This window comes from Thunnus maccoyii, chromosome 21, assembly GCF_910596095.1.
Source record: "Thunnus maccoyii chromosome 21, fThuMac1.1, whole genome shotgun sequence".
Lineage (NCBI taxonomy): Eukaryota > Metazoa > Chordata > Actinopteri > Scombriformes > Scombridae > Thunnus > Thunnus maccoyii.
This window is the reverse complement of record NC_056553.1, coordinates 8,078,631-8,200,526: the sequence shown is the minus strand read 5'-3', so window position 1 is coordinate 8,200,526 and position 121,896 is coordinate 8,078,631. Positions and strand designations below refer to the sequence as shown.

The window sequence follows — 121,896 nt, the reverse complement described above, 5'->3', positions numbered from 1 at the left end:
ATCAAGAAAATAGATTTTGCCATTTGAAAGACTTATATTTACATCTCCATTAGAATATCACAGACCAGGTCATACACAACAGCAGTGGCAGATGTATAATGGCATAATTATACACAGGAATTGCAGTTATTTATGTTTCAAAGACACCAGTTCAAACATGTTCATAGACTCCATCCCCCCACCCTTCACCCTCATCACCACGCAACCTGCCGTTGTTGTTCCTGCTGTTTTTGTTGCTGTTGCTGCTGCTGCTGCTCCATTCGCTGTTGCTGTTAGTTTTCCCTCTCAGCTTTCGCCTCCACTCTGTATTTGTCATTTGTCACTGATCTTGAGGCCTCGTTTATTCCCTTTCAAATACTTCCCTGACCGGTAATTAATTTACAGATCAGCACAAGTATAAGCAAGCAGAAATGAAAAATGACCTAATTCCTTGAGTGGGGAATTTTTTTTTCTCACTGTGATGGCTGAAAAGGTGTTGTTAGAACATAAAGGGACTTCAGAGCATGCTGTCAATCTCTACTAAAGTATGCAACAATGCAAATTTAGAATAATTATTTGAAAAAATGCTGCAAGTTCACTAATCTAAGTTAAATGGGAGCTTCTTTGAGATCCCATCTAATTGCTGGTGTATTACTGACCTCTAGTGGTCATTAGTAATATGAGTGTAATAAATTGTATAAACAGTAATAATGCCAAAATAAGGGCTCTCATGCAATGTGGTGATGTTAACTGTAAGTAAATTATATGACACTTGACAGGGCCAGTGTTTGTAAAGTAACTTCAACATTGACTTAACTCAAGTCAGTGATAAGGACTGTTGCCTCCAATGAGGGTAATCACCCTGGCAGAATTTCACCGCCATCAGATAATTACACATTACAGTCACATGAGAAGGGAGGGGAAATAAATTCACTGATTGGAAATCCTGTCAAAATAACCATCACTCTCAGTCTAGGCCACCTTCTCCTGCAATTGGTTGCGATAGTGGGGGTGTGGCAGAGTTGAAAATCATGTCAAATTATTAAACAAACACAAGTGTGCATCTATGAGCTGAATAGTTCATTTATATTGAAAGATCAAATGCATACATGGACAGCCACAAACCAAAGATATGTGTGCAGAGATGTGTAAAAGCTATGCTGTTAAGCAAAAATGCATAATGTTGCTGAGTGATAAATTACAGCTGTTTCCCTCTTCAATCAATATTTCTGACAGACAAATCACAGCGGGGTAATCAAGATTCAAGAGATTCAATAGATTTCTTTTTGTCACATGCATAACTGTGCATGTACAACAGCAGTGAAATGAAATTGCAACAACTGTGACAACTGTGCAAATAGCAAATGTAAAGCTATATAACAGTATAAAAATAAAAATATGAAGCTAAATGCAGGGAAAAGTAATTGTTGAAAAGAGCCATACTAGTCATCACCCCTCATCCACTTCTTCAACATGGTCCCGCCCATTCTCACCTGAACTCACTCTCAACTGATTGCCTGCTAGTCTATATATCCTCCTCCTTTGTTCTGTAAGACTGAGTATATGTGGAGGATCCTCTTTACCTATGTCAGATAACCGATGATTATGTGTAATTGTGTATAATATTGCTGCAGTTAAATGGTCTGTGGATTCATGTTTGAATGTGGCTAGAAATCTAACCAATGTATGCTGTACATATTCATAAATATTCGTAAATATTGTTTGGTCACTTTGTTTTTTATTTCAAAAAAAGTTGGGACAGTGAAGAATTTACCACTTTGTCATGTTACAATTGATTTTCACAACACTTAAAAGACGTTTAGGGACTGAAGACAACAAGTGATGAAGCGTGTCAGGTGTAATTTTGTCCCATTCTTCCTGCAAACAAGTCTTTGTTGACACAATGCTTTTTTAAAATGCACCACACATTTTCTATTGGGGGCAGGTCGGGACTGCAGACAGGCAAGTCGAGCATCCGCACCCTCTTCTTCCGCAGCCATACCTTTGTAATGCGTGCAGAATGTGGTGTTGTATTGTCTTGTTGAAATATGCATGGGCGTCCCTGAGAAGATGTTGTCTTGAAAGCAGCATATGCGTTGTTCCAAAATCTCTTTGTACTTTTCGGCATTAATGGTGCCATCACAGAAGTGTAAGTTACCTTTGCCAAGGGCACTGACGCAACCCCATAACAATGGCAGACCCTGGCTTTTGGGCTTGTTACTGGTAACAGTCTGGACAGTCTGGATGGTCCTTCTCTTAAAGTAAATTATAAGTAAAAAATCACTGCTTTCTTTTTTTACTTGCATTTACCATACCATCCCAACTTTTTCCGAATTGGGTTTATAATAAAAGGTAAGGTAAAAATAAAATAAGTGAGAAATAGGTGGCAAGTTATAAACAATTTGCAGTGTGTAACGTATGAAAGGTGCTGAGCTGCAAAAGGATGCAGAGTGCAAAATGCATGCCGGATGTGTGTTGTGTAGGTTTTAAGTGTTTATGATCCATATGGCCTGGGGAAAGAAACTCTTTCTCGGCCTCTCAGTCTTGGCCATGATGGGGTGGCGATGCTTGCCAGAAGGCAGCCATTGAAACAGTTTATGGTTGGGGTGGTGAATGTCCTTAATGATTCAGTTTGCCCTGGACCTGCACCACCTAGTGTACATGTCCTGGAGGCAGTGCAGTGCTGCTTTGGTGATGTGTTCTGCGCACCAGATCACTCTGTGAAGGGCTTTCCTATCCTGAGGGCAGCAATATCTGTATGAGACAGTGATGCTTCCACAGAGCACAGACCCTATTGTGGCAGTGTAGGAGGATTTCTGCAGTGCTGTGGAGATCTTGAATTTCCTCAACTGCCTGAGGTGATACAAGTGCTGCCTTGCCTTCTTGCCCAGGGTCTTGATGTGTGTAGACCAGGTCAGGTCCTCAAAACTGTGTACTTCAAGGTACCTCTAGCTGCTCACTTTGTCCACCGGAGTCTCGTAGATTCTGAGTGGTGTATGGTGGGTCCTCTGTTTCTCTTTCCTTAGGTCTACCACCATCTCCTTGGTCTTGCAGACATTCAAGTCCAAGTTGTTGTCCTTACACCATGATGACAGTATGTCCACCTTGTCCAGATAGGCTTGTTGTTGGAGATCAGACCTACCACCACCGTGTCATCCACAAATTTCACAATGATATTGGAGCTGTGTGTGGCTATGCAACCATAGGTGTAAAGGGAGTAGAGCAGAGGACTTACCAAAAGCCAGGAGAGAGCTGGCTTTATAACCATTCATGAATGGGGTGAAACAGTGATCCAACGTGTTTCCACCCCTGGCTGAACATGTGACATGTTGGAAAAAGTTTGGCATAACCTGTTGGAGGTTTGCCACAATGTAGTTTGCATCCGGGTGTTTGGTTTAGTGTTTGTTGATGGTATCATGTAATGTTGTCAGAGCAGTGTCCATGTCAACCTGTGGTGGAAAATGGCAATGGTGATGACCGTACAGAACCCCCAGGGCAGGTAGAAAGGGTGACAGAGGATCACTAAGTGTTCAAGATTGAGCGAGCAGGAGCACGCCAGAACAGAAACATTCCTTGGTTCACACCAGTTGTTGTTGGTCATGAAACACACTCCACCACCTTAAGATTTGCCAGATTCCTCCATCCTGTACATACGAAACATGGAGAATGGCAAGAGGGGAGAGCCATGTCCCTGTGAAACAAAGGATGTTGCAGTCCCGCATGTCCTGTTGGAAGTGGACCCGGAACCTGATGTCATCCAGCTTGTTATCCATGGATTGAACATTTACAAGCAGGATAGTGGAGTGGATGGTGTGTCTGTTTCGGAGCCTGGCACATTCCTCTTAGTATTTCTTCTTCCTGCTTCTCCATGGAGGCTGTTTCCATTGTTAGGATCCGCTTCCCAAAGGAACTCTTTCTGCCAAGTGGTCCTATCATGCATAACTTCAGAAAAAAAGGTACGTAGCTCTAGTTGCACTGTTCAGACATGTGCTGCAGTTGTAGGTTATTAGCGTAAATGAGATGTGAAAGAACACCAGAAAACTACATAAATAACAAACAAAAAGCACAGTCTAAGCGAAGCAGCCACAACGGCATCTGGTCTCAGCCATGCCATCTTAGATTCGTCAAATGTAACCTGGAGGTCAATTCAATTTGGGACTGAATTGAAATAATTTCCTTTGGTTGAAAAATGTGCTGCTGTGAAACAGACCCAGTATGCAAATCAAGACAAATCAGCAGTGATTATAGCACAATAACTTTATTCAGATAACATCCAGAAATGGAACTGTTCTTTTTTTCTTCTTGTACTCACTTTGCAATGCATTTGGATATTCAGTATAAACAGGGTGTAAGAATTTTCTCACTTCTTCTTTATTGGAGCATCGTCCCTCTCCGAAGGGAATATTTCGATTTCCTTAATGATACGATTAGCAATAACATCGCTGTTTGCAGAAACCATCCTTCGAGACATCAAATCGAATGGTCCCCCTGAATTGTGAAACAAAGCCTTTATTAAACAGAGCTTTAACAGGCAGTCAGAGTTTTCAAAAAACATATCCTGCTTTTATCCACAGCATTCACTTTGTAAGACTTTGCTCTTTGATGCTCTTTGCTCTTTGATCAGATTTGAAAGCATACATACCATCAACATCCAGTAGTATCCCTCCGGCTTCTTTTACTATTACCGCTCCAGCAGCAATGTCCCAGCAGTGGATCCCAATCTCAAAGAAGGCCTCCACTGCCCCTGATGCCACCAGGCACATGTTAGTGGCAGCTGTTCCTGACCCGCGGAGCCTGGCAGCACGGAAATATTGGAGATAAATAAATACAAGTACTGTCTTACGAAGGCAGTGAACACTAACTACAGTGGCAGTGAATTAGAAAAAAAGAGCCTGTTAACTGTTTTGCTACTCTGCTAGCTTTAGCAGGAGTTAAGGTCCTATGTTCCCCACTTCAATATTCTGTTAACACGGAGTCAAGCCTGGGGCATGAGGGGTGGCCAGGGGGATAGGGATGTGTCAGGGGCCTCCAGGAGCCCTCCATCAGAAGACAGATGTGAAGTGTGAGAGTTAGATTCAAAAACATGTATACTAGGCTAGTTTTAACCTGGGGAAGCATTAAGCTATGACCTTTGGTGACTCCATGACTCCAAACATTTGATAAGTTTCTTCAAGTGTAGGCTATTATATTGAGAGCCGTATGGCAGAGCTGGGGAACAGAAAACGCCTTTGACGAGATCCCACAATAGCCCATGTCATATTAAGTGAATACAGAGCTGGGGAACATCTTTTTCAGGTTCCTATTATGTGCTATATAGAGCAGGGGAACATAGAACCCTGGGAACATAGGACCCTGGGAACATAGGACCCTGGGAACATAGCAATGACTTAGTTTTGGCTTTATTTAAGGCTTGCCGTGGGTATCTCTCGTAGCTTTCTTGCTTTAGCTGTCCAGTTAGCTGTTTCTCTGTTGCTGAGATTGCAGGAAGTGTGCCGTTGGTTTCTAGACCACACAAAGATTTCCAAACTGTGTAGTTATTGCAGCCTGAGCAACATTACAAAGCCAGAATGCAGTAACTACACAGCCAGAGTGCAGTTACTATAGTTTGGCTTGGTTTTTAGCTCCGTTTTGATGTTACTGCAAATACATGGTGCTTAAAAGAAATGATATGTTTCTATTTTACTGTGTTTAGCTTTGAAAGGCAGTCCTAAGCATATTAATGAGTTGATGTATGCAATGCAAGAGCATTTACCCATGCACTGGGATGCAGAGGATCCTCTGCATGGTGGAGAAGATCTTGGTTACTTTTTCTTTGGACCTGTCAGTTCCATGCTCAGAGATGATGATGGACTTATGGATATCTAAGATGACAGCACAAAATGGGATTACTATTATGTATCATTTCAGGTGTGACAGTAGTATATAAAGGTGCACACAGTCACATAGTACCTTTTACATCCGACACCTGAATTGGTTCGTCATCGCAGAAAGCTCCCTTCCCCTTCCTTGCTTTATACATCTTGTCTTCCAAGCAGCTGTATACCACACCAAACTCCAACTGAAAACAGATGTCATTTTTTAAGCTTTCACATATTAAGTATACATACTTTTATTAACTCCAATATTCTTTATTTGATTTGACATACCTCCTTATTGACAGCAAAGGCAATTGACACAGCCACGAATGGGAATCTGTAAATATGAAGGTTCATGTACATTAGTATGTAAAAAATGATGGTTAAGAAAAATCCTTAAAGGAAAAGTTTGGCATTATGGGCTTATTAGCTTTCCTGCCGAGAGTTAGATGAGCATATTGATAGGTCACTTTTATACTGTATGTCCAAGGTAAATACAAACATGAAGCTAGAGCTTGGAGACAGTTAGCTTAGCTTAGCATAAAGACTGAAAGCAAGGGGAAACAGCTAGCCTGGCTCTGTCCTAAATAAATCTGCTTACTTTTAAAACTCCCTAATGTCGTTTTGTACACAATGGTTTTGTACAGAACAAAACCAGATGCAAGAGGTGCTGGTAGGTGGATTTTGTTAACTTTGGTCAGAGCCAGGCGAGCTGTTTCTCTCTGTTTCCGCTCTTTATGCTAACTACAGCTAACCTTCACAGCTAATATTCAACAGACTTATGAAATCTAACTCTGCAACAAAGAAAATAAGAGTATGACCCAAAATGTCTAACAATTTTTGTTTGATTAAAGCTGCTACCCAGACATCCAGCAACTGAGATAGTTAATTTCATCAGTGATACCTCTAATCTACAAACAAGATGTAAAAAAAAATACGTATATATGTATGTGTACGTTTGGGTAGGTAAGGGAAAATTGTAAATTCTCCAAAAGCTACTCATCTGTTTTTATCTAGCTCGGTTGGTGGCCAAAAGAGGTGAAACAGTACATATGGAGCTCTGATTATACAGAGGCTGCTGTCCTCAGAAGGGGACAGTTCCTAAATTTTCACTGGCATGAAAGTGTTTTTGCTCCCCTAACAAACTACAGCTCAGAAAGCAATATTTAAAAGCCATTAATCACTCTTTGGAACCACTGAATCATTGAGTCTCACGTACAATCAATACTATCAAGCCATGCAGAGATAATGTGAATATTTGGTGCAATGCTTCAATAAAACTTCACTTAATGGTTATTTAATTGGCAGATTACAATTCTAATGCTTCTTGTAATAATACTGTTGTTGGGTTTTGATCAATAAGAGAAAGTGTTGGTTTGATCTGGGCAAAATGAAGCACATCAATTAACACAATAAATCAAATTGTCCTTCAGCAACACTGACATCTTACCCATGTACAAAGTTTGTGGTGCCATCCACCGGGTCTATGATCCATGTAGGTTTGTCCGTTAAGATACATGGCTCCCCCTTTGCGACTGACTCCTCTCCAATGAAGCTGCAGCACAGAAGAACCAATCGACCAATGAGGATAGCAAGATATGACAGAGTGCCTTTTGTTACAAGCGTACAAATACATAAATACATACATTCATACATAAGTGTGTGTCTGTGTGCATGGAAGTATGTCTCACCAGTGTGTGCCTTCTCCAAATTCAGCTTTAAGGGCCCCGATGATAATTTTCTCCACTCTCTCGTCAGTCTTTGTGACAAGGTCTACAGTGGAGCTCTTTGTCATGACCCTTATTTCACTCTCTCCAGCTTTCCTAATTTCCTAAAAAAGAAAAGGAACATAATTAGCACATGCTTAATCTACTTTATAAACTTAAAATCTGAAGATCTTAAAATTATGATAGGATATATTCCATATTTTGGTCACAGAATCTTAAAGAATTCTCGTCTGATTTTAAGTTTTAGCCTATTTTTGCAAACATCAGTGAAAAAATACATTTAGAGGCCATTATAGTGGCTCAGACATACCGCTCCAGCTTTTCTTGCCACTTGAACGGCAATGTCATATGCCTTCTGCCATGGGTCACTCATTTTTCTCTACTTCTTACTTCTTACCTGTAAAAAAAAAATAAAGCCTGTAAAAGTGCAACAACTCAAAAAAGCATAAAACAATTTAAAAAGGTGAAAGAGATTGCATTTTCAAATGAAATGAAAGCCATCAGAAAACACATTATATTATCTTAAAGCAACTACAGGGAGTTTTTAACTGGTTATGAAACAGTCTCAATTTAATACTGATGCCTCTATATGACGTATGTAAGCAAAGAAGACTATCAGCAAGAAGATTGGCTATTTCTATATAGCTATTCTAAATGTCTGCCACTGGGTTGGATTCCCTATGAAATCAGACAAAACAATTTACTGCAAGCATATCAGAAGAGCCTATGTTTACAATACATGTGGCATTGTAGCATGAGGGAGTACAGAGACGTGATTAGGATGAGGGGCAGACCTTTCTCTTCATCTGATAACATTAAAGGTAAAGTTCGACTTGTTTGTTGGCTTCCCGACTCATTTTGAAAAAAAAGAGAGACTGTGCGAGCGAGCTGTGAGCACGAGCGAGAGAGAAAGAGAGAGAGAGAGCAGTGGTGGTTGAGCGAGCTAGAGAGTGAATGAAGATAGGGAGCGGTGGTACCGAGAACAAAGCAGTTAATCAGAGAAATTTTCTGATTGTTTCACGGTGATTGCATCCTAAAGCACAAATAAACACGACCGCACCTCTGTACAACCCTGTGGGAATGCAGCGGACACAGATGCATTCCACATGTGTGCACTAGTAAACAGGGTTGCAGCGTCATAACTTTCCAGAGTTGTGTGTATTATAAACTGCTGTGTTTTTCAGATTAGTCTTTAAACACAGTAATCTGTTACTCCAACCAGACTTGGTGGATCGTATTTCATTGTCTCACTGGCACTTTAAACAACACGCCCATACTTACACAGCCCTGTTGTTTTACACAGGACTGTTTTCAGCAAGAGTGAAATCTTCAGTCAGACAAGGGGATGGGGGGAGATGGGACTAAGTGAGTATGGGCTTTTAAGCTTATCTTGGGCTTTAAACTAGACTACTTAAAATAAAAATGTCCTGACAGCTCTGATGGAGCTCAGGATTCATCCATCAACGCTGCTTTATTACCAACAATTCCACCGTATAAACCTGAAATCTGTGCGTAACAGCTGACATCTTTATATACAGTCAATGGTGTAGACAGGCAGCAGAACACAGAACATTAATTACTGTCAGATCCTGACCGATCCCGTGTTATTGAAGTTACTGCTGCTGTGCCATGTGCGTCAATGTGCACATCACACTCTCAATTTAAAGACACACTTTCTTTATTCTTGTTTCTGCTGCTGTGTGATGCTGCAAGTATGTAATAAAGTCAACATCGGTACTGATGTTTCTGCAACATCCTGGTATACATCCAGTGACGACATTCATGTAAAATTCAGACATTAATACCTGAGTCACATTAATAGCTGTAGCCTACTCTGACGGACATTTCGGTAGATTATACATGTTATACATGCGAAATACTAGAGACATGAAAGAAGAAAAACACATGGAAGTTGTTTTGTGTTTGCGGAAAGCCCTGTGCGTGCGCATCTCTGATAATTAAAGCCATGTGATATGAAGCTTTAGTGCTCTCTGCAGTTTTTATTGTGGACCAAACTGTGTACTGAAACACTGCCAACCAATCCGAGTGTTGCAATATAAGGGCATTTGAGGAGATACAGTGATTTGCAACTTAAAAAGAATGTAGGAGGAGGCTCCTCTACTTCCGGGGCCGGTGCTTAGCACACAACAGAATGAGTTATGTAACGCTTCCTCTGCAGCTGGCATCTCTTTGTCCTGTATTGTTCTCAAGCATTGAATTAAAAAAAACACAGGCCACAGGTTTTAGACTTAAAAATCATTACAATTGAGGAAAGATGTCGGTGTAGTCAGTGTAATACATTTTCAGGAGGGAATATCGTCAATGGAAATGAGCCAAAAATTCAGTGAGGTTCATTTCTTTAAGTTTTACTCGATTCAAAGATTATATCATGTTTAAAACTACTCAAAGCAAAAGAGCATGTCCCTATATTTCAGGGCAAGGCACCAACCGAATCTTTAATGTATACTTCATATACATTATTTCTGCTATTAGAAATCATATGTCTCAGCCTTGTGAAGAGTCCACCCTACATAAATATTTTTTGATAAGTTAAACAATGATAACAAAAAAAAAAGTTATTAGACTATTATCCATCTGCTATGATGATAAGCACATACCTGTACACCTTTTTTATGTTCACACATGTCATCCATGCACTGCTAAAATGAAAGAGAACCTTACCTTGTGAAGTCACGTCTGTCTAAAGGTAGCTGCAAAATGCGAGTGCACCTTCCCTTGAAAAACTTAACTTTAACTTTTCATTGGAGAGAAGTTATAAAAAAAAGCTGGCATGACAGAGTGGGAAAAGTACTAGCACCGCCCTCATGCATTTCTTCACAGCAACCAAAGTAATGTAACATTCTGTTCTTCTACATGCAGACTTGCAACAACATGATGCCACATTTACTGCGCAATGAGTTAAGCAGATCCAGCTATGGCCAGATGAGTTAATGGAAAATTTCCAGTGTCTGCCTAATTCTCCTAAATAATGTGGAGGTGTCACAGGAAGACACACCCTGCTGTCTGTATTTCTACTCTATAGTATATCACATATGTACACCTAACAGCTGACATGACTAGTAATTAAATTCTCAGTGCAGCATGAAAAATTCTATATTCTTAATTTAATGCCTGTTAGACAGAAATTGGATTGACCTTTTACCTCATAAATAATAAGGTGAAAATCTTACATTTTAGAGAAATATAAGGGTACATCCCAGCCCCTGACTTAGTTATAACACAGGATTTGGCATGACAAACAAAGCCCCTGTCAGTTTTATACTTCCTGACAGCTTCACAGCTATTGAGCTTTTCCTTTATATCCTTTTATTGTACTCCACCGGTGGAAAATACTTTGAAAGGTCCCCTGATGAGTCAGTGTAGATTGTAGATATGTGTGTGCATGCCCATTCATCGCTGTGCCTGCTGAAAATTGGATGAGGTCTTGACAATATCCTCATGAACTGACTGAAAGTGTATACTGCAGGCACACAGTCCTACATGTCTCTGTCTCTACATGTGTATCTATCAAAACTGTTCATTCCTGTTTCGGTGAGGTAAAGCATGCGGTTATTATATCTCACTGTAAGGTGAGATAACTTAAATATAATTTAATACCCCGCCTACATGTTACCACAACCAGGAGATACTGCCCGGGTAGGAATATCCAATGACGAAGAACAAATAAACAGCAGCTATCTCACACCTTAAAAGTATACAGTACTGAAGTTTAAATCAAGCAAAGACTAGAATACCACTCCCAGGGATGCAGTACAGATATGTGTGCTTGAAATTTTTTGGGTCTGAAGTGACATAATAATAGTGAGCTCCCACTTTCATTCACATGCACGGTGTCTCGAGGGAGTGTCACTCACTTATTCTCTGAATCCTCAGGCTATTTCTCATCAAACGCTGACAGTATTCTGACAGCCTTGCAGGACAACATATCTTGCTAAAATAATTGTTCAATTAGTGGTACATGCTGCATGTGTCAAGAAAATTACATTGTGCCTCGTACTTGTTTATGACCTATATGAAAATAATGGTGATCCGTGCCTCGTTCTAATTTGTCTATATATTTCTCTATAGTCTTTCAGTGGTTGGTGAAAGAGGGCAGCAGCACTTAACCCTGTTGAGCTGCAGGAGCCTTTTTCACATTTTTGCAAGACAAAACAAAATATGCATTGTCTGTGGTAGTGAAAAAAGCAGAAACAGCCCTGACTGTTTCGACAGGGCTCGCTCAGACATGTTCATCACCACCACACCTTGCATAACATTTCATAAGTTAACGCTTGTTGAAATACCCTGAACCTGTTTTCGGCTGTTTGCCATTGCACAAGTAATGACAGGATGAGAACTACAGCGAAAGTTAAAGAATTTCATCTCATCCTCTTGAAGCGAGTGAGTCGGCTGGTATCAGTCTTCATATGGATAACAGCTACATTAAATAGTAAAGCTGCCAGAAAACATTGTCATCCTACTACGCTGGCTTCTGTATTCACTGCAAATCCGATGCACAAGCCGTGCAGCAAAAACAAACAATCCTCTGTTGGATTTAACAGATCAGTATGGGGTATCATGATGGGGGGATGTGTTGAAAGTTTTGTTTGACCGGTAGCAGCAGGAGAGCAGTTGTCACCCCGTTGTCTCCGTTGTGCACTAAATATAAGACGCTCTCTAAAACGTTGGCTCAGACAGGCTGAGGGAAGTGATAGGACAGGCAAAACAAATACATCGGTCTTGCTGTCTCCCTGGCAGGTCTGTTATGAATATTTTATCCGGAATGATGGATGTTTTGGATGTTTGCTTGCCTGGATTCATGGCTGAAGCTGAGGCCTACTATGATGCTGAAGTTGGTGAAGGTCAATGGTGCACCGTGAAAGATGAGCAGCAGCTTCAGCCTGGTTGTCTAGTCACCTACACCCCTTCTGAGCTGTATTATTTACAACCATGCTAGAGGCTCTGTGAGGCTACACAGCAGTGCTTTGAGCATGCTAACATGCTCACAGTGACAATGCTAACAAGTTGATATTTAGCATGTAAAATGTTCACCATCTGAATTTAGTACATTAGCATTCTAACATTTGCTAATTAGAGCTGAACACAAACTATAGGTGAGGTTGATGGGAACAATAACTAAGTAACAATAACTGTATTAATATAGCACTTTTCTTAACCCATTTATAAAGTGCTTTAACAAAGGACATGTACATAAATAAATGAATTAAATTATTATTTTATACATATTTAAATAAAGTTATATAATACTCACCCGGAGATATAAAATTGTACAGATCAGTTAAAGAAGGTGCATTTTTAGCTGATGTTTCAAAGAAAATACAGAGGCAGCTGTGCAGATTGTAAATGGTTATTGCATTCCACAGTTTAACTGCCATGACAGTAAATGCATGGTCACCTTTGGGTGCAAGTCTAGACACAGGCACTGTGAGAAGGGTTTTTTCTGCAGACCTACAGTACCAGTCAAAAGTTTGGACACACTTTCTCATTCAAGTGAAGGGAAAGGTGTGTCCAAAGTTTTGAATGGTACTGTGAGTGCACGCCCTTGTAGGGCTTAGCAGGTCAGAGGTATAGCCTGGAGCTAATCCATTTAATGCTTTGTGTGAGATTATTAGAATTTAACCAAGGGGAAGTTAATATTTGGGTGTGTACTGTCTTCTCGTGGTTCCAATTAAAAGCTTAGCAGTTGCATTTTTGACTAATTGTAGACAGTGTAGTGCTATTTTGTTGTGTATATGATTCAGAGAGTGATAGTATGTCAATAATTTTGCAGGTATTAGATCATAAACCAAGAAATTTTGTCCTGATGATGCCACTAAATGGAAAGTCAGGAGATCCCCAAACTGATTCCAGTTCATCCTGTGGGGGACATGAATGTCTGTACCACATTTCATGGTGATCCATCTGTTAGCTGTTGACGCACTTGACTCAAAAACACAAATGTCAACCTGTTGGTGGTGCTATAGAAAAAGTAAAGGGATCACCAAAGTCGTTAGGATTCATCCTTAGGGGACCATGAATGGCTGATTCCATAGTTGTTGATATTTCATGCTGCTAGTGTGGCTAAGAGCTAGGGAGCCTCTAAAGAGCCAAAATGTATCAATGAGAGTTTGGTTATTGTGTTATCTTGTGTAATTGTAGTTGTTGTGTAATGAATTAAGTCTGCCTCGCTGTATTTTCTGAATTTGAGCTACTGAGCAGTTGTACAGCTGCTGTATGTCAGGCTACAAGTTCAGATTAGACAGTTTTGATTATTTCTAGTAAGGAGCAGAACAAAGATGTTTTCTGTTTGTATGAATTGACTTTAATTTAGTATAGACACGTTGGGTATTGTCTAAAAGATTTATTGTCTAAAAGAAGCTTGTGAAGGTCACCACTGTACACTGTACAGATGAAGATATGATAACAGATGACTGACAGACTCCACCCTTTCTTGGCATTGTTCCAAAATTTATTGTTGTGAACTGAGGAGATGAAAACAGAGCAGGGGAATTAAACACAAGATCAAGATCTACATAGCATAATATTTTCATATGGGGCTTGAAATTTGAATTGAATTTGAATGTCACCTCTAATAAGCTTTTCCTCTGTAACTCTGGCAACAAACTTTAGGAGGATAGGCAGCATTTTTTTTGGCCCAGTGGGGGAAGCTTCCTCTAATTCCCATTCTCTCTCTGTAGCAAAGCTGAGGGAAACTTGAGTATATTTGTTCTCCATGACTGATTGCTGTATTCATATTATACAGTTTTTACAGAATGATGTTTAACAAAGCCATCAGCCGTCAACTTTTCATTACATTAATACTATAAAAAATCTTCAGCAAATAAGACAAAGAAGCACAAGTTGCAGAAATAGTTCTGCACAGTCGTATATCTGACCTTTTTTATTCTTTCTTTATTATCGTGCCGCTATATATATAGAACTACCCATCAATATGTATACTGTGTGTACTGCATTACACTTTTATTGCGCTATTATTAGTATTATACTAGTATCATAATGTATACATCTTTTATTGCAATTTACCTTTTTTTCCATATTCTGCTAATTTACTTCCCTACGTGCCTCTGCTAATTGCCTGTCGGCGACAAATGGTGTGTTTTGAATTAAATTGAATTGAAGGCAGTGACATGGTTTATACTGCAGCAAATGGGAATTCTTCCTGATGGAGGGCTGCAAGGTGTTGTTAGCAGCCTAACACTGTTCCTGCAGGGATCTGCTAATTATCTGCTGATATAAAGAAAAAGCAGATCCACATGCACGAACCGTATTTCAATCAGGATGGACTAACTGAAAATAACTAACTAACTTAGACCAGTATGTGTGAAATAAATACACTTGCTGTAAAGTGCACAATATAAGTAAAGCTAAAGAAATGCTTTGACAATTAGATCCCTTTGTGAAATCATTATAATCTAAAAAGGAGAAGTCAAGTCACCGTAGGACGCACTGTCGGGCGATCTCTTATGAAAACTTGAGGTGGAGGGGACGACGAAATAATATCACCGCAGACAGTTTCAAAATTCTGAGAGTAAACAAATGAACAGAGGAAAGAAGAGAAGACATAAATAAAAGATTATGAAAAACTAGTCTTCTTGATTGCTTTATTTAAACTTTATTTCTACTTAGTGTAAATTTAAACATAAATAAAGGAAGTGCATGACAATTATGATGGTGCATCAAGCCAAAGGCAGTGCAAGAGAAGATGTGGTAAATCTGAAAACATAACAGAAACATAAACCAAAGGAAATTTAAATAAATTCTTCTTGAATGCAAAACTAACATTGTTCAAAAATGTCTACACATCCTGTAACAGTATCCTCAGGAGAGCACTCTGCATTTTTGCAGCAGGAAAGACAGCCTCGTCAGTTTTTCCAAGAACAATTGCTCTTATTTCCTTAGTGGCAACAAAGACACACAGTGAAAGGTAATGACTTTGGTGGCTGTGCCGTAAATGACTCAGTAAACATGTTAAAGAATATTAAACATTAAAAGACAAAGAATCTACAAGATTTGTTAAGCAGCTGTTGATGCAAAAGGTGGAGATGACAGAGGAGGTCTTGACTTTCAGCTGGCTGACTCCGGAAATCATTTCCAATACTGGTGATTACGTCTGAACCCCCTGCTGCAGACTAACATGGACCATTGATTTCTATTGAGGGGGGGGGGGGGGGGGGGGGGGGCTGGAGCCCATAAGACCTGGGTTTGCTCAAGTAAAGTGTTTTAAAACCATTTGTTAGCCATCAGCAAACACAAACTCAAAAAACATAGACAGCAGTCCGTGGAGAGCAAAACTCGGGGCTATTTCATAGAGCACATGAGCCCAGGGGGCAGTCCATCACGCTGCATCTGCAGTGTCTGCTATGAGGCACCAGCACTGACTGAAAGGGCAGGGGAAATGCAGCTGGGAATTTTACATGCTGTAATGGCTGTGAATGCTTTTATCTCTCTACTAAATTCACAACGGCAGCAGTCTGTATGTTTTTTTTTCTAGTTTTTATGGAGTGTCAGAGGCCTGTTTTCTGTTTAGTTGGTTCCCTGTTTGCCACAAGAGACATTTCTCTGTGCATGTTTTTACTTTATAGACATTATAAAGGAGAAAGGACAGTTTATCAACTTTCTAGGTCAAAGTGAATATGGGCGTTTATTTTACATTATGTCCTGGACACGTAGCTGATGTAGGCTACTGTTAGGATGTCACCGTGGTGTTTAACAGCCTTGCTAGAGGGATTTTTCATTCTCTACACCAGTTGTAGATGATATGCAGTTTGAGAACATATGGGCTTGCATATAGCAGCTTTTTGTTTCTCACAGAGATGGAGCTGAATTTCACAGGAATGACAGAGTGAGGCAACACAAGAAAGAAGGTGCCAGTTGCTGTTATCTTGAGTTTTGTGTTGTGGTTTTTTGTTTATGCATTTCAGAGGGGCCGAGTCAGTACTTCCTAGTTTTATCCTAGTAATTAAACATAGACTATAAAAAGACGGATGTAGCGAGGTGTGACGTCACCCATTGCTTTTCATTGGAGCCAGTTTGAAGCCCATATATATATATATATTGATGAAGACTGCTCATTTATAAGTCACAAAGCAACTGATAAAAGTATTAAACACATTATTCTAAGAGACACTACATCACCTTCTGTTTTCTTTTGGAACAACTGCTGTGAAAATATTAACTACTAGTGGTCTTGAATGTTAATGAAAAAACATCTGACAACAAACAGGGTGAAAGAAGGGTCTTTTAAAATCATGCATAATGCATCTAGGGGCCGTCGGTGGCTTTGCACTTTAAGGTGCTTCTGCATTGGCTTCAGCCTCAAACTGCAGTTGCCACTTGTAAATAGAAACTGCTGTGTCGACATTTTTTCCGCACATATTAGCACACTCCAGACTTAGTTCTGTTGCCAATGAATGGATTTTATGTACAACATGTGGATGCTTGCCGACATCTGTCCCTGAACTGCTTTAATGACATGAAATCATCCATCGGGGGTGTTTAAGAAAGAGAAGACGAGCAGGGGATGTTCATCGTGCTGTTTATTTTCTGCCTCCATTACATCCTGACAAAAAAAACACACTTAATACTTAAAAACTTTTGGACGTACGGCACACATTTTTAAGCACAATATCAATTCCTGGACGGAATAGGGAAGCAGTAATACAGTACAGTAGTTACATGTGGAGAGTTTGGTGTATATATTCTTGTATTGTCATAGTGCAAACTAATGATGGCTTTGAAATCCAAGAATTTACTCTTTGTATTAACAAATCTACCAAACAATACATTTAACTAAATACAATAACCTAACAATTAAACATCAAAACCTACATGGAAAAGCAAAATGATTGGTCAAAACCTGAACACTGTTATTCTAAAAGGACGTCAATAGTGCAGTATTGAGGTATTTTATCTGTGAAGTTCCTTGATTGTATCCTGGCTGCATTGTCCACATAAATAAATATAAATATCATTTTAAAAATGGGAGTCCATGACTGAGGATTAAGCGATAAAACAGAATAACAAAACAAGAAGTGTGTAGAAGACGCACTGATATAATTGCTAAACCCACTCAGCTGTTCTTCGGAGGTAAGATTATCATTTTTGTTTCTTAAGGCAAAGACAAAATCCTGACTTGTTAAATACAAGAGTTGTGTGTGTGTGTGTGTGTGTGTGTGTGTGTGAATAACTGTTAATTTGGCAGAGGAGACTGTGGTTCTAGCCATCAGTGTCATCTCTGCCAACCTGAAACTCTGTTATCTCCTTTACAATGCGTTCGGCTATTGCTTTGCTGCTGGCCACGATCAGCCTCCGAGACATCAGATCGAATGGTCCACCTGGATGAAAGAGGAAATAATAAGTAGTGTTGAAATGAAGTTGAGCGACACATTTTCATGTTGCACATGCTACATTGATAAACGGGCGGCTGTGGCTCAGAGGGTAGAGCGGGTCGTCCACTAATCGGAGGATCAGTAGTTCGATTCCTGGCTCCTCCAGTCCGCATGTCCAAGTGTCCATGGGCCAGACACTGAACTGCAGATTGCTCCTGATGGCTGTGCCAGCACCCTGCATGGTAGTTTGCCGCCATCAGTGTGTGAGTGTGTGAATGGGTGAATGTGGCTTGTATTGTAAAAGCACTTTGAGTGTTCAGAAGACTAGAAAGGCGCTACATAAGTGCAGTCCATTTACCATTTAAGAGACTTGAGAATCATTATTAAGTCGTGCTTAATGTGTCTGTTGAAGTTACCTGAATAACTCAGCTGATGGCCCTAAATGTACTGCTCTCCTACTGGCTTTATGGAATCATTTTGTTGACTATTAGAGATTTGGTACAAGTTCTCTTGATTTCTGATAGAACACACTTTCCTTATTTAAAGTATTGCATTGTTTACTTTGGGTACTTGCATATTGTTTGCTCAACATCTCATAGTAAGCAGGCTTATTTGTAAAAAAAAAAAAAAAAAAAAAAGAGTTTTCACACAGTTAAACCACAGCAAAGATGATGAAACATCTCGTGTGACATTTAGAAAGTTGTTTCACCTCTCTGTTGTCGGTGTGCTACAAAGTCATTGACCTACACCAAAGACTTTTTTTCTTGACTAATAAAATGATATTTATTACCTGTCAAAGACAGAATAAAACAGTACTAGTCATTATGGCAACAGTTGAGCACAAACACTTCTGACATTGTCAGAAAGGTGATAATTCTACTTTATGTTTATTATTGAGGTTGTAGTGGGTGGTGCTGTTGTACTGCAGTGCATTATATTGAGTGTATTACTAATATTTTTTTTCAACCCCATTAACATACATGACAATGTCAACAAAAACTGAAAATGTATAAGCTCTGTAAAAGTAGAATTTATGGCAGAACTGTTGTACTGGATTGCATTAGATTACACAGGTGTTCCTAATAAAGTGCTCGGTGAGTGTACAGTATGTGCCAAGGGAAATTTTCCCCTCTATAAATCTGGTTCATTGTGCTGCGGAATCGATGAAACAAGCAGAATGCTTTCATTTTGAGATGCTTGTGTATACAAGAATGATAGTACAAAGCTAGTCACTATAGGGGGAAAAAGTTAAGTAATTCAGTATAAAAGCACATGAATTAACTGATGAATTTGCAAGATCATGGTCCTGTTCTCATTTTCAAAACATTTTGATTTTGTTCGTTAACCTCACATGACTCCAATAATCATTGCTATTCATGCTTGCATTGGCTCCACTGCCAACATGGATCCCACAACTGTAGTTTTTAAATATACAGAAAGGGAGGATGTTTACAGAAATCGAGGGTCTTTTACAGTGAACGCTGCCGTCGACAACAGCGCAGGTTGAACTTGATACACACTCGTTGGCAGAGTACAACTTTCTTAGCGTCCTAAATGTCAGACCAGCTGTTGTCATTGGCAGTGTTGCTTAAATTTAACATCGAATTTCTCAAACTCCGCCGCTTCCAGTTTCAACTACAAAGCCACTAGCTGGTCCGTTTCCTCATCTCATGCTTCATTTGCATTTGTGACCAGATGAAGGATAAAAGCCAATAACAACATGAATTAGTAACAATAAATAATTCATAAACATGAATAACTTCTGTTGTGTTTGCACTACAAGAACAACAGCATATTCGCGTTGCTTTGTTCTGTAATCTCCAACTGCAATCTGTTTTTTTATTGACAAATCAACCACACTGCTGCTGCCTGCTTCCCTCATTTTTATCAAATGACTCAGCAGCCTTTGAAAAGTGTAGCAGAAAGTGGTCTTTGAAGAGCTGCGGTTGTCTCAGTGACTCACCTGAAATATCCATGATAACTCCTCCGGCTTCGGTAACAACCGCTGCCCCTCCGGCCATGTCCCAGCAGTGGATACCCATGTGGTAGTAAGCATCAGCCGATCCGCACGCTACCAGACACATGTTGACAGCTGCACTGCCCGGGGAGCGGATACTAGGGGATAGAAACGGGATGTTTGCTTTGCATTCACCTGCACGTGACATACTCTTATCTTCCAGATGGTTTGTAAAAGTTTAGTATGCGTAAGTGCATGTTACCCATGGACGGGGATGCTGAGGATGGCTTTGACGTTGGCCAACATTGTATTAAACCGCTTAGAATCCTTTTTGAAGCCCATTTCTGTCAGCACTAGAGATTGTCTGATATCTAAGATGGAAAATTTTTAAAAAAATCACTCAAGAAATGACAGCTCACAGTGTGTAATATACAACTACTGCCTCCTGTAGAGCAGTTATAGAATCTCGCTGTGATGTTGCCTCCACCTAGTGGATTTGTTAAATACTGCAACATCAAAGCCTGAAGTGATGATCAGTATTCACCTTCCTGTCCAGACACCTTGATGGGGACTCCATTGCAAAATGCTCCTTTCCCTTTCCGTGCTGTGTACATCTTGTCCTCGATGCAACTGTAGACGATCCCAAACTCTATCTGAGACCAGAGATGCAGCACAGAAAACAGAGGAGGTTCATGCGGTGTGGGTGGAAAGCTAAAAATAACAGCCGTATAAATAGAGAAAGCTGGTACTTATCAGACGTTCACTGGGTGATTGGGGCAATTACCATGTTAATGATTGTAATAATTAAGACATTACAGTGTCATTTACACGTGGAACATCACAAATTATATGAATCACAAACAATAAAGCCTACCTCTTTCTTCACTGTGAAGCCGATTGAAACAGACACAAATGGGAACCTGTGCAAAAAGAAGAAAAAAAAAATCACAATATAAAGCATTCATTTAATGAACTCCCTTTAGGTTTAAGCTCAGAGGAGTCAGTTTCTATTATCAGTTCAGTTTCATCGAGGTTGTCTAATTATCCCTGATAGAGAGGACATTCCATGGGGGAACCTAATTAAAAGATAAAAACGGTTTAAGAGCGACAAAGATAAAACAAACGCAGGTTTCTCAGTGGTTCATACAGTACTTCAGTGCAGGTAGTACCTGTGAACAAAGTTGGTGGTTCCATCGATAGGGTCGATGATCCATGTGGGATTGTCAGTAAGAACACTGGGGGCGCCTGCTGCTACTGATTCCTCCCCTATGAAGCTTCAAAATCACAAAATAGGAAAAAGACAGAAAAAAATAAGTTATTTTTAGGCTTGATGTGACTGTTAAACCAGCTGTATAATTAATGACATCATTGCATTTGATGCTCTCAACCTGCTATGTTTACGTTCACCTTTTTATTTATAGTTTCCACTAGTCTGGATGTATAGCCGTAGCTACCAAAGGTCATGTTCTCAGTATTTATTTTTATGTGATTTTGGGTGCTCTACATTTTGCAGTTAAACTTGTGGATATTTGACAGGCTCATGCCAGTATTTTAAAACTTTGTATATTTAAATTTGACTACTTTTAGGCCAAGAATTTTATTCCTGATAACGTAGAGAAGGCTTTGCAACTGTATTTTGGTCTTCATATTTAGCAGTTAACTGCACAAATAAAAAAATATATATATGTAGTCTTAATTTTTGGTGTCTAATAATTTCTTGTTTTTTTTGTGAAGAACAGCTCATGACCTCCATATATCTAAATTATAGGCTGCAGGTCTGCCTGGAGAAGTGATAAGAGCAAGAGTGTGACCTTGCTCGATAATACTTCCAATTATAGAAAATGATCATCTACGTTGCAAACAAGACATATAAAATGAATAGAATCATAAAAATGCATTAAAAACTTAATACATTTTAAAAACAGCATGACAACAGAAACCAAACTTTAAGCAACTGAGTAAAAATTCATTCATCGTCCCTGATAAAACATTCTTCCATTCATGTGTGATCAAGCAGTCAGTGACTATAACACCTCTCTTGTCCATATTAGCCAGTGAAGTACCTATGTGTGGGGTACTTTTCCTTGATGGAAGAAATAATGAGCTGTTCCACTTTCTGGTCTGTCTCGGTCACCAGGTCGACTGGTGAGCTCTTCTGCATGACGGCGATGTCCTTCTGGAGCGCCTCGCGGATCATCTGGCAGGAGCACAATGACAAAACCCAGCGAGGGGATTTTTTGGATGACTGACTACATCTGCTACAGTAATTAGCCTAGTATGTTGTGTATTATGGTTTCATATTGTTGGCAATGATGCGTCAGAGATGATTGGGTGTAAGCTCTAAAGCTTTAATATATTTTGTCTGTTGTCTTTATAGTGTTTATTACACATTAATGCAACTGTCCTTAGAAATCATGCGCAGTCTGTACAAAGAAAGTATCATTATAAAGATTTCTTGAATATGGCTGGATGACAAATTAATTTTCCACACTAACAATGATAACCTTTTAAAGAGAGTAACATATAAATTTGTGTTTTTCCTTTTGTTTTAAGAAATGCTTTCCCTTTGTAGCAAGAAACAGTCTTGTTCAGTCTATATTTTAATCTGTTCTGAATTATGGTGACACATGTTGAATCACAAACTCATCATTGTAATTCATACATGTTAACTGGATGGACCTCACTGGGAATACAGACGATGACTCATATGTGCCTTTTCATCTTTATCACCATTGTTGTTAAACACCCCGCCAGCTCTTTGAAATACTTGCAAACAGCTATTGAACCAGGATAATCTTCATACTACACACCCTCAACCTGGAATAACATAACTTCATATGTAAATACTGTCTTCATACCAGGCATTCAAGCTCTTTTATGCCTCTTTATCCCATGTTAATATGCTACAATTTATATGTAAATTTCAATGTACTTTTATGTGACTTCTATGGTGCCATTTTGGTCAGGATCTCAACAGAGATATTGTAACTCAAGAGATTTCTTGTTTATATGAGTTAAACAAATAAATCTGAGATAAAACTGACTGATTTATTACTGTATCATGACCAGTTGCTGTACTATAAACAAAGGGTATGCAAAACCTAATTCATAGCTAATATTGTGCAACTTTTCAACCCAGAATAAGGTGATTTCCAGGCCAAAATCCGCTGTTATATGAATTTCTCACCTCCCCAGCCCGTTTGGTGACCTCCACACAGTGGTCCATGCACTCTTGCCAAGGATCACTCATGTTGATATCAAGGAGGAGCAGAAATATTCACAAATACGGACTAGCAGATACCTGTGAGCAAGACACAAGACATTCACAGTAGCATGCTGTTATAAAAGCAGTTGCAGATACAACAACTGGTGAGCTAGTGGCTGGAAAAAACTAGGTCAAATAATTAGGAAGAAAGCATATCTGTTAGATGAGAGTGCGGAAGCCTTGATGCTACTTTCAAAGTGCAAAGCTAAACTAGCCGCTATGCTAATCACCTTTTAAGGGGTAAATGACGAATAAACGAGCGCTGAGCTTAATGACAACAACGGCTACAGACCTACAATGATCTGTTCTGTCAGGCAGCTTTGTATTAACTCTTAATTTACTTCGTAGAGAGCTCTTAAACGAATATGAATGAACTAATGCTAACTCACCCCGCCTACACACACTGATTGACTTCTCAGTGTTAACCCTGAGTGGGTGGGACTAAAGGGAACGCTCCCTCTCATTGGTCAATCCATACCACTGGGTCTGAATTCGCCGCTCTGATTGGGTGGAATACTGTCATTTCTTCTTAAAGGAATGCACTGACAGAAGTGTGAGCATGATGGAAGTTAGTAGAAACAACTAACCTGCAGAGAAGGAGAGGCCGCAACTATGGATGATTTACTCAAGTGTAAGTTTTTATATCCTCTTAGATTTTATGGACACTCATAAACATGGGTCTTATAAATCTGTAGGTGCATATCTCACAGCCCAAGTGTCACATTCACGCACTGAATGGCTGCAACTAACGATTATTATCGAGTCATTATCTAGTAATCTGCCGATTATTTTCTCTAATAATCGATTTATCAACCTGTCTATAATATGTCAGAGAATAATGAGAAATGCACATTATAATTCATTCCTATTACACAGATAAGCACCAAATCACCACATCTGAGAAGCTGCAACTGGCAATTTTTCTGGCATTTGTGCTCAAAAAATGTCTAAAATGATTTTTCTTTATCAAAAATAGTTGCTGATTAATTTTACATCGATTACTTGACTAATCCTTGCAGCGCTACACACATTAAACCTTTGCCTGTTTCCAAAGTGGACACAAAATTATTTTCCACACAGATGGGCAAGACAGAACAAACAGGAAAACAGGATTAATCTATTCATGTAAGTATGTACATGTTTACAGGAAGAGAATATGATTTATATAACAATGTGGCTTAGGAGTGATCTGCTGTGGGCACTGTTGACTAAAAAGTGCCTCCTTTGTGGACCACAAAGCAGGAACTCTGTCGATTTACAGCATCTCTGACTCACTGGTTCTCATTCTCGATTAATCAACTATTAAATTAATCACCAACTATTTTGATAATGACTCATAATGACTTATCATTATGAGTCATTTTTCAAAAAAACAAACAAAAAAAAAAAGGATAAAATTATCTGGTTCCAGCTTCTTAAATGTCAATATGTTCTGGTTTCTTTAGTCCTCTATGACTAATATCTTCGGGTTGTGGACTGTTGGTTCCGGATAAAAGCTTTGTGAAACAGTGATCAACATTTTTCTCCATTTTCTGGGATATTATAGACCAAATGACTAATCAATTAATCAAGAAAATAATAGACAGATTAATCAATAAAATGAAATAATTGTCAGTTGCAGCCTTAAACATGACTATTTTGGTATTGTCAGTATTTGCATGCTTACAGGAGGAAGTAGAGAATATGATTTATATATAAATGTGGCTTAGAAATTATCTGAGGTAGTCCAGCTGTGCTGGAGTTTCCTGTTTTGACTCTAGCTTCTCTTTCTGGAACAAAAAATAATATATTGACTTAACAGTGCCTCCTTCTTCAAGGATGGGAACATAACTGGATCACAAGACAGTGAGTCAGTGGCTCTCATCCACACAGCTCAAAACACATTCACTGAGCCTCTTTATGAGGTCACCTGAAAGGTCATAAATGGCTAACATACAGGAATTTGACCATCAAACCTGTGATCATTTGTTTTTGTAGATAATAATAAATATACGAACCCGCTTCAGTCCAGAAGGTGGCAGCAGCAACACTGTTGTCTGCATTTCTGTAACATATAAAATCATACACAGATACAGTATGTTGGCAGCCTCTGCAGAGGCCTGGAAGTCAAAAAGTAGCCTGTGTTGTTTTAATGTTCAGTTGAGAATGCAATGTCAAAACATGTTCCCAAATACCTGATATTACTTTATAAGCAGATTCTGCTATGAGATTACTTGTAATTTGTGTATTAAGCCTTTGCATATAATTTAAACACTTTTCAGGTTACCTTTGGTCATTTTTGTCAAGTGAAATACAAGACATTTGCTAGATCCAGCTTCACAAATAGGAGGATTTTTTTTTTATTTTTCTGCATTTCCTGAATCATTTTGTCACAAGAACACTTTCAGGAGTCATCACATAGGGCTTGGGTAACTTGTGATAGGTACTTGTTATAATTCTTTGTTAGTTGTAGCTATAAACAATGGTATTAAAGGCTTATGGATTACTTTAGGTGTCAGTTTTTTCATTATTGTTGGATAAATAGAGTGCAGTGCAGCACAGTGCAATGCTCATGGCACTTCAGCTCGACACATGTTACACTACCTACAGATTACTCTGTTCATAGTGACTAATTCCCACTTACAGTACAGATTTCACTCTACATCTCCTGGGAGAGAAACTTACAAATTAAAAACCCCTTGAAATGAGAGTGACACATCGCAAAATAACACCATCCTCAATGACGGGAGAAATTAAGTCAGAGAAAGGGCAGTGAGAATAAATTGTGGTCCCTTGAGCAATCAGTGGAGTGTGTCTGCATACAAATGACTTATGACAGCTTCATCAGGTATAACACATTCTTGTATTAATGTAATCCAACCTGCTTTTATATTTTCACATCCTTCTCATCATGTTTGACCTGATGACCGAAGAGTTATTAGTGCTGTAAGAGTATACTAAATGCTTGACTTTTCCCTATTTGCTGTAATATGAAGAAGAATACCTTTTGGGAGCAGACTTAATTATCAATAGAGAGCACACATTTGGTTTGGAGACTTGATAATCAAATGACGTCTGAGACAACTCTTCGATCAAACATATGCCAATTTGTGTCCTTTCCACCTCCTGACCCCTGCTGATGTGACCCCTCCCGACTTGCCCCTGGCAAACCTTGATCTTGTATGTAAATGCCGTCCCCTCCTATCTCTTGTTACCATTTGTTGGTCACCCTCCTGACCTCTACTGATCTGAGCCCTCCCGACTTGCCCCTGGCAAACCTTGATCTTGTATGGAATGATTTACTCCACTTTATATGTGTGTATAATACAGTACTGTCTATTGTTGACTTAGATTGGTGCATTTGGAAATTACCTTTTGAGACTTGCTTTAGCAGACATGAAATAGTTAAATGTGGCACAAAAGGAAGCAGTATTTAGATAAAGTCAATTTTCCCTTTGTTAAATACACACGTCAAACTTCCTGTAATGGAAAGATGTTGGTTCTACCTCCAAGAAAAACACATATTGTACAATAAAGGGGAATTATTATGATTGCAAGAAAGCCTACATATTTCAGTTTGTCAATACACCGGTGAAGAATGTGTGTGAAAAGAGTGCTTCAAATCTGCTTTCTTGAGCTCTTGTTTTAAGGTCTGAGTAAGATTTAGGCTTCGTCCAACATTTCTCTTTGGCTCCGTTCAGCTACTTAACCTAAGAGAATTTTTTGCCAATAAGCTCGGGCAGCCCTGTGGAGACTCTCTGTCCTCTTGTTCAAACTGCTAAGGATGCAATTAGCTTTAAATACATGAGGGCACAGTCTCATCTATACGCTGTAAGCACTTAATGAGGTGTTCTGGCAACCGTTCAGCATACATTTAATCTAATTCCTCTATATAGAACAATGGTTTTTGCATTATGTGCAGACAATATAATGAGAATCCCAATTAGCCAATCACCACAAAGTATTATGAGAGTCATTTTTTTGTACATTTGATGGCTGAGAGTCTCTCTTGGCTCTTGGACTCTGTACCATCTTCTAGTGATTATTACATATTTAAAAACCAGTGTTAAATGCTGTGCAAGCCCAAGATAGGATTTTGTCGTTAAATCGGTTATTATTCAGCAAGATAATAAATTTTTAAAATGCAGGATGTGCCCCCCTCACAGCCACCACTTACACATATGTCTTGTTGCCAACAGTCCTGCCCCTTTTGGCAAACTGTTTATATTTTTAAAACACCAGACGTTAGTGATGAAATGTGTCATTTCCTCAGTTTTTGTGTTTTGTGTTTCCATGGGTTATCGTACTGTATGGGGCATGTGGGCAAATGAATCACCAGACAGCTTCTCCCTTAGGCCGGTCACTGTAATTTTTATTATGTACAAAGTAGATACATAACTCCTCCCGAGTTTACACAAAATTCATTCAGCTGTCTGACACAAAGGAAGAAAATGAGTTAGGAAACAGGAGATATTGTGTGCTCTGCTTCAGTTTCATGGAGGGAACCAAAAGATAAAAGTGATAAGTTAAAAGAAGGTATTTAAACACCCTATTATTGACATTTGGTATTACCAATCAGCACAATAACACCCCAACCCAACATCCATACAGATATAAGAGATGTAAATTACTTAAAAACGTACATCTGTCACACTTGAATGAATTCTAACAATGTTTTTTTTCATGTGCTCTTGTATGTTTTGCCAGTAAAACTTTCTACTTCTGAGCATTTCACACAAAATGAATGCTTTACACAATACGTCATAGCAGCTGGCAATAGAGTGAGGTTGCATATCACCTCACATATAAATGAATGGATAGATTTGTATTATGTGGCATGTCAAGTGGTGGAAAAAGTAAAGGTATAGAATTATTTGCAGTAAAATTTCAAAAAAATCAAAGTTCATTGATACGTTCAGACCTTTATTTAAGCCTCAAAATCATTGAGGTTTCTCTCATTTGCGATGATATAGAGATACATAGTTAAAAAGAAAATACACAGAGTTAAATAGATCAAAAGAGGACAATACTCAGTGAAAACAATCACACACTGAAGTGAAGTGGTTTGAGATCATAGTCTTGAATTGTCCAGGGTTAGCAAGAGCATCTTGAGGATGTGTTGAAGATAATTCCATGTGTCTAAAGGCAGTTCAGAATAAGCCTGTGGGACTTGAAGTATAAGACAGTTTGTAGGGCGAGTTCGGGAGGGTCCTGTAGTCCAATCCAGCATAGATGTTATATAGAGTGGGAAATGTGCCTACTGTAGCAGAACTGTCACATTATTGCACAAACCTGTAAGAAGTAGCAGTTGGTCCTACTTCATACAGCGGGTGCACCTTTAAAAAGGGGAAGATAATATGTAAGAATGCAGACATTTTCATACTACATTCTAATTGTATACAATATACTGTTTTTATGCTGGTAGTATAAGAAATCAATATGCTAAACTGTTTTATAGTGACAGGAAATGATAAGATGTTTACACCCTTAAATGTCAATCACACTTCACTGCCAATAAACGGAACAAAGAGACAAAAAAATCTTTATTACAGTACTTCAGGTTCATTTATACCCTATTAACAGAGTTCATGTCATAATACAGTGTGTCCAGTTACACAAACAGCAATATTTTCTCCTCCAGCCCATGGTTCCACTTCCCAGAGAACAGCGCACACTCTGTGTTGGAAGATTCTTAATGGCACCATAATGGGAGTCATGTGGATCTACTCTCTGCAAAAAGGGGTTTGGAAAAAACCATCTCATCGACCTATGAAGACCAGCCTATCAGGCATGTCAAGCATTAGCCCTGAGAGGAGGACACACATCACATCACACCACAACAGGACTCAATTTGGGGAGAATTTTGACCTGAACTAAGCATCGAATGTCACAACCATGGAGCCATTTCTTGCAGTTTTGCCTTCAGTCTGGAAAATGGTGAGCATATGATTTCTCTCTGAATTACAAAGTTGGGCATGTGTTACAGCATGTGATATTTAATCACTGCATGCACTACTGTAATCTGTCATTGGTAAATATGTTAAAGTGATGCATATCTTTGAGTACGAACTCCCTAAAATGCTTGGAATTGTTGTCTAAAGTTCAGCCATCATCATCAGTTCAATCTCCTGCAGTGTATTTGAACATTTGAAAAGCTGCCAGAGTTGACAGCTCTGGAAAAAAACAAAAAAAACAAATGTGGGAGAAAGTTATGAACATGCAACATGATAATTTGACTTCAGTCTATCACATTGCAGTAAACAAACTGGCCTGGAGTCGCAGCTAAAACCGATACAGAATGTTTTGTTTTGCTGTATGAAAGCATACACAAACACACATGTTTTCTTAGGAGCAATGAGGTGGTCCGGGGTCCCCATATCACCATCATGACCAACCCTAAAACATCTGTGTCCTTTGTAATGGTCAGCGTGACAATATGTAAGTAATTCCTCCTGACATAAGCACATTTTTTCTTTCTTTCTTATGTTTTCATTTCTTTTCTTCCTTCTGTCCTTTTTATCTTTTGATGTGCCCCTCCCAAATGTGATAGATAATGTGCTCTTTCTTCTATCTTTGTGTCCGTTTCAAAGGGTTTATTATGCTTCTGCTCTGCCCCAGTCAACTGAGAGCCCAGCTCGGGACAACCCCCAACATAAAACACATTGTGGTTGGAAGGTGTTACAGTTACATGACTCTAGTTAACCCCACATTAAGGTAATGCACTGTACAATGATTTATAACATATCCAATCTATCATGTTTCTTTCTTTTTTTAGCAAACATCAGATGTGTGCATTCTAGTCACATGATTTGGACTAGAATGGGACTCAATTTACAAATTTGATGATTGCACAACTCAATTTTGACCGTAACACCAATGAGTAGAGCTGCAAGATTTGATTTTGTCCCAAAGCCTAAAGCAGGGGAATTTTGGCTTCATGTAATACAGCATATACAGTATACAGTATTCATGCCAGTGTTGAAGCCCACATAAGGGGCAATAACTCTTCTTTTTTAATGTGTTTAGCTTCGGTAGATAGAAAAAGAAACTGATACAGACATGGTTACTGTGGGACGAGGGCATGAATTGATCTGCTTTCTATAAAAAGACATTTCGTGTCATGGGAAATTCTAGTTTTTGTTTGCATGACTTAATTTATTATTGATAAGTTCAGTCATGTTTTCTTAGTTTTCTTTTGAAAATAGCTTATATTTCATTTTATGTGTAATTGCAGCACAGTTTTCACTTTTGTTGTGTATCACAAACTCTACAAAGAAGAATTGCTGTCAAGGCTATCCATGTATGATGATTTTAGAAAAATAAACAATTATGTGAGGCCTTTATGGATTAAATTCCAGTAATTTGATGCACTACTAACTATTATCCCGGTGTTTACATTTTGAAATGGCATTGAATTTAGTGGAGAACATCTTATCACTTAATAATAATAAAATTTATTCATATAGCATTTATCAAAACCTTTACAAGGCCGACATAAAAGGATAAATAAAATGCCAAATACACACACATTCCCACATATATACAGTACTGTGCAAAAGTTTTAAGCACCCCAGACATTTAGATTCTTATCCATTATGCAATACCATCACGGAGGTGTCTGATTGGTCCCAAATTTATTCATGATATGACAATTACCCCAAGCATACAGCTAGAGTCATAAAGAACTATTTTCAGCAACAAGAAGAATGATGAGTCCTGCAACAGATGGTACTGTTTGGCCCCCACAGAGCCCTGATCTCAACATCATGGAGTCAATCTGGGATTACATGAAGAAGCACCTGAGATGGCCTAAATAATAAATCCACAGAAGAACATTTTTTCTCCAGGGTGGTTACAACAACCTACCTGCAAGTTACCATGAAAAACTGAGTTAAAGTGAACCGAGGAGAACTGCTGCTGTTTTCAAAGCAAAGCGTGCTCTTAGCGAATATTGATTTCATTTAGGTTTCTGTTGTTCATTCAACTTTGTAAGAAGTTAATTGATAAATTAAAACAATTTATAGCACTATTTTTGTAAGCATTCTCACTTTACTTTTAGTGCCTAAAACTTTTGCACAGTACTGTATACATAGATAGATAGATAGATAGATAGATAGATAGATATACCATTAAGAACAAATGTAAAGAAATCAATCACTAAAGACTATAAGAAAGCCTTACATTAAAAGTGAGTTTTCGAAGCGATTTAAAAAAAGATACTGAAAGTCTGAGATTCTCGAACGGGTCATTGCGTAATAGTGGTGCCTTGACAGAAAAGGCTCTGTCTCCTTTAGTTCTCGACCTTGCATTAGGCACAGCCAGGAGGCTTTTGCCTGAGGACCTCAAACTGCGTGTAGGTTGACGAGGGGAGAGTAACTCGTAATGAGAAGGATTTTAAAGTCAATTCTAAAAGCAACTGACAGCCAGTGTAAGGACAATGAAAAATGAGTATATGGTCTCTTTTCCTGGTCTGTGTTAGACGTCTGGCTGCTGCATTTTGCACAATTTGTTGTCTGTGAATTGAATTCTGATTTCATGCCAGTTAAGAGGCGATTGCAGTAATCTAATCAGGAGGAAAATGGATTCAGTATCTTTAAAACTCAAAATTGAATGAATTCTGGCAATGTCCCTGAGATGGTAGAAGGAAGACTGGATAATTTTACTGATATGTATTTCAAAGTTGAAGTGGAGTTGAATATCACACCAAGGTTTTTGACAGAAGGCTTAAAGGGGGCATATTATGCACATGTCTAGGTCTGTATTTTCATTCTGCGGCTCTACTGGAATATCTTTGCATGATGTTAAGTTCGAAAAACTCCATATTTATCTTATACTGGCTCTGTATGCAGCCTCTCAATTCAGCCTCTGTTTCCCGTCCTTTACTCGAAATATAAACTTCTCAAATACATCTGTACATTTTCAAGCTTGAATCCGATCCGAAATATGATAGTGAAGAATGCAAAAACAACACAAAGAACAACATTAGCAACAAAGGTTACAGAAGGGATGTGTGTGAGCATGCATGATCTGCCGTCAGTTCAATGGGGAAGTAGAGGTAACTTTGCAAACGGAGCGTTCAGAGCTTTTGACTGAAATCACAATAAACATGTCTTGTTTGAGATATTAAAACCAGTGATGGCTGGTTTTGTGGATGCAGATGGTTAGGACCAATGATAAGAATTTCTGTTTTGTCAGCTGAAGAAAGTTTGTAGACATCCTAGCTTTTATATCTGCCAAACAGTTTCTTAAGGTAGAAATGCTAGTGGGATTGTCAGGCTTCACCGGTATATACATCTGTGTGTCGTCTGCATAAAAGTGGAATGGGATGTGATGCCTGCGAATGATGTAAGCAAGTGGGAGCGCTTATAGTGAGAACAGTGATGGTCCAAGGATGGACCATTGGCACACTCCAAGATTTAAGTACCGTCACCAACATCTGTTTGATAAATAGGAAACCATTTCAAGGCTGTTCCAGATCTGCCATTCCAGTGCTGAAGTATATTACTTAGTATACTGTGCTCAAACAACATGTGCTCATCCAACAATATGAGGATGGAGGATTTACCTTTGTCCATAGTGCTTAAAAGATCATTTGTTAACCCAGTAAGCGCAGTCTCAGGGCTGTGGTACTAACTAAAACTTTTCATAAATTTGGTTACCTTTCAGGGATTTCAGACTTGTTTAAGCCCTGAAACTTACAGGTGACTTTACACCTAATGACAATACATCAAAAACATTTAGAAAAATTACATTTTTAAGTGTATCCTATTTTTATGTGTAGGTATGACTGTGAGGAGATCTGGAGACAGTTTGAGGAGGCGGTTGTCCATCAGTCTTCTTGTAATGTAACAGTGGAGGATTATCATCAGATGTTTCATGTAATACCACAAACCTGGGTTTGTGATAGGGTGAGCAAGACTGGGATTTTAGCTCCAAAATGTCATATATGTTCATAACTTATACATCATTATAATAGGAAAATCTTTGAGTTAAGCTGCTTTATATTTCCCTTCCTGTCCTTCTCTTCTGTCTAGTTCCTCTTCTGGAGTAAAACAAGGACACTGATGCACAGCTATGCAGCTGTTGTACCTGACTTCTGGACACTGGAGGACACACTGGTTGGCTACATGTTCAACGACCTCATCTGGTGTGGCCAAAAGAAGGACTTAGGTAGATTTTTCTTGTGTTAACAAGACAGAGACAATAACAATAACTCAAAACTCAAATATAAAGTCTGTACTAGTTAAATAAATGCCCCTGAAAAAAGGCAGGATAGCAGCAACTCAGTGGTTTCCAACCTCTTTGACTTTTGACCCCTTACAGTAAAATAAAGCAGTGTCTACTTCACAAGTTGCATGATTGGTGAGCAGTTTTTCCAGAGAAAGATGGTCTCCTCGAAACATTTTCACAAAAAAAAAAGCAAACACTAGAGAAAAGTCTGAAAAAAGAGTAAATAAATTATGTTGCAGAGCAACAATTTTCTTCTTTCCTGTGAAACTAGTTATCTTACGACTCCGTTGGGGTCTTGACTGTCAGGTTGGGAACCACTGTAGTACCTCAATCATGATGTAAAAATTCCAGTAAATCAATTTTTTTATGATCAAGTTTTGTGATATGGGGTACCAAAAGGGAAACAACTAAGTACACTTATTTAGATAAAACACAGAAAACTAAACACAAATTAAGTAAAAGAAAATATTAAAATGAGTAAGTTATTTACTATCACTTTCTTATTTTTGGCTGATTTGAAATATAACTAATATCGCCTACTAATGTTAAGGATATGGTTTTTGTTTTCATGCAGAGCATTATTTTTTACTCATTATTATTATTAATCACATAGAGTTCTCTATTAACACTAGGAAGCACTATAAGATACTGAAAGACACAGTACATCACAATCACTATATGTAACATATTATACAAATATTACAGTAGTAATATGTGTAGAGATTTACAGTGTATAGATTTAAAGCTGCTATAATCATTTTAAAATATTAACAATGGATCAAATGATTTTATGTAATGTTAAAGGACTGGTTCCCTTTAGCTCTCTGGAGCTTTTTAATGTCTTTCAGCTCATTGATATTGTTTTACAGCTTGCACCTTTACTGTTTTGGTTTACTCTCACTGCTCTCATCAGCATCATTTCCAGCTGCAACAGGTCACTGTTCTCAGCAAAAAAGCCCTAAAAACCCACTGTACACTACCTGCTCTGAAGTTAGAGAGTACCTGGTGAACATGGTGGATCATTTCCTTCAGGAGACGGTGGAGACCAATAACAGAGCCAAAAGGAGAATGAATATTGGGCTTAACATTTGTCAGGATGCCAGAAACACGACTCCAAATGAATGATAATGTTGCTGCGTATCTGCTGGATGAGTAAATATGCACGTGTTTGCTATTGAGTTTGAGAGTGCTGTGTTTACAGCTCGTTTCTATTGCTCCCAAGAAGAAGATCACTTGGTAGCACCGGGATTTAAATGAGACATCATGTTCACGCAGCTGTGCTCCCAAATGTCTTATAGTTCCTTTGGCATTAAGTAATATATGTAGTGAGTGATGAACCTACCAGCTGCAGGTCCTTGCATCCCAGTATCTATACAATCACCTAAACATGTTTTTTTCACTATTCACTCATGTTTAATTTGATTATTTTCAAAATAATTGCTTCTTTTAACTGACAGTTGTGAATTTTGACACACAGGTTTTGATTTCAGCTCTTGTCCAGAGTGGTCAGCATGCAGAAATCATCCGGTGTATTCCTTGTGGAGGCAAGCCTCACAAAATGTGAGTTTATTGTCCAAACTGCAGAATAGTGTCAGCACCATTCTCCAGCATCCACACACCTTTGTTCATCATTTATATGCAACATACCATACTAAAATCAGCTCTGGAATATTGCTCCCATGTGACTTTCTTCATCCATTTGTTAGTTTGCGGAGATGGCATGTGGCAACGTCACTGTATTACTGAACGGGTCTATTGACAACGCCTTCAATAGGAAAAGGTAAAAAAGGAAAAAGAATTAAGTATTTTGGCGTTAGTGTTTGTTTGCGTATTGTTTGTGTAATATAATCTTCTTTTATATCTTACAGCATGTTTGGAAGCGTTGAACTGGACTGTCTGAATCCAAAAAGGGTGAATTATGTCAACATAAAGGTGGTGACAAATCTAGAGGGACCCTTTATGTGAGGATAAAATCAGCATATATTTTGCATTACATGAAAATGTTGGATTTCTTCTAAGAACTATCATATAAAATTGTGTCATTCACTAAAGCCTTACAGATCAGCATTAGTAACAACTTTTGGGTTGCAAGGTTGTGAAAAATTTTCTCTAACGCAACAATTCCCAACCTGGGGGTCAACACCCCCAAATGTGAGGGGTCATGAGATGATTAACAGGATAGGACAACAGATATATATGTATAAATTTTATTTTTATTTTTTTAAAACAAAATTGTTTACTTTTTTTAACCTTTCTTCTAATATTTTTTGTGAATTACTGTGTAATTTTATCTCATCAAACCTCTAAAAGGTATTCAAATAAAACAAGGTAAATAAATCCTAAAAGGTACTTGTTTTCCCTCTGCTACAGAGAATCATGTAGACAAGGATCCATTGTAGACTTGATCCAAATCCTCCAGTCCAGAGGTTTCCGCTGGACCTGCACAGACAACGACCAGTAAGTGACATGTTACATAAATAGATAGATTTATCCAGATGTTGTTTACGACATGATAATGAACATCTGATGTAAGTACTCTGGAGTAACAGAAATGATATTTGTCCACAGGACCTTGACGATCCTTCAGTGTGTCCAGAACCCCAAACACTCCTCCTGCCAGACATTTGCAAACAGCCTGTTTCACAGAAAGATCACATTCAACTGAGTACCCTACGTCTGATATTGTTATTTTTTAGTCTTTAACGTATAGTGATTTTATTTTAACATGGTTTTTAATGTAAATAAAGGTATAATCTGATATGAAACAGACTGTTAACGCTGTCATTTTTAGAGGAACATCGGAAACTGCTAAAATGACTTCCTTAGAGTGCATTTTTTATACGCCACTTTTTTTTAATTGATCCCATTTCATTAGCAGATTAAGTAGACATACAGAGTCTCTTAGAGTGCAGTTGGTCTGTTTTCTGAAGCCAAAAGCTCAGCAAAGCAAAATATCAGGCTTTAACAGAGGTTCCTGTCATGAAAAGGGCCCCTCTATGAAAAAAAATCTAGTATTTCAGTTTTGTGCTTAAATTACCACCCAACAAATCTGGGGGCAGTTATACTAGCGTTGAACAAAACTGTTCACGTTTCACAGAGTTGGATGAACTGGGGTTAATTGGGGGTCACCAGTTGATTTTTTTTTATCTGAAGCACTGTAGCAGGTTGTTGCTGTTGTGTTAAGTCCAAAGGTTAAAATGTTATTGCCCTTGTGTAATATTTTAAACAGTTTGAAATCAGATATCTGTGTTTGTTTGGCTTCATTTCACAATTGGAATAATAACATTTATTCACATGTTGGTTCCCTGGCAAACATTTACTTTAAAGCGCTCATATTTCATGAATATAGCTGTAAAACATCCATACTGGTATAGCAAGAGCAAGAAACATCCACCAAAATGATACCTGAGTTATTGTGTCGTTAAGTCATTATATGTCCCGTAAAACAGGTTCACTGGAAAGTCAACCTTTACTTTTGATCCTCCTCACCAGACTCAACGACCTGCGGCATTTCTCATCATAAATGAACTACTCAGATTGTAGCCTCTAACTATCTTTCAACATAAATGAATTTCACACAGCTACCGTAACGGTTCCCTGGTTTAAATATTTATTATTAATTTATTTGCCTTCTGGCATAGAAAAAAGAGCAACAGTTTCCAATTTGAAAGCACAAAGTCGAGAGAAAGGCAAACATTAGTGAATGGAAGGAAAGAAATGTACTTTTATGCTTTCTGAATGACGTCCATACTGAAGTTCAGTTCAGCCAGACAGGATACACTTAACTCACCAGTGCTTCTTTTATCTTGGAATTTGGATTTTTAGCAATCTGGAGAGAGCAATTAAGTTTGACTTTAACTGTATTGTAAATTTATGTAGTATTTTTTCCATGCACCTTCTTTTTATTCTTTTGTTCCTGTGTGTATTGATGGTTTATAGGGAAATAAAATTTACAGAAAATATAAATGAACAATCTGAATAAATGAAATATGAATAGTACAATTATTCCAGTTGTTTTTAGTTTCTTTTGGGGGGGGGGGTGCAATGGTTGCAATGGGGTTGGAGACTCAGAATTTCGCTTGACTTCAGTATTCTGGATATGGTCCTTCTCTCTGCTTGTACCAAACTATTGCAGCTAATTTCAAGTGACTTAATTGAAAGTTAGATTTACTAGTTATTTTTCTCCTGACAGCAATTCGATTCCTGATTGGAGCGGAGCGTAGCCACGAGCCAGTGCACGCGCGCACACGCTTGTTGTCCCCTCCATAAATAGTTCAGTCCGTCTCAGCGCGAGCAACGCTCTGAACAAACAACTGTACGACAGCCAAAGTTTCCCGAAGTTTTTCTTATTATTACTAGTAATATTTTAATAACTTCTAATAAATGGAGGGTGAATGCCGTCGAGGGAAGGAGAAGAAGCGGAGGAGACGCTGCATTATTTTTTGTGTTGTCGCTGTCTTGCTTGTGTTTATTATCTTGGCCGTGGTGTTGGGACTGACGCTGCGTGGCAAGACACTTCACACTTCAGACACACTTCAGGGAACATTTATTGCCAGGTGTGAAAAGTTCTCCGGGTAAGTGCTGTGCATATTTAAAAGCTTATCCAGGTCTAAACTTTACTTTCTCACATAACCTGCAGGGATACTATGATACTTGACTATGCCCGGTTGTGCCGGCCGGCTGGCGCCTGTCTGTTTACTTGTTCCTCCTCCGGTTATTGATTAATGACTCCACATTGCCGGTGTCTTACCGTATCCTGTACTCAAACAGGTGAAAAGTCTCATTGAGATTAAAATCTCTTTTTCACGTGTGACCTGGAAAAGAGAGCACCATAAACACTGTTACAACATTAACAACAAAATCATACGAATACAAGTGTTTTGTATGTGTTAGCCCTGTAACACAGTGGCTCTCAAACTTTATCAAGCCAAGGACCCCCTAAACTGACACTAATCAGACCACGGACCCCCATCTGATAACATTTTTGCTTTTAGATGCTTTATTACAGAAAGTGTATGAAACCATGACCCAAATAGTCATACATTCTGTCACTGTGTTACTTATGGATGGAATTACAATGAAAATAAATGATTCCCCTTTTTGCTGGGGTCCCCCTGGAACCTTCTCAAGGACCCCTGGGGGTCCCCAGACCCCACTTTAAGAACCACTGCTGTAATAGACTGTGTGACGACCTGTGCAGGCCTCTCACCCAATAGGCCTATGAGCGGGTATAGAAATATGGATGGATGGTATGTTAACATCAGTGGAACAAACATAGATGTCGAAGTTGTGATTTGATGAATGAGAGTTATTAGAGTGAATGTGGGAGCAATTTTGGCAGGTACCAATTACTCACTTTTCTTTGAGAAAGTATTCTAATAAGAGCTACTATATAGAAAGCTTCAGGGAATCAGTCAGCAATAAAAAAAATATCCAGATAATAAATCTGATGTTAAAGTTGGAGTTTAGTTTAAGATTATGGTACTCCAGTCAGTGTTTAACTGACCAGCCTCCTCTCAGCAGGTGTCAAATGGACATACATGTCATTATAATACAGTTTCTGTATTATCTGAAGCACGTTTTTCAACAGTATGCATTGTAATAAAGCCATTCTAACTGATAATATGCACTGTACATACTGCGTAGGATGCTTCTCAGCCATAACACTGTATTCTTTTGTGTAGTACTTTCTTTACACTTAACGGAGGGAGGAAATTTGTAGGTCAATAGTAAGTAAAGTAGAGCATGTTGGGCATGAATTGTTCACATCTATTCTAAAAACAAGTACTAAAATTGCTGCAGTTTGCATCAAAATGAGGCTGATCCACCTCCTCTATCATTTATTTTTCAGATACGACTGTCAAAAGATATGGGGAGTATTTCAGCAGGCCTATGTAGGACGGGACCCTTGTAATGTACCAGTGGAAGAATATAACCCTCTCATTGATGCAGCCCCCTTCAAACCTGCATGCAACAGAGTAAATATCATTCATCACAGGACTGTCTGTGCGACAGGTGCTCATTATCCAGACATAATCTTTTAGTAACTCAGATTGATACGTTTAACGATGTGATATCAACTGTCTTTGGGATAGATGATGTTCTGGAGCAAAACAAAGGATGTCGTCCACGATTTCACTGAGAAGAGAGATTGTTTTGGGACTCTGGAGGAAACTCTGTTGGGATCTGTGCTGGATGGTCTGACCTGGTGTGGAAAGGAGGGCAGCAGCGGTAAGACTCTTCAGATGCTGTGCGATTGACAACCTCATAATTTGGCCGAGTTTAGTTTATTTACTTGCAAAATGTAGCGAGGTAGATCAGTAAAATGAACAAAAATGAAGAGTAGTTGCAGTTATTGAACTCTATATGTAAAGTTGTACAAGTTGACATCATGCAAAAGACCGTGAATGCTCTTTGTGTGTGTTGCATGCGTCTGTAACATGATAGCATGGTAATAAACACCATACCAGTCATAATTGTTGATACTTTTAGTTTTTTATTATCCAATATCACATTGGCTCAGTGGGTTTTACAGCCTCACAACAGTTTTCAACCAAGCCCAAGATCTCTGAGAAGACAAGGAAAAACTTCTTAAATAACCTACCACATGAGGAAGGAAGTTAAACCTGTAGAGAGGAAACTCAAAAACCTGAACAACTAGCTGTGAAAAGTTAGCTTTCTATCATTTCAAGACAGCCAAATAAAGATTTCCATATCAGGGGAAGGTATGATGCAATTTTCTTGTGTTGGTATCGAGAGTGTCCTCACCTTTACAGTAATTGTGTGGTAAGACTGAAAAGCATTAGCCAGGTTCTGTGACGGCACTCATCCAGAAGCTGATGGCCTTTTGAAAGGAATAGTTGGACATTTTGGGAAATGTAATTATTTGGTTTCTTGCTGAGAGTTCGATGAGAAGATCAATGGCACTTTAATGTCTGTATATTCAGTAGGGAAGCTACCAGAAGTAGCCAGTTAGCTTAGCTTAGCATAAAGACTGAAAACAGGGGAAACAGGTTACTTGGCAACCTCCCAATGACAACATTTACAAAATAAACAAATGAGATACATAACATAAGATTAACATAATATTTAATTGCCCTTTTATTGCCGGATCCAGGTCAGCTGTTTATACTTGTATTCAGTCTATATGCAAAGCTAAGCTAAACAGCTGCTGGCTGTGGCTTCATATTTACAAGGGTAATATCTGGCTGTTTAACTGCTATAAATGCTCGACTGTGGTCACCAGCTAGTCACTAAGTCTGTCTATCTGTCGTTTGGTGCTGAGCAGGTAATGTAAAGCGGGTTTTTAAAGCTTTTTCTCTGAAAACAGCTGCCTGCTGTGGCTGAAAACGACACTATGAGCTAAACCATGAGCCGAAACTCAGTGTAAAGCTCTGCAAAGTCGAGAGGAGCTGCAGATTTGGATGATAATTCTCTGTAGGTTGATCACTACGAGCCACGCCTCTTACATTGTCACATTGTTTTCACTTACATACAGTATCAATATAAAAATATAGGTTATAACCCATTTAACCCCTAAAGCAGCAGAGATGTTCAGGTTATGTTATGTTAATATGTACACAAGGGTACACATAATAATTGGCTTATCTTTGTGGGAATGCTTATTTTCATTATTTATTATTCTGTTTGTGTGTGTGTTGTTCTAGAAACATTCACTACTGGCTGCCCAAGATGGACAGACTGTGAAAACAACCCTGTTCGCTCATTTTGGAACAGAGCCTCAGCTGGAGTAAGCTCTCAACAGGAATTCACTAGTTTTGCTCACAAATACAACAGTTTTGGGTTCATGCGATGTGTCGATATAATATCTCTATATAATATATTCAACATGTCGAACATAAGGTGAAGCAAATCTCTCCTGAACATAAATGATTATGATGGAGCGGAGCGAGACAAAGGTCACCCTGGCTGGTTCTTTTATCAATGAGGCTTTGTGTCGGTCTCCATGGAGCCACACTGCATAGTTGTCTCCTGAGCAGCAGCGGCCCACTCATTCAGAGGAGCCCTCACAGTTTCACATTAGCTGCTGCTTTAGGGAAGTACAGCTGCTACATGGTGAGGAATGAGCTGATGGGGCAAATCTGACCTTACATCACTTTAGAAAGTTTAAATGATTACAGGTGTTGCCTCAATTGCGCAAGAAGACAAAAAGTGCAGAAGTGTTTTTTTGTGCAGAGTGCAAGATGTGCAGCAGCTCACAGATTCTGATATTCAGTGCTTTAATAGACACACAGCATATCTATAAAAATATAAACTGATGTATTTTAAAGAATAACTTCAAACTGAAAAACATTGGTTCAATAGGTTTGAGTCTGATGCACCTGTAACTACACCTGACAGTGATGTCAGGTTGTACGTTTCTACATTCCCTGCAGAAAAATGACAAATTCAACCACTGGAGGTCAGCAAAAACAAGATTCTGAGCTGTTGATAAGTTACTCTTGCAAGTCAGTTGCTGCTGGCCTTTGTCCAGCACTAGTTAACTGCTGCACTGTGTCCTTACCAGTGGTTCCACTTGTCAACTACTCAACTAGTCAGTGAAGACAGTGGAAAGGCTTAAAGGTGTATCATACTTGCAATGTGTTCCTGTGCACCTACTCATTGTTCTCTTTCTGCAATATTTCATTGTGTGGAAAGTCTGTAGATCAACCTGGTTGTTTTACAAACTACCATCAGTGTGAGTGACTTTTATGTTGGCAGTATTTTTTTATGCACCACCTGTTTATTTAATCCTATTTATTATCCTGCTTTACTGCTGGAATTCTTCGTCTACTCTAAGTTAAATTATTTCCCATACCTGCATTGAAAAAGTGATCACTAAATTGATAGCAACATTTTGACAATAAAACTATGTATTTTGGTAAATGTGACCATTTTATCAACATTTTATTGAAGGTCACACCTCCTGAGAAAAACATACATCATGCCCTTCATAAAATAAAGTATTTTTTCCATAAAGGGAATCCAGATACACCCCATATTTTAGTGTAACATTCATATTTATTGTTTTGCATTATTCAATGTGTGCTTGTTCCGTTGTTAAGGATGCTTCTAATGGGTTTTGTAACAACTGCCTCCTGTGTAAAAACAGATTATTTCTCTACTTTTAAGAAGCAGACAACTGGAAAACTGAATAGATATATCCAATTCATTACATTTTATGGGTACAGATGCACTGTTTGTATTACAAATGATCTACATCGTAGGAGAAAAAAACTGTCTGACAATCTTTAAAATGCCGTCAAAATCTTTCTATTTTTTTAGCAAGCTGTTGTGGATCTGTTCTCAACAGTTGACATTATCTTTCATGTCTGTAGTTTGCAGATGCTGCCTGTGGTGATGTCACAGCGATGCTAAATGGATCCATCCCAACACCTTTCAGTCCTGCGAGGTCAGTAGCTCTGCACTTCTCATACTGACAGTTTAATGACTCTAGTGATGGTAGTAGGAAAAATAAACGTCCATTTTCTTTCATTTTGGCGACTGTGACTATGGCACTAAAGATGTGGTTAAAGCAATATTCAAGTCTGGCACAGAAGTAGCAATTCAGTCAGATCCTAATACTATAAAAGCACAACACTCTAGACCAAGCCATGGAACGACAATGTCTGTAGACTAACTACTAGGTAGGTTATTGTAAATATTCACATTGCCAGCAGAGAAAATTCTATGATCTCTCTCTGCACAACATGAAACAGGTGTCTTACCTGTTAAATAAAAGAATAAGCCATTCCTTACTTCCTACTTACTGCAATGCTTATCCTATTCCTCTTTGGTTAGCAGACTTTAAGCATGGCTAGTTCTTCTAAGCCTGATGGATGAGATTGCTGTCAGTTTCTCACTGTTGCTGTGAATCAAACAGTAAAGCTGTTCTATTGCTATCCCTGCCACCTAACGGACATCATTTCTGCAAATTTTACAGTCTTGTGACATTTATCTGGTCTCTGCAGGAACGAGACACTTGCACCAAAACTGCAAAGTGTATTGAATTGTGCTATTTTTTGCTGTACAGCTAAGATTAAGAACTTGAAAATAAGTACATTGTAGGTTTACATGTTTTAAGTAACTGCTGTTAACATGTCAAACCCAGGTGTCCTCACAACTGTTTTAATTCTCACTTTCACATGCTCATTCATCCAAACTTCTATTTGCAGTCTCACCTATTCACCAGCTTGTATTTGTATTCTTATAAAAACCATTTTTATAGGTTACACACAGTGTGGTATCAGTGGTTTTTGGTAGAGAGCAACAATCTAGCATCAAATCCCCCTTAAATCACCATGTTTCTGCTCTAAATAATCTTGAAGTGTGAGGATTATTTTCCTAATTTCCCTTTAAAATAACACGAGGAGAAAAAGAAATCATTGAGGCATTCCTCAGCATGAGAACAAAGATTACCTCCTTTAATTGGCACTTCATGAGCAATTTGGAAGAGAGTGTTGTGCACTGCTGAATACAAACAAGGGTAAACTGAAATGAACTGAATGTAGAATTAGTTAAGGAATACTTAGAGTTGTGATTGGTGTCTGGTGTTTTGATATGTTTTACAGTGATTTTATGTCCAATAATTCGACCTTTTCAGTAAAATAAATAGTCATATTGTTGAGAATTAGGTACAAGAAACATCTGTAAGTTCTTTTGTATCACTTCCTGTGTATTAGATAAATAAATTACATTGCATATTATTACATTATACTGTAAATATACTGAATTTATGAATCCGGCTTTCAAAGTAAAGGAGATTTTAAAATGATAGGTTATGACATGACTTGCGAACTTAAAGAATGTGATACAGTGAACATTTAATCCCCTGTTGACTTGATATCCCTCTAAACTGTGCTCTTTTATTTTTACTGTCAGTATTTTTGGCAGCATCGAGGTGAAGAGATTCAACTCCACCAGAGTGAAGAGCCTGAATATTGTCCTGGTCACACAAGATAATGATGTGTAAGTTTTTTTTTGGGGGGGGGGGGGGTGGGGGGGGGGTGAAACACAGAAAGACTAATTTAAAAATATTATCGCTGATAATGAAGTCCTTTTCTGTATCCTTTATTCATTTTTCCTCTTTAGGTCAAACTGTAAAAATCCATCTTTAAATGACCTGCAGAAAGAGCTGGACACAGGAATTAAATATAATTGCAAGGAAGTAGCGATGTAAGTACAGCGTGTGTGTGTGTGTGTGAGAGAGAGAGAGAGAGAGAGGAGGTGATCACATGTATGTTTTTTCTCTTCACACAGTAGATTAACTGCTCTGTAACACACCTCTCGTGCAGATCTCAGATCCAGGAGTGTAGCTCCCATCCAGAGAAACCCTGTGGAGCCTGCTGGTGAAGATGTGTCAGATTATACTATCAGACAACAATAACAAGCCATAAAAACAAACAAACAAACAATAAAAAAAGTCTTAATTTCAATTTCAACAATGTGCCATCATAATGTGAGTCTTTTTGTACATGTGGACCAGTTTGACTTAATGTGAAATGTATCTTTTTACACAGATTTCATGGATATATTTACATTATCACAATGCATCTTTTTAGTGTTTTTAAGTGAAAAGGTTGTGAGTCTGATGGGGGATTTTTTTTTTTTACCAAGTCTTAAAGAGTTGTGGTAAATTGTCATGTGCTGTACTGTAGAGTAAGATGCTGCTATCTTATTATGCACAAATGATAATAATACATTTTCAGCATTAATTTCCATGAATACCAGGAGATTTCATTGTATTACTCATGAGAAACTGAATAGTTTTTGAATTTCAATACATTTGAATTAAAAAGGTGTTTTTTTTTTCCCTTCTACCTTGTGTCTCCATTTCTTTTAAGCCAAACACATCATTTTTTGGTTTCTTTTTTGCTTCATGTGAAACTGTAACCTTCTACCTACAGTGCTACACTAAGGCGTAAGCAAATATGCAAAACCACTAAACCGCTGAGCAGAATAGAAAGTGCTAAAAAATACTCAAATATGACTATGGTTTTGTATTTGTAGGTGTAAGCCACAAAATGTCTTATCTGTTATGTGTGTGAATCAAAGGTGTGTGTGTGTGTGTGTGTGTGTAGTGACACAGACAGAAACTTAAGGAGTGGAGTTACATGTGTGAGACTTTTTGGACGGAGCGATTGTTTGTGGCAGGAAGGAGGAGGCTCATCAAGCGCAACGTTACACTCTCTTTCCTTTCTAGAGACTTGCTGCTGTGTCACTTCGTACCGTAAACAGACTCGACTCGGTGCTGGGAAGAGGCCTCCGGGGTTCTCGCTGCACAGGTGTCATATCAAGAAGGCCCCTTATGTAAAACCACAACATGGGGTACTGTGAGAAGTCATGTCAGTAAGCATCATCACGATTTTAGTCATTGCCGCCGCCACCACCAACACTTCCGCTATTACTACTGACAGTCATCTTTTAAAAACACTTTTAGGTAAATAACAAAGAGATAAGCTTGAAAACTCGAGGGATGATCGGTAACTGTTGTAAAACGGTCATCGATCTGATTACGATCAAACCTATAAAGACATTTTTTGAGATTTCCAAGCTTGAAGTTGAGGTGAATTCTGCCATTTAACCACCACAATGACTCATTATCTGGCTTATCCATTGCACTTTTCATGACCTTTTTTTTCATTTTGAGTATTTTAAGTATGTTAATGTTAGTTTTGGAAAAACTTAAAGATAATTCACTTATTTTGGTCAATAGTTTGCTCATTAGGACTGTTTTCAGGCCGTGTGGTCACTTTGTTTGCTTCAAGTGCAAAGAGTCTGGCTGTTTCAGCATTTTTAGGTGCTCTCTCGAGTGAAAGTGTTGATGAAGCATCTGTGATATCATCCAGGAAGTTACTGGAGCCAGAAATTTCACATTTGGCAAAGCCTGGATGAAGCTGAGCAGTGGTGGAAAGTAACTAAGTACATTTACTAAACTACTGTACTACTACTGTACAATTTTGAGCTGCTTTAATGAAGTATTTCCATTTGATGCTACTTTATACTTCCACTAAACTACATTTGAGAGGGAAATATTGTACTTTCTACTCCACTACATTTATTTGACAGCTTTAGTTACTTTACAGATGAAGATTTAACACAATGGACAATATAACAAGCTTTTACAATACAACACATGGTTAAAGATGAAACCAGTGGTTACCAAACAAATTTAATATTTCAGCAAAAATCTAAGATTAGAGAAAAAGTCCAAAAACTGAAAACAGATTTGTGTATCAGAACTTTGTTTTTTCTTCTTTCCTCTCCCATTAATCATCTCACGACCCCTCAGATTTATCTGGTGACCCTTTGGAGGGGCCGGACCCCTAGATTGGGAACCACAAGACTAAACTAGCTAACTGTATATAAAGTAGTTGAAACTAGCTCCACCTCCGGCAGCTACAACAGTAACATGCTGCTCTAACACTGATGGTGTCATATATGATATCAGTCAGAGGGACAAAACCACTACTTTTACTGCGATACTTTATCTACATTTTGCTGCTGATTATGTACTTTTACTTAAGTAGGATTCTTTTCATGCAAGTCTTTTACTTACAATGTTTTTTTAACGCTGCTGTATCGGTACTTTTACTGAAGTAAAGGATCTGAATATGTTTTCAACCACTGAGGTTAGGGTGGGACGATCAAATGGAAACCACCACAAACTAAGTGAGACTGGTGGATAATCTTGTAAATGATGCAAACATATTCAGTCATAAGGCTTCTTCTCATTTACACCACCAGCTGTTTTGGTTTCTTTCTATGTTTCATATGTTTTTCACACAGGTGTTCAAGTTTCCTCCCACAGTCTTAAGACCAGCAGGTCAGGTGATTTGGAAACAATGCTGTCACCCTGCACTTATCATATTTTCTTAGAAACATCATCACAATTGGTAACTTGCGACTGAAGACTGAACAAAGATGTTATGGTTGCTGACGTACAGAAAATATCCTGTTAGGGGAGGGCCGTCTCTTTTATTTTTGACTTTAAGAAAAAAGCTGGTGGCTCTCGGGGCAAAGTGGGATATCCCAGAATAACCACTCAACCCTACTAACCCTCCCCAGAGTCTGCTAAAATTAGTACAAGTGGAAGCTCCCACTTCAACAAAAAAAATCCATAAACCACCATAAAAAGTAGGAAAATTTGTCTTTTTTTAATCACATTTAGGGAAAGGAAGGAAAAAAGGGAATCACATTCATGTGTTTTCCTTTCAGATTAGTTTGTGGGAAGACAGTTTCTTGTATGATCTTCAATTGAAACCACTCTCTAAAGAAAGAAAATGGTGGTCTTACAGCTATTAATGTGTGGAAATGTGTAAAATAGGCTGCAGTGATACAGGTGTTTGTAAGATGAGCAGCTATAGGTCGAGTCCCCTGCTCTGACTGCCGGTCACTGGAGGAGGAGCAGTGGCGTGCTTTCCCCTCGCCTTCTTCCCTGAAACAAGTCCGCTCTGAGTCAACACCTTTGAGAACAGACGAACAAGATTGTGCAAGATAACCCTGCGTGATGTGTGATTTTCCCATAAACCGCAGCCTAATACTTGAGATTTTGTTTAGCTGGGCAGTTTCCTCTCGATATTAGTGACTTTCCGGTATCAAACTGCCTGCAGTTTAACCCACCCAGGAAGTTATAGGTTCGCACACATCGTGAAACTGCAGAAAACCCACTGTAAAAAATTATGATTTTAACAACTCTAACTTTTATTTAAAAAAGAGACTATAAATTATTTTATTAGGAAACTTTTAATTAATTTTAAGATTCAAATAAAATGCAAATACTAGAATTCTAAATACGATATTTTGGATACCACTTCCTAAACACCGGTAAGACTATAGCGTCATATTTTGCAGTGTGGGGTCAGGTTTTTCTCTTAGTCATCAATCTGTACCATAACTCGTCCTTTATTACCGCTCGCGCTGCTGATCATCTGGTTGTACTTTCCTTTCCTTCGATAAAGTCCGTCAGCGGTTCAGCCCTGAGACTCCCCCGGCCCCCACGAGGGAATCCCGGCAGGTGATTGGACAATGCTGGTTTTACCACGTCACACAGGATCGTCAGTATAACTATCAGGCGAGTCGCAGCTCAAATCTCAGCTGTTGTGGGATCAGCACGTGTCGAGGAGCCTAGAGAATAATAATACGGTGAGTTTTATTTATTTATTTTATTTTTATCTTTTTATTCCTGTGCACATTTTGCCTTGTTATTTGTTATTTCTAGATTGCGTATTTGTTTTAATTATTAAGTAATCAAGTGCTAGTTATTAAGAAGTTATTATTATTAAGTCATATTTGGGAAAGTGTATACCTCTAATTAAATAATCCAAAGAGCTTGTTTTCTATGTAAATAGGCTGATATATAACACTGTATGCCACATCTGGATTCCTAACAGAGCATGTTTACTGTTGAATTAGATATATATCTATAATATAATATAATATAATATAATATAACATAACATAACACAGTAAATAAAGCACCATGTTTGTACGAAGGTGTCTGAGAGCTCAATGTGCAGCCTGAGTTTGGGTAATCACGTGACTGTTTGGAGATGAAATAATTTACATCCTCCTCCCGAGGGTTTGAGTCAGCTGTCACGTTGTGCTATCTTCAGCACGCTGAGGTCTGTGCATCAGCACAGTAGCGCCAAAATATAGAGGATCTCATAATATTAAAGCTGTAAACGATTTTCATTTTTAAAGGGGACCTATTATGCTTTTCCTTATTTTCAGTCATATATGTAATGTTACAATGTCAGATGTTCATATTAAACGTGGCCAAAGAGTCAAATAATTAGATAAACGTATGTAGAAGTAATCCCTGTGAGCAAAAAGCACAGACTGCTCTGAACACTTGGTTTCCAACTGTTTTTTCTACTTTCAGCCTGAGCTGATGTCGGCACGTGACAGATTTCTTCATATGGTCATCTGTTCACTGCTCTGCTCCGCTAACATTACGGCATTTTTCACTTGTTTTTTGGGGTAGTCATGCCGAGTCATGACTCAATTTGAGCTGTGAATGTTTTTCCATTACACAGCACAGCAAAATAAAATAAATAGTTTACCTGTTGGAGGTGTGCTGGTCATCTGCAGCTCTTCATAAAACACCATCATCACTGTGACTTTTTCTGCTTGCACTATTCCTCCCTGCATTATTTCTAACTGATCCGCGGAACAAGTAGCTCCAAATATGTCCATATCTTCTTGTGACAACCAGTTTTTAGCAACACTAATGAATCTCTGCTAATTTGTTGAGGAACACGTTTCATTTCCTGTAAATTCTTCGCAATAAAAGTCTTGTTATTTAGTAACTTAAAAGCTTTTCATATGAAGCAGTAAAGCAGGGAATGTCGGGTTTTCATCGGTGGTAACTTAACACGACTCTGATACAGCTGCCCCTTGACAGGTTTCCGGAAAGCCAATTACAACAGTGTGGGCTCACTGGGAGGGGGGCCTTTAAGAGATAGTAGCTATTAGAGACAGAGGCTAAACTGAGGGGCTGCATAAAAGGGCCAGTATAAGAAAAATAAGGAGGTTTTTTTAAACTGTCAATCATGCAAAGCTACTCTAGTGGAGTCTCAGAATAAACATATAGAGCTGGAAATGAGCATAATAGGTCCCGTTTAATGAATCCATATATCTTTTTGGATTGATTACTTGTTTAATCTGACAGTTATCACAAGTTCTTAGAGCTGATCGTGACATCTTCCAACCAACAATGCAACATCCAAAGTTCACTAAATTTACAACAAAATAAAACAGAGAAAAGCAGCTAATCCGCACATTTAAAAGGCTGGTACAAGCAAATTTGTTTGTATCTTTGCTTGATAAATCAAAAATAATTAACCATCAAACAGAATCAAAATCAGCTTTTCTAGTGGCTCTCAATGTACTTACACAATGTAAATACATTGTAAGATTGTTGCTTATTGTTGTTGAAAATTGTTGCTGATGAATTTTCTCGTAGCTAATTTCACTGATGATTCTTCCTCTGTGTATTGACAGTCCTTACATGAAAACAGACCACCTATGGAGCGATCACAGGCAAGCAAAGCTGCTCCAACAGAGGGAACACAGAATGACCAGAAACACGTCCACAGATTGTATCCATCGCTGCCGAATGTGCACACGTGAGGCCCATTAACACTCTGTTTACATCTGTTCACTCAGTTTTTCATCTGAAAGTATTGTTGCAATCATAAGTTTTTCTTACAATTTACTGGCTTGGTGCTACTAGTCATTTCAAGTCAATTTTATTTGCATAGCCCAGTATCACAGTTCACAAATTTGCCTCAGGGGGTTTTACAGTCTGTACAGCAATACAACATCGTCTGTCCTTAGACCTTCAGTTCAAATAAGGAAAAACTACCTAAAATACCCTTAAATGGGGAAAAACACCTCATGAAGAGCAACAGAAGGGGGATCCCTCCCCCAGGACGGACAGACATGCAATAGATGTGTGTACAGAATAGGACACAAATTACAGAATACAGCATTGAACAGGATAACAAAATTATAATTGATTTATAATATATATGAAGAATGCAATGAAGAGGATGCCAAGCAGCTTCCAGGCGCACACAGGGGACACTCACATCACATTATTCACATACATGGGAGAAGAGACAAGAAAAGACATTATTCACACAGGAGAAAGAGAAGGATAAAGACATCATTCAGAGAGAGAGAGAGTGACATGAGGAGAGGCTGAACTCCTGCAGGATGGGGAACCAGATCCAAAACCTCAGGAAATGGCACGGACAACCAGTGAAGCAGAGCAGTTCCAGGATGTGTGCCGGTCCAGCAAGAGATGCTTGAGAGACAAAAGAGGACAGGGGGAGAAAATAGGGAGGGAGAGGGAGAAAAGAGAGAGGGCAGACGTAGAGAAGACACAGCTGCAGTTGCAATAATCAATAATCTTGTCAGCAGGAGTGCGCTTAGTAAATTCATTGAGACTGACCCAGTAGTACAAGGTCATGAAGTACTCAATTAAAGGCAACTAATTGTAGGTTAAAGCAAAAAGATGGGGTTTAAGTTTAGATTTAAAGGACTCAACAGACTTGGATTGTCTGACATCAGCAGGGAGGTTATTCCATTAGAACGGGGCCCGACAGGAAAAGGCCCTGCCGTCTGCTGACTTCTTTTTAACTCTGGGTAGACGCAGGAGCCCTGAATTTTGAGAATGGAGAGCATGACAATGTATAATTTGGGAAAGAGGTGAAATATAAAGAGAGAAAAGCAGAGGACCAAGAAATGAGCCCTGAGGTACTCCATATTTAACATCAGAGAATTTAGATGTAATATAATTATAGCCAAGAGAGGGCAAAACCAGAGACACCAAAATTATAATTTAGTTTGTCTAATAGTATACTAATGAAAGGCAAAATTATACTAAATAATATTTTAAATGGGACAAAGTTGCTCCACAGGTTGTTTACTTGTGCACTGGTATATTTCACATCGGATTCAGGCTCACACATGTACGGATGTATTTTAGAAGTTAATATTTCTAGTAAAGAATGAGAAAAAGAGGCAAAATGCGACTACTATTTTTCATATATGTAGCCTCCAGAGACAATCAGAACAGAGTGGGCTCATCGTAAGCAGGGTTTACAGAGGCTGAACTGAGGGGCTGCATAAAGAGCCAGTATAAGATAAATAAGGAGGTTTTTTAACTGTAAATCATGCAAAGATATTCCAGTAGAGCACCAGAACAAAAATATAGACCTGGAAATGTGCTTGACACATCCCCTTTAAATGAAACAATCAACTAGGGATTGGAATAAGTTTTCATAATTTTGGGAAAATAAACAAGCTCATGAAAATAATTTGTTTTCAGGTATGAGGTTTGTGTGCCAAACGGTTCCAGCAGAGCAAAGCTTGAAGCAGCCGCAGTTTATCGCCCTGAGAGTCTGCCGGGAGACACACAGGTAATGTTAACAGATGTAATATTGGAAGATACGTCTGAGAGAATAACATTCATTCTCACGCTATCACTGTCAGATTCCCCGACTGCAAGGAAGTGACCTTGTTCTTTGTGTTACTGGAAACAAAGCAAAACTTCCAAAAATGTGTAAAAGGAAGTTAACAGATACATTCATATTACATAATTGCCCACACAGTCATAGCCACTGCTGATGGATATATGCCACATTTGAATAGTTCCCCTTTTTTTTCTTTTTTTTTATTTGCTTCAGTCAGAAGTGTCTGCTACCAACAGTGATACCAACATGAAAGCACAGATACTTATCATGGAGAAGCAAAGGCAAGAGGTGAGTACATTTCAGAACTGAGATTCATTTTCATCCTAAAACACACATACAAATGATTAATGCTCTTTCTGTTTTACTCAGCTTCTTTCTATTAATGAGAAATGGGCAAAGGAGTACAGAATCATGGCACAGTACTACCAAGAGAAGGTAAGAAAGAGGCAAATACACAGTGCTATTCAATGTTTTAATGAGCATTTTATCAATTTATTTGATTAGGATAATGTCTCAAGTAAATGCATGATAAATGTTAGATGATACATTTTCAGTTCACTGTGTAAAATGTCAATTTCTTTGTCTGACAGGTGCGGGATTTAAAAACAATACTGCAACATGACAACTTTCACTTTAAAGAAGAGGAAAAAGGAGAGAGACCCATCACATTACATAAAAAAGTTAAAATCAAGACAATGAAAGATGAAGAGAACACACAGGTAAATGCAAAATCCAGATTTATGAATCCTGAATACATTTTAAAGCATTTTAATGAGTTAAATCTGTAAAAAAAACTGTGTATAATCATATGATCCTCATGGGAAAATTCTCATAGGCTGGAAACGGTGATGTCAGCTCTGAGGTACTCAAAGCAGAGAGGGAAGTAGAGGAGCTGCGAGCACGGAACAACACTCTGACTCAAAGAGGGCAGCATCAGCAGGAAGAGATCAGACGACTAAACAAAGTGAGTAATGAAATATGGCAGAAGAAACAAAAACATACTCCCTGAATACTTCTATATATTATAGTCAAGGCATTGATGTTCATGGCTGCTTCATTATGTTTGTACAGGCTCTAGAGGAGACGCTTCACACCACTCAGCGTCTTGATGCGAGCAGTGAAACACTACAGGATATCTGGAAGCATCAGGTGAGCTTTGTTCATCGTCATATATCTGGTTTTTTAACCCTTAAATACTGTTCATATTCTGACCTTTTACAGAATCGTCTCATAATTAGTCTCTATACCAAACTCCTGAACCATAAATCTGTTTTTCATTCATTAACACCTCACCAATCATTAATAAATAGGTGTTTTATCCTATTTGTTTACAGAGAAAAAACATTCACAATCACACTATATAATGGTCCTGTGTTACCTAAAACAGAAAGAATCAGATAACGATTGATGATAATGTCAATGAATGTTACTATATGTGAAGCATGAAGATTTTTGAATGTTGATTTTTCAATTTTCTAATAAATATGGCTCTATTTAACCCAGAACACTCAGAATGTGTATCAGCTGCAGAAAAAAAGTTTAAATATTTCCATTTTTGTATATTCTTGGTCACTTTGGGAAAAGTCATTACATTTCAAGCTAAGAGAATGGTGTTTGAGGGCTTTTTAACTGCTCTCAAATGTAAAAATTCATCACATTTGACCTGAAGAATATGTAAGTGTTAATCAACTCTCCAATTAGCATCCTCATGTAATGTTTCTTTGGGGTCTACTTTCAGGCTCAGATCTATAAGGAGGACTTTATGAAGGAGAGGAGGGACAGAGAGAACCTCAAGGGGAAGTGTCTGGAACTGGAGAAGAGGTTGAAAAAAGCTCACAATGAGCTGCACGTCCTAAAATCACAGGTATTTGGAGTTTACATCCTTATATTCTTACATGAAGAATCAAACTGCATAGTCCTGGAAGCATTTGAGTGTTTCAGGTACAAAGATTTCATCAAGTGTCTCTGTTTCTCCAGGGGACTTCGACCCGGCCGCCGCAACCTGTACTTGAATGTACCTGCAGACATACGACTGACCAACACCACATCCGGCCTCAGAGACGATACACCCTTGATGAAAAACGATGAACTACTCCTCCTCAGTCTTTGTTTAACAATGTTTTGCTGCACTTTATGGAAGTCTGTCCTGGAGTATAATGGCCAGATCAGAGTTCATCATTAGCAGGGTGAGACTTCGCTAGTTTCTCAGGAAGGACAACATCAAGGAAGTGAGCTCTGTTGTGTTTCAGCCTTTGCCCGACTGTCTGCTGCAGGTTCATCTTCAGGTAGTTTTCGTTGCGGCCACGCCACTAGTCCAGGCCCATTTGGAGAACTATGTGTGAGAAACAAAACCTTTAATATATATACTTCCTAAGGGGAGAAAAGTAGCAAAGAGTGATATAAAATACTCTACCTAGTGCGTACAAAATTTGCTATGTAAGCCATGGCGCGCTTGCTCAGCTCTTCTTCTTCTTGTGACACAGGTCCTTAAGGAGATATCAAGTATTGCTTGACCCAAACACTGGATAATGTTCATCAAAGGTACAAAATGAATGAGAGATTTTTCTATCTGTAACCAAAGTATGCCCAGTACAAAAGGAAGCCCCGAGGAAAAACAAAACATCATCGTAGTGGTCTGCTTTGACAAAGCCGGGTCTCGTCCCGCTGTACACAGGCACACCTGCATCTGTAAGAAGCACAACAAATGCAAGTTGTGAAGTGACTACAACATACAACTACTGTTTTTCACCTCGGTGGTATGCAGCCACTTTTAAGATAGGAAGAACAAGAACCATGTCGCCCAGTATCTCTGTAAAAGTATCCCGTGTGTCCTCCAGAGAGGCGTTTTGTTGCAAGTATTCATTCAGTATTAGTTCATTCGCACCTGAGGACTGTCAGAGAGGGACGGTTGTGGGAGAAAAGAAACTTTATTCAAAGTATTTATTTATATAGCATTTTCTTCTTGTCTTTTTCTGTTTTTTGTTGTGTATTTATCATGAAAATAAACTACTGAATGGCATATGTGTTGTTTCTCTTGCACAATTAATAAAGACAAATTTCTAGGGTTGCCACTCACATGAGAGGGAAAGAACATGTTCATCACAGATGTTACATCCTCCCTCTTCATACCTTGATCCCATCCAGCAGGCCCTAGAAGCTTTTCACAAGTAGATACAGTATGTCAACTAATGTTCAGGCACAAAAAAGCCTTTATTGATACACATAATGCATGTTCATATAAATGTAAAAGTTAATGGCACCATCAGTCTGTGAAAGTTAGTGCTACAGTAAAACATAAAAACCTTGAGAATTCACCTGGGGAAGCATCCATCCAAACTCATGATTGGTCACTCCTATAATCATAGGAACTTTCTGGAATTCTTTGTTCTTCAAAACATCTTCAAGGGGGGCTTTCAGGAACACAACATCGATACTGAATTACAATTAAATCCCCCTGTTCAGCATTTATAAGCGGCATATAAACATTTTATAAATGGTTTATAACTCACTATAATGTAGTTGTTAGCAGATATGAGTGTTTATTCATGTACTTTATTTTTTAACTCCTCCTATGGGCACTGTATATAAATAGAAATCGTATGACAATATAGTAACACAGCTGTAATAATGTAAAATATATCTTCATAGGATAAGTTATAATTATGAAATGAAAAATGCTGTATATTAATAAACACATATGTGCTTATAACTACATTACAGTGTATTTTAAACCGTGTATTTAATGTTTATATACTGCTTATAAATGCTTTAAAAAGGGGGACTTAAATTAATGTGCTTCCAAATAATTCTCATAAGGCCTCCTACATGTTGAGACTGTATCTTAGTGAACGTTTACAAGAAGCTCTACAAGACTATTACAAAATTTGAGGGTCAGAAATCATGTGACATTGTGTCGTGTATCAATAAACTGCAGTCAACATGCTCATGTTTGACAATCAACACTAGAAATTTATATGAGAAAATTGGGAAATGGAATTCTTACTCTAAGATCTCACTCATACTTTTAAGACTGTGTGTATTTACACATTACATTTTGTCTTATGCAGCTTTAACCAGGTACTTCAATGAGATTAAAAATCTCTATCAGGAGACACCTAACTAAGAACACAGATGAGCACATAAATAAAGGACAAACGCAACAAATTCAGGAAGGATATACAAATATAAATGTAAATAAGCAAAGGTAATACCATACAAAATACCTGAGATTCACTGTAACTACTTGCCTTTTTAATAGCACTCAGTATTTCCTCCTCAGACTTGCCTTTGATACACTGAACAAGTTTCTCATTGTTGTTGCTCTCACAGTCAGTGGAATTGGCTATCATCTGCAAAAAGGAAGCTGAACAATAAAGCAGTAGCAGCAGTAAAAAAAAAAAAAAACTAAACAGGTTGTGATTATTTAGTTACCATATGTTGATACCTGGGCCATAGCCAGCGGGTTGCTGGTGTTGTGGGTTTCCAGTGGCGCCACTCCACTCATGGCAATAGCACTGTGGAACAAACCCTCAGCCAAAGGTGACATAACCTGCCCAGGAACATGTGTACAGTAAAAAGTCTATTTTCCATATCTGCTTAGGTATTTGTAACCTGCATGATTACCTTCATACTCACCAACATAGAGACACTGATGCCACCAACAGATTGTCCAAAAATGGTGACTGAGTTTGGATCTCCATTAAAAGCAGCTATGTTTTCATGAACCCATTGAAGACTGGCTATCTGATCCAGGAAACCCCAGTTGCCTGGTGAATGTTCATCTCCGGTGCTTATCAAATCAGCAAACATCTGGTTGAGCAGTGGTAACGTCACACTAGTATCAGAGGAATCTAAGACCTGTAGTGGCCTCTACTGGCCACCAACAGGAATTACAACCACAAAATGTATCGTCTGCTACACATTCTGCCCTCACTCAACACTCCAGCTTCCTTAAATTATGAAAAAATCATCTAGAAAAAAGGTTTTAGGAGGTGACAGTTTATATATTTCAGTATTTCAGTGTGATAACTTAGGAGTCCCTGAATACTGAGACGATACTGAATGACAACCACAACTATGTGCTGATAAGCTGCCAGAGGCGAGCCGTCATACTGGAAGGCTCCTCCTGAGGCCAGGCCTCCCGCGTGGATCCAAACCATCACCTTGACAACACAAATCCACATCACTCAGTTGAAAACTTGTCAATTTTCATCATGTTTTATTCATCCTTCACACTTTGTCGGCTAAGTGCTGTTTCACATTTATTTAGATGCAGGTAAGGCTGAATCGGTGCTACCATAATCATATAACACATGTGCATTTGTGCATGTGTACTACCTGGTAGTCTTTCTCCAGGGTGGGTCCCGGTGGGTCTGTACACATTAAGGTAAAGACAATCCTCAGACATTCCCACTGATGGATACTTGGGAAGGTACAGGGAAGGTTTTCCAGAGAGCCCCAGCAAATGATGTATCCTGTGGACACCTTTACAAAAAGGCAGAGGGTGCACTGGAAATACTGTAGTGTGCAAAGGATGAGGGAATATACTTCTGTAGATAGTGCCTTGGATTCTTGTTAATTCATACATCCTGCAGGAATCTTTATGCATCCTCCTTTCCAACAGCAATCATCAACATACAGGTATTTTGCCCAATTACTTTTCTGCAAGCAAACATGTTTACTTCCTGATTTTAATCTTGCATCATATGCCAAACTAATTACCTACAAGCTGGAACAACTTCAGTCCATTTTTTTTTAATGTAATCACATTAAATGATTCACACCAAATACACTCACTATGTAGTAAACTCCAGCGGCTTCAAAAAGCCAATATTTACTCACATTTTTGGCATTTCTGTGGCATCCCTCACCCCTTTCCAGGGCTCAGCTGCTTGGGGGGAAGCCAAGTGCAAGTGCCCTAAGGGTGGACGGGCAAATGGGATGCCCTAATACTCTTCCACCTGCTGCTCCGTGGCTCTCACTGTGCTGTAATGTCCTCGCATAGCGCCGGTCTTTAGAGAAACTACAGGTCCAGAGCTCTCTTAAAACACAGAAGCACAGATTCTTTCTCACAGCTGCCTCTAACAACACTATTTGCTATTGCTTAGTGTTGCGATTATGTCATATACTTGCCTGGTTGAGCTAAGGAGCCCTGCAGGAGCCTAACAATCAAGAACAGGTGGAGGAGAGCTTTTCCCATCGCTGACAGATGCTTGCTTCTGTTAGAAGGCTTTAAAAATGTAACAACTTACACGAAACAGACATAAACAGTCTTTCAGTTCTGTCCCAAAAAAACCTGTGCATAACGCACAACCAAAGGGCAAAGGGTGCGTTCACCACTGTATTAGGTTACAGGCGGATTTTATTCGACCAATGATGTGAAAACAGGAAGCACCTTTTCCTATCCTGCCCTTTGAACTCGCACACTTAAAGAGTCCTTAAAGAGGAACACAACATTTTACAAACCATTATACGGTATTCCTAAATATCCCCAGTTACTTTAATAGCTCAAAAATATGTGCAGACTTAAATCCTTTAAGACTGTAATGAAGGGTTGAGTAAAACACTCACAGTTGTGGAGGCGGATTTTGAAGAAATTTATTGGCACAGTTATAGCAGCAATGTGTTCTTGTTTATTTCAAACAATGATCCCATACCTGTTTGTCTCTTTTTGGCAGTAAAAGTCCTCTCGGTAATAGTAACCTTTAATTAACAGAACCTCAGATGACAAATTGATGACATTTTGAGCTCAGTTGAAGTGATTGTCAGTACAATAGCATAAAGTGCATATGCACACAACATAAAGAAAGTGAAACTGAGTATATTTTAAATCACCAGATCTGCTTTTTTTTTGCTGCTTTGTAGCTACATTCTTAGTGGTTTATTCTGATGATACTTGCTGTTCATAAATAGATGTAGTAATGTAAGATAATGATTATGTTTCAGGGCCTTAAGGTGATGATGAACTTTAAAATAGAATATATTACAATGCTTTTAAATGGTAACACAACTGTACCCAGTGCTCAGTGTTGTAGCATGTTGTTACATTGCAAATTGTGATGTTGACAAAAAAAAAAAAAAGTAATATACTGAAATACTGTACTTCTCTGCCTTTTTTTTACAGATAAATATGTTAAATACATTCTATGGAAGTATTTTCAAAGGACAGCATTAACAGCCACTAAGCGTATTTAAAAAGACAAATTCTGGCAGTATTGCACACCAGTTTTCAACCAGTTCTGACACATCAGCCGCTACCAACACAATAGCAGGAATATTAGAACATCCACTTGTCAGAGGACCAGTCCGAAAGCTCAAGAGTTTCAATAGAAAGCGGGGTTTGTATGCTCGATGACACAGCGCCGGCAGTGGCGTCGGACAAACCGCAGTGCCTCTGGCGACACCTCACAGTCCTGCACATTGAGAAGCTGCAGTTCGCAGCAGTTGGCTGCCAGAGCTTTGAGTCCTCTGCCTGTTACGCTCTCGCACGCTCTGAGACTCACCCGCCTCAGGCCTTGGCAGTACATAGCCAGCTGCTCCAGACCACTGTCCGACACCAGCGGGCATTTACCCACATCCAGAGACTTGAGTTTGGGGCAGCTCCTGGCCAAATGGCCCAGGCCGTGATCTGTCAGCCCCTCACAACCCCTCGCGTTCAAGTAGCGCAGTCTCGGGCAGTAGCGAGCCACGTAGCGCATACCCACATCTGTGATGCGGGTGCAGTGGGCCACGCTCAGGTAGCGCAGGCAGCCCTCCAGTCGGGCGACTTCACGCAGGCCGAAATCCCCCACCAAGCGGCAGTCACTGAGACTCAGCTCTCTTATTGAAGGGCAGTGGAGAGCCAGGTGGCGCAAGGCTTCATCAGTCAGTCTGGTGCAGCGACGCAAGTACAGGTGAGTCAGGCGAGGGCAGTGGGCGGCGATAGTTCGCAAGCCCTCATCCTCAAGGGAAAAGCAGTCGGTCATGTCCAAGTAGTGAATGGAGATCTGCTGGCCATGCATAGGAGACAGCTGGAGCGAGGCCTCTTGGGTTAGGCTGATACATGTCACCTTGGAGCAGCCTGGAGGAGGAAGAGGAGGCAGAAGTTATTTCTTCAGTACATACTGTTTTTTTTTTCTTTATTCATTGGAGACTCATTCTTGGGGTTAAGCTCACTTATGATTCGCCACTTGAGGGCGCCAGAGTAAAACTATTTGGCTTTATGCCTGCAACTAGAGGCATGAAAATGTTTGAGTTCAAACAACTTGAATAAAACCAAAACTGTGGTCAGTTTTCAGGGGAAAGAAATCAAAGACCAATGTCCTTAACAGTTAGAAAAATTGAACTGATTTCATTATTTTCAGCCTTCTAAATAAAAGCCACACATTTTTTAAAGGCTATTTTTACAACAAAGGGCTTACTTCCTGGTGCTAATGGTGCAGACTGTTGCTCTGCCACCAGAGTCCTGTCTAACTCAATGTTATATGTGTCACTTCCTTAATGAAAGCAGCAGACTGCTCCTCTTACTCATGTTGAGGTAAGTTCTGCTTTCAGCTAAAGAAAGCCTTTCTTCTCCCACATGGGAGCTTAAGGTTGGCAGAACTTCTCCTGCTCCTCTAATGATTTTAGCAGCTTTAGAAGAAATGACTGAGGAGAGGAATTCTTTGAGGTAAATCCACACTTGTGCGTGATGTAAGGGTAACAGCCACTCCTTAATAAAACCCAGTAAGCCTGCACTTGGCCTGTAATCAAGCAGCTTTGATTGATTTTCATAGAATATGACACTGTGGTATTTACCTGAGAGGTTCAGGTGTTCCAGGTTGGGGCAGCGGGACACCACCTCAAACACAGCCTCATTGGAGATGTTATAACAGCCAGCAACCTCCAGATGTCGCAGCTCAGGACAGCACTGAGCCACCACATGCAGCCCCCGGTCAGTGAGCCTCTTGCAGCCGTTGACCACCACCGTCTCCAGGGTCAGACACACGTTCGGGGTGTCTTGGCACAGCCGGTGGGTCAGGACTCTAATGGCACGGTCGGCATGAAGCAGCTCGCCCGTTAGCCGGATGGTGCTCCACAGCCTCGGGTCCCATGCTAGGTTGTACCAGCGGCGACACACCCGCGCGCAGCGGCACAGCTGATTGGTGGGGAGATGGGAGAAGATCTGCAAAAGAGTGTGGTCCGGGAGGAGGTCGATGGGGGCGTGGTGGTGGCTTTTCGACTGGCGGGAGCGCGTGTGGGTGCCGGGCTGAGGGTGGACAACGGCAACTGTCTCGGCAGGGGCGGAAGAGGAGGAGGAGGAGTTGGTCTCGTGGCCATTGCTGGAGAGGGCAGGCGAGGAGAGAGAGGAGGACTTGGATGGCAGGATAAGACCAGGGCTGGGGGTGCTCAGCGTCCGTGTGCTGGAGTCTAAACCTGAGTGAAGAAGGTTACAGGACAGGTATATAGGAGAAAGAATGGAAACAAAAAAGAGAGGGACAGACAGAATTACTATCTGAGGTCAACTCTGAATGTGGAGAAAACTTCTATTAAAGGAAAACTTCACCCTCAGCATTTAATATCATTCGTTTGTGATGTTCAGGACATTCCAGGAATGATTTTGCAATGGATTCTATAAAGTTTTGCTGTACTTTCCTTAAATCTGACTCATGTACCTCTACTTCAACTAGTAATTTCCTACATTTCTCAGGATGACTCTTAACAACTAAAGCAAACGCCTTAAATGCATTCAGTGACTGTGTTGTCATCTGTTGGTTTTACAAGGGGGAGAACAGCTAATGCTGATGCTGTTAGTAAGACCATTAAGGCGAAAGTTTCCAAGCAAGGAAAAAATAGCTTTGCTTCTTAAAGGGCTACTCCACAAAGTTTGGAGAAACTTTATGGAACTTTGGTCAAAATCAACGCAGCACGGATCAAGATATCCTGACTTTAATCCATCCTTGGATCAAGTTCCAAAAACACTGGATCCTACATTTCCCATAATGCAACATTTAACATCTTTTCATTAGACCCGCACTGCCTGGTTTATGTCCCTAACTTTCAAACTCCATGTCCACAGTTTGTAACGCAGACTTCCTTTTACAAATTTGCACTCTTTAAGCCAGAGCTGAGACCCCTTCATCAGGGTTATTTTCTGACTCCGTAAAGCTCCTCCTTGATGTTAATAGTTCTGAGAAAAAAAAGTTGAAAAAAAAAAAAAGATAAATCTCCTCCAGGACCATAGAAAACATTACACGACTGCTTTCAAAGGCAGAGTATTACATAGCCTTACTTTTGAAAAGTGTAAATGAGGTGCAGCGTCCCTTTAAAAAAACATGCCTTGCACTGCATTCTGGTCTTTTGAGGCCACTGTTACTGGGGACGTTGGTATAAATTCCTTTTCTTCTTGCTGCATGACTCATCAATGTTGTGTTTTATTCTGAAGGACTAACACCACACTCTGACCTTTACCACTGCTGTTTTAGATCACGGAGATTATTTCCTTGCATTATCCGTCCTAGAAATGACTCAGTGTCACAGTATAGTTTTCAGTTATCTGTGGGAATAAGACAAATAGACAAAAAGTCAAGAAATAGGCTGGGAAGTGCATGGTTCATCATGATGGTGCCATAACCACACCAGCTTTTATCATCAATTGAGAAGAGTTTCCATGGATCTTGTTATCATGTTTTGAGATGTTTGGGGAAAAAAATATGTCACATTTATCTTCCAGGCGTTTGGGCAGCAGTCATAGGGCCTCTTCATCAGATGAACTCTGCAAGCTTCAAAGCGAGCAGCTGAGGAGTTTGCTGCTGGGGCTGACAATGGACGGTTAGCCCTGTGTAAACACTGAGGCCCTCCTGACAGATGTGCGCTGATTGCTGCCACGTCTAAAGACGCAGCTGTGTGACTGGATCCCATCACTGTGGCGTGAGATGGTGCAGCCCTCCACCTCCGTCGGGTCAGGGCGTTGGATCTGATTCTTGGGGTCGACTCATCACACCGGGACACTGAGTGCTTTCCTCTGATGCTATCAGTGTCTCCTCATCACCTCTCTAATTCGTCTTGTCCAGTCTTGAGTTTAGTCAGATTGATAGTCATCACTAAAAGCATTTCAAGAAGTTACAAGTATGATGTCACTTACAGCTGTCCAACTATGGCCAAAAAAATAGCTATCATGCTATATGTTTGAGACACTGATAGTTACTGATGAGACTGGGTCTCAGGTGTCTCTTCTTTTCATTCTTCCTCAGTGTGTTTTCTCCACAAAACTTACAGAATGTTGAAACGTTCTTAAGTTAAAGCTGTATTAATTGATTTATGGCCACTTGGGTGCGGTAGCCCAAATTTTAAATACAACATTATCATCTTATGAAGCTGATACGGCTAATGTGTTAGCAAACAGTTGTTAATTTACTCATCCAGCAGTCACAGAGCATTCATTTGGAGTGGAGTTTCTGTCCATCTCCTGAATGTGAGTTCAATATTCACCCTCGTTAGCTCTGTTTTGGTCTCTACCAACTCCTAAGGAATATCCAGCTCCTTAGCTCCTAAATGTTCTACTAGATTCACAAGCTAGTTGCTAACTTCAGTTCAGTCTTCAGTCATTTCTCTTTTTTTTTTTTTTTGAACTACAACCCTAACTGCCTGAGAAGTTATAGTGAACCAAAACACTTAAGTAGCAGCTTTAAGACCAAAACAATAAGCTAAAAGATGCTAAAATGCTCAGCAGAGCTCAACTGCGAGGTTGGGTGATAATTCTCTGTGAGTTCACTACAAGCTACTTCATATTACCAAAAGTGATCCATTAATAGAAAAATATTTTACTCAAAATAAAAGCTTTTACAATTAAAAATGTGGACACCGATTGGCCTGTTTTGACTAAAGTATGTTTTTTAGGAACCTTGAACTCAGAAACTTTACTGGCATTTCGAGTGTAGCTGTGCTTTGCGTTTAGCGCTAATTAGCAAATATTGGCACGCTAACACGCAAAAGTAAGATGGTGAGATTGTGAACACGGTAAACATTATACCTGCTTAACATCAGCCTGAGTACAGCCTCACAAAGGCGCTAGCGTGGTTACAGACTCAACTACCACAGAGCTCGTCAGCTATATGGGATTTTTGAGGTGTTAGTTTTCAGTGTTGATAGTGATAGTTTGAATTGCCTTACATTGTTAGGCATACCTACACTTTCGCCATCCATTCCCTACATTTGTAAAGTCAGTCATGTAGACTGATGCATGACTGAACCATGCTGGGTAAGAGACGCTTCTAGACTGATCGTCAGCTGGTTGTACACAGTATGTCAGCATCTACATGACAAATGGACAGCATCCTGCCTGTCATGTGGATTTGTGTGCTGGCAGACAGCTGGGCAGTGACATCGCCCATACTACTGTCCCTGCAGATCTGAATTCCAGACCTCGGCTCAGTCTGCCTCCCAGCCCGCCTCTGATGACATCCACAGACCGGTCCTCTCGGGAAAATGTCCTCCAACTCACGGCTACTTTAAAACTCCCTCTTGTGCGCCTTGAAACTCTCACTCGCATCCAAATTCGGACAAAATGAAGTGTCACTGTTAAAAATGCACTGCATATTAAAAATCTGTAGCGTCTTGTGGGTGGTCTACTTTCTGATTAGTTCAAGGTTAAATGTGTATGATTATTTCCTTGAGGTCATCTAGCTTATCTTGGCCTGCGTTGCTCTCAAATGACTTTCTCTGATGATGATGCTTTTTTTTTTTAGCTTAATACAAAAGATTTAATGGTCTGAGGTCATTATAAACACTTCATCTATTTCAAATTTCACACACCTGTCCAAATATGTCATGTCAGTGGTGGTGCTGGGATTTTTTATTTATTCAACCACATTATAAATATTGCAAAATTCCTGAGTTAATACCTAGTGTTTGTGGATTTATCAAACATCACACAGAGCTATACAAACAAGTGGAAATCAGCATATTTTGGCATCTAGTCCAATGGAGTGCAAAAAATGTAATGTTTTCAGTAAATAATAAGAATATTAATGACATTGTGTTAAATATCTATGGTTATAAAGGGGATCAGTCCTTTGGTATCACAACACAAAGATCTACACAATGCCAAAATCATGACTGATGAATGATTTTTCACATTTCTTGAGTCATTAGTTTTGATGGATGAAAGAAGTCCGAGCTAATGAGACGGACTCTGCACGCAGGAGACAAACTCATCTGCCACTGGCTTAGGACTGACGTTCAAATTGCGTAATTACATGTGTTACTGATCAGAAGAGTGCTCCGATCCCGGAGAAACACGGTGCTAATTAGACTACATCCACCCCCTTTCTCTCCGAGACACACTTTCCCACAGCTGGTGGGAAAAGTTAAATGAAGGCAGCTTCTCGGTTGTGCTGGATTTCAGATAGATAGCACCTTGGTCTCTCTAAGGAATGTGCAGATGTTCTGTATCTAGGGTTTTCTGGTGAGTGAGGCATGTGTTCATTAAATAATCACATAATCATTAGGGCTGCAACTAATGATTATTTTTATTATCAATTTTTTTAATTAGATTAGTCACTTGGTCTATAAAAATGGTGAAAATGATGATCACTGTTTCCCAAAGCCCAAGGTGATGACCTCAAATGTCTTCTTTTGTCCCAACTAACACCCCACAACTAAAGGATATTTAGTTTACAATCATAGTGGACTAAAAATACAAGAAAATATTCACATTTGAGTGACTGGAATCAGAGAATTTTAGCATTTTTTTCTTAAAAAATGGTGTATCTTATAAGGAATGTATAGTTTATAGCTTTTCCTTCACATTTTTCATACTTTGTCACCATTAAGATAAAAAATCTATTTTTTTGTATGTGACCAGCTTCCTCTGTTTGTGTGTGTGTGTGTGTGTGCCTAATTTATGTAATTCTATCTACACAATCCATGCATTTGCAACCCACATTTTCCCATATTCTCAAACAGCACATATTCTTAGCAATTAGGCAGTCAGTGCTTTCTCAAGAGTAACACACTGTTTCAAAGCCATGCAGATGCTGGCTACGTAAATGTCCAAGAAATTCAATTCATCAGGTACAGGAAGCTTATTGTCAGGCCTGCAGTGGTTGACATGTTTGCTCTCCATCTTTAGGATATAATCTAGGACTGCAACCTGCATACAGAGTGTACCTCCCAAATATTCAACTTTCTCAAAAATGAGACTGTAACTAATAGTTCTATTAGTCAGATTGTCCAACCCCAACAAAGTCAAATTTATTCAAATAAGAACTCCCAGTTGTATCAGTTATCAACTTCACTGTTGGCAAGCATGACAGCTGGGATACAAAACTGTCATCTGACAAAAAAAATCTCAAGTTGCGGTCCACTCATAAGCTTTTTTTTCTGGAGTTTTTAACCACATCTCAATTAAGTGGACTTTAAGTTGGAATTATTTGATCAAACTATTTCCAAGATCCATGCTTAACTTTTAAGCCAACACAGATGAGAAGTCCGTAACATACATAGAATCATAACAGTTACTCAACTCGCATGGCAACGCTTTCATCTCCATGGCGACTGAGCAAACTCCATCCACTGATACGACTGAAAGCTCCAGAAGAAGAAGCTAGTAAACGGACCATGAGTTGGGATTGTTTTGTCATTATTTACTGTTGTTTTTAGTGAATTATCGACAAGTTCAGATCATTTATTTGCAGCTCCAAAGTCTACTGAAAGACTGAACTGTAACTGTTCTGTTACTCTCAGTTACTGCTTAAATCTGTATAAATTAACCGGCGGTGTCGTGTTTTATATCTCTGTATCACTTGCAAACCTATCATTAACAGAACAAATACCATGCAGCTGTTAAACTTCTCTTGAAGGCGCTTTGAGTGCAGATGGTGGAAGACTCAGTTTGGTTTGGGAAATCAGAGGAGAAACAGTGGAACATCTGGTCTTTACCCTGGACAAAGAACAACAGAGCAGTGGTGAAATGAAAGAGAAACTCATGCATTTTGAATGCGCATATAGCCACAGCAAGGCATACTTGGCTGAAATCATTTGCCACTAATACCAAATCTATGCTGATCCGCAGCACTGCCGCAGCAGGATTCCATTAACATCAACTTAGCCTTACTTCTGAGACACATCTGGATCGTGCTTTGATACCAGAAGTTTAATGTAAATCAATCGGAGTGATCACTGAAAAGACAAGATGCCTGCATGATGAAGAGGTGCAGCTGGATGTTCAGAATGATGTCGCCTTAATGACAAAAACCTGATGAATTTTTTTTTTTTTTTTTTTTTTAAAGTAACGCACAAAAACAGATTTGAGGGCCTCAAAAAGAAAATAGGGGCAAGAGGAAAAGAAAGAGGGAAGATAAATTGGCAAAAGAGCCTGCAGACTTTACCAGAGACAGAGACAAGTGCACAGGCAGGGTCAATCCTGACTTTGGCGCAGTCTGGTCATAAACTAAAGCTATAGGGATTCTTTTCAGGATCTTGCAGTGCTGTGAAGTTCTGCTAAGACCCTGTCTGGAGCTAGCAGGATTATTACTGCTGCATCTGGCAGAATAGACCAATCCATTACCTCAATGCCATTAGCCCGGTGACATGTTCACTGTGCTCCTCCCCTGCCAAGACCGTGACAGGGTGTGGTGTAGTGCATGGGAGGGAATCAGGAGATGCTTTCTACTCATAAGTCAGGGAATCAAATCAATACAAGAAAAAAAAAAGAAAAAAAGAGAGTGTCAGCTAATTAAAAACAACCTGGCAGCTGGGATTTGACCGAAAGAGAATCGAAAACGCAACAGATTTATCAGCACTAAACGGTTACATGCTCCAGTTTTTTAAAAGGGAAACATCCGACTGAGAGAGAGAACTCCTGGGATAAAAAACATCTGGGTCTGTCTTGGGTTTTTATTGAATACATGGAAGTTGATATTACCGTACAGTGTGGCGGCTGGGCTATCAGCAAAGCCTTCACTACAGGAAGGTCTTACGTCACTGGACAACCTGAAAGACAATAGGGCCTGCTGGTTCCTTTACAATGTGCACACTTGGACAGGAAACAGACTCCTCAGCTCCGCACAACCCCCATAACTCCTCAACTTCTAGACTGCAGCTATTCTCACACTCACTCAGTCTCAAGATTCATTTCTGAAGCTTGTGCAGCACCAGATTTTGGCTATAAATGCGCCACGCTTTCCCCACAACACGTCTAATTTCCTCAGAGGGAGTTTTCAGCCTCTTAAAGCCGTTCCACACTCTTGCCCTTGTCACTTTATAAATCCTCGGTCGAAGGGGGACGGCAGACGTTCAGCTATCTCAAAAAAAGCCAAATTTAAACTCACTCTTTCACAAATGAGCTTTTGTGTTTGTCTATTCATCACAGCGCACATTTTCCAGAACAGAGATGACAGTCCAGACTCCAAAAGCAATTTAGCATCATGCAAGACCGATCCGGCCTTTGGCAAATCACTGACATTCAAGCTGACGTCATTTTTTTTTTTTTTTCTCTTTCTACAGGTTGTTAAAGCAGGGACGTCAAAAGATGAAGAAACAGAGAATCGTGTGCATGAGATGTCTTTCTGTACAGTTTATCCTTTCTGGCAGTTGTGTGTGAGAAGGGTTAGAGTGTGGAGTGACAGTCATGTTAAATGACTGAGGAGGGCAACGTTGGCTTCACACAGCACGGAGAAACTGCACATCAGACAGGAATGGAAAAGCGAGTGCTGGCCCAAACGGTTGATTTGGTTGTGATGAGGAGCAAATGTAATGATCTCATGTGGTCGAAGCAACAGAACAAGGGAAGTGCTGGAACTTTTGCGGTTAAAAACTCCTGACAAAAAAGGGTTCACTTTAACTGCATTAAGAGGTTATTTTGTCTCACAGGGTAGAAGAGAATAAAACTCTCAACTCTCAAACTAAAAAAGGTCCTTCATAAAACTTCAGTTGATCAGTTTAACTGAGCTTTTTGCAGCACTATGCATGGTTGTGATTGGTCTCACACTGCATATAATAATATTTATATGTAGATTGAATGCCATAGTGCATGCCGCAGTCCTAATAGTCACCTCAAGAAACCTGGACATTTTAAGGTCAATATGTCTGGGCAGGAGCTGGAAATACAAACTCACCAGATGGCAATTTTCTTAGCAGCTTTTCAGGTGGAAAAAGATGTCAGGTGGGGTTAAAAAGGTTTAAAGCATGACTTATTCTGACAAAGAAATCTTTGATTGTTTCTAGTTTAAATGAAGGGTTTGACATTTTGGGAAATACATTCATTTCCTTTCTTGCTAAGTTAGCTGAGAGGATTGCTATCCATCTCATGTCTGTCCATAAATATGAAGTTACAGCCTGGACATGGTTACCTTAGCCACGATTAGCTTAGCATAAAAGACTGGAGGCTGGGGGAAACAGCGAGAAACAGCCAAGAAATAACTCTCCCATGAATCTCCCTGTAAAACCAAAACTTGTTGTTTTTAGCCATGTTGGCCTGGCAGTCGGTCGGTCGGTCCAGCACTGGTCCAGACTGAAATATCTCAACAACTGTTGGATGGACTGTTATGATACTTTGTACAGACATTCATTTTTCCCTCCAGGATGAACTGTAAGTGATCCCTCAAATTTTCCTCCAGCTTCAAAATCATCAGATCAAACGTTTAATTGATCCAATACATTGGTTTATGATTGAATATCTGCAAAAGTAATGAGATTCCCATCATCCCCAGCTGTATTTCGTGTTCCATTTGCTAATGTTAGCATGCTAACACGGTTAACTAAGATGTGTGCTGAGCTTAGTTCAGCCTCACAGAGCCACTTGCATGGCTGTAAACTTGTTACATTTTTGTTTGTCTGTGGATTAAACAAACCAGACATGTGTTAACTAGTCAAATTTAGAGGGGAATTTGGGGAATTTTTTTAAACTTTGGACCCCTACTGCAGTCTTTATGCTAATGAATGTGCATGCTAGCTAAAGATTGAGCATACAGACATGAGAGTGGTATGCATACCATCTAACTCTGGAGTAGAAAACATATATTTCCCAAAATTTGTCAGAATAAATCACGTAGGCCTGTCTTTATTAATTTACATCTGCATACCACCCAGTGAGTTTATATTTTCAACATTCTTCCTGTAACAAATTTTAAGAAAGGCTGAGTCACTAAAATTTTCAGATGCTGTGATTGCAAACCCAAGACGATGGTTTTGGATGTGGTAAGTTTAAACCTGAGTTATCAAATAAGGCGAAAGCTTTGACAACCACGACAAATGTTTCCTCCTTCTACTGCGGTTGAATTCAACTCTAACTTGCTCTATATGACTGAGCCACAAACTGTTCTTCACTTGTTCTGGTGGTTCTTTAAAACACACAATTCTATAAAACACAGTTTATACAACCAAGACCCCTTGAAGAACTCTGTCTAGAGAGAAATTTTCCTCTCATTTTTGTAGCATTGCATCCTCAGCCACAACTGACACTTCCCAGCTTACGTAATGAAACAAACCACAGAATCAAAGTAGGGGAGGGGGGAGTCCACCGTGTCAGTTTAGCTGGTCCACAACTGTGGTCATATTGCCACATAAAAGCCCAAACACCCAGGTGAATCACAGTAAAAACATTACTCGCGAGCCAAAAATCTTACAGGAAGCGAGCATGTGTTTCGGGCCAGGTGGCGTCTTTCCCAACTCCTGTCAAACATGCTCCTGTAGTAGAATTGAAAAATGTGACCCTGTTGAAGAAAATGGCAAACGCATTCAAAACAACAGGGCCAGCGCTTCCTCCCCGAGACGAGAGAACGAGAAGACCGAGCCGTAATCAGAGAAGAGTTATGAGATGGTGCACTCTGCTCACTGAACTGCCTTTTCCTTCCCCTCCTCCTCCTCCTCCTCCTCCTCCTCCTCCTCCGATAAACTGCTTTCACTTGTTTTCTTTTTTCTTTCACCGCCTTATTCTGTGCTTTTTTGCTCAGATTTCCTGGCTCTAGGAACGGTAGAAAGGAAGGGGGAGGAGCGAGGACAGCTGATGGAGAAAATCTGGGGGAAAATAGCGTTGGCATTCTTTTCCTCTCTGTGTTCTCTTTACAAAGACTACTTTCCAATTTCCAATGAGGTTTGGAAGAAAACCACTGATATTTCTCATTACAATTGCTGTAGACTTGTTGAAAAAAAAAAAAAAAAAGTTAAAATAGTTGCAGTGTGCTGCTTTGTGTAAGTCGAAATGGGGAAAAAGTGACAGCAGTCTACAAGAGCATTCCCTCTAATCCTTCATAGGTAACCAAACATAGTCAACAGTCGATCACCTGTCAAACATTTTCCTTCAGTAACAGATGCTTCCTCATCTAAACAAACTTCTCTGCCTGTTTGAGAACTTCCAACGCAGCTGTAGAGCTGCAGGACAAAGTTTAACCGAGACTTCAAAAAGATAAATTTTCCACAACAGCTTGAAGTTTGCCCGGCGTTATTTGACTTAGAAGATATACTGAAGTAATGACTGCAGATGAATGATAAAAGTTACATTTACAACTTAAGTGGAGGATAACAACTTAAATCTTTTCTCAGCAGTGAAAATGTCCCGACGGCAACGACACACACAAACACCTCGCTGCAGCCTCTTTCACATTTGGCACGGCAAAAATCAACAATGAAACACTATATATCTGGTTAAGTAAACACGACGAAATGGGTCATCAGTGCGTGGAGTTGGTTTACAGATGAAGTGTGATATATTTGTTGCCCTTGGGAGGGCAAAAATATTAACATGTTGGAGACAGGAGTTTTCTGAGCCGAGCTGTTTAGACTGCACAGTGAAGAACAGCAATGTGGGAGTACTGTGAACCGAGACTGATCAATATTTCATTGTTTATTGCTCTAATATTATTATATTAGAGCCTGTGAAAAAAAGCATCAGTGTAACAACATGACATTTATGTCTTTTGAGACAAAAAAACAGCCAAAATATAACAATCTTTTCACACTTGGCTGAGGGGGAAAAGTTAATGTATCGAAAAAGTGAAGTTGTGATGAAGTCTGAAGAAAACTGATATTTTAAAATACAACTTGACATTGCAGAACATGTTTCAAGGAATTCATGTCATCCTGTCACTTATAGTTACATGCTTCCACTTCACCAGAAAGTTAAAAAAAAAAAAAAATAAATAAAGAATAAAAAAAAACAGCAGCAGAGTCGAGGGTGTGCATAGCTGTAACGTTCTTGGTTGGAGTCCAGACGGGGGCTCTTGCTGCATGACTCCTCCCATCTTTATGCTATTACCATAGCATAGCCGTCCAATGAAAACACCGTGTCCCCAAATTTAGTGATTTGAAATTTTTCAGATAAACGAAGTTAAATGTTCCTTTACGAGTTTATAAAACCGCTGCGTTTTAAAGAGTAACACCCGCTGAAAATCTTGTTTTTACTGATCTCGAGTGGTTTAACATTCCACCTTGCCTGAGCGATGCACGATTGCACACCAGGACTCTGTGATGTCATTGTCGGGGACAGTTACAGCGCACTTCCAACCACACCCAACAAAACAGACTTGTGCACTTTGAAACACTGCACTCCTCAAGCTAAATAAACCATTTAAAACCTTGCTGGATCTGAAAAAAATCATTGTCACAAAGCCTAGGCCTAGGACGCAAACTCTATATTAAGATCAAAGCAGCGAGGAAGTTAATTGTTATCTTGTATTGATTGTATTGATGTACTGATTTCACAACAGAGTGCCTTAATAACATAATTTATGCCTGATTACTCCATCATGGTGCTTTAAATCTGTGCAATGATTTGACCGAGAGACACATCAGAGTACATGTTTAACCTCGATCATTCACAGCTTGCATTCTTTCATGACATGCATGGCATGCAAAGGTAATCAGACAGGAAAACCTCCTCCTTGACTTTGCTATGTTTACATCTGTGCGCTGATGACCACTTGTGCTCATATTGGTGAGTGTCACACAGCAGATGTTTTATGTGAGAAGGCAAAGAAAAATCTAATATGCTCATCTTTCTTTCATGCATCTTACATGCGGAATCGGTCGGATTACACTGTGATAAAATGAACAAATCGACTTGCCTGATGCTTATTTACATTCCCCGTTTTTTGGCCTGATATTGTGCAGTCCGGTCCAGACATTAACTACTTGCATAGTACAGCTGTAATGATTGTATGCAGGAAACAGAGATTTGTGAAGAAGTAGAGTCTAAATGTTTACAGTGTGATCTCTTACTACGATGTTGGAAGTGTTGTGGAAGGATGGAGTAAGCTTTTCCCTGTCGCTGTTATCACTTGTTACTTTGGTCCTTGGCAGACAGAGAGGAAGTCGGCACGTTCATTGTTCCCACCGTTCACTGTGTCTCAGTCACCTTCCTGGTGCCGTTATAAACGTGTGAAGGGGCTCACCCCAAAGCAAGTCTGCTTTGTCATGATCAACGCCCCTGTGAGCCTGCGTTACATCAGTGGTTAAAACTTGGCACCGGCTCCGGCTGATATAGCAGTATCAAAATGGTATTCAAGAGGCCGAACATCTCAGGGTGTTGTCGGTTTAGCTCCTGCCATGCCTGAGCCACATTCCTAAGGTACCCTGAGTTCCAGTGTGCCAAAGCAAACCCTTGAGGCCCAGACGGGGTCACAGTTTAACCCCTGCTGGGAGATACTGAATTTCATCCCACAGGAAGGATTTACTGTTCAGGACTGTGCCTCTCAGTCTGCAGCTAATAAGCAACTCAACTGGGTCAGGCCACCACAAGCCTGTCTAAATAATAAATGAAAACAGAGACACGTCGCAAAAACTTGCCAGATGACTGCCCAACTTAGTTTGTTTTCGGGAGGAGAATGAGTGCAACTTCCTAATGTTGATTTAGTAGGAATACATGTTGGGCCAGTAGAGGAAGACAGGCAATGGCCTACTTTCCGTCTCAATACGGATATTAGGGTTGGATGATAATTCAGTATTATGGTTTTCTGGCTTTCAAGCAAGCGGCAAACTACCACAGCTTGAGGCTGAAGCCAATGTGGAAGTAAAGTGCGACGCGACCGACCGAGACGATCGCTCCAACTGATTCCTATTCAAAAAGCGTCAACTTCTCTCTAGAAATACTCTAATCAATCATTTTTTCAATGAGTCTCAAGCGCTAAATTCGGGCCATCTAATAAATGTGCTGGAAATTATTGCTCTATTAGTAAGATTTGATGTCTGCTTGGTGGATGTTGAGTGACAGCTGTGATTGACAGTTGGTTCACCTGCTGATCTCCTTGGCAATATTTCAGGAAGTTTAATGTTACTTGATTACAATACTTGCCCAGTTAGCACAATTTAGCTAAAATAGCTAACCTTAGCCCAAGTGTGCACCGCTCGGTCTTCCCAGTAAACTAGACAATCCTGGTGAAAAGCGTTACAGTCTGCAGCCATGACAGTTTCACAGTTTATTTGAAACTGTGCACATGTTACCTCAAACTTACTAACTACATTAATGCAACAGCGACATCACTGCAGCATGTGGACACTGTATAATATGAATACTCCCAGTGTGCGGTGGGGAAACAGCCCAGACTGCTTCCTGATTAGTTTAGTGGACCACAGGACTAGGTGGGCAAGGACCGTGTGATCTGCCTGTGTGTGTGTGTGTGTATGTGAGTATGTGAACGTGGGTCCGCGTGTGTGTGTGTGTGTCTTTTTAAGGAGGGGGGATTTGACTGTGGCCATGGCGGTTCCAGACCATGTAATTACTCCCACTTAGCATGGAGAACAAAATAACAATTTCAGTCATAACACAGGAGGGAAATTATGGTGGGGAAGCCACTGGCCATGGTCTATACTCTATATATTCCTATCTGCACAGGTTGTTCTCCAAGTAGACACATTCAGGACAATTATCAATTTCCCCAAAATACTCTGGGTGCACTTCCAGCAGCTCTTCAATGGACAGATCCTAGTGAGTCAGCATTTCCAGCAAAGTTGAATCTGTAACAGTAATCTGCCTTGTTTCAATGCACACTTACAGGAGGAAGGTACAGCCTGCTCTATATTTAGTGAGGTTAATCAGTGAATTAACCTCCCTAAAACAAACTAATTGACACACATCTTGCGTGAAACCGAAAGAACATCCGACGTCTCGTGAGGAGCTCGCCCGACGCTTTTCTTCTCTGAGAAACACCTTGAAATCTACAGCTGATTGACAGTTACAAACACAGGCTGTAGCTGGTATTTGTTTTCTTGTGGCTGGCTCGAAACCACAAGAATACTACATTCATCATGCCAGAGCAAATTTAAGATTGGTGATGACAATGCATGAGAGGAACTGGGTGAGTATATGTGTGTGAGCGTGCAAAGCAGTCCATGAGTCACTGGTCCGCTCTGAGAGACAGGGTGACAGCGGCACAAAGCGACAGCAACAATACAAAGAGACCACAATGTATCCGTGGGGGACTTTGACAAGGTTTTTGGTCAGAATCAATGACTCACTGATTACTTCACTGAGCGCTGAGTTTTCAGGTTTTCTCAACGTCTGACTCATTCTTTTTCCTTTTTGGAACATGTCCTATCTCTTGGATGTTGCTCCCAAAGCCTGTCAACCAATGTGAAACACGCTTGTTATGTTATACCTTTTTATTGCTAGTAGACATTAGCCAAAACATAATTAAAAGGTCCTATAAAGCTAATGAAAATCAGTCAGCCTAATGCGGCTATAATCTATATTTTTCATAATACGTATCAAATGACGATGTGTAATGCGAGGGGCGTTGCTCGTAGTGAATTATTACTCGACTCTGCAGCTCTTTGCAGCTTTACAGAGCTTTATACTGAGTATCAGCTCGTTGTTTAGCTGTTCGGCTGCAACTTTACTGTTTCGGTTCACTCCCACTGCTCTCATAGCGTATTATTCCGATGCACCAGGCAGGATTTTTAGAACAAAAAAGCTCTAAAAACCCGCTGTACACTACCTATTCAGCACCAAATGGCAAACAGACATGGTTAGCAACTAGCTGGTGAACATAGTGGAGTATTTAGTAGCTAAAGAGAGTGAATATTGGACTTACATTCATCAGGTTGCCAGATATATGACTCCAAATGTATGATAATGTTGTTCCGTAACTGCTGGATGTGTAAATAAACAACCTTTTGCTAACAAGTTCAACGTATCAACTTAAAAAGTGATGATAAGTCAATGTTGTGTCCCCAAAAGGCCAAAAATCAGTTAATGCCGGCTTAAAGTTACACTAATCAATAGTTTTACATTAAGAATGGATCAATATGTCATGTGAAAGAGGCAGTGAATTAGCACCCTTCCACCTCAGCTCTATTGAGCGTTTTAGCGTCTTGCAGCTAATTGTTTTGGTTTTACTGCCCACAACTTTACTGTTTTCGTTCATTCCCGACACTCTCATCAGCTAAATGTTTCCAGATGTGGCGCCCTAAAAAACAACAGTGTGCTACCTGCCCAACACCAAACAGCGGACAGATAAAGTTAGCAACTAGCTGGTGGACATAATGGAACATTTAGCAGCTGAAGATATTTCCCTCAGGAGATGGTGACCAAGCGTTGTGTTTTCAGCTAAACGCACTGCTCTCAAGTGATCAAAAAATGTAATTAATCAGGTTTAGATGTAGAATATAACCTCACACTGATATCCTACAAAGAGTCAGAGGTTTGTATGCTAAAGACAAGATAAATAAATCTGAAAACGGCCATGATGTTTTTTGAGCATGGGAAAATTATTACAACAATGGGATTTTTGGTCATGACTTTGCTTGGTAAGCAAGTCTATTGTAAAAATAAATTAATACATTTAAAAAAAGAGTCTGGTTGAGATGATGTGGTCTGCAATTTTTCATACAAATTTCTAGAGAGGACAATTTGTGAGGATACAGCTCCTGGCATCGCAGTACTTCAGAGCTTCGACACCGAGAGGCGACTCTTTAAAGAGAAGACTTGACTTTTGTAGTTCGTTCTGTTAAGTCGAAATAAAGAAAAAAAAAAACTGCCGCTTTGACAGACAGATTGTTAAAAACGTATCAGGCAAATCCACATTCAAGACAGCTGCTGACAGGAGGATTCAAAAGGCATCTGTCAGCTGCAAAGTATTTCTGAATCCACTACAATGAGCATACAGTTTACATTTGTAACACATACTGTACACTCCTTACAAAGAGGAGCGGTTCCCTACGCTTACACTCTGCCAGGGTTGGAAGATTGCCTGGGCAGGCAGGAGGCGAGGAGAGGAGAGAGGGAGCCAGAGAGCTGCATGGAGAGGAGTAACTACGGCGTCTGAGCAGAAGGTGAAGCCCTCTTTCCCCATTTTCACTCCCCACACCTTCTCTATGTCCAGCGAAAAATCCCTCCTCTCTCTCTCTCTTTCTCTCTCTCTCTCTAAAGCACATGCACCTCCCCTCCCTGGCAACGTTTTGAGCCTGATACGACCACAGTTTAGATAAGCATTCTTCCACAATGAGAAGCCAAGAGTGTTTTTTTTTTTTTTTCTTCTTCTTCTTCTTCTTCTAAAACAAAGCCCGAGAAATGCCTTTGGTTTCTGATGGGAGCTGTGAGTTTGTTTTCAATTTAGGGTTATCCCAGGAACACACAGGTTTCTCTCCAAAAATAGGCAGTACAGAAAGTGGATGAGGAGGGAAGAAGGGTGGGAGGAGGAGGAGGAGGAGGAGAAGAAGAAGAAGGGAGGGGAGTTTGGTTAATGAGCACCAGATGCCTTACCTTCGGTGGTAGCCACATTCTTTGGAGCTTTAGTTGGTGTGTGATCTGTGCTCGAACTTATGTCAGAGGAGATGCTTGAGCTCCCTTTACCTGCGGGGGGAACGGGAAGAAAAACAGAAGTGCTATGACACAGTTTGGCAACTTTAAGATGACAAACTGCATCTATGAGTCATGTTTTATCACTTAAACGTCACATATATAACGTTGACTGAATTCTCTTAATGTTTTTCCTTTTGTCGAATCGAAAACGTGCCTTTGAGAAAACTACTTATGCGCTCGATTCCTGAAGAGTCTGTCAGAGATAAAGTGGAAATACGCTTTTTTTCGTGATGAATGTAATGCGGTAAGGAGGTATGAAGTGTAAGGAAATAAAAAGCCCATCGCTCTCTGCTTTCATGACTTTTATGTTCCTCGGTTTTAGATGAAAGGTTAGCCTTGGCACGTGCAACAAAGTCCGCTGGTTTGTTTGAGTATGTGTCCGTTTTTTGATATTTGGAAGAAGAATAAAGTCTCCCCAAAAAAAATCCCCTTCAGCCTTCACTTCCACGGAGGATGAGAAACCCTCCTGCGCAAGATACAAGCAATCACTCTAATGTATGATTATATGTATCATTAGCAGCATACTTTTTAGGCCGTACTGTCTGTATGACTGCCACATGAAAGTGCTTCTCTATGAAGTTTACATGAATTTACGGCTTTTATTTATGAGCTATATGCTTGTATTATCGGATTTAGGTGTTCTGCACGGTCACATAAGAGTGCTAAATTTCAAAGAGGTATTCTCTGCTGCCGGAGTACGACAGGCTTGTCTGCCATGGTGACTGCAGGCTGCCTGCGGAGGGGTTGTTTATGGCATTTCATTCCTCTGTCAGATCATAAATGCAGCTTTGTGGCTTTCCTGAGACTAAGTATGTGCCTTTCACCCAGCACGACAGGCAGAAGAGGTACTCTCAAACAGTCACACCCACATGCACATCAAGTGCAACCACCTAAACAGACTAGACAGTTCCCGAAATAAGTTGTAAATACGAAAGCTTGTGCAAAAAGGGGGGTCGGGAGGAGGGGGAGGGGGAGAGGGGGGGGGGGGGTACGTGCCAAAAAATGCAACCTGTGTCTCCAAACTCAGCCGCAAGAACTACACGTGATCACAAAAGGTATACAGTTATTTCAAAAGCAATGCAGCTCATATGAGTATGAATGACATTTTCGCGGTGACATCACTGAGCAGGCACATCTGCCACGGCTCTGAAGTGACTCAGATATTCATGAGGAGCTTGTAGACGTCAACGCGAGAAGCTACTTTTTCTAATATGGAAGCAGAGCAGGAATCAACATAAGGCTGCGTCAACACAAGCAAAAAATATATTTGAATATTACAGGCATTTCTCTGCGGGGCTGTTGGGTTGAAGCATGTGGATCTGTGCAAGGCCAATTGTTTTCTGTCTTTTGTGGAAAAACAACTTTCAGAAAAGCTCCTGCTTCCTGACTTATGCTTATATAATGTGTTGGTGGAAGGCTGCTGCATAGTTGTGACCAGTGTGTAATTAATTGCGGAGTCACACTTGAAAACAGATGTGGACAGACGGACTGCTGAATACTGCAACTGTGAGTAAGACACTGGTCTTAAGACACTACTGAGATGATGATAAATACTATAAAGATTTTATATTGTGAATAAATACCATGTACAAGAGTGTTAACACTGAGGTGGAATGGTGAACACTAGCTCACATCTTCTTGTGAAAACTATCCACTGATACTGAAAACGGATCCCTTGAAAAACTCATCCGATGACAAACAATTCTCACATAAAAAGTGATTTTTTTTTATCAGCAAAAGCAAATTAATGCACTCAACTTTATGTTTCTTATAGAGCTGCAACCATCAGTTCGATTCATCAATCAGTCGATTGGCAGAAAACTTTAATAGTCATTTAAGCATGTTTTGAGCAAAAGTGGAAAAATATCACAGCTTCCAGCTTCCCAAATGTGAATATTTTCTTATTTTCATACTTCTCTATGATATATAATGATTATCTTCAGGTTTTGGACTGTGGTCAAACTAAACAAGACATTTTAAGGAGTAATAATGGGCTCTGGGAACTTGGGATGGACATTTTTCACAATTTACTAACTTACCAATTTACAAACCGCATGAATAATCGTGCAATCGAGGAAATAATCATTAGTAGCAGCGTTAGTTTCTTGCAATAGGTGTGCTTGAAAATGTCTCAAGCTGTATTATAAGGGTGAATGTTTTAATCGGGAAAACGTAGACATCATCGTCTTAACATGTGATGATGTCACATCAACAAAAAGCAATGAGGTGCGTCCATGCCAGGTGTTCACTATAAGTAAATCTAATGCTATGACAGACATGTGTGCAACCTACATAGCCTATATCATGTTTTTTTTGCACCTGAAGAGTAAAGAAACATAAATTTGTTGCAATTCAACTCAGGGACAACTTGAACTGAGTCAAACCTGTGATAGAATCTGCTCATATACCTTCGCAGGCTGGATTCCTGAATGCTCCTAGGTGGAGCTGGTCCACATGTTATTTTTAACATCATGAGTTCCAATCTTTTCTCTGCAGTTATTGACTTAGGAAGAGATCACACTGGAATGTTATTTATACAAACATTTCTGCTCTGGAGACAGAAATAATGTGTTTGCAAGAGTCAGGCCACAGGTTTTTTTTTTTTTTTTTTCCTTTTTTTTTTTTTCTGAATAAGTAATGTTGAAAGATTAGGCCTTAGATTATGAAGCGAAGGTGAGTCTGACTCTCTGCCTGTTGAACTGACATTCCAGGATCATTAATGCTACGGTTGGAGATTTTTATCAATATTGTGTTTTGAGAGTCTTGGATTTTGGTTATCGTAATACTGCAAAGAAGAAAGTTTCATGTCGTCTTTGCCGTGGATTTAAACTGCATTCCAGTTGGGTGAAACAATTTTCCTGAATTTATCTGCGAGCTGAGTGAGATGGACAGTGAATACCTTGCTTGGCTGGCCACCATCTCCACATTACTGATGACCTTCTTTTTTTTTTTTGTCTGTTTGTTTAATATCGGCACATTATAGATCTGATTTATGTGGTGTTATTAAGGGCGAGTCAATTCTGCTATTTAATGAACTTCTCCCTTGAGATACCTGCTTCTTTTGCTCCGCCCGATGACAACATCCAACATTTATCAGCTGCAGCAGATCACTTATTAAACTAAAAATTAAAAACTAAATTAGGAATCAGTTGTCTTTACTGTTAGGTATATCTGCACAAGCCTCAGCCTTTTCATCATCATAGCCATTTAGTGTATTTTCAAGGCGTCGAATACACATTTTCACTGACACAAGGATCATATGGCGTTGACCGATAATGCACAAAATGGCTACCACATCAAACAACAATAGGTGAAGGGCCTGTGAACAAAAAAAATCTCTGGAATTGGCTCTTATCAAGATAAGAATGACTAAGTGCCCACATGCCCAGACACTCATGTCTTCAGACCCGCCTCCACTAAACATTAAGAGACCCACTTTCAGTACAAAATATATGGCATAAATTAGGCTACTTGGTGTTGTCTGATGAACTTGCTGCCCTGCCGAGTCATGTGTTGTTGACTGATGATGTGAGGTGAGTATTTGTAGCGTTAAAAATGACTGTACAGAGTTAAAATCTCTGCTACTAATTTCAACTCTTAGAGCCTTAAGTCTTGCATGTCAAATAATAACTTACCTGTGCAAGCTCTTGTTCATGCAACTGTATTATAACACACACATGCTTTTAAACTGGACAATAAGAGCTTGAGGAGTTAATTTCCTGGATAAAAAAATCTAGAGAAATGGCTGCAGTGGGCTCCAACTTCATGCTGCATACAGTTAGAAACAGTTCATTAAGAATATAAAAATGTTTAAAACATGACCACCAGATGTCTCTCTCTTTCCTGAGGGATGAATATGAACGTTGCACATCATTAAAAAGGTATAAAAAAGTAGGTAATATAAAGTCAAAACGTATCAGCACCATATCAGCACATATTCTACACAACTGGGCGTTTTTTGAATGGGGGTATGGGATAGGTTTAACTCTACAGAAACAGTGAAAACACTTATTGTGTGAAAAATAAAGATATAGAGGGAATAGTGCTAGTTTTAAGCTAGCTAACTTATGTCTGGGGACAAACTCAAGGAAGCTAAAGACACAAGAAACTGCGCATTGCCTTGAATATTTAGTTTAGTTGGACATGAACAAGGAACAAACGGTGACATGCTAGCATCTTTTTACTAACTAACGTTACAGCATTGGAGAAAACTCCCTCTTTGAAGCGTAATTGAAATAAAAGGCGTTTTAAAGCTGTAATTGCAGCACTTACCCTCGCTTCCATACTGTTTTCCATTGTTCGCACCCATTTTAAAGAATACATAATCTATGCGCAAAACTCGGGTTAACAAAAGGAGTTAAAGTCCAGAGTAAAAGGCAGTCTTTTCCATAAAGATAGACTAGACAGTCAGAGTTTTGTGTTGGGCCGCTAGCTCTGACTCCAAATAGTTAATCCAGATGTTGAACAGAGGACGCCTCAGCATTACGCAAACCTAGAATCCAGACTTCAGCTTCCAGCGGTGCAGACTGGCTATATCTGAACATCCTCAGACACACAGCGTTGTACACACACACAAAAAAAATCCCGATTCGAGAAGTTTAGAGAAAACTTTGTGAAGTGCCCTAAATGGTAAGCAGCTGTTTATCAGGCTGAGTGCGGGCAATCACAGCGGCCAGACAACTTTCTGAGGACGCGCAGCTCTCGTCCAGTGGATTTGGATTTAAAGAGACCGCAGGCCAGGGAGGGAGATGTGGATATTTAAAAAAAGATAAACCAAAGACAGGCCCGAGACTGCGCCTCAGTAACAACAGCAGAATAAAGATGTAGCCTATTGTTGAACAAGAGCTTTTACAGAGCAGAAGATTTGAAAATTATTTCAGAAAACAGCACTGAAACAGAACAATCGCAGCTTATTCTCTAACAGCAGGACACAGAATGGAAGCAGCCACAGTCCCAACATGTGATTTTCCATTATATATACCTCATTAATATTCAAGTCATCACAGGTGTGCCTTTCATCAAATTCACACTTCACCAATCAGAAGCTATGCCACATAATCTCTTCTTTATTCTGAGGATATAGGCCAAGTGAAAGAAGAGCATGGTCCAACCACACATGCTGGGATGTTTCTATGAATAGCAGTCATACAGGTCATTGGATATCTACAAGTAAAGACTCTGGACAAAAGCAGTTGCTTGGTGTTGACAGTTGACTTAATATTCTGGATACATGTTAAATTCCTTTCTGAATCCACACAGACTATATATTTACACTGGGATAACCATAGGTCTTTACAGAGCTGGTTACTATAGCACTACTATATCTAATATTCTTACAAACACCTCGCAATGTTACATGATGAAGATATACAATATGCAAACATAAAACAAAGTATTTCTTATAGTACACAGACTAATCATTTGTGCTATATTGGTAGCTGTTCTGGCTGGCACCCAGGAAAAGCACTGTTGTGCACAGGGTGCTCCGCAGTAATCAAGAGATTTCAGACTGTGGAGTTTCCATCCCACAGAAGCACACAACTCCTACACTTTCACACCAAATTGCATTCATTGTACAAAACATTTTGTCTCAAAAGAGAGAAAAAAAACTGGCTTAGCAAGTGTACTAGGAGTCATCATACATTTCATGTTGATCAATCAAGCCGTATCCTTGATGTTATTTCTGTATCCAAAAGAGATTTCTTTTTTTTTTTAAATTTGCAGTGTGTTGATCTGAGTTTGCTCTTACAAGCTGTCAAGAATGCATAATGTATTTTAACAATGTTTGATTGGCTCACATGGTACTAATCAAATGGGCTCTTGGCTGTCTGAGAGGTCAAATGCCAAACCTCAGACCTTTACAGCCAGCAATCTCTGCCACACTGGAATGCATAGCTAGAAAGACTTCAGCTCTAATATACGCAAGCTCACAAAACTCAACCTGCTGCAGTTATAAAGCATCTCTAGCTGACAGCAGCCTGAAAATTGACAAAATATAAATAACAGGTTTCATAGTTTTACTGATCTGAAGTGTGAAGGAACAAGATGCTTTATCAAAAACCATTTATTCAAGTCTAAAAATATGAATCTAAAAAGCTTAACTTTAGGACATCACATGTAATGCACATACAAATCAGTTAGATCAGCTCTGACAGTTGGCCATTATTGGTGATCCAGTGTGAAAACACACCCACGGGAGTGAAGGGGTAAGGGTTGACAGCAGGACTTGTGTTTATTTCAGAAAGAAGTTCAGATTTGGCTACAGACATGGCATAGCAGGCTGAACCGGAGATTGTGAAGCCGTCCTCTGGCACAGCTGCACTCTGGGAGAACGTGGTGTTGGCGTCCGTCAAAGTGGTAATCGAGGGAGACGAGTGGTCATTTTCGGCCTCTGCGGTGGATGTGCGGCTGGGAGAAAGTGGGGTAGAGGTGATCTGCTCTATCTTGCTGTATAATGCTTGCAGGGTTACAGGAACGGACATGCACCTGAGTCAAAAAACAAACAAGTATTGGAAGAGATCAGACTGGAGGTAAGAATGCAAAGATGGCAGGGTCTGACATATTTTTTATATTAAAAACTTGGTAACATTGACATTATTGAAGTCAATCCAGTTCATATTCCTGCATATCAAAACAATCTTCAATCTAATTTCCCCCAGGAAGCAAGACGATGATCCTACTAAGGAAGGAGGCAGCTTTTTCAAATTGTAGAGCAAGGAGGGGTAGATACAAGTTATGAAACCATACCTCTTTAAAACACTGGAGACATATTCATCCATAGAGGAATCCCCTATTCCTGCTCCAAACAAACTGCAGTTAATCTGATGACAATCAGAAATGTCCATCAGTACTGTGGACAAAAAAAAAAGCACAAACAAGTAATTTAAGACAGATTTTTATGTCATATTTATCATTGACCTGACCTTAAAGGTGCAGTGTGTAGGATTTAGTGGCATCTAGTGGTGAAGTCGCAGATTGCAACCCCTCACCCCTCAATTTCAAGCATGTAGGAGAATCTACATGCTTGGCACTGGCTGCGAAACTCGCTAAAAAACACAAAAGGCCCTTTCTAGAGCCAGTGTTTGGTTTGTCCGTTCTGGACAACATGGCAGGCTCTGTGGAAGAGGACTCGCTCCCTATGTAGATATAAAGAGCTCATTCTAAGGTAACGAAAACATGACAATTCTTAGTTTCAGGTGATTATACACTAAAGCATCCATATGAATATTATATTCCATTTCTGCCAAGTCCATTCTGCTAGATGCCACTAAATTCTACACACTGCACCTTTAAATAACCCTCCATATGGCTTAAAACAAAATCACAACGAATTAGGTAAATTGATTTGATTAAGAAACGTTTTTCAGATGTTGAGGTTCTCAGACAACAGCACTTATTCTTGACCTTTAATAAAAATGTGTGGGAAATGCTCACAAACAGCAAGGGAGTCGGTGTCAGGTCGGTGAAAGGTCACAGAAAAGCTGGTGTCAGACTCCGGAAGGACTTCGAAATGCAGGTCACGAGCAGATCCTGATAAACAGAGCCATCAATAAAGTATTACATGATTGTGAAAAAAGGAAAAAAAAAACAATTTTGTTCCTGCCAATTTTACAGAGATGACTTTCTCCAATTTTTCTCCTACCTGGACTGGTGCACATACAGCTTCTCAGTAGGGTGTTGATGGCACATTGATGGCGCAGCAGCTCCAGCAGGGCTGGTACGTGGGCCGGATGGGTGAAGGGAATATTGTCCATCACAGTCGCTCTCTGGGCAGGCACCTCCCATGCAGCTCCAGGGAAAATATAACTGTGCATCACATCACCAGGAAGAGGCTGGACAGAAAAGGCTATTGATTAGTTTTGTGTCATACATTACATTCAAGGCTTGTATAATCATTTAGCTTACTGTGTGAATTGTAGTGTAACACACAACGGTGTCAATCACTAAGGCAACAAGCGTGTACATACCACAGTAAAAATAGTATCCTGCTCATCTAATGTCTCCCCATGGCTGTTTGCACTTAGTGAACATCTCTGCAGAAGCTTGGGTAATGGTGCCCACTGCAGGTCAACATCTGGTATGGTCACATCTAGGATGTGTCACAGAAGGAAAAAACAGCAGAATACAGATGGGACATAAATATATGCTTGAGGACTAAAGAGGAAAAAAAAAAACCCAAAAAAACACTAAATGTAATACTTACATTATGTGCGAAAAGAAATAAAAAGCATGTGTGAATTTCACACAGTAGAAGAATTTATTGTGAAATGTTTCCAGACCTGTAATTTGGCTAAGCTTCTTAACAAAAGACAGCATCATTGGTATCGCTGGCTTCAGTTTGAGCAGAAAGCAGGCAGGAAACGTCTCATATGGCCCCTCACTCAGTGGTGTAAACACTGGATAACTGCAACAGCACACAATTTTACTACTTCTTATTAACACAGTTTGACACTGAAATCCAGATTTACTGTGGGATGTAAAATGAAAAAGTATTCCGTTGGGTGAGAAGATTAAACAACATGTTACCCCTGGAGATCCAGCTGTGGAGGCTGTGGGATCACAGATGCCATCTGAAGCTTGTGAGTGGCATCGCTGGGGCTCACGGTCACCTGAGCTGCCTGCACAACTGGCTCCATACCTGGAATTTCTTTTAATAAAAAGAGCTTTTCAGCGGGACTCAAAATGTAAATGTTGCATTCACAAGATATCTGATAGGTCTATTAGTAAACTGCTTTAGTTTAACATGAGATCACATTAGTGCATTTCTGCCTGTTAAGAGCTTTGGGATCTTACGTGCAACTGAAGTCTTCATCCCATCAGTTGGGATTGTATAGAACTGGATAGTCAAAGGGCAATCTAGTAGTAGAAAAATGTTATCAATTCAAAAGTTAAATGACTTTTTTAAAATAGTTTTTGCCTCTTGTCATTATGTACCTTCTTTTCCAGCTATTAGACACCCAATCCTGCTATTGGTAATCATGTCCATTTGGGGGTCACTGTCCTCTGTTACCCTGAAAGCAGATAAAAGTGTTGGTTCCCATCTTTCTAACAAGTTTTAAGCCTTCATATTTCATGTCACTCACCTTGACAAATGTGATAGTACTTGCAAGTCTTTTCCAAGGTATTGTAGAGATGCAAACAGTTTTAATTTGACATCACTGAAAAAAAAAAAGACAGGGAAAGTTAAAATGACTGCAAGAGGCCCCGTACTGTTCAAGCTAATAAACATTTTTATGAGTAGGTACTTGTCTCCAGGGATGTTGTACTGGGTGAAGAGGCCTTCCAATTTCATAGAGAAGTCAGCAAAATTTTTTGACCTGTGGAGAGCCGTACAGCAGTACACTCAGCACGAGCATCTAAAGCTGTTTATCTTTAGGTAATCATTTAAATAGCACTGTCATCTCAATCCCCATAATGTGGGGGATAACAGCAGTGCTGCTGCAGTGTGCTGGCTGTGAACTAAAATTTACCATCGCTCTACCTCTTACCTCAGCAGCTGAAGAAGGGATTCACTGGACTGCAAGAAAATTACATTTTATTAGCACAGTACAGGGTAAAGGGGAGTGTTGTAAATTGCTTGCTGGAAACCGGACAGTCCACTTACAACAGGGGAACCTCCGTGTGGGGCCACCTTTACTTCCTCCACCCCACCACATGGCAGCAACACCACTTCCAGGTAGAATAAGTCGGCTGTCAGGTAGCATGTGGCCTCAGTGATGTGAAAGCCCATCCTAGAGTGCAAACGTGAATATGGAAGAAAGTTAGTGGAACCACATTATTAGATAGGATGAGAGGTAACAAAAGAAAAAGTTTGTCTTAAACCAATGGTCAGGTGCCCAAATAAACATTGAAATAGGTTTTTCTTGCCATAATCATTCCTTCTGTTCATACTGGTCGTTAGAAAGTCCCTTCATAATGCACTTACAATGTAAGTGATTGAGGCCGAAATCCACAAGCTAGATAGTATGAAGCTATGAAATGTTAGTCTTTTTAGTGCCAAAGTCACTGTTTGTTACGATTCTTCCACCACAGCTCAACAGGGAAACACTGTCTGAGGGAACACAAAGAGGGAATTTGATGCTAAAAAGACTGTAAATGTGGCAGATATCCACTCGACATGACTAACTCGCACTGCTGAAGCCTCATATAAAGCTTCATATAAACTTGGAAATGAATTTTTGCACAAAATGACACACTGTGGATTTTGTCCCCCATCACCTACATATGAAAGCACATTTGAAGGAGATATTTTAATAGCCAGTATGAACAGGAGGAATGATTACATCGAGGAAAAACCGCATCAATAAGTCAACTCTTTACCCTCGTTGTTTGGCTATCATCTCCAGACGAGACCTCATGGCGTTCATAGAGGACACTGAAATATAGAGAGACTGACTGATTCGCAAGTAGAGCCAAAATACAAGTCAATTCTATATACACACTGAACTACATGAAGATCAAAACACATACAGAATCATCAGTATATTGTTTTTTTTTTACCATTAAACACTTCCTGGAGCCTTTCCAGGGATCTACCCAGCAGCTCACAGGGTTTGGATTCATCTCTGGATTTGTCCTATTACGAGAAAAGCAGCAGCAGCAGCAACAATGGAGCAGTTGTGTGACAATGTCATCCTTGTGTAAACAGTCTTTGGTCTTCCAGGCCCATCCCACTGTGCAACACAAACTGTGTGACACAGTGGCGCAGGGAAATGTTGACATTTGGATGCTTTGCACTTTGGGATGGGTATGTATAGGGAGGCAGTGAGCTTAATGCACCCGGGCGTGTAAAAATGCATTGTGCATTGCAAGTACCCCTAGAGCTCTACCCTCATTACTTATAGTCCTATAAAAGTCCTCTTGAACATTACTGCTGGCAGATAGCTGCCTTATCCCTTTGGACCACACATCACTTCAGACCACCAAGTAATCCAAGTTTCTTTACCATACTTTAGAGACTGACCACTGCCAAGCTCAGCTTCACATTAATCCAGAGTATTATCTGTCCTGGTGCTCCACCCATAACAAATATAAAAGAAAACTAACTAACGCTCTCTAGAGCTTCAATATATCAGTGCTACATGTGCACTATATACTTCATTTCAGCCTTTTTTGTTGGACAGTAAATATCTTTCTGAACAGGATAGCATTAAACATAGAAACGAATTCCAGTCATTAAGCTGCAAAATTAAAAATGAGGAAAAAAAACTGAACTGAATCCAAGTAAAGATTTGATAACTCTCAATGCACAGACTGCTGATCAAACAACAAAGACTTGAATGTTCTAGCATAGATGATCTCATTCTCAGTGCATCACCACACCAGTTCCTGATTAGCACATCATCATATTAGAGAAACCACCCAGTGACCGGCCAAATATCTGTTATTCATGCATTTATCACGTCTTTACCGACATAAAACAAACAAGAAGAAAAAGATGACTTTTGAGTGATCTCATATTGGCACTGTGACATTTAAAAGGGGACAGTAAAGCTGATGTGAATGTGAGATGTGAGTATGAGGGCTGAGGATCAGATATGACAGTGTTTACTGGAATTAGTCTTACCATGCATCTTCTTACAAGCTGGAAGGTTTCATTCCAAGTCTTTTCTGCATATTTCAAGCGCAGGTCAGAGATTATGGACTTCATCACTAATAGTACACACAAGAAAAAAAAAAAGACAAAATATAAATCAGCATCCACACCCTTCAATTTGTAATGGTCTTTTCTTTAATTTCAGGCAATTTTAAAGCATATCTTCACAGCAGACAAGCATGTTTTGAGTTAAAAGTTAATGTGCTTGGATTTAATTTTAAAAAATATCTGTTCATTTTGTACAAAAACTTCATTACCTGCCTTCTGAAAAGTCTATTTAACACTTGCTGACTTGACAATACGCCTCCTTCTGCACAGGCGTGCAAACATTTATGCGGATTAGCCAATTAATCAATTATGTGTCATGTTCAACCCACTGCTCTTTAATGCATGTTTCAACCGCAAAGCAAATAACAAAGAGTAATTCTGAAAATAATGTTATTAGTAATAACTGTTGGCAAGAATGTTATAAATAAGAAACAGTCATTTAAAAAAGTGAAAGGAAATGTCTTGTTGTCCCAGGCGGGCGGGCGTTGTCAGACTGAGCCGAGCCCACAGGACGCGCAGTCAGTCTGCTGCTAACAGCTACCCAGCCAAGCTAGGGCGCTAGCCATGAGCTAACAAGTAGCTAGCTGAGTTCTTTTTCATTTTGCCACCACAATTGAGCCTTCGTGAAACGCTGCACCGAGCCGAATACCATCTAATTTACCGGTAGGTGATGTCAGTCACACATTTAGCTTTGTTGAAACGCTTGCTGCTGTTCATGTTAGCTCTCTTTGTACGTCGCATCATTTAGTTGTGATTAGCTGCTCGTTATCGTCTGCTAGCCTTTTCGCCTGTGTGTGTGGCCACCCTTAGCTGCCTAGCCGAGTTTGAAAGGGTCGAAGGAACATCTGTTGCTGTGTGTATCCGATTTTAATGTGTTATCTGAGCCGCTGTCTTTATGCTTATTTAGAGGTTAGGTGATGCTAACCAGCTAGATATATATATTAGTTGGCTTGTTAGCCACATCGCCCAAAACAGCCAGCCAGTTCACCTGCAGGTTGACATGTCAGCAGCTAACTTGCTAATAAGTTAACATCATTATTAAGAGTATTGTTCAACGTTAATTTGTGATTTCGGTTGTCTGTTGTTGCTATAATTAATTAGGTAAAATGTTCACTTGCTCAGCTAATATGTAGACCATCCTGCTGTGCTGTATTATCGCCATTTAGGTTAGTTGCCAATGTCATGATCCGCTGATTTATTATTATATTAGTGTAGGCGGTCTAATGACCTTACACCAAATTGTGTGGTCATCTTTGCAACCTGAACACGTGTTGTTGTCATTGTATTTCTCATTCCTCATCTTGAGTCTAATCAAGTGTCTTGATAACGTAACTTTTGTTTAGAAATTAGTGAAATCAGTTGATCAGGTTCATCAGGCAAGGTTTCATCACTTACCTGAAAATGTTAGATATGAATTAACATGAACATTTTTTCTTAGGAGCGATATGTTCTGACTATGGGGGTTTAAATGGTTAAGGTAAAATAAAAAGCACCTTCAGTACTAAATTGTAATATTGACTTTCAGTGCATAGATCCCCATTTTGTTAATTTGTATAATGACCTATTGGCTGCATTCCCACCTTTATCCCTCATCCCCAGAGGTCTTTGTGAGCCTGGAAAGGGCATTGATGCACACTTCTGGACATCATCTTATTTCCATGATCTTCTTGGACAGTTCAGTGTGGGGAAACTAACCACTAAAAAGCTTTAGCTTGTGTCAGATTTGATCCACTCCTGTCAAAACATCGAGGAATACTACCAGATTTCACCTAGAAGTTAAAAAAAGGTTGTATTACTTTGCTAAATGGTTTTCACAGGTTCATCCTGGCTTAGCGGATTGTGTGCAATATTGTTACATTAACTGATATGAAATCTTTCCACTGACCTGTACACAGCTGTAGGGAGGAGCGATAACGTAAAAAGCTATTAAAAAGCAGTTCTCGTGCATCAAATTAATGGCTGTGGTTATTATCGCACTTTATTTTCGGTTGTCTCGTTCAGGTACAGACAATCACCCACTGCACCCCATTTGTGGAAATTTCTCCTAGTTATATTCTTCATAGTAGTGGAATTTATTGCGATGAAACACAGAGATGGCAATGTAATCTCACTGCAGACGAGTTATTTTATCAGAAATGATGATGAAACATTCTTCTCCCTCCCTCCCTTCCCTTTTTTTTTTGTTATCTCCCCAGGAATTCTCAGTCAACCCCTGGTTGCAGCTGGAATCGTCAGTCTGATTTTCACGGTCTTCATTTCACAATCCTTCCCTCCACCTTGAACTTTCTCCCCTTCACACTTGAATCTCTTGGTACACAGAGCCATGGCAGCTGCTAAGCCAAAAGGGCAGAACTCTCTAGCCCTTCACAAAGTGATTATGGTGGGCAGCGGAGGAGTGGGCAAATCTGCCCTTACGCTCCAGTTCATGTATGATGAGGTGAGTGTGTGTGTGTGTGTGTGTGTGTTTGCAATTTCATCAATTTGCATCACAGCTGTCTCATGTTGGTTTAGTAGATTACAAAGTTGACCAAAGTTCACATTATCGTGATGTTTGGTCTACTTTTTTCTTTTTCCTTTTCCCTCATAGTTTGTTGAAGACTACGAGCCAACCAAAGCAGACAGCTACAGGAAGAAAGTGGTGCTGGACGGAGAGGAGGTACAGATCGACATCCTCGACACAGCTGGACAAGAAGACTACGCAGCCATCCGAGATAACTACTTTCGCAGTGGCGAGGGTTTCCTCTGTGTATTTTCCATCACAGAACTGGAGTCGTTTGCAGCAACAGTAGACTTCAGGTGGAGCCTCAACACTTCCACACCCGTTACAGTTAAATTACTGTCATCATTAGCTATCCCTCCTCTGTTATAGTGCTTGAACAGTCCTTTTTCGGACATGTAGGAACACAGCTGAGTGTCTGGTTTTTGCTGTTTGACCTGATACACAGTAAATACAAAACCTGTTTACTTAAAGGTGCAGTGTGAAGAATTTAGTGGTATCTAGCAGAACAGACTCCAGCAGAAATGGAATATAATATTCATAAGTATGTTTAAATTAGTGTATAATCACCTTAAAATAAGAATTGTTGTCTTCTCATTACCTTAGAATGAGCCCTTTTTTATATAACACAGGAAGCAGGTCCCCTTCCACAGAGCCCATGATGTTGCCACCACCATGTTTCTACAGTAGCCCAGAACAGACAAACCAAACACTGGTTCTAGAGAGGACCTTTTGCATTTTTCGTGGCCACTGTAGGTTCTCCTACATGCTGGGAAGGGGAGGGGTATTCGGTTGGTTGCAATCTGCAACCTCCTCACCAGATGCCACTCACTGCACCTTTTAAGCCAGCAGTAACCTGTTTATTTACATAATTCATGGCTGAGTGACATTTCCTGTTTTTTGTTTTTTTTTTTTTTTTTTTTTGCAGAGAGCAGATTCTGCGAGTGAAGGAGGATGAGAACGTGCCCTTCCTCTTGGTCGGTAACAAATCAGACTTGGACGACCGACGGCAGGTCAGCGCGGACGAGGCCAAGGCACGCGCCGAACAGTGGGGCGTGTGCTACGTGGAGACTTCTGCCAAAACCCGTGCCAATGTTGACAAGGTTAGTCTTGACGGTTTAAGATAAGAATCGACCTCGGTGACTTTTGATAGTGAGCAGAGAAATGTGAGGATTTTTTTTTTTTTCTTTTTTTTCGAACAGGTGTTCTTTGACCTGATGAGAGAGATCCGGGCGAGGAAAATGGAGGACAGCAAAGAGAAGAACGGCAAGAAGAAAAGTAAAAGTTTGGCCAAGAGAATTAGAGAGAGATGTTGTATTTTATAGTGGTAAAAGAGAGCAGGATAGCTGCTTATGTACATATACATTTCTCAGACTTTTGCATTTATTTTGTGCCCATACCTGACCACGACTCTCTGTCCCTGGTCAACAGGACGTCTGAGCGTGCGTCAGGGAGTAGTAAGGTGGCACTCCATACACCATTTATAGCTCTAACTTTTTATGTGCTGACACTCCAAATAATTTATGTACTCTCTCTCTTACTCTGACCACGTTACAGAGTGTAATAAATGGACGGTGTTTTAATTTAGGCCTAAGCTTGACAAGAAGCTAAGGCCCCATGAAATGTTCCAAAACCTTTTCATTGTAAAGTTTGATGTGTATAATATATTCAGACAACTGTGCAGTTCAAGTTCAAAAGATGAGATGAAATGAAAGTGTCATAGCCAAGGTTTTAAATGGGGAAGCTATAACTGGAGCTCAATATTGGGAAAACCCCAAGTCATGTAATCAGTCCACCGTCTCGGGTAGGAAATGTAAGTTAACACACTCAGCAAGGGTGTCCAACCACAAATTCATCAAGTGCCACCGAGGAAAATCTACATTTGCACTGGTGAATCTACGAAACATTTTAATTTGAAAGACTGTTGTGTTATCTTAGCCAGAGCCTAAATTTGATGCCATTCCTGTTTGTTGTTTTATTACGTGGTAATGGGTTTTGAACACATATTTTTTATCTGTGAAGTTTTTCTTTCTTCTCTTTTTTCTCTCTATCATATCAACCAGTGTAAGATAAGCGCACTAATCCTTTTTCTCAATTTTCTTTCCCCCCCTTTCCAGTCACTTTGTTGAGTCCTTCTCAAATGCACAAAAAAAAAAAAAACATCGATCGTTACCCTTAAATCTGTGAGGGATCTTACAACACTTGAACTTTTTTCAATTCTAACATTTCAGAAGTTTTACCTCACTTGGCTAATGACTTTTCATTGCCTTTTTTTTTTTTTTTTTGGTTGCGATAAAGGAATCCCTGGTGCTCTGATAAAAGGTGATTCCTATAACACTACATCCTTTACATGCTGTGTTCAACACATCTTAAAGTTGATAAATTGCTTCCAGTCATGTAAAGATTCCGTTTGCCAATTTTACTTTACTGGCTCAGACTTTTAATCACCAATTGTTTACCCCCCTTCTTTTTTTTTGACTTGTATGTATTTCTTAATTGGGCTAAAACGGGAATACATTAATGGGTAGATGAATTTTAAGGCATAAAATATAGAGAAAAGGAATACAGGCTGATAGATGTAAGGTGGTACCTGCCCAAAAAAGTTGCTCTCAGTCACCAAAGAACAATGCTAGCTAGTGCAAACAAGTGCCCACTTTATTAATTGAAACGAATCACAACTTGCATCAAAAGGAGCGACGCACCGCATCTCGTCAGCCATGTTTGTGTAAACACTATCTATGATGGAGGTAAAGGTTGGACGGGTGTCAGGGGAAGTAAAATAGGTTTAATTCTAAACGGCCTGGGAAAGAAACGCAAGGTTACGAGGGCTTTAGTAATTCATGTACAGTGCACACCGTTGCCTACCTGTCCACTGCGAATGTGAATAATCCCCTCTTTCCATCCTGTTTGCCTGTAATCGTAGGCTGCTAATGATGTGCAGAGTTTCTACACTCTGCTTTGTTTACCTTTTTGTTACGGTTTGTGCAAAACCACCCTGTGTTATAACACTGTTGTAACATCGAAATCAAACACCTGATTACGTTTACTTCATCTCGCTCATGTAGCTGAATAACTTGACAGGCAAGTGAAGATTGAAGCAGTGTAAAAAAATTGGAAAAATGAGAATTTAGCACATGATTAACAGTTAAATTACATAGACCAAAACACACTGTGAAATCTGCCCCTCCTATTATTTTTTTTTAGTTTACTTATAACTGAGCCATTTTTTTTTTCCACCATTACACTTTATTTGAATGTTATTTTAAAGTCTAACAACCATCTATGATTCAGTTTTTTAAGTTACTAACATAAGAGTAAATGTTGCGTGCGTTGCCGACAGCAACAGCTCACCATTTACATTTAAAGAATTTCCACAACAAATATGATGCCCAATACTGGAGTCTATGCAAAAACAACTTCTGTAACTGCAAAGAGGAAGAGTAAACGAAACTTGGAAATAATTCAAAACATCAGTGCTCGACTGTGGTTTGGTATTGTGTTGCACTTCTTGTTTGTAGATCAGACCACAGCTTCAAAAAATGAACACTCATCATTCAAATATTACGAAAATACAGATTCCCTGAATTAATACAAGAACACTAAAGAATCCCTGGCTTTGATTACAGGCTTTGTCAGTTCGTCAACCGTACTGTGACAAAAAGACAGTAATGCAAAAGAATGTTTTGTGGTAGTTCTTATTTATTGAAAAGCACACTGTAGAGTGAGAGTTTAAAGATAGGGAGGGAGGGAGGGAGGGGGGGTGTGAGGTAAGCTCGAACCCAAAATGTTAGGAATCCATGGCGTCAGAATGTTTGGAAAGTAGTTTGGATTAATATGTTTTTAAAGGGCTAACCTCCAGTACACCATACCATGATTGAGACAACCCCCCTGAAAGTAACAGAAAATGACGTAGAGCGAAAAGAAAGTCTTTTATGGCATACCTTCCTCAGCTTACGGCCATTACATTAAGTGCTGTGTGTCTTCATTGTTGAGGATTGTTGAAGCTACTATACTTAAAAGTGACCACCGTAGTGCTTGCTTACTCTAACATTGGCTTTACACAGTTGCATTCTCGTTTCAGAAGCAAACATCCATAATCGATCTAATTTTTTCCCATCGTCTTCATGTATAGCTAATAGACTCGATGGCCCAAATATTTTCAGCTGGGTTTTAAAGGGTGATACTAAAACAGTGAAAGTTTGTGTGTGAAAGCTACGAGCAAGCTGTCCTACTGGGTATTCAGATAAGTTGTTTTGCCTTTTATATAAATACCCTTGGAATTTGAGAAAAAAAAAAAAAAAAGGATATATACTGTATGTCTTTGGTTGGATGGTTGGATGTATGCCATCAATTAAATGTTTCCTTCATGTTTACTTATTTTAAACATAACCACTAATGTAGCCTATCTGTTTGTGAATGCAAGAGGTGAAGCTTACATTTCAATTCATTTTTTGTGAGTTATTTGGAAATGGCAAATAAAGTGGATATTACTAATAACATTTTCAAATGTATTCAGATCTTTGTGTTAAGGTTTGTGTCTTGACTTGAATTATTATTGTTGCACTGAGCAGGCAGACCGGTCTTTGGGAGTGTCCTCTGGGAGTGTGTGCGCACATATCTGCTGCTTAAATTTCCATGAGTACACTGAATTTCAACCACCTCAGGATCCTCACCTATGATCCTGAAGGGGGAACTGTATTATCACTACATCAAAACACTTTACCTTACCGTAAGTCATTATGTAATTTACCACAGTTGTGGTTTTGTACGTCATAGAAACATGAAACTGCGTCACTGTAACGTCAGCTGCATAACTTCCTCTGCAATGTGACTTCTGTTTTTTTTTTTTCAGAATCGGTGAACTTAAAGACTTTTACAGTATTTCACTCAAATCAAGGGATTTTCCCCCCCAAGTTAAGACATTACTTTACATTACCAAGTTGTTTTTGTTGCACTATAATATGTGTACAAGCACAGACAGCTCGGCACAGCCCACACACAATCACACTGATTCTTTTTGCAACATATAGGATCATATGCTTGATTCTACACATGTCACGGCATGTTATGGATGGGAGGGTGAATCATTGATTTACTATAGTACAGACATGGATATATTGCTGCTTGTGTATGTTTTTACAGTATGAGTGTTCAGATATAGGTGCTTTATGCATGGCTCAGTGCTGAAGCATATTTTTTTATTACAACATCAATATATAATTGAGAGTTACGGAAAAGTATTCACAAAAATAGCAATACCACACCCGAAAAATACTGATATGATTCAAAATGTGTCAGTGTTTTATTACTGGATCATTATTATTGATGCATCAACATGTCAGCAGTACTTCAGTGTTGTGGTTATTCAGGTTGAAGCTTTTTAACTGTTGGGTAGTTTAATCTTTGCATCATATGTTATAAAACTGATATTTCATATGTAAAATCTTGCCATGAAAGGTAACTAGTTACTATAGCAGTTAAACAAATGTAATGAAGTAAAAGCAGCAGTATTTCCCTTATTGTATGTAGTGGAGTAGAAGTGTAAAGTTACACCACTAATATCTGACAATACAGTTTTTAAAAGCAACAGTTTCACAACATTATCAACGTAATTTATTATGTATGTAACAAAACACTCTTAACAGCCTTCTTATCAGTGCAAGAATTAATGGTGTAAGTACTGCTCACATTCTTTATGAAACACTGAGAAGATGAGTTTTTTTGCCTGAAAACTTGCACTTATGAATATGAAACTTAGCCAAGATAATTAAAAGATTGATGATGTAAGCTTGTTTCCAATTCTTCCTGTTGTAGCTTAAAAACACAAACAGTACATGTTTATACAGTAAGGCAAAACCAGCCATAAATGTATCATTAATAAACTCAGAGACCTCCTGCCACAGTCTTTTTGTACAGTAACGTGATGTGAATTTTCACAAAGGTAGAAAATATGTTAAGTATGATTTGTCTAAAAGTAAGAGATCCCTCTGTGATCAGATAAGATATTACCACATTTACATCTGAAACAGGAAGATACAGAGGTGTGATTGAGATTAAAGAATACTGTGAGCTGAATGAGGTGAAGAACATTCTATATTGTCCTTTATACCATGATTTATGACAAATATTGTTTAAAAAAGTTCCAGATTAAGCTTAGATAGGAATTAAGAATGGAGTTTATACCTTTTTTACACTGTTTTTTGTGTTTTCTGAATATATTTCTTAAGATTGGGATAGGAGAAGAAAAATAACATGATAGATAAAATCCTCATACTTGATTCTATATGGATTGCAGACTATTGGTTTATGAAATGGATCAAATATACAATATTTGGCAATGATGGATGCATATGTAGATTTGTATATTGTGTTTTGTGCTTATGAAGCTGTGTTTGCATTGTGGGATATCTCCTGGAGCATCATTTGTAGGCGGTTTATATTTATATTTGGATGATGCTTGATGTATTGTGCTGTTAGATAATGGTGGGTTATCGTGCCATAATAGTTGTTTTGTTGTTAGTTAATGTGTCTATGAGGGATTGTTCATGCAAATGAGCAAACATGAAAATAAAACTGTTCATTCATTGAGTAACGATGCCAAAATAAACAAGGCACTGATTCAGGATGTGCAGATGTGCGCAACACTTTAATGTTATTCTTAAATATCTCCTCCAGACATGTCTCCTACTTCACTGTAAAGTCTATTCTCAGTGTTTATGCACCTGAGGCTTCAAGTTCCCACATCACACTTGTGTAATCTGAATATTGGACCAAGATTGGCCTCAAAATTATTTGTGATGTCATAAATCACGCTTGTAGTTCCACCCCTTAAAATCAGATTTTCAATGAGCACAGAGAAACTTTCCACTTTCTGCAGGTAAAAGTGAAAACAGCTTTCAAGTGTCAAACTCTGCACACACATCATCCTGCACAGTGAAGCTCAAACAACCAACTGAAAAAACTAGAGGAAAAACATATTTTTTTAAGTAAGGAGTGGGACTTTTAAATGTTTTAAGAAAATGTTTTACAGGTTATTATACAGTATGTGGTTATTATCAGTGTTATTCTGTATTGTGGAGGTAAGGGTTTCCCTCGCTGGTGACGTAACCTCTGATCTGGATTACGCATACGGGTATCATTGGTTCACACCGACGCACCAGGCCTGTAGTTTGAAAGCTGTCTGGGCCCTGGCGAGCTGCACAATTAGCCACACTGCGAACAAAGTTACATGATTTTTGAAATAAATTCAAGGAATTGTTGAGCACATTTTACCCGGAAAGACGCCTGCTGCCTCTGTTTTTGACATCGCGGTTGCGAACGGGAGCAACGACCCCGGCAGGATACGTGAAAGCAGCCTTTGAATGGCAGTTGTTTTATTGCATCTTCACTGAGTTGCCTTGAACTCCACGCAAGGAGAAAAGAAAGCTAGCCAGCCAACTCGCGTGCTATCCACTTCCTTGTTGCACACTGGAGAGTGATGGGAGGCGAGAAGTTTGTGAGTTTTTTTACTTTCACTTTAACACTATCCGCTTAATGGATATACATGCTTGCACGAAGCCGCAACATTTCAGAAGAACTGGATTTTAAATGTGGAGGCCTGTGCTTGGACCATGAAGTGGAATACGACTGTCTTAGCAGGACGCAGCTAGTGGAGGCTAGCTGGCTAAACTGACTAGCATTAGCCGGAGATGTCCGTCCCGGAGTAACTACAATGGTTGAGTATCGACTGGCTTCTTTAACTTAACATCATATTGTGGCTGTTGTGTGACTGAATCTGCCAGCATCGAGTGTCATGAATTATCGTCTGAGTTAACTCCGCTTTATCGGGTTTCTCAGCCGAGCTAGCTTCGTAATGCTAACGTTAAGCTTGTGATTTAGCTGGCTAGCTGGCTGGCTGTCTAAATGTGAATTCTGGTTTAACGTCAGCTAACTAGCCTGTTACACCGCTTACCCGATGTTTTGTTCCACAGTTTAAGTAAAGTAACATAATATATAAAAGGTTATTCTCAAAACCGTGTTGGCTATAGCGTTAATTTTGTAGATAAATGCCTAATTCAGAGGTGCTTCGCGAGGGTCGGGGACGTAGCCCCTCCGCTCAGAGAAATGCTAACAGGCAGGACAGGCGCAGTAAACCGGGGAGCGGTGCTGCCCAGCGGGAGAGGCACCGTGAGAAGAGGCGCTCATCGGCTTCAAGTAGAAAGAAACGTAGACAGGCCAAGGGAAGAGACTTGTGGCATGTCGGTACAACAGAAGACCCTGGCAATGACCGAAAAGGCACTTTTGAAAAAGAGGTTGAACTCCGGACATTGGTAGAGTATGATGACGTGAGCTCCCAGTCAGAGCGGTTTTCTGGGAGCCCCTCTCCTAAACTTGACCCCCATGCTGACCGGCTTTCAGTGGAGCGGCTCAGCGATGTTGACTTTGGTGACTATAATGGACCAGCATCCCCTGACAGAAGTCACCCAAGAGACCGGGAGGCAGTCTGCCTCACCAAGGACGAGCAAACTAGAGGACCATCTGAAAGGAGCAAGCAAGACAAGGAGCAGAGCAAGAAAAAGGACCGCCAGAGCCGGGAGAGAGACTCCTCAAAAGCTAGGAGTGGAGGTAGCCTGAGTGGCTCTAAAAACCACAGAGACACTACGAGGAGCAATGACAGAAATGGTAAAAGGACATCTACAAGTCAGTCCTCACAATCTGCAGATAAAAGGGATTCAAAAAGGCACAGAAGTAAAACAAGATCTGATAAAGAGCCCCCATCTGCATACAGAGATGCTCCACAATCTTACAGAGATGACCGTGAAGACCTCAGGGCATACAGGAGAAGTCCTGGTTTCAAAGCAGAAAGTCCCTATGGGACATCATACTCGTATAGCTACCAGTCGCCTGGTGGTTATAACCAGCTGATATCTAAAAGAAGTCCAACTTATGGGAGCAAAAGACTCTCTCCCAGTTCCACATATTACAGCCGGGATGTAGATGTGTATGGGGCATATAATATGCCAAAGTCACCCAGTTCATACTCCAGCAACAAAAGGAAGAGGTCCCCTGTGAGCCCAGCGAACTGGCGCAGGTCCCCGAGTTATGGCCGACACAGTCCATATGAGCAAGGAGAGTTTGGTTCAAGTCCTTACGGAAACCGCAGGAGATCACGAAGTCCATACAGAAAGTCCCTGAGCCCAAGTCCAGATGTCAGGTGAGGTCTTATAAATTAATGTGTGTTTATTTGTTTGGTGTATTGATTTGATTTGTTATAATAAGCAACACTTTCAGATTTGACGGCTAATGCTTTAGGCTTATGAAGGAACTTTGCCTCTTAATGAAGTTTATGAATGTAATTCTTACAGTTGTACAACCCAGAGAAGGACAAAGTTACAGAATTTCTATTTAATGTGGCTTTGTGGGTTTTTTCCACTGTTGTTGGCTTGCCTGTTCCTTTCCAAAAGTCTGTTTCGCAATCTGTTGTGCAATTGGTAGGGTGGGTGTAATAACTTGATTGATATGTTGTGTATATATGTCCCGTACATAAAAACACTCTTAAAACTGGGAAACCCACTAGATTTTTATCTAATGTAAGTAAGTCAAATAGTCATGTGAAGTTTGTGTCGTAATGACAAAATCTAAAAAGAGTGTTCCTGTTTTCTTTTTTGTCTTCCAGGCGATCTGCTAGGTCACGTAGCAGAAGTCCATACTCATCCTCAAGGCATTCACGTTCTCGTAGCCGTCACCGCCACTCTCGCTCCCGCAGTCGCCCCTCTAGCCTTTCTCCGAGCACACTCACCTTCAAAACCAGCCTCGCCGCTGAGCTCAGTAAGCAGAAAAAGGCTAAAGCTGCAGAAGCAGCCGCCAAGGCCAAGAACTCCAGCAACACATCTACACCAACCAAGGGCTCCTCATCTGCACACCAGCCCAGCCCTAAGTCCAATCACGCATCCAGAAAGGGCCGCCCTCCCTCTCCACCACCACCAGAGAAAGGTCCCAGAACTCCCACATCCAGCCAGCCTCAGTCCCCCTCTGACAGGTCGTCCAAGAGGACCAGCGAGCACCAGACCAGCAGGGACAGAGACGGAAAGGGGAAAGATGACTCTGTACATCGGGATAAGAGGAAAGCACCAGCATCTGGACAGGGCAAAGACAAGGAACGAGCCACTGGTCCACTCATCTCTAATATGTCATCCCTCCCATTGCCCCAAACAGTTCTTGAGCACATGGATAAAGGAGAAAGGTATGCGTGTGTCGTTGGGTCATTTGACTTCAAATGTTTCTGCTTGATTGTCATGACTTACTCACTCTCTCTGTTTCTTTATCTCCTGCATTTTTTCTTCCATCAGCTTGAAGGACAGCTTGCTCTCAGGGAAGAAGAAGTCAGACCGGAAGGCCCGTCAACTTCTGTCTGACTTGCCTCTCCCCCCCGAACTTGCTGGTGGTACATCTTCCCCACACAGCCCACCTGAGGACAAAAAATCCCAAACACTGCGCAAAAGGCCTAAGTATGTTACATTGTATTTAATGTTACATGTAAGTATTTCCACTGTTTATTGTGTACTCACGTTTGCATCTGTATTTTCTTGTCAATCCCAGAATTTGCGGCCCAAGATATGGTGAGATTAAGGAAACTGAGATAGACTGGGGAAAACGCTGTGTGGACAAATTTGAGATTATTGGAATCACAGGGGAAGGCACCTACGGTCAGGTGTACAAAGCTAAAGACAAAGACACAGGTGAGTACTCCTCCGTATTTAAAGTTAGACCGTCGTCACTGCTGAGAATCTGTGAGGATGAGACCGTCTCATGATCTGGTCTTAAGATGCAGTTTCCCCTTTTTTGTCCTGTAGCTGAAATGGTGGCTTTGAAAAAGGTTCGATTGGACAATGAAAAGGAGGGCTTCCCAATCACAGCCATCAGAGAGATAAAAATTTTGAGACAACTCAACCACAAGAGCATCATAAACATGAAGGAAATCGTCACAGACAAGGAGGATGCTCTGGACTTCAAGAATGATAAAGGTATACAATATGTTTTTGCCCTCACAAGTAAGACTTGTAACGGCTCTAGTATAGCACTGATAAAACAAATAATATTACAATTTGTCAATAAGATATCTTCCTTTGATGATTTAAATCTTTTTCTTCCATTCTAGGTGCTTTCTATCTTGTATTTGAGTACATGGACCACGACCTGATGGGTTTGCTGGAGTCTGGTCTGGTCCATTTCAACGAGAGCCACATCAAGTCTTTCATGCGGCAGTTGCTGGAGGGCCTCGATTACTGCCACAAAAAGAACTTTCTGCACAGAGACATCAAGTGCTCCAATATTCTGCTCAACAACAAGTGAGTCCTCAGGGTTTTTTACACTGCAGCAGAATGAACACTCTTTGTTACATTTTATTACATTATCAAGCATGTTTTCTAGACTAGATTTAATCTGTTTTCTTTTTCCTAATCAGAGGTCAAATAAAGCTTGCAGACTTTGGTCTTGCTCGGCTGTATAACTCTGAAGAGAGGTGAGCCTGGGATATATATATCCCATATAGATACTCATTGTTCCTCACATGCTAAGCTGTCTTCCCACATAAGAGATTAATATTTACAAGTGTTTGCAATCATATTTTATGATTATGATGGTAACAAACTCGTATGCGTTCTCATTTCCAGTCGACCATACACCAATAAAGTGATTACACTATGGTACCGTCCCCCGGAGCTGCTCCTGGGAGAGGAGAGGTACACGCCAGCTATCGATGTGTGGAGCTGCGGGTAAGAGCAAGACCGATATTAAAGAAGTGTATTTATGTAATTGTTTATCAAGTCAGTGGCACTGTTTTGTTATTATAATCATGAATTATGTGTTGTTTTGTCTATTATAGATGCATACTTGGAGAACTGTTCACAAAGAAACCGATCTTTCAGGCTAATCAGGAGCTCGCCCAATTGGAGCTTATCAGGTACGTTTACACTAAATAAGGAAGACGTTTTGGTTTTGAGTCCCAGACTGGTTCCTTCATAGCAGTGAACCCACTTGAACCAGAGACATTGACTGAAAAGAGATTTCAGCTATCTAAAGCTATTGAGAAGAAGTGAAGAATAAGCTCCGCTAATTTTGCTCACTGATGGTCTCATTTGGCCATAATACTGCACGGCCGCAAATGTGTTTTGATTAACAAGCCGTACTTCACATCACTGCCCTTGTTAGAAGAAAGGTGAAAACAGTCATTAATTCAGTGAAAGCAGCTTTCTCTGCTAGCTGTAAGGTATGTAGGCTTTTATGAAAATGGACATAACACAACTTCTCACTTAGAATATATTTTACATATTTTTATTGTAAATTCTTTTTTTATATTATTTAGGTTGACTTCATTTTGTCTATATTTTTGATTGTTAATCACAACAACACCGAGGCAAATTCCTTGTATGTGCAAACCTATTTGGTGATAAACCTGATTCTGATTTACTTTCTTCCCTTTTATTTGTTCACTTAGCCAGTTGGAACAGTTGTGGTAGTGTGGGAGGAGATAAAATTGGCTCAGTGAAGACAAATGTGATGCACTGTAAAGCAACAAGTCAGGCCAGTTATCTTGTTGTTGTCAGAAGTAATTTTGGGAAAATGCTGTAAGTCACTGACTGAGGTAGAAACTGTAGGAAAAGTTCATGATCAGAAAGCATCAGTAGAAACACCAGGTAGGCTGAAGGAAACAACAAAACTCCTGCAACACATTCAGCTTTCCCTCTTTTAAAATGTATGAAACATCATCACTTTTGATATTTTACTTTGTCTATTATTTACTTATTTAACTGTCAGAAGCTGTGTCCACACATTGCTGCGTTCTGCTTGAATAAATGCATCTCTGTCTTTTAGCCGAATATGTGGAAGTCCATGCCCCGCCGTCTGGCCAGATGTAATAAAGCTTCCCTTCTTTAACACCATGAAACCAAAGAAACAGTACAGGAGACGACTACGAGAGGAGTTCGCTTTGTAAGTATATGTATATCATGTATAATTATATATATTTTAGGGACAGCAATTTCCTTTACTGAGAACCCATTTGTTGTTGTTTAGCATTCCTCCGTCTGCCTTGGACCTGTTTGACCACATGCTAAACCTGGACCCCAACAAACGCTGTACGGCTGAACAGGCGTTAGGCAGCGAGTTCCTCAAGGACGTGGACCCGGACAAAATGCCCCCACCAGAGTATGTTTCGGTTCCTGTTTTGTTTTTGTTTTGTTTTTTTTTCTTAATCAGGTTTACCATGTTAACCATTTCCATTTCTCCAGTCTTCCACTGTGGCAAGACTGTCACGAGTTGTGGAGTAAGAAACGCCGGCGGCAGAAGCAGATGCCGGAGGAACTGGCAGCTCCTAAGGCGCCCCGTAAAGAACTGGGCCTCGACGACAGCCGCAGTAACACTCCCCAGGGCTTCCCTGCTCCTGGAGGCATCAAAGCCCAGAACGCAGCTGCCTCTGCGCTGCTGGGTAAGTCTGACCACCGTTTATATTTGTACTGTCATATTGTGACATGTCAGTCACCTGTGGAGCACTTTGAACTTGCACTAACCTGCATGAAAGGTGTTACGCAATCAAAATTAGATTTGAGTAATGCAGTGAACTCCAATAACACAAGTATAACTGGTTTAACCAATATACTGAAAAGTCATATGCAAGTTAATTTAGACTTAAATACCTAATATTACTTTTAGAGGTCATAAAAGCCTGGAGTAATTGATCTTGGCCAAACATGTCTTGGATCCAGAATGTAATTTATTCATTCGCTTACTCTCTCAGTTAACCTGTCTTTCCTAATGTACGTCCTCTAAAAACCATGCACGTGCATAGACGACACACTGAACAAAGCTCCTCTCTAGACTACTGTTGGGCTCCACATCTTCACACCATTGGTCCTTGTTCTAGGAATGAGTCCACCTGGTCAGACATACTTGTAGTCTGACTTGTTTCACTTGATCTTTCATGTCATATTGCTAGTACAAATGTCCTTTTTTTTTTAAAATTTTTTGATCCAATGAGCATACGCGCCGACACACTGAGTTATAATATGGCTCTGCTCTGTCTTCTTGCAGACCCAAAGGGTCCAAACTCCCAGTTGACCCAGGAGCAGCTAGCAGTCCTCCTAAACTTCCTCGGCCAGCCCAAGAGCGCAGTGAACACGGCCCAGTTTGTGCAGACCATGAGCACAAAGGTCAACCAGGAGACATTACAGCAGATCTCCAAAGTCCTAGCTCCCACCGACCCAGCCGAGCCGCCTCCTCCTCAACCTACACCCACCAAACCTCCCCAGCCAGCTGCTCCAGCAGGAGTGCCCCGTACACCCCCGATGCCCAAGCCTCCTTCACCCCCCATGTCTGCGCCGTCAAGCCTCCCGGAAGGAGAGGCCGCAGCAGCCACTCAGACAGCCATGACGATGCTGCTGGCTCAACTGCTCCAGGCTCAACAGGCTCAGAGGCAGGAACCGAGCGATGGTGGCGGAGAAGGGGTGGAGAGCACCAACCCTGCAGCAGGAGCACCCGGGGGCCCTCCTCTTCCTCCAGAGGTTAAACAGCCTCCAGAGCCCAGCCCTGTCTCTCCAGGTAAGCCTTTTTCTGTTTTAATCTATTTAGAGAGGCAGTTCAACACAAGAGTGTGAGAGTTTTGTTCTCGAATTATGTAAAAAGAAAACGGATAATACCAAGAAAGCTTCTTAGGAAAGAGCTGTAGTCAGTACAAGTAAAACTCATTACCATAAAGATAAAAGGAAATAGGTTTGAAACATAAATCCTCAACGTTTATTTTATTTTGTCTTTCAGTGTCAGAGGTAGGTGGAGTGTCCATCCTGCCTCCAGACCAGAGACCACCTGAGCCTCCAGAGCCACCTCCACACGCTGACCTGGACTACCGGCAGCCACCACCTGAGCCCAAGACAGGCCACGCTCCCCCCATCGCATCTGCAGGTGGAGGTGACGGAGGGAGACCCCCAGAGCCGGACTACCCACCTCTCCCTACCGCAGAAGGGCCCGGATACGGGGGAGAATACAGCCATCCGCCTCCCCCACCCTTCACCCCTGCGGGGTTCGGGGAGAGCTACATGGGCCACATGTTAGGTGGAGGCCTGCCACCTCACACTCTGAGGGAAGTGTTTAGCGGGCCCAGCCAGGCCGCTGGCTCCTCCTCTGCCGCAGGGGTTCTGGCTCCTGCCCACCCTGAGCCCTTCCCCCCAAGCGCAGGAGCCACCGGAGCCAGCAGCATGGTGTTCACCGGGGACAAGGACCACCGCTTCGAGTACAATCACAGCCCCTTACATGTGGAGGGACAGCCCAACCCCAGTGCTATCCACCTGTACAACCACAGCATGACTAGAAAGGATGGTGTACCTCCTCCCCCACCCATCCCGGCACCAGGCCAACCTTGGGGCTCCCCTTCTCAGGTCGGGGCTCCGCCACTACCCCTCGGTTTTGTCCCACACGTGAACTCAACAGCAACAATCAGAGGACGAGGCCTGCCTTTCTGATAGACTGGAAATATGAAATGGCAGTTTGTAACAATGGACAAAAGGCTAGAGGACTCAACTTTGAGCCTGGAGCCTCTCAGGCCAGACCAGAGGGATCTGGAGATGCACACTCAATTTGTAATAACTTAATTCTGTGTAAGGCATTGTATTCCTCCTCGATCTGGAATGCGGAGTACGTTGCAGAAGGACAGCTGAATAACACCGGAGGAGCTTTTCTTGCTCATACCATTTTCATATTTTTTTGTAATCTATTCTGCTGTCTTTTAAATTAAACTTTTACCTTTTTGAGTGTACATTTATCAGGCCGGGTAAATTTTAAACCTCTACCTTTAGCCTTTCTGTAATTTGCTCCAGGGCAGAGTAGTATTAATGTTTTGCACTACTGACTGAAGTAGGCGGAAACTATTTTAGCTATGAAAGGAAACGGATGATGTGCTTTATCTGCACAATTAGGAATATGACCAGTAATGTAGTTTCCTCTTTTTTTTTATGGTCATGATTATGTTGAAACAAGGATGGCTCAGTTGATTGGGTTGATGGCTTTAGGTATCAGCACAGGGAGCTATTTGAGGAAAAGGACTGTTAGTTCCAGAGAGACTGGTAGCACTTGGATGACTGCAGCAAATCTGATCTGACTTCATGGAGAAAGGCTGTTTTCACTTTAAATTCCACATGCCTTTTTTCCAATAGGTATTGTAAAATCATGAGCAAAACAAACACACGTAACCCAACTTCAAACAAACAATGTCTTTTTTTTTTTTTTTTTTCTTTTTTTTTTTTTTTTTTGTACTAAAATGATTTTGTCCCCCACCCTCCTCCTTTGGCAAATGTTTATTAAAGAAATGCCAACAATGTATCATTGTGTGTTTTAATTCTTATAAAGATCATTTTGCTATAATAGAAGTGGTGACTTCATGAATTATACCACTGGATGGCAGTATCATGTCAAATATCACCGCACTCTCACTGAACTGGATTATGTGCTCATTGTAATGGATGGACATAGTTTCACTGATGCAGGCAAATGTACTTCCTTGTCTGTCTTACTCAAAACCAATAGACCTTATCCTGCAACCACAATTAAACTTAATCTCTGAGCAGATACATCATCTTACGAATGATAAGATGATGAGCCAGTGTGTGATGCAAGTAGACATATTTTGACACCAGATGTAGCATGAAAACCCTTAAAGGCTGTCAGGTTAGCACTGCTGAGACTACATGTCTTTTATCAAGAGAGACATTGCTAAGAAGATAGCAGCAGCACACATCAAGTTTCAGACAACATATTACACAACCCTGAATACAGATACAAAGCAGCGCGACTGTCAGGAAGAAAGGAAACGTTTTAATGGATGACAGCTCCCGGTGGACTCGATCCTCAAACACTTTGAACTTTACAGAAAACAAGTTTCTCACAGATCACAAATCAGCCCTCCTCAACGCTCCCTCTTAATGCCAACTTTGATATGATTTTTTTCTGTATGTCAGTCGACCTTTTTGCCACTTGCACCTTTTATCAAATGAGGACTTTCTCTCAAAGAAAATAGCTGTTTTCTTGCACACGGTGTTCAGTTCAAATGATTTTGCCAGAGAAAAATGGTGTCTCAGGTGTATAAAGCATCAAATTAGGGAAATACCAGTTCAATTTAAGCATGTAATAATGTACATCAACATGCAAACCTATGTACAAAACGTATCTGATTGTAGATTATTAGTCAGAATTAAATCACTAATTAAAAATCATAACTTCTTGCTCCTCAATGTCAACATTTCACTCCAGATGCAAGTGCAAAGACTCAACAGAAACTATTTAAATATTGGCAACTGCCATTTAAACAGACATTAAAGGCTACATAATGCTATAAGTCAAAGGTAAAGCTTCACAGAACAGGAGGGTTATAAAACATATGGTTTTGTTTGTGATACACAATAAGCTGCAAACGGCAGAAGCGACGTCCGCCGAATGCTATTCTGCATGCTAAAACGTTGAGACACATTCCACACACATCTGTCCTTTGTTTTACCCATTATATCCACATCTGAATTTGTCACGTCACATCGCCGGTGATGAAAAAGTTATTATCTCAGAGGGGTTCCGTTCTTGCAAAGCTAATTCGGGACGCGGATGGCAGCTAGTCTGTGATTAATACGGCGTGAATGATGGATTGCTGGAAATTTATGGGAGCTTCAGCGAGACTGGCAGCATCATATTTTTGGTGAGTGACTGTAACAACAGTGAATATTTAAAGAGAAGAAGAAAAGAAGAGGCAGCATGAGGAAAGCAAGGTATTTATAGAGGACATGCACTGTAGATTTGAGCCAGAACACCACTTTTTGCATTTTAAATTGATTCAAATAGGGCTATAATACAGATTTTAAAATGACAGGTTTCCCTTGCATCTAATTTAGTAGAACATTTCACCTGCCCATAGACCTGTGGTTCTCAACCTGGGTGCCAGGACTCCCACTGGGGTCCCTAGACAAATCTGAGGGGTCAGAAGATGATGAAATGGTAAGAAAGGAAAAATATATATTTCAATTACATAAAATCGTATTTATTTTTTACAACTTTGCTCTAATTTCTGCTTTTTCTTGTGAAGTTTTGAATGTGTTCACATCCCTGAGCCTCTAAAAAATCATTTATATGAAACAATCTGAGATGAAAAAATGCCTCTTGGGTTGTACTGCTCTTTACTCACAGCCGCATTAAGGAGTAATGTTGCCTCAATTGAAGGGTTCACCAGCCAAAAACACCACACTTCCCAGTGTGTGGCGATATTTAAGTGAAACTACATGCCACAAATGTCATGTGACCTACATTCCAGCAAATGTCTCTCAAGAGGGTTCAAGCATTTCAGCAGACCTCAAGCTTTCATCAGTTCAAAACCACACAGAGTTGCACAGCAGTGTACAGCAGGTGAGCTGATGACCTATAGTCACGTGACTTCCTGTCAGGTAAGCAAAAGAAAAGGATATTTCTATGAATCTTCACAGAATAAATGATAAATAATAAGAATAAACAAGGAATAAAACCTCTGTAAAATCATGCAACCTTAATAATAATAATAATCACCCTTACCGCTTTTCATGGATGAATGAATCGGCAAGAAGTTACAACAAAGGAACAGCAGGAAAGGCGCTGTTAAAAGTAGAAAACAAAGGCAGTGAAATAGAAGAAAAGACAAAAAAGTCTCATTTAAAAGTATTGGACTAAAAGCTGAGCATTTGTTGAAATTGGCTTTAAAAGGCGAGTTTTAAGAGCTTTTTTTTTTTTAAAACCAGGGTCACAGAGCATTTAATGTCCATGGGGAGAGAGTTCCAGAGGGCGGGAGGAGGCTCTATCATCCCACACCCTGATTCCCTCTTAAATGGATTTGAATTTAAAGAAAACATACATACTCACATACATTACACAGTATGTAGGACACTTGGATGGATAAACCAGGTCACCCGAGTGCCTGAATGATTCTTTATTATCATCAGGATGTAACTGCTGACCAGTTTATAGCAGTAGAGCACCAATTTCCAACAGAAATTACCTTCTCTTTCTAAAATGTGTGCATCAACAATACAAGAAAGACTAAAAAACTGTCCTTGTATTGTCCAGAAAATGACAATTGTGAGTTCCCCATATACTGCATGTCTGTGTCTGCTTTTCCACAGGGTAAAGGGTCAGTGGGAAAAGCATCCTTGAGTGGGAATATGGTGGGAACAGGATTGCTTTTGCTTTGTGGACCCTGAAAACATCCCCCCATTTTTTTTCCCCCTGTGTCTTTAAAAGAAAACAGCTACTTATGAAATATCAGACAGGATTAAAAACAAACATTAATGCAGACGGAATGAATAGTTTCCTTGAGGTTGATGGTAAACACAGTTGCAGGGAAGGACACACAACAACTAGGCTGACGGGAAAATTGGCAGGGAGACAAAAAAGCTCCTCACAGCATGATCCCTCTTTTCTGGTGCATGGCGGTGTTTACTGAGCCCTCTGATTCTCCTACTTTCTGTCACTCACACACACACACACACACATATTTCTATTACTACACTTAGAGGGCCTTAAATTGTCTAGATTCATTCCCCAACCAATAACTAACCGTATCCTTCTGAAAAACAGAGGGATCAGCAACATGCCACACGCACTTAACTTTACACATATGCACACTGCAGCTCTTTGCACGCACCCACACGGTCTCTAGCAACTGTACCGCCCGTTTGAGACACAGCGTGGCGCTAAAGGACTGGAGAGAGAGGGCTGAGAAAAAAAATCAGAAGCATCTCAGTCCATCAACTAGATTTCATAAACCTTGCAAAACTGAAAATTATGACCAAGATATACCTTTCATCCTTGAACCCAAGCCCATAAATATCGACACATGTCCGTTAATAAATGTGTCTGACAAGCAGAGCAGACAGGGAATTCATTTTTACTCGCTTCAATGCACGAGGGAACCGGCAGAGGGCTGAAGACTTTATTTAACTTCCTTAGCTGCTGGCTCTTACTGAAAATGAGATGCAGCCAATTTCATTATGATCCACAAGCTTATCATATTTGGCTAATCAGAGACTTACCTAGACTTGAGCTTGTTAACTCATTAGTCCTCCGCACTGTCCCAAGGTGGCTCGAGGGCAGGAAGAGGCGCTACTTGTGCTAACTGTTGACAGTTAAATGCAGGAGGAAAAATAATTAGGACTTAAGGATGATTTATTGAAGAATTAAAGTGCTGACTTTGAATTAACCTTTGAGATTTTGCAGTAACTGAACCATAATGTGACCCACAGTGCATCACTGCACCTTAGGCCATACTGTTCCTTGAAGAGGTGAGTCAGCTGAACTAATGGCTGTTTAATGGCCTCTGGTCAAACCTTGTTTTCTTTTTGTGTGTGTATACGTGTGTGTGTGTGTGTGTGTGTGTATGTTTAAAGCGAGTGAGACAGAAAAGAGAGAGGAAAATGTATGCAGCTGACATTTTTAGATAATGTTTTGTTTACAATTTTCGGTTTTATTTCTGAGTGATTCCCTCCCGGGGCTGCGTTCAAAGTAGTTTTTAATTAAAATATGAAATCTAAAAGTAGTGGCAGTGAAACAATAGTTGTGCAGTCTTCCACATGCACGCACAGCAAAACTTTCATAGTGTCAGTAATTACGCCCGCGGCATATTATTTAAGCTCAGGTAGAAAACCAACCATTAACGTGACTACATTACAGAGTGTTAATCTCTCTTAATGAGCGGTTTCTTTTTAAGGACAGCGCATTAACTGTGTAATTTCAGAGATAGTGATTTACTTAATATTCACTGAATGAAGAGAGTAAAGCCTTCAGAGCAGATCAATCACAATGGAGTGTTAAAGGGCAGCTTTTCCACCCTGCTTCTCTGTATCAGCGTCTGTGTGTTCAGCAAGGTGACACACTGCCCAAAGGTTACGCTGCACTGACCTTTATTGTGCTGTTGTCACACACGGTGGCAGAGACGGCCAATGGTTAGTGAAACCATCACATTACCGAAAGGTCACTTGTTTGGTCCGCAAGGCCGATCAATAAGGCCATCGATAGCCACGTGTGCTGTAAAACTGCTGATTTCTCATCTGCTTTGTCTCTTTTAGAGCTTTCTGAAGAGGAAGATCAGCTATATTTTACACAAACGACAAACACAAATGTGTTACTCCTACCGTATGCACATGTTCATCTGTGTTTTTCTCTCTTCCGCTGTGAGACGTGGCCTCACATTCTTCCTGACATCCCCATTAACTCCAACCATGGAGACAAAGGGCGCTCCAATCATTTACAGCAGATGTGACCCATCGATGTCATGCTCAACCTCTCTTTACACCTTACCTTTGATATGTAAGGTCAGATTCCAGTAAGTCATAGAAGTAAATTTAGCCCTGTCAATCTGCACGACTGTCTTTGAACCCCAGACTTTCTTGGAAGGGCACAATAGAGCTAAAAGTTGTTGGAGAGCATTAATTCTTTAAAAAAGTTTGACTATGTGAAGCTTAAACAGACAAACATTTGTGCAGTTTTAACACAGTTTGTGGACCCTGTTGTTAGGTGTTTGCACTGGAGAGCTGTTTGCGCTTTTCGAAAGCATGAAAAGAATATTAATGAACCAGGAGGATGGTCTTGTTAAGCTTTAAGATGGTGTTAAGTGCAGCCTACTTCTGTCTCGGTGTCTACACACAAAGATCACAAAGGTCAACACAAAGTAGGTGTCCCTTGGTTTGTTAAAGGATACGTCTGGTGATTTTCTATATTGTTCTTATTGTCAGCAAATCACATGTGCAGAGCCAAACCAACAATGAACTGATCTACTTACAAGTATTGTGTGTGTATCCAAACTCTGATATATTTTACTCCTCTGTGCCGCAGAACCTTGTTGTTGTCCAGAAACTATCAAAAACATGTCAGTGAGTCACACTGTTGCACTAGGTGACATGTTCCTTCACGACAAAGATTACGGTCACGTTAGTTTGTTTAGAAACATCTCCAAAGAGTAATGACAGCAATCATGTTTTTAGTCTCCAGAGAGTAGTTCTGTGTATGGCAGATGCCACTGAGCATGTGCAGGAATGTGGTTCAGTTTATAGAGCTTTGCTAGCTTGTTGTGCTACATATCACAACCTCTTGAAATTGTACTACATTGTACATTGTAAGGAACTGTAGTACAAAGTCAAGAGGTTGTGATATTTCACTTTAAAAAAAACCACGTCAACAAACTAATACATAAATCACGCACACAAATCCTCGAATGCAACACATGAAGCATAATCCTAACTTATGTTGTAGAGTTGACGCTCTGTTCAAATGTTTTGTTCTGACGTATGTTTGTCACATAATGTGAGTTTGGAATTTAAGCAGATCATTTCAGAGTGAATAGTTAAAGAGAGACTGTAGACCTGTAAATTGTTGTGGTACGCCATCATGATGGAGACTGAAAGGGACTAAGATCCAAGGAAACGTGGATGCAATTAGCCGAATTGGGATGCTCCCAAAGACATCATCATTAGGTGATCTGAATGAGCTTTAACTGTTGCATAAGTAGAGCACAGGTGTGTTTTATTGCTTATAAATGTAACTTTTCATTTGCAAGAGGAAGATTGTTTTATTCCCCCTTTTCAAAAGATACATAGTCGAGCTTTAATTGTTCCCATTTTTTGAAATTGTAGAGTGACAGCCCGACCACTCACTCAAGGAAAGAGCTGGTATATTATCATTGATGTGATGTGATGATTTGTCACATCATTTTTGAGACTTGTTTTTCTTGATAAATGTAATTATTTCACCATTTTTCTTCTCTTTTCTAAACGTTTTGACTAATTCACCTGCAGATTTTCCATGAGGTGTTTACAGTTTACCAATCCCTGTTTGAACCTTTTCTGCATGGCTCTTATTTCTATAGTTTTATACTTCTCTGTCCTCATAAAGTTTATTCATATTCATATTCACTGTAAATAATATTTGTACAATGGACAGTGTAATATTGTTCTGTAAGTAAATCAATTATGGCTTTATGCCATACAAATCTGATATGTCCAAGGTGAAATGAAGCTAGATGATCTGTGACAAAGGGTACAACTGTTTTATAACGCAACTTCCCACGCCTTATGGCTGTCCAAGCCATGGAAAAACAATCTCCAGAGCCATTAACTTAAATGTGCCTAAGCAAACACAACTGCTTTTCCACAAATGTGGAGAGAAATATGAAATCAAGCGTGAAATGCGAGCGTTGCAATCCAGAGAATTATTGTGGCTCAAATTGAAATGGCGTGGGGGGATGGATACAAAGCAGACAACCACTTTGACGTGTGTAAAGGTCGATAAGTCAATAAGACATCTTGTTTATGATTCATTGCTTGTTCTGTAGATGACGCCTTTGCTAAAATACAGCACGGTCTGTGCTCAGCAGTTTGCCGTACTGTAAAGCCTTGATACTGCACTGGAAGATGTAGCATATACTGTACATGTTGTTCTGCAGCTTGTTCTCCCAGCGGCTGTGGAAACCAACAATTCCCATGTTGAGTTTTAAGTGTTCTTTCCAAGTGAATATGCTACAGATGAACCACTGACATCTTCCTGAGCAAACAGCCTGTCAGAGAAAAACATACTACTTCGCACCAAGGAAGCACATTTACCTGGAGGGAAAAACTCACCCAACAGAGTCTTGAAGCCATCAGAATGAACAAATAAAACCAGTTTGTTGTGTGGTTATGATGAGTGGGGGGGAAAATACACAAAAAGTGATGATGAGTGACACTTTTTAGTGAATATGCCAGCTAGGAAATTTAAATACATACTTACCAATGTCTCAGCTATCAGTCAGCTCAAAAATAATCAAAGAATTTACATACATATAGCCTTTACATATAGTATATGCATATACATGAGTAACCAACAGGAAAGACATAAAAGCTAAGTATTTATTTCAGAAATAAAACGGATGTCATTGCACAGCTATGTCTTAGTATTATCAGTAATACATAAGTTAAAAAAAGCATAAAAAGAGTATATTTAATATCATTTTTATTGATAGATTCAGATTCAAAGTACTTGAGGTAAGACTTGTGACTTCCACAACAAGGACTTTGTTATACTGCTGACTTCAACAATTTACTATTGCACTTCCACAAATTTAGGGTACTCAAGAGACAAATTAAACCAAATATTGGTCAAAATTGATGCATCAGAGCCTGAGGGTGAAGCTCCAAAAATACTACATCCTACACTGCCCATAATTCAACTTCACAGCGTCTTTCATTTGACCGTCCCTTCCTGGTAAACACCAACATCTTTCAAACTCCAAAACATAACTTTATAGAGCAGCCTTTTTATTACCTATATGAAGTCTCAGAGCCTAATTTGTTATTACTCAAAAGATATCACTTGGCAAAACTCCCCCAGAGCCAAAGAAGTAATTGCACAACTGTTTTCACAGGCCGTGCAGTACTCCCTATGATGAGAAAAGTGACGTTGACACGTAAAAATCAGTGGAGCGCTCCTTTAAGGGGTCACAACTCTCAGATTTCCCTGTGGAGCTCTCGCACTCATCCCCTTCTCCCGAGAGAACAGGATGAATCTTAAAGCTGCGTCGAATTAAAGCTTGCAGTTGTGGTAGAAGACATTTATTTTCAAGATAATTGGTGTTGTGTGGATGTATTTCATATTCTGAATGTGATGCTAAACATGCAGAACAATCCACACACACACAGATAGTTGGTAAGTCCTTAAACAGAAAACAATATCTAAAAAAAAAACAGGGTTTGTTTGGATTCCATTAGGGAAGCGACCGCTCCAACCTCATTATGTTTTCCTGTGAATCATGCAGCAATAATGCCGTATGAGTTTACGTTGCAGGTAAATGACTGCCCTCCAGTTGGTCTTTAATGCGGAGGCCCATCTGAAGCAGAATAATTAGAGGACGGAGAATATAAAAAGGCATCCTTATTGCAGTGTCCTCTTTTTTTTTTTAATCAGATCCTTGACATCACAGGACATTGTGTATCTGTTGGTTAAGTATGTTCTTGGTGCAAGCTGTCCTCCCACAAGACTTGATTTGACTTGGCATTTGAACGGTTAAGTAGGCTACATCACGCATATTGCCAATTTATTTGAATTTCTGATGCGTGTTGTCTGTTGACTGATGAACGTGCCCTTCTGAATCACAAATTCTCCTTCGTCTGTAAACAGTTGAAAATTAGTGGTAGCAGTGAGCCTAGAGGGGCAAGGGCTGTCTGCCCTTATTACAGAAGATGTTTTTTCATTAAACAAAAGTGTCCCCATTTGCATCCTTTGGACCTCTGAGTTCAAAAAGTTCATTTGGTGTACACAAAGTTTAACTTTGGGATGACATTGGCAGAGTTTTCATTCAGTTTTTTATATGGATAAAAATGTGAAAATGTCAAATTTCTTACTGACAGGGAATAAATACTGTACTTTCTCTCCAAATGACTGTCCATATATATATCCGTAGTTAAAGCAGGAGGGGCCGCTGGTTCCAGAAGTGTTTTTCCCAATTCTGTAATCCCATTTCATATTCAAAAGGATATCTTCAATGTTACTAAACATAGAAACATGGGTCTCTCAAGGATAATGTAACTACCCAGTTTTAATTGTTTCAACTTTGTTTCTGAGAAGGTTTTGTCATTTTGGCGGACGGTTCTGAATACTGCAACACCCATAAGCTTCAGCCACTGTTGCTATGGAGAAGATTCCAGTCCGACACGCATATCGGAGTGGTGCCGGAATTTAAAATACTCAGTAGTTGCATTTGGGAAAAAAACAAGTTTTCTCAATATTATAATTAACAGTGTCTGACTAACTAGCTACCAAGTAACCTAGCATTACTTCCAAGGCTAATGCGTAGCATATCATTTGATAACTATAATTTGTGGGCTTCCAAGTTATATTTAAAGAAAAAAAAAGTTCACCACTACTACATCCACTGTGTTGTATTTCCCCACCACCATTTCCTTGCTACTACATCAGAGTTAAGGTGAGACACAGCTCTGTCCTGCTGTTAATTGGAAATGGGGAACTCCAGCAACCTTAACCCAACTTGTTATCTGATAGTGTTACGTTTGCCAATCGGTCATCATCCTCCCTTTCCAAACAATAAATCTGATCCTCTCTTTCAAAGCATAACAGGGTTATATTAGAACAAGACGTTTTCAATCAGCTCATGGAGCTAACCTTTGCTTTATTACCTACCTATCGGTATACCAAAGTAGTACCTACCTACCCTTTTTGTCCTACTTAGATAAATGTAGCTACAGCTGATATAATCTGCCAGCAACATTGCTGAATCTAAATAGCTGAATCAGATGTTACATCAGAAAGGAAAAGTGGATATCTTTTAAAAATAACCTAATAGTATGATGAAGTTGTTGTGTATTGATGGTTGTATCTTTGTGGTGTGTCTTGTCTTGGGCATCTTTGCTTCTTATTTACTCACTGCAGAGACTTGTTGTCTGCCTCTTTAAGCTTTCCTGGCTTCATTGACAGACAAATTATTCAGGCAGAGATGAAGACTGATAACATCTGGATATGTATTACTTGTCAAAAGGAACAATTTGTCAGTTGTTTCAGTCAGTGTATGTATTCTATCCATTTTTAAGCGTTTAGGTGTTGGGTCACCACCCATTTTTTAAGAACCTTTTGCTGGGATCTGAAAAAATCCTTGCAAACATTGTAATGTAATGGTAATGTACTCAGTGTTTGCTGTTGGTCTCCAATATTTTGTTTTTAATGGGTGTAATGGTGTGTTCACACCAAACGCAAAGCGAATTTTTCACACAGTGCAGTTACATACAAAGTCAATGCAAAGACGCGAATTTGTGCCAGGCAATGCTATTTACGTGAAGCGAATACATGAAATTCGCGTCAACTTGAGTGAAAAATTTGGGTTTTGCAGAGTGTTGTGTGTAGAGGACCAGGCAGAGAGGACGGATGGAGCCAACAGTTGCTGAGCTCCAGGGAGATCTGGAGAAAAAAGCGGGGAGCAGAGCTGGAGCTTCTGGAGGAATAAACACCTGGAGTCTCTGGATTCTGCTCTGATCCGGAGCCGTTTACTGGCTGGAGGAGAGCTCAGACTTTATTTTTTAAACTTTGGGATTAAAAAGTGGATTTATCTTCTTTCTCACTTCTCGACCTGCAGTAGCGAGCCGCCGAGGTGCTGACCTCCACTGTCGGGTGTTATCTAATTAGTCTCTCTTTTTCCATGTTGACTGCTGACTGGAGGGGAAACGTACTAGAATGTACTTCATGGATGTGCATGGAGAGGAGAAAGGAAAAAAGAAGAGAGACTGGGGGTAAATATCAGAAAGAACCAGAGTTCCTGGTGAGTTTCGGTCAAAGGCTGAACTGAACACAAAGACACACGCGCACCCTCAGACATGGTCGGTGCACTGTTGCTCGCTAGCTTACAGCTAATGTACAGTAATGTATTCTGGCTGCGTGGGGCGAATAAACACAAATACTCAAACAAATAACAAATAACATGAGGTGAAAATTTGCTTCATAAGGCATGGTGGGGAGTTACTTTTCACCTTACGCATAAGTAAGGCCTCTATAACGAGTGATAGCCAACCATTAGCCCTGCTTATGAGTCATTTATGACCCTATGTGGTTTTCTGCTGTAATAGCACTTTGTGTGGAGTGCTGAGATGAGGACAAACTGTATATTTAGTGTTGGGCCCAGTCTCTCACAGTGTGATTAATGAGCAAGCAGATAGACAACCAGGGTGCATTCTAATCACCCACAAGGACAAAGAGTGATAGAGACAGAGGGTGTAAAAAAGTGCCTCTTTACAAATGGTTCCAATAACCTGCAATCTACGGGACATTTAACTGAACCTTTAAGGGTTATCCACACTGTAATGACCATAAAAATAACAGGCTCATATATTAAATCAATAATCTGCACTTGTACAGTTCGGTTTAGTTTCTTGCAGGACACAAATGGCCAAGGAAGAGCCATACTGTGGTGTATGACATCATCATACAATTCAGTGTCTTTAATTATCAATTTTCACTTTATATATTTCTGTACTTGTAATTTCAAACATTATATAGTAACATAGATGCATTTTGGGTTTTTTGGGTTTTTTTTTTACATACACAGTTTAGGTCTAATATTTTACAGTTTCTTCATTTCTTGTAATTTGGAACATAGTAACCCAAACGTTGTACTTTTCATTCATACATTGCACCTTTGTTAATTATTATTATTTTTCAACTATGTTCTATTTTATCTTAATATGCAAGTATATTTTAGTGTATTTAAACCTGCATTCATTTATTTTTTGTCCACTAGGAGGCAGCGCAGCAATTTGTAAACATTATATTACTACATGTTAGACACATATAGACATATATTATCACCAAGAACTAAGTAAGTTGATGTGGTGAACTTTTTTACACATCCAGCAGACATGAGCAATATTAGCTTTTTTTTTCTGAGTACAGTTTCTGTCCACCTAGCAAATTTAAGTCCAATATTCATTCTCCTTTTGGTCTCCACCAACTCCTGTGAAAAATGTGTGTCTCTTTAGCTGCTAAGTGCTTTATTTGGTGCAGTTGGCAGGCAGAGTACATAGAGTTTATCTGGAGAGGAGCAAAGCTGTGGCTGCAAAACTTTAACAATGACCTGAAAGACTGTGAGAAGACTTGCAGAGTTGGGTGATAATTCTCTACTACATGCGCCACCTTTCATATTGCACATAGTAATTTATTCCATTTTTAATATAAGAACATTGATTTGTGCAGCTTTAAACTGTGTATATATTTATTTTACTTTGTAGAATAAATAACTCACATCAAATCAGTTTTGCCACACTAGTCAGGTTTGCCTCTCTGGCTCATTCACTCTCTGTGAATTCAAAATGGCAGAGGAAACAACAAGTCCTGCCATCAATCACATTTTGCAAAGCTGCAACAGAGTGCCAATATCAGGGTTATATTAAAATTTCATTCATTTGAAGTGTTCATTTGAACACTTTGAAAAACTGTGTTTCAAATTAATGTGCACATTTGGGAGCACAGCGAGAGCCAAAGGCATCTTACTTCCAGTTTCTGCCTCCCTGATTTCCACATTTTTGGGCTCCGAGATAAATATTCAACCGTCAGTCACAACCCGGTGAAGCCAACTGACAAATCAAAAGCAAGACTCTGCCATCAGCCTTAATCTGAAAGACAAATGTAAAAATAAAGCATGATTGTACAAAATCGAGTCAAAATTGGTGCCCTCTTACTTACTGGGAGGAACTCTCATGTTTACTTAAGACACAATTTAGGTGAGGAAAATGTGTGATAAAAGCAACGGAAAACAGCAGCATGAGGGTGCACATGGTAAGAAAATTTCTCCTTAAATGTTCTTAAAACAAGGAGCAGAAATGACAACAGGACACTGTGATAATATCCTTGGGTAAAAAGTGAAAAAAAAACCCTGTAAAAGCTAAAATGCAAATGCATTGCTAGAGGAAATGTCCCATAGTTCAAACTCACAGTTTTGAGGTGTGAAGACATTATGAGGTACACTGGTCACCATCTGTTTTTAATCAGCGAAATGATGATTTAATGGAAAATAAATTGAGTCTATACTTCGTCTTTAATATGAGTTATATTAGCAAAATGACTTCCCCCCCACTTCTTTTATCTTCTTGTTAGACACCATTAACAATAACAAATCA

At 39.8% G+C, this 121,896-nt stretch overlaps 10 protein-coding genes across 21 annotated transcripts; 5 read left to right on the top strand and 5 right to left on the bottom strand.

The window, feature by feature from the left end:
• Positions 1-4,221: 4,221 nt before the first annotated feature.
• Positions 4,222-10,346, bottom strand: LOC121888073 (inositol monophosphatase 1-like). Its single transcript, XM_042399346.1, has 9 exons — positions 10,244-10,346; positions 7,872-7,958; positions 7,526-7,665; positions 7,285-7,389; positions 6,126-6,171; positions 5,929-6,037; positions 5,732-5,840; positions 4,622-4,773; positions 4,222-4,467 (listed from the first exon to the last, which is right to left on the bottom strand). The coding sequence occupies exons 2-9, from the start codon at positions 7,932-7,934 to the stop codon at positions 4,340-4,342; spliced, it is 852 nt and encodes a 283-aa protein (XP_042255280.1). The 5' UTR covers positions 7,935-7,958; positions 10,244-10,346; the 3' UTR covers positions 4,222-4,339.
• A 6,754-nt stretch (positions 10,347-17,100) lies between these two features.
• Positions 17,101-23,606, bottom strand: impa2 (inositol monophosphatase 2). Of its 3 annotated transcripts, none has more exons than XM_042400089.1 (9): positions 23,522-23,606; positions 23,055-23,168; positions 21,931-22,064; positions 21,037-21,141; positions 20,742-20,787; positions 20,412-20,520; positions 20,130-20,238; positions 19,874-20,025; positions 17,101-17,916 (listed from the first exon to the last, which is right to left on the bottom strand). In XM_042400089.1, the coding sequence occupies exons 2-9, from the start codon at positions 23,115-23,117 to the stop codon at positions 17,798-17,800; spliced, it is 837 nt and encodes a 278-aa protein (XP_042256023.1). In that variant the 5' UTR covers positions 23,118-23,168; positions 23,522-23,606; the 3' UTR covers positions 17,101-17,797. The 3 variants fall into 3 exon arrangements, with proteins under 3 accessions (XP_042256023.1, XP_042256022.1, XP_042256024.1); XM_042400088.1 differs by lacking the exon at positions 23,522-23,606 and adding an exon at positions 23,363-23,515; XM_042400090.1 differs by lacking the exon at positions 23,522-23,606 and adding an exon at positions 23,425-23,514.
• Positions 23,607-23,651: 45 nt separating this feature from the next.
• Positions 23,652-37,045, top strand: LOC121888513 (ADP-ribosyl cyclase/cyclic ADP-ribose hydrolase 1-like). Of its 2 annotated transcripts, none has more exons than XM_042400087.1 (11): positions 23,652-23,763; positions 28,753-29,048; positions 29,461-29,549; positions 29,702-29,825; positions 32,893-33,019; positions 33,146-33,281; positions 34,819-34,901; positions 35,048-35,121; positions 35,210-35,302; positions 35,712-35,798; positions 35,910-37,045. In XM_042400087.1, the coding sequence occupies exons 2-11, from the start codon at positions 28,996-28,998 to the stop codon at positions 36,004-36,006; spliced, it is 963 nt and encodes a 320-aa protein (XP_042256021.1). In that variant the 5' UTR covers positions 23,652-23,763; positions 28,753-28,995; the 3' UTR covers positions 36,007-37,045. The 2 variants fall into 2 exon arrangements, with proteins under 2 accessions (XP_042256021.1, XP_042256020.1); XM_042400086.1 differs by having other exon boundaries at positions 29,434-29,549.
• Positions 37,046-37,492: 447 nt separating this feature from the next.
• On the top strand, positions 37,493-45,154 carry LOC121888244 (ADP-ribosyl cyclase/cyclic ADP-ribose hydrolase 1-like). Its single transcript, XM_042399672.1, has 8 exons — positions 37,493-37,915; positions 39,193-39,319; positions 39,437-39,572; positions 41,009-41,091; positions 42,680-42,753; positions 44,223-44,309; positions 44,433-44,516; positions 44,636-45,154. The coding sequence occupies exons 1-8, from the start codon at positions 37,725-37,727 to the stop codon at positions 44,691-44,693; spliced, it is 840 nt and encodes a 279-aa protein (XP_042255606.1). The 5' UTR covers positions 37,493-37,724; the 3' UTR covers positions 44,694-45,154.
• Positions 45,155-48,084: 2,930 nt separating this feature from the next.
• Positions 48,085-54,827, top strand: LOC121887748 (TNFAIP3-interacting protein 3-like). 3 transcript variants are annotated; one of them, XM_042398696.1, is made up of 11 exons: positions 48,085-48,167; positions 48,302-48,485; positions 50,346-50,470; positions 52,180-52,270; positions 52,538-52,612; positions 52,694-52,759; positions 52,915-53,043; positions 53,160-53,288; positions 53,396-53,473; positions 54,063-54,188; positions 54,302-54,511. In XM_042398696.1, the coding sequence occupies exons 3-11, from the start codon at positions 50,370-50,372 to the stop codon at positions 54,410-54,412; spliced, it is 906 nt and encodes a 301-aa protein (XP_042254630.1). In that variant the 5' UTR covers positions 48,085-48,167; positions 48,302-48,485; positions 50,346-50,369; the 3' UTR covers positions 54,413-54,511. The 3 variants fall into 3 exon arrangements, with proteins under 3 accessions (XP_042254630.1, XP_042254628.1, XP_042254629.1); XM_042398694.1 differs by having other exon boundaries at positions 54,063-54,827; XM_042398695.1 differs by lacking the exon at positions 48,085-48,167 and having other exon boundaries at positions 48,255-48,485; positions 54,063-54,827.
• LOC121887751 (fatty acyl-CoA hydrolase precursor, medium chain-like) lies at positions 54,738-57,483 on the bottom strand. The gene is made up of 8 exons (XM_042398701.1): positions 57,362-57,483; positions 56,960-57,122; positions 56,769-56,873; positions 56,572-56,673; positions 55,640-55,734; positions 55,401-55,481; positions 54,918-55,010; positions 54,738-54,810 (listed from the first exon to the last, which is right to left on the bottom strand). The coding sequence occupies exons 1-5, from the start codon at positions 57,481-57,483 to the stop codon at positions 55,714-55,716; spliced, it is 513 nt and encodes a 170-aa protein (XP_042254635.1). The 3' UTR covers positions 54,738-54,810; positions 54,918-55,010; positions 55,401-55,481; positions 55,640-55,713.
• Positions 57,484-58,899: 1,416 nt separating this feature from the next.
• Positions 58,900-82,803, bottom strand: si:dkey-192l18.9 (F-box/LRR-repeat protein 7). Its single transcript, XM_042398693.1, has 4 exons — positions 82,350-82,803; positions 77,979-78,068; positions 61,100-61,717; positions 58,900-60,383 (listed from the first exon to the last, which is right to left on the bottom strand). Exons 1-4 carry the CDS (start codon positions 82,384-82,386, stop codon positions 59,647-59,649), a joined length of 1,482 nt encoding a protein of 493 aa, XP_042254627.1. The 5' UTR covers positions 82,387-82,803; the 3' UTR covers positions 58,900-59,646.
• A 1,322-nt stretch (positions 82,804-84,125) lies between these two features.
• zgc:111976 (uncharacterized protein LOC553663 homolog) lies at positions 84,126-90,020 on the bottom strand. 4 transcript variants are annotated; one of them, XM_042398689.1, is made up of 17 exons: positions 89,931-90,020; positions 89,644-89,729; positions 88,578-88,653; positions 88,398-88,452; positions 87,682-87,808; positions 87,566-87,594; positions 87,323-87,394; positions 87,161-87,235; positions 87,012-87,088; positions 86,871-86,933; positions 86,604-86,724; positions 86,357-86,481; positions 86,045-86,166; positions 85,720-85,909; positions 85,482-85,607; positions 84,825-84,927; positions 84,126-84,563 (listed from the first exon to the last, which is right to left on the bottom strand). In XM_042398689.1, exons 2-17 carry the CDS (start codon positions 89,725-89,727, stop codon positions 84,215-84,217), a joined length of 1,794 nt encoding a protein of 597 aa, XP_042254623.1. In that variant the 5' UTR covers positions 89,728-89,729; positions 89,931-90,020; the 3' UTR covers positions 84,126-84,214. The 4 variants fall into 4 exon arrangements, with proteins under 4 accessions (XP_042254623.1, XP_042254625.1, XP_042254626.1 ...); XM_042398691.1 differs by having other exon boundaries at positions 86,604-86,715; XM_042398692.1 differs by having other exon boundaries at positions 85,512-85,607; positions 89,931-90,019.
• Positions 88,796-96,717, top strand: ralaa (v-ral simian leukemia viral oncogene homolog Aa (ras related)). 4 transcript variants are annotated; one of them, XM_042398699.1, is made up of 6 exons: positions 88,796-89,588; positions 91,917-91,951; positions 92,041-92,158; positions 92,309-92,517; positions 93,147-93,321; positions 93,421-96,717. In XM_042398699.1, the coding sequence occupies exons 3-6, from the start codon at positions 92,045-92,047 to the stop codon at positions 93,541-93,543; spliced, it is 621 nt and encodes a 206-aa protein (XP_042254633.1). In that variant the 5' UTR covers positions 88,796-89,588; positions 91,917-91,951; positions 92,041-92,044; the 3' UTR covers positions 93,544-96,717. The 4 variants fall into 4 exon arrangements, with proteins under 4 accessions (XP_042254633.1, XP_042254632.1, XP_042254634.1 ...); XM_042398698.1 differs by lacking the exon at positions 88,796-89,588 and adding an exon at positions 90,297-90,384; XM_042398700.1 differs by lacking the exons at positions 88,796-89,588; positions 91,917-91,951 and adding an exon at positions 90,305-90,384.
• Positions 96,718-99,327: 2,610 nt separating this feature from the next.
• On the top strand, positions 99,328-108,565 carry cdk13 (cyclin-dependent kinase 13). Its single transcript, XM_042399565.1, has 14 exons — positions 99,328-101,411; positions 101,874-102,440; positions 102,547-102,705; positions 102,797-102,936; positions 103,051-103,221; positions 103,356-103,545; positions 103,662-103,718; positions 103,870-103,971; positions 104,082-104,159; positions 105,071-105,187; positions 105,272-105,403; positions 105,487-105,683; positions 106,286-106,792; positions 107,009-108,565. The coding sequence occupies exons 1-14, from the start codon at positions 100,264-100,266 to the stop codon at positions 107,707-107,709; spliced, it is 4,266 nt and encodes a 1,421-aa protein (XP_042255499.1). The 5' UTR covers positions 99,328-100,263; the 3' UTR covers positions 107,710-108,565.
• Positions 108,566-121,896: the final 13,331 nt, after the last annotated feature.

Coding starts and splice junctions, on each gene's coding strand:
- LOC121888073 (XM_042399346.1), bottom strand. CDS start 7,934: ATGAGTGACCCATGGCAGAAGGCATATGACATTGCCGTTCAAGTGGCA. Junction 5,841..5,928: donor TCAGGTGTCGGATGTAAAAG/GTACTATGTGAC, acceptor CTGTCATCTTAG/ATATCCATAAGTCCATCATC. Junction 4,468..4,621: donor GATACTACTGGATGTTGATG/GTATGTATGCTT, acceptor TTCACAATTCAG/GGGGACCATTCGATTTGATG.
- impa2 (XM_042400089.1), bottom strand. CDS start 23,117: ATGAGTGATCCTTGGCAAGAGTGCATGGACCACTGTGTGGAGGTCACC. Junction 20,788..21,036: donor ACCACCAACTTTGTTCACAG/GTACTACCTGCA, acceptor CTTTTTGCACAG/GTTCCCATTTGTGTCTGTTT. Junction 20,521..20,741: donor GCTTCACAGTGAAGAAAGAG/GTAGGCTTTATT, acceptor CTCTGGTCTCAG/ATAGAGTTTGGGATCGTCTA.
- LOC121888513 (XM_042400086.1), top strand. CDS start 28,996: ATGTCACAACCATGGAGCCATTTCTTGCAGTTTTGCCTTCAGTCTGGA. Junction 29,049..29,433: donor TGCCTTCAGTCTGGAAAATG/GTGAGCATATGA, acceptor GCTGTATGAAAG/CATACACAAACACACATGTT. Junction 33,020..33,145: donor AAACCTGGGTTTGTGATAGG/GTGAGCAAGACT, acceptor TCTTCTGTCTAG/TTCCTCTTCTGGAGTAAAAC.
- LOC121888244 (XM_042399672.1), top strand. CDS start 37,725: ATGGAGGGTGAATGCCGTCGAGGGAAGGAGAAGAAGCGGAGGAGACGC. Junction 42,754..44,222: donor ACACCTTTCAGTCCTGCGAG/GTCAGTAGCTCT, acceptor TTTTACTGTCAG/TATTTTTGGCAGCATCGAGG. Junction 44,310..44,432: donor GTCACACAAGATAATGATGT/GTAAGTTTTTTT, acceptor TTTCCTCTTTAG/GTCAAACTGTAAAAATCCAT.
- LOC121887748 (XM_042398694.1), top strand. CDS start 50,370: ATGGAGCGATCACAGGCAAGCAAAGCTGCTCCAACAGAGGGAACACAG. Junction 52,271..52,537: donor GTCTGCCGGGAGACACACAG/GTAATGTTAACA, acceptor TATTTGCTTCAG/TCAGAAGTGTCTGCTACCAA. Junction 52,613..52,693: donor TGGAGAAGCAAAGGCAAGAG/GTGAGTACATTT, acceptor TGTTTTACTCAG/CTTCTTTCTATTAATGAGAA.
- LOC121887751 (XM_042398701.1), bottom strand. CDS start 57,483: ATGGTTTGGATCCACGCGGGAGGCCTGGCCTCAGGAGGAGCCTTCCAG. Junction 57,123..57,361: donor TATCGTCTCAGTATTCAGGG/ACTCCTAAGTTA, acceptor GATGTTTGCTGA/TTTGATAAGCACCGGAGATG. Junction 56,674..56,768: donor ACCCGCTGGCTATGGCCCAG/GTATCAACATAT, acceptor TCCTTTTTGCAG/ATGATAGCCAATTCCACTGA.
- si:dkey-192l18.9 (XM_042398693.1), bottom strand. CDS start 82,386: ATGGGTGCGAACAATGGAAAACAGTATGGAAGCGAGG. Junction 61,718..77,978: donor GAATGTGGCTACCACCGAAG/GTAAGGCATCTG, acceptor TTCTTCACTCAG/GTTTAGACTCCAGCACACGG. Junction 60,384..61,099: donor GGAACACCTGAACCTCTCAG/GTAAATACCACA, acceptor TTCCTCCTCCAG/GCTGCTCCAAGGTGACATGT.
- zgc:111976 (XM_042398689.1), bottom strand. CDS start 89,727: ATGAAGTCCATAATCTCTGACCTGCGCTTGAAATATGCAGAAAAGACT. Junction 87,595..87,681: donor CACACGGAGGTTCCCCTGTT/GTAAGTGGACTG, acceptor ATTTTCTTGCAG/TCCAGTGAATCCCTTCTTCA. Junction 87,236..87,322: donor TACAACATCCCTGGAGACAA/GTACCTACTCAT, acceptor TTTTTTTTTCAG/TGATGTCAAATTAAAACTGT.
- ralaa (XM_042398699.1), top strand. CDS start 92,045: ATGGCAGCTGCTAAGCCAAAAGGGCAGAACTCTCTAGCCCTTCACAAA. Junction 92,159..92,308: donor TCCAGTTCATGTATGATGAG/GTGAGTGTGTGT, acceptor TTTCCCTCATAG/TTTGTTGAAGACTACGAGCC. Junction 92,518..93,146: donor GCAGCAACAGTAGACTTCAG/GTGGAGCCTCAA, acceptor TTTTTTTTGCAG/AGAGCAGATTCTGCGAGTGA.
- cdk13 (XM_042399565.1), top strand. CDS start 100,264: ATGCCTAATTCAGAGGTGCTTCGCGAGGGTCGGGGACGTAGCCCCTCC. Junction 101,412..101,873: donor AGCCCAAGTCCAGATGTCAG/GTGAGGTCTTAT, acceptor TTTGTCTTCCAG/GCGATCTGCTAGGTCACGTA. Junction 105,684..106,285: donor AGCTGCCTCTGCGCTGCTGG/GTAAGTCTGACC, acceptor GTCTTCTTGCAG/ACCCAAAGGGTCCAAACTCC.